Consider the following 113,672-nt stretch of genomic DNA (forward strand, 5'->3'; position numbering starts at 1 on the left):
TCTGTACGCGCTGATGAATGTTTGCATGATACATTCAGTTTTTAACAGTGAGCAAATTTGTGTAAATCAGAATGGAAAAAAGTGTTAAATAGGTCATTTCAAATTGTATCTCAGCACTGATGTTAAAAGGCTGTGTGTGTGTGTGTGTGTGTGTGTGTTAGTGCAAATTGGCATAGCTTTATCGAAATCAGTGGAGCTATATGTGCCAGTTTATACCATCTTAGAATTGGGGAATTTGTATGCACTAGGCAAAATGTACTGTGAGATCAGTTATACCTTGTATAGAAATTAGCTCTTTATTTGACAAAAATACGCAGTTAAATGTCTCCTCTAAAAATAGGCCAGGAAATTGGGTTATTTTTAGCTATGGATTAATAGGGCAGTTGCAAAGGAGACAGTTTAATACTAAATGGCCTTGCAGTTTTGTATCTAGCAATTAAGACCTAGGTTATATGCAAGCTACAGGGCCAGATGGTGCTTGAGTTAATCTGTTTTTGGGATAGGGGAAACAGAGCCAGTTGATCATTAAAACTAGGTTTTTACAGAAGACCTTGGAAATGCATTTATAAACACAAAACTGTTACACAGAGTCCAATATTTATAAATGGGTCATATCATGAGCTGGTGTAAGTCAGCGTAGATCTGTCTCAGTCAGTGGAGCTAAGCCAATTTACACCAACTGAGGTCTGGCCCCTGTTCATATACTTCATTTCATTTTTCAGAGGTCTTGAAAAAATATTTTGTAATCAACTGCTGTAGTTATGTTGAGTGAAGTGACATGGCACCATGGGTTAGTGTCCATTCTATTGTAATAGTGAAAGACGAAGTTCTCAGTGGGTGAATTAGATTAAAGACTGTATAGTGAATATTTACATTCTTGGCACATTAACACTAAAAATTACATTTTACTTCGTTTTTCAATTCTAAAAGGGAACATATTTAAGTGATTTAACTTTATGTTTAACAATACTATCTAATATTCTCTTATACAGAATAATTAATTGGAGGATACCAAAGATTTTCATCGGCATTAAGGGGTCTAATTGTTACATTAAAACAGAACTAGTCATAGGGGGCAATGTGGAGTTGAATTTCCTGTATCTTTAGGAAGGCAGAAGACGATAGGAACCAGGGATTTAAAATCCCGTTTAAAATGTTAACCAGTTAAACTATATGTTTAACAGGTTAACCAGCTCGCCACGTTGTGCCACAGGTGACATGACACAGTGGGCCCAGGCAAGCTGTAGTAGCAATCTATCACAGTGTACTGCAGGTGGGAGGCTGTTTTCGCCGGGCAGGGACTGTCACACTGTGGGCAGGAGGCTTCTTCGACCCAGCCAAACTGGAGGGGACCCCCTTTTCCCTCTGTCCACAGCATGGTGGGTCTTGCCCGGCCTGGCCAGAGCAGTCCCTGTGGCATGCCACAGGCAAGGGGTTAGTCCAGCCAGGCTGGGCACTGGTTAACCAGTTACACCAGCAAACATGCCAGTAAGGCAATGCTTACTGGGTAAACAGTTACTCTTTTACATAGTGAATGGAAAGATGCCTTTTGTGCCACTTTTAAACTGCAGTTTGGTTCTTTGCAGGGCCTACTTTGCACAGCTTTAACAAGGCTAGCAGTAGCAATGGCATGAGCAGTCCTCAAGTAGAAGGGCTGTTGTTGTGCTAGGAAAGAGGCACTACTTCCTTGCAACCTCTCCCTACTGCAGATCAGTGCTGGGAACAATTGAGCCTTAGTTAAACTTTATAACTTGAGAAAACAAAACATTAACTCCCGACAGAACTTGGCTAACGTGTGAATGCAACTTCGATCTTTGTACCAAACACTCCTATGAAAGAAGAAAGTATTCCAGTTTTTCTAAAAAAGAGGAAAATACGCAAAACAAACCCAAATTTTCCCCCAAAAATCATGAGCTGTAGAGTGAAGTATAGAACTAGACTACTGCCTCAGACAAAATTGCCAAGAGAAATGTTTTAAAACTGTGTACTCAAGGGAAAAAAGCATGTCAAACCATTCAGCTTGCCGCATTTTCTCTCTTTGAGCCAAACATAATGGTTCATTGTCCTCGCTTGTAGTGGAACAAATTGTTCTTGTGAAATCTAATAATAATAGCGTCCTCAGGCAAACGGATCAATATATTCAAGGAAGAAACTTGGTGTTTATTTTCAGAATCTGTGAGGGTATGTCTACACTACCCTCCTAGTTCGAACTAGGAGGGTAATGTATGCATACCGCACTTGCTAATGAAGCCCGGGATTTGAATTTCCCGGGCTTCATTAGCATAAGCGGGGAGCCGCCATTTTTAAATCCCCGCTGCTTCGAACCCCGTGTAGCGCGGCTACACGGGGCTCGAACTAGGTAGTTCGGACTAGGGTGCCTATTCCGAACTACCGGTACACCTCGTTTCACGAGGAGTACCGGTAGTTCGGAATAGGACCCTAGTCCGAACTACCTAGTTCGAGCCCCGTGTAGCCGCGCTACACGGGGTTCGAAGCAGCGGGGATTTAAAAATGGCGGCTCCCCGCTTATGCTAATGAAGCCCGGGAAATTCAAATCCCGGGCTTCATTAGCAAGTGCGGTATGCATACATTACCCCGCTAGTTCGAACTAGCGGGGTAGTGTAGACATACCCTTATTTCCTTAAGGAATGATTGTACTTTGTATGTTGGAGATTTTGGGTCCAACATATTCAAGCATGGTTGCTTAAAATGAGGCACGTAAAAAGGTGGCCTGATTTTCAGGGTTGATGATAGACTCGTTGTTTCAATTGACTTCAGTAGAATTTGTTGATTATTTGGTACTCCAAAAATTAGGTGACCTGTTTCTGTATATGCTATTAGCAGGGCTCGCCAAGCAGTGGCGAGCCCTGCTCACCAGCTGCGAGGTTCTGCACCAGCTGCGCATGTGCAGATTGCGCGGCGCCGGCTGTGCCAGCTTGTAATCTACTTGCAATGAGCAAGTAGATTACATGATTTGTCGAGCCCTGGTTATTAGATTCCCAATAGTTATTAATGGTTCACAATCATGCTGGCAGGGCATAACGAGTGGGGTTTTGCAGGAGTCTGTTTTGGGACCGGTTCTGTTCAGTATCTTCATCAACAATTTAGATATTGGCATAGAGAGGACGCTTATTAAGTTTGCAGATGATACGAAACTGGGAGGGGTTGCAAGTGCTTTGGAGGATAGGGTCATAATTCAAAATGATCTGGACAAACTGGAGAAAAGGTCTGAGGTAAATAGGATGAACTTTAATAAGAACAAATGCAAAGTACTCCACTTAGGAAGGAACAATCAGTTTCATACATACAGAATGGGAAGTAATGGTCTAGGAAGAAGTATTGCAGAAAGGGACCTAGGGGTCATAGTGGACCACAAGCTAAATGAGCCAATAGTGTGACACTGTTGCAAAAAAAAAAGCAAATATTATCCTAGGGTGCATTAACAGGAGTGTTGTGAGCAAAACGTGACAAGTAATTCTTTCACTCTACTCTGCACTGATTAGGCCTCAGTTGGAAAACTGTGTCCAAGAAAGATGTGTAGAAATTGGAGAAGGTCTAGAGGAGAGCAACAAAAATGATTAAAGGTCTAGAAAACATGACGTACGAGTGAAAACTGAATGAATTGAGCTTGTTTAATTTAGAAAAGAAAAAACCGAGAAGGGACATAATAGCAGTTTTCAGGTATCTAAAAGGGTGTTACAAGGAGGAGGGAAAAAAATAGTTCTCCTTGGCCTCTGAGGATAGGACAAGAAGTAATGGGTTTAAATTGCAGCAAATAAGGTTTAGCTTGGACATTAGGAAAAACGTCCTAATTGTCAGGGTGGTTAAACACTGGAATAATTTGCCTAGGGAGGTTGTGGAATCTCCATCACTGGAGATATTTAAGAGCAGGTTGGACAGACATCTATCATAGCTGATCCAGATTGTGCTTGGTCCTGCCATGAGAGCAGGGGACTGGAGTTGATCTCTCGAAGTCCCTTCCAGTTCTAGTATTCTATGATTCTATATTTTGAAACTTTAGCCTACAGATACAGTTCTGACTTGATTTATGAAACTTGACTGGAATCAGTGGAGTTGTGTAAGCCAGAATTTTGCCCTTAAAGTTAGCTATCACGTAAGACAGGAGCTTACCTAGCAGATTTCAAAGTTATACTGATTTGATACTAAGGAAGGGGGAAAAGGGATACACAAACATTCACTCTTCCATATCCCTTTTCATATCAATGGCTTAACAAGCTGACTTGAATAATGTTTTAGCACTGTTAAATTATTCCTAGTACTCTGCCCTGGGGTGACATAATTTATCCATATATTTTAGAAATGTTCACCTGTCTGTCTGTCTACCTATCCATCTGTGGGTCTGTTTGTTCATGTACTCCTCCTAAACAGTAAGAGCTAGGACCACCAAATTTGGTATGCAGCTTTCTCTTATCTTAACTTATAGCAAGGTTAGGATTTGGTTGTGCCAAGAAAATGGGAAGTGCTGAGTAGAGGACTGTTCTCTATAACATGGAAATAGAGAGGCACACAGAGGAGGGATTCGATACTGAGAGTGGCCACTTGAGGCAGTGAACGCAGGGGAGAGCTGACCACTAGGGGCAGCCACACCACCAAGAGACAGTGGCCAGCAGGGTGGGGCTCTACCATCTTGCCTGCCACCATGCCAGGTAAGTAACCCCTACCCCAAACCCTTCTCCCCCAGCCCTTGGTGACAGCATTGGGGGGGGGCAGAGAGATGGCACTTGGCAGCCAGAGGGGCTGCAGGGGAGACAGAAGGCCCCTCGTGTCCAGAGAAGCTGGGGCCCTAGCAGCTGGAGGAAGCTGGGGGGGTGGGCAGGGGAGGGAGAGAAGACCCCTGGCAGCTGCAGGCATTGGGAGGAGAGAAAACTACGGGAAGTTTACTTTGCTGAATTCAGAGTATTCCTTCAGTGGATTTTGTAGGCCCATCAAGTCAGTTCTGGACAACCTACATTCCCATGGCCTGGTCTACACAAAAGGGGAAAGCTGACTTCACATACACAATAGGGATGTTATTTTATGTGTAATCAGCTAATCGAGTAGTCAGCGTAATTTCCATCGACTACTCTATTAGTCGATAAGGGGGGAAACTGCAGAGCCACAATGGTAGGGATAGGAAGCAAGCTAGGACAGCTGATTCCCAGCTTGTGCTCAGTCCCCTCAGCTGCACCTCTCATTTTAAATGCCTACCCAGATGCTGCTGAGGGGAATCGGCTTTTGAGCCCGCTCCCCTCCCCACATCCTTTGCTGCCTCTCCCTGATAGAGGCAGCAGGGGTGGGGGAATCAACTTGTTGAATTATTACTCAACTACCCCGATAAGCATATGCTTATCAGGTAGTCGACTAATCGCTTATATCCCTAATACGCAATTCTAGCTATGTTAATTACATAGCTGGAGTCAAAGTATCCTAAATTGTGTTTTGGTGCCATCCACACAGCGGGAAGTTGACAGGAGCACATGCTCCCATGGGACAGGAGCACATGCTCCCGTGGACGTCCCTTACTCCTCATGAGGAGCAGGACTACCAGCACCAACAGGAGTGCCCTCTCAATTCAAATTAGCGTGTCTTCACAAGACCTGCTAATTCAAATCCTGGAAGATTTACTGTGGCATCTTCAGTCTTCTCTCTAGTGCAGACAAGCCCCATGAAGAAACAAGTTAACTTTCTTCAGTTTTAAAAAGTAATTGTTTGAAAGTAATCCTTTTTTTCTCCACCCCATTAGTTGTAAGCTTTAATTTTGGACTTCATTCTTCATCTACTTATGTTTTTGTAACTTTGCCAAATGATGGGATCTGTCCTTGCAGCATTAATTGTGAACAGGGTCATTAGTCAAATGTCATATGATGATAATGAACACAGACAAAACTTAAATAGGATGTCCTGGATTCAACTTGTGCCCTGTAGGCTAGTCTGTTATTCTCAAATCTCTCTCTCCATTTGAAAGCAACTGACAGGGTTATATAAATAGGCATTGCCATACAATAGCAGCCCCAGGGAGCACCTCATTTAGTATCCAGTGAGCAATAATAATCTATATCGTGTTTCATAGAAAGGAGAGATTCTCAACAGCATATTTAGATAGTAGTCCAATATAATGCTACAGGGAGAAATTTCTTTATAGTCATAGGTGGAGATCAGTTGATGATGTGTAAAGCATGAGGCTGGATCACCTTTGCAATGTATAAAAGGAGCTGAAAAGCCAAAGTCAGTCAGTGCTGGCTGGGCACCCAGGGAGTGAGAATTGTGCTCCTCAGAGGCTGAGAGAATTGTAAATGCCTTGGAGTGGAGGAGCAGGAGGGAACTTCTGGTTGGCTGTTAGGATTAAGCAGTTTAGTGTCCTTTGGTAAGGGTGAAAGAGGCTGTGGGGGAAATAGCCCAAGAAATCACAGCAGCATTGAAGGAAGTTGAAGAAGCACAAAGGAGGCTGGCTATTTACAGCTTTTAGAAACTTAGCAGTAGCAGAGGCAGATGTGTCAAATCATGTTTGGAAAGTTATCTTTGAAAACAAAAGGGACAGACCCAGGGGCTTCTTTGGGCTGGGGAGTTACGAAAGATTAGATCCTGCAGAAAGTGATGGCAGAGGATCAATAATATATTCTACTCATACTGAGCAAATGGTTGTATGGATTTAGATAGGAAAGGAATGGTGATTGAAGGAAGGTGAAAAAAATAGAGCATTTAGAAAAGAACTGAAGAAAGAATTAAACTGAAATGTGCAGATACATGAATGAAAATATCATGGGGTGCACTCACTCCTGGCATCTCCTGCTGGCTATCCTGGGAATTAGCTCTGCCAGGTATTGAGCTCCCCCTATAGCACTGTCCTCCCCTATGTGGTTTCTTCTTGCAACCCCTCTCACTCCCGAGACTGCAGTACGTTCCTCCTGGCATGTCACTAAGGTCCTTCCTCTTTGCGGAATTCAGAGTCCTTACAGATCAGCTAGGTGACATCTCCAATACCCTGTGCCACTCCCAAGAAGCTGGTAGGGCAGGCTAATTAACATGTGGCCTGCAGCCCATTTGTTTGCGGCCTGTGGTGTGATTACGCAGGGCTCAACACGTGACCCATGGGTTGGAGTCAAAAGAAAAAAATAGTCAATATAATGGTCTTCTGTTGCTATAAGTTTTAGTAGTTAAATTCATGGACTGCCCTTGCTCATTAAAAGTGCTGTCATATTAATGGGAATCAGGTAAATATTGCATTTTATTAATATCAGTAGAACTGACTTAAATGGGGCCTGTGTGTTGGGTAGTCTTGCCTTAATCTTTGTACAATAATTCCTCATTTAACACTGTAGATATGTTTCAGAAAATGATCGTGTTAAGTGAAAACGTGTTATGCGGGGTCAATTTTCCCATTGAAAATAATGGAAAAGGTGGCGGTTGGTTTCAAGCGGTGGTGTCTGTTGGGACAGGGACATAAGGTTGGGGGAGAAAAGGGACTGGGTTACAGCAGGGAGGGGAGGTATTTGGCTCTGGGGAAGGGAAAGGGAGGAGGGGGATTGAGGTGGGAGTATGCCCCTGTGTTGGGTCTGCTGGGACCCACACTACGTCCGGCGAGGGGGGGGGGTCACTCCGCCACTTTGCAGGGAGGCGGGGGAAGCCCCGTGCAGCCACCGGCAACAGGCCGGCTGGGGAAATCCAGCCACTGGCCTGCAAACGGGGGCGGAGGAGAGGGGGCAAGGCGTCCAGCTAGGGGGAGTCAGCGGGGAATGGCACAGTGAGTGGCGAACCCTCCACCACTTTGCAGGGAGGAGGGGGAAGCCCCGTGCAAATGCCGGCAACGGGCCAGCTGGGGAAATCATGTTATTCCGGGGATGGTCGTGTAATTCAAAAAATGTTTCCTAAAATAAAAATTGTGCTATCGTGAAAACATGTTAAGCGGGTATGTGTTAAATGAGGAATTACTGTATTTATGTGAAAGAAGCTATTTGCATATATATTTGCATGTATATGCAACCACATTTAAGTTGCGGCTCTCGGCATGTGCTGTATCATTGTGGGCCTAGGGCTTCCAAAGTTGAATAGCCCTGTGGCAGGGGAACACGGGCCTGCCCTCTACACTGGGTTCCAACCCAGGAACCCTAATACAAGTAGCCAAGGCCTCTGTACAGTCTCAGTCCTTGCTGCTGTTTCCCTGGACTTCTTTCTATGTAACATGCAAAAAAAACGAGGGGAACTTGTGACACCTTAAAGACTAACACATTTTATTTGGGCATAAGCTTTCATGGACTGGAGCCCACTTTGTCAGATGCATGAAGTGGAAACTTCAGTTTGGCAAGGATATAGCCACACATACACTCCCATCTTTGCAACATTACGATGAGGAGGACTAATGTTAACGAGGCCAATTCAATCAGGGTGGATGTGGCCCACTCCCAACTGTTGATGAGAGTATCAAAAGGGAGACAATTCCTTCTTATAGTGAGCTAGCCACTCTCTCTTTATTCAGACCCCATCTGACAGTCGAGTTTCAGCGTTGCAGTTTCATGCTACAGTTTTGCTCAAGTATGGCTACTTTCAGGTTTTTCAATGTTACTGGTTTTTCAATGTTACTGTTTGCCTGCACATCTACTAATGAGATATGACCTCATGTGCAGGCCCACCGACCAGGTGGGGGGGGGGGGGGCAAAGGGGTAGTTGCCCCAGGGGCCAGGCAATTCAAAGGGGCCCAGGGCTCTGACTGCCACTGCTGCTTCTGTGGCCGTGACTGTAGGTCGTTTAAATCGCTGCTGAAGCATGCTTTGTATGTGGCATGTTCTGTACGGCTCTGAAAATGGGGGGAGAAAAGAGAAGAGCACTGCACTCCAGGTGTCACTGACAACTGGCTGCCCAAAACCTGTCTCTTCTGCCTGAGGCACCATCTTTTCCGGGAACACCTTGTCCAGGGGTCCATGCAGGCTGTTATCTCCACTGATCATGTGCCATCAATGTCCCTCTGCTAAGCACATTGACCAAACCGGACTGTCTCTAGGGCTGTGTCTACTTTGGCATGATCTTGCACAAATACTCTTTAACGCAAGAGTTCTTGTGCCTTTGCACAAGAGCATCCGTGCCAGTGTAGACACACTCTTGCGCAAGAAAGCTCTGATGGCCATTTTAACCATAGGGCCTTCTTGCGCAAGAAATTCATGTTGCCTGTCTACACTGGCCTTTTGCGCAAGAACAGTTGCGCAAGAGGGCTTATTCCTGAGCGGGAGCATCATAGTTCTTGCGCAAGAAGCACTGATTTCACACATTAGAACGTCAGTGCAAGAATTCGTGGCCAGTGTAGACAGGCAGCAAGTTTTTGCACAAGAGCAGTTGCTTTTGTGCAAGATCACGCCAATGTAGATACAGCCTAGGTCTCTAAGGTGCCACAGGATTCCTTGTTGTTTTTGCTAAAGCAGACTAACATGGCTACCCCTCTGAAATGTTTCTACATAACCGGGCTTCTCTTGCAATATGTTTAACTCAGGAACTGACTAAAGCCTGCCTTCTTGCAGCTTCTTTGCTGCTCTCTGATTTTGGTCTTTATACTGCTCCGACCTGTGTCTGTGTAGCTGAGCCTATGTCTAATCAGTGACATGCTCCCATGTACCTCCTCCTTCTCCAGATTTACCCAGTGAAGTTAATTGGCTTGCTTGTCCCCATCCCCCCAAACCTATCATACCTGTGTGAGACAGATGCCCCATCACACTAAATTATAAAGCGGTGGGTTCTTGTCAAGGCAAGAATTTAGGTACTGTGGGCTGCTGAGGTGAAAAATGAAGAGGTAAAAGAAATGAAAGAAAGGTAAAATTAAAAGTTTATGTACACAGCTTGTATTGATATTGTGGAACCACATTATTCACATTGAAAAAATTATGGTTGCACTTAAATATAAGATTTGGGGGTATTTGATAGCATTCTTCCAAAGACACATACCTTTCAGTCCCCTCCAAACTGTGTTCTTTAAAACAAAATATTACAGCAGATTTTATAATTGATTTATAAATGTGAGATGTATTTCTATATTTGTATTCTTATTTAGTTTGAGTATTTGCTTGCCTTACAGATTATGGTAGTCAGTTAATAGAAGTTATATTTTCAGATGACTCTGGATGACATACACTAGAGAAGTGAACATTTTGATTCTCATTATTACACTAATGGCAAAACAGATAAATTATACCTATCTCTAAAAGTACATGTGCTATGGCTCAACCTTAAGGGACTAGGAATTGCCTTAAAGATGTCAACAACTAACTGTGCTATACCACTACCTGCAAAGTTTCTAAAGCTGCACACAGAAAAACTAAAAAGGTCACACCTTGAAACTCTCATACCTGAAGCGATCAAAAGAACTCCTCCCAGGGAGTGAATTATAGATTCTTTGTACTACTAAGCTGGCACATCAATGACCGTATACTTAGTAGTAGTTGCAACTCTTTTATAGGTTATGTTTGATGTGGAGGGAAAACTGAAGTGAAAGAGTATATATAATGAACAGAGGAAAACAAAATGCAAACAGAAATATGTGTCTGATCTGCTCTGACTAGTCTCATTTCACTTAGTTTGTATTGTGGGTAGTAACAACTGCTATTTGCCCATGTTCCCTTCATGAGGATTTTGCACTTTGGGTTCCATGTTAAATGAAATCTCTTTTCTTCTTTCAAACTTTTCTTCTCTTACATGTATTAGTTACAGACTGAATCAAAGGGTATTCATGCATATGTATTCAAGTTATGCAAATAAGATATACTGTAATTCAAATAGCTAAGATCAAAGTCCTGTTTCTTGGAGATATGAAAGATTGGGTGATTAACACTTCAAGTGGCAAAATAATAATTGGTCAGAACATTTAAAACTTCTTTCTTTATATATTTCAACAGGAACCTTTTCAAAATCATGTAAAAATATATCTCCTTATTAGAATCTTTGGTAACACATCTTCTGTGTTCTGAAAGTTGTCAGGCCTCTGCTGTAGGTATTGGACTGCACTATAATATGCTCAGAAAGTACAGCTGTTCTGGAAATGATTTTTTCCCCCATGCGGAATTTCAACAAGCTAATTTGTTGTTATTTTTTATTCAGGTTTTTATGCAAAACTGAAGATTTTTGAAAGTTTTCACATTTTCAGTTCAACAAAATTGGATTATTTTGCAAACAAAAAAAAAGTCTGTTCCATGAAAACAGCATTTTCCATTGAAAAATTCTTTAGTGGAAAATTTTCAATAAGGCCTAAGAACCGTGTTAAAATATTTAGTATGTACCATACCTAGTTACAATCATAGTTCCCAGTAAAAGGCATAGGGGTGTGGCCGCACAGGAAGCAATTAAGATCCGCCCACCTCATTTGTTGAGCTGCACAGTGTGTTTGCACTAATTAGCTACCTCCTCTTAGATCCTGATCTTGTAGATAAGAGAAAGTGGAAACAGTAAGCTGGTGGGCATGGTGGGGGAAATAGAGGTGGTGGGAGTCAACAGGGGGCAGGGCAGGAAGCGGAGGGAGAGGTGACTCTAGAGTCCAACTCACCCAGGCAGGTCCAGCTATTGTCACTGACTATGCCTATAGAAGCGGCACCTTCTCCTCAACGAGCCCTCGCTGCTGGGCTACCATCACTGTGCCCGCAAATAGAAATGGCACCTCTCCTCCACTTCTCTCCCAGGCAGTCCCATGTGCTGGGCTGCTTCTGAATAAAAGTGGCCATCTCCCTGTCCTCACTGTCCCTTTCCCTGCCCAGGCAGCCCTATGTGCAGGACTGTTTTGAGTAAAAGTGGTGGCATCTCTCCTCTCTGCACCTTCCCCCCCTCCCAGGCAGCGGTATCATCTCCCTGTCCCCTTCTCCTTCTCCCCCCCCCCCCAAGCAGCTTTTGAATAAAAGCAGCACCTCCTTGTCTCCTCTCCCCTTTCCAGATAGTTCCCGCTTGCTTGACTGCTGTTCAGAATAAAAGGCAAGAATAGTCAACAGGAGGCTGGACAAGAAAATCCTAGACAGCCCCAGCAAGTTGTCTGAAAAATTTGAGATGTGTAAACAGAACTGAAATACAAAAAAAAAATCCTATTTCCTAGCTAATCAGGAGCAATACGTGTACAAAATGTGTCCAGAAGTCCATTAAATAACACTTAGCCAGTAATTGAAAACAATTTAAAATCTCTATCTCAACAACCCAACCCAATCTCTGCCAGCTCAGGCCCCAGTGCTTTCAACTCAAAAACTACAAGGCTATGTCTTGGCAAAAACTACAAGGCTATGTCTACACTGGCGCGATCTTGCCAGAAATATGCAAATGAGGCTAAGCCTGGAATATCGCGGAGCCTCATTTGTATATCTAATGAGCCACCATTTTGCGGAAGAGGCTCTTGCACAAGAAGGAGCGTCTACACTGCCCCTTCTTGTGCAAGAAAAACCCTCTTGCACAATGCCGTTACGCTGATTATTTTCAGGAATAACAGCATTGCACAAGACGTTTTTTCTTGCGCAAGAAGGGGCAGTGTAGACGCTCCTTCTTGCACAAGAATCTCTTCTGCAAAATGGCGGCTCATTAGATATGCAAATGATGCTTGGCGATATTCCACGCTTAGCCTCATTTGCATATTTTTGGCACAAGATCGCGCCAGTGTAGACAAAGCCCAAGAGTGGACACCTTTTAAATAAGATACTAAATGGCTACTGAAAATTTTGTAGTTCTAATTTTCTTTGTTTGATTTCATATTAAATAAACATTTAAAGTCATGCACCTTGTAAATTATCCATTGTTTCAGTATTCTTTCTTCCATAACACTTTAAATATATCTAGGATTTGTTGTTAGCAACTGGCGGGCACCACAGTGGCACACACCCACAAAAATGCACATGACCTCAATATTGGTGCACATGACAAAACTCACTCTGTTCATGGATAGAAAAAGTTAGAGGAAATACTGGTTACACGGCACAAAGCAAAAACAAACCAACAAACCAACCAAACCCAAAAAAACAACCAAATTTTATTCAGCCAGTCTAGATTTCTTGATGAGGTCTTTGAAACATAGAACAAATATTTTTATTTTTCCACTGAATAACTAGTGCAATCCAAAGCATTATTTTTCTGATGATGGTCACAGCATGCAATAATGTTAACAGTAGGGATGATCAAACAATGGAAAAATATTAATGAATAATTTGTCAAAAATCCTAATATTGGCAGAACTGTTTACAAATAGTAATTTGACCAGCTGTAATGGACAGTCCCAATAGTTGCATCATCATCCTTCATTACAGCTCATGGGTGGTTTGTTTCTCTACTAAATTACATTTACAGTTATGCAAGTACAAGAGCATCTGTTTCTCCTGCCAGAGTCAACAAATCAATAAAGAGATGAAACTAACATTGTAATAGATCAAATAGCTGGGTCTACACTGAGAATTATCAGCAAGTCTAGTATCAGTTCAGTTTCATGAGTGATAACAGTGCAGGTGCTAGTATAAATCCTGTACACATTTCTAATGCTGTTTTCAACACAGAGTCACCCATCCACATGTTGACTCTGATTACTGCTGTTTCTCTTTAGCTGACAAATAAAGAGCAAAAATGGGATATCTGGAGGCTCTTCTTTTGCATATTTCATTTTGTCCTATTCTGTTTCTGACATGATACTCTATAATTATGAAAATATGCCATAACTGACATATACTTTATGCAAGATGGCTCTGGTAACATATGAGTAGAAAGGTTATAATTTACTGAATATAATAATCCAATTTGTATATTCGTCACTTCTGTATCTGAAGTTAAGAATATGGACCATTATCTGTTATTTTGGTTGATGCCACTTGTTAACACATAGGGTACAACAATGAAAAAGTCAGATAGGACTGATGCACCAGCAGTGAAGACAATGCACTATGAAAAGGCTTGGCCTTCTTGTGGACCTTCCATGCTGCTATACTGACTCATGGAAGATATGATGCTACATAGGTGACCTGGTCTCTTAATACCCTGTATCTTGGACTTTACCACCATGAACTGTGTGTGGGGCGGGGGAAGAGAATCAAACAAATGATTCCTGCTTTATGGAAATCCTATATAAGGTGATGGAAGAAAACAATCAGTGCAATCATTTTGCTTCTCCTTTGCCTTCTTACCCAAGGAGATACTTGAAAACAATTAGAAATAAAAGTACTTGAACTGGGAGGAGGAGGAAGTTATATATACCTTCCTCCACATTGAGAGAAGATGCAATTTTTACATACTTTTGGCTTTGTATTCTAAGGGACCACGAATAGGAGCAGCTAATTGAGAATTTTTCTGGAAGAGTTTTCCAGATAAAAGAGGAGTGATTATGTGATCGTTAGGATAAACTGTTGTCTGTACTGTATGTTTCTTTTGTTTGGAGGACCCTATGCAGCCATGGACAGATGCTTTTCACTTAGCTCCAAACTGCTGCAGCAAGGGAGGGCTGGGGTAGTCAGCCTGCATACTGAACCCCTTCATCCCCAGGCCCATTCCAGAGCAATGATTTAAATGAAGAAAAAAAATTGAGTTATTCAATGCTGGTTAAATCCTCTACTCTCCTTATATACTTATATCACAAAACTGTTTAATAGAATGGATTGGAACTTTCACTCACATTTTCTTGACATTTTATTTCTAACAAGCATTTCTTGTGGGGCTACTCATTTTATAGAAGGCTTCATCTTTGGTTTTTTTAATAGTTACTTACGTTCCTTGAAAGAGTTGAAGATCAAACACAGAACAGGATGAGAGAAATTATGTAAATTAGCTTCTTAAGGAGACTTGGTAAAAACATTAATAAAATCGAGGAAGGAAAACATCAAGAAATAAAAATTAAACCCATGCAACTTGCAATATACACGTCAAAGGAGAGCTGGTTGGAAAATGATAATGAGGCATGCTTAGAATAAATGTAGACCAGGCTAGGGCTGTGATTCAAATAGTGCAAAGAGGTAATTTACATTGTATTAGTGTTTCTCTACAACTTTACATCAAAGCTATTTCCATATGTTGATCCTTTTGTGAACATATGTGAGAGTTTGGAGATGAGAATGAGAGGGAAACCGAGAGCTAAATGCTTGCAGGGCACCTCTTGCATGTCACTGTCAGAGTCAGTTCCTGATTAAAACAGCAACATTGCAGTACACCTTGAAGCTCCGTCATTCTGATATAAATGTGAATTTCATCTACAGATACTCCAGGTAGACACTTCTGAATCTGGGCAATATTATCTCTTTCTGTACCTTTGGGGATATTTTTATACATATAGTAGTCCGTTCTGCTTTCAGTCACAGCAAGTAGTGATGTCTGATTTGAAATCATAAAAAGCAGAATCCTTGATTCTCTAGATGTGATGTACCATTGAGTGTACCTCACACAATGTAGGCTGACTGTCTTCCCATCAGAGTTGGTCTTTAATGGAGTTACTCTTGATTTTTCACTAATGTGAGATCAAAATGAGGCTCTGTATGTTTCCGGAAGGGCTATTAAGAAACTGGACACTCTGAACTGTTTTTGATTAATTGGTAGAAAGAGAGATTTTAATTTCTGTTCCGATATTTTACTATTCAGCATCATCAACTACAGAAACTTCAAAACCACAGTGCAGATATGTCAGTATTTTAAGAAAGTGAAGGTTTTTGTTGTTTTTGAATCCAGTGTTGGAGAGCTTGAAGAATCTGCTTTCCTAAGAAGAATAAGAAGCTTTCCTAGGCAAATGCCCTAAACTTCTGCTATCTAAGATATCATCAAGATACAGATTATAAACCTTATGATTATAAAGGTAATATTTAAATGTGAATCAAGTTTATTTTCCAGAACCTCCAGGCAGATAGCTCCAGCTCCTTTGTGGATGTTCATAACTTTGTCAAGTTGTAGCAGTGAAAACTACCCAGAACTTTATTTTTCACAAGTGCCTACAACAGGACTACTCAAATTTGGAAGCTCCAAGGGCCACAATGATACTCACAGCACATGCTGAGGGTCGCAACTTAAGTGTGGTTGCATATACATGCAAATATATATGCAAATATATGCAAATAGCTTCTTTCACACTGACAGACATGAATACAAAGCACTTCCCACAATGCCCTGGTGCTCCCAGTACCTCCTCCCTGGGGGCTAGAAACACCGACACCCTGTACCCATCTGTTTCAGCCAGCCTGTCTGCTTGGCTGCATCTAGATTGGCATGATTTTCTGGAAATGCTTTTAACGGAAAACTTTTCCATTAAAAGCATTTTCGGAACAGAGCGTCTAGATTGGCACGAACGCTTTTCCGCAAAAGCACTTTTTGTGGAAAAGCGTCCATGCCAATCTAGATGCGCTTTTCCGCAAAAAAGCCCCAATCGTCATTTTCGCGATCGGGGCTTTTTTGCGGAAAACAAATCTGAGCTGTCTACACTGGCCCTTCAGGGACTTTTGCCTGAACGGGAGCAGAATAGTATTTCCACAAGAAGCACTGATTTATTACAGTAGGAAGTCAGTGCTTTTGCGGAAATTCAAGCGGCCAGTGTAGACAGCTGGCAAGTTTTTCCGGAAAAGCGGCTGATTTTCCAGAAAAACTGGCCAATCTAGACACAGCCCTTGTGTCTTTTAGGGCTCACCCCACTTGGGAGATGCCTCGCCATTGTGGAGCGTGTTCCCAGTGGAGTTGAAAGGATCCCACCCGTGGGACACATGCTGAGCCCTGCATAAACCCAAACCGCACCGTGGGCCACAAACAAATGGGCCAGGAGCTGCATGCGGCCCCTGGACCACATACTGACCTACAGTGTTCTGAATACCAGCAGTGACATTGTCATGATTCATACCAGACTTGGCTGCTCTTGGGAAATCTATGAATAGCAACAGAGTCAGATCTTGAACTGGCTTACTGGGGCAGAGGAAATGGAGATTGGGACCAGCAAAAAAATAAAGATCACTCACATCACTCACTCTTCTCAGCTGCTACAAGTGTCTGGGGTGAGTGGAAAGAAAGGAAATTCTCCTTTTCCCCTTTGGCAGCCAGAGGGACTGGGATAGCTGAAGGGAATGAGACTTCAAAAGGAAGTTTGTAAGACAAAGCCCTGAGCAGAGTCAAGGAGAACCACTAGTAGCATCTTCTTCTTTAAAAAAACTGGGCCCGGATAGGATGTGTTGACTTCTCTCACAGATTGTGAGTCATCCCTCTTCTATACTGATGTCTGGCTACTGCCTGTAGGTGTATTCCTCTGGCTAGTATCTGACTAGTTAAATTCTAAGCGCTGTGTATGAAAAGATATGAATGAATGCCACACTAGAGAAATACAGTATTTAAAGAGATATTTTATGGCCAGAAGAAAGGAAGGAGAATATAGAAAGTAGGAGGTAATAGCCTCTGTAATCTTCCTAAGCATTTCACAATCACTGTCATCACCCTGAACAGGGGCACCATTGCAGGGGGGAGGAGGAGGGCAGAAGGAACCAGTGGATGCCATGACTGGAGAGAGGGGTGGAGAGTGAGAGCATACGGGAGCAGACTGAGATCAGTGGCTTCAGCAGCGTTACTGAGAATGCTCAGTAGAAGCCAAGCAGCAAACCAGGGAGTGGGGAACTGACCCCATCCACCCTTTTCCCCCCACATCACTTCTTTCAAGGAGCTACTAAGGCATTGGAAAACTCTAGGGATTGTGGGAGGGTTCGGGGGGTTTTTTGGCAGAAAACTTAGAAATTAGCTGACAGCGCTGTACCTAATTCCTATATAAAAGAAAGAAAATAAATATTAGACCCATTCAGCTTTAATACTAACATAAATGACTTGCCACAAAATGTCAAAATAAGGGACACTGTTTAGCTGTAACATTGTACTGTATATTCTTACTTTAATACTAATTCTGTGGAGAGAGTCCAGGACTCCTTACAGTCTCTTTTTCTATCTCAGCTTTGAAAGGGGAGTGGAGTCTAGTAGGTTACAGCGGGGGAAAGATACATCTGGGCTCTATATAAGAACATTGGAAGGACCACACTGGGTCAGACCAATGGTTCATCTATCCTGGTATCTTGTCTTGCAACAGTGGCCAATGCCAGGTGCTTCAGAAGGCATGAACAGAAGAAGTAATCTTCAACTGATTAATCCCCTATTGTCCATTCCCAGCTTTTTGGCAAACAGAATCTAGGGACACCATCCCTCCCCATTTTGACTAGTAGGCATTGATGGACCTATCCTCCTTCAACTTATTTTGTTCTTATTGGAACCCTGTTATATAGTTTGGGCTGTTCCACTAGCCCCTGTAAAGAGTTCCACAGACTGATCAAGAAAAAATAATTTGTTCTCTTTGTTTTAAATAGGCTGCCTATAAATTTCATTGGACGAGTTTCTTGTGGTATGTTAGTCAAGGAATAAATAATATTTCCTTATTCTATTTACCACACCATTCATGATTTTCTAGACCTCTAACATATCATCCCACCCCTTAGTAATTTCTTTTCCTAGCAGAAAAGTACCAGTCTTATTAATCTCTCCTCATATGGAAACTGTTTCTTTTCTCCAAATAATTTCTGACCCCCTTTCTGTACCTTTTTCAAATTCAATATATCTTTTTAGATATGGTGACCAGATCTGTATCTAGTAATCAAGATGTGGATATACCATGACTTTATATAGAGGTAGTATGATATTTTCTGTGTATTCCTTTCCTAATGAATCCCAATATTATTAGCTTTTAAGAGAGCCAATGAAGGAACTATCCACAATGATTCCAAGATCTCTTTCTTGAGTGGTAACAGCTATGTTAGATGCCATCATTTTTGTATTTATAGTTGGGATTATATTTTCCCATGTACATTACTTTGCATTTATCAACACTGAATTCCATCTGTCCTTGTGTTGCCCAATAACCCAGTTTTGTGAGATCCCTTTGTAACTCTTTGCATTCAGCGTTGGACTTAACTATTCAAGTAATTGTGTATCATCTGTAACTTTTGTCACTGTTTATCCACTTTTCAAGAATATTTATGAGAAATTTAACACCACCAGTGGACCAACTGTAGATTTCCCTCCCGTCCCCCCATCTTTTAAGTGGAGTACCTGGCAATGTTTTCATGATGGTCTAAGGGTCTTTCAATAGAGTTACTAGCTTTTGTTATCTTATCTTACTGAGTCCCTCTGTTTGTAAGCAAACTCCCTGTTCCAAAGGCAAAGCTGGAAGCAGCACAAACTCTGTTGCAGTTAAGAACTAGCTGTGGAGCAAAGGCATGCACTTTAAGCAGACTTCCAGTATGAAATCCAGGGCTTCAAACTATAAGGGGGGGTTACTGACCCCTCGAGCTCCCCATAAATGGGGCCCTTGTTGGTAGTATATCCCTACTGCTATTTTCTTATTTTTAGAGCATAGAGTTACTATCCAGAGAGATTCTATGGTGCAGTTTGGTTTCTTAAAGATTTTTACTTCATTTGATTCTATGCCTTCTTTCACATAAATTGCCACTTCCCCTCCAGCATGTCCTGTTCTGACCTTTCGATGTATTTTATACCCTGGTGTTCCTGTGTCCCATTGATGATCCTCATTCCTCCTGTTTGTGAGGCCTGTAATATCCTATAATATCAATTTAATAAGAAACACTCCAAGTTCACCCATCTTATTATTTATATTTCTATGATTGGTTTATAAGTACTTCAAAACTATTACTTTTCAGTTCTCTGCCATTACATCATGAGTGTGCCTACACTGCAAATTGTGTAGCTTATTTTGAGTTAATTTTGAAATAGCTTATTTCGAAATTTGACACTGTCTACACAGCACTTATTTTGAAATAAATCGCTTTGTGGAATGAGGGATGTTGCAATAGCAAGCCTATTATTTTTCGAAATAACAGGAGTGCTCAAAAGACATAAAATAGTGCTGCGGTATAGATGTAGCCTTAGTAATTGAATAAGATTACTTTTCATTTGACAGTTTCTGATGAAATCCCACCTGTGTTTTATCATTTTTCCATTCTATCCTTTTTACTAGGACATAGAGAAGCTCCATTAATAGAACTTTCCCTTAGGGATGTCTGTCTGAACCACATGCTCTTCCACATCTGTGGGCTTTTTCTCACCCTTAATTTAAAAACGCTCTAGGACCGCTTTAATTTTAAGTGCCAGAAATCTGATTCCACTTTGGTTTAGGTGAAGTCCATCCTTCCTGTATAGGCTCCCCCCAGGGTTATCCCTACATAGATGTAGGGCTGGGGGCAACTCCCCCCCTCCCAGTGCTTCAGGTGTAAGGGGCCCATGGCAACCCCCTCCACTACAAGCCTCATCTCCTGCCCTGCCCTCTTATCCAAAGTCCCCTTCCCAAAGCAACATGAGTCCTGGCAGCAGGGTTCAGCCCCTGCCCCCCCCCCCCCACACACACACCACAGCAGTAGTAGCCAGAGCAGTCTGGTAGCCTGCTCCCCTCCACCCTTTCCCAGCCTGCTGCTCCCCACTTCTCCATGGTGGCAGGAAGTGGAGTGACCTGCGGGAGGCACTCTGCTTCCTGCAGCTGTGGTGAAGCAGTATGCAGAAGGCTAAGAGAGGACGGTGCAGCAGGATGAAGCAGTGCAGGCTGCTGAGCCACTGCAGCTTTTGCTGCCCTCAGTGAGTGTGTGTGGGGCACTGACCTCTGCTGCTGCCATCAGACCCCCAGCTAATTTCCCAGACCACCCTGGGACCTGCCCATAGGATGAAGCAGCTGGACGGACCCCCAAAGCACAGTGCCTGGGGCAACCTCCCCAAACTATCCTGTGGATGGACGCAGCGCTGGCTCCCCCTTTCCCAAAACTTTCCCCAGTTCCTAATAAATCTAATGCACCAGAGTCCAACTTTTGTCACTAATGCCAGATGCAGGGGCACTCGTGTTTAAGCGGCAAAACATGGATCCGGGTCTTTACGGTGCTTTTTCGTTTACCCCAGGCTCGGGATTTTGTGGCGCGTGGGTGGGTGTGGTAGCCCTGGCCAAACGTATTCTCTCTTCGTGCCATGGAATTGGGGGGGGGGGGCAGGCCGAGTCAAGCGATCCGGGTTTTGTGTGTGGCGCTTATGCTCCGGGATGGCCGCAGATCCAGCTTTTTACTTAACGTCTCTGGTTTGGGTTCCCATTGCCACCTCGAGGCACAGGCGTTCAAAAAGTCCCGCAATCGCCCCCGCAGTCAATCCCGCCCCTAATCAGCCTGGGACTCCCTGGCCCATTTGGCGCCTGCATGACTCTAGCCGAGGGGAAGGGAAAGCCACGGCTCGAGGGGCGGCCGGCGCTTGTGCTCTCAGTCGGGTAACAGGGGAAGGGGCGGAGACCGAATTCATTCTCCGGGAGCTACTGCAGCGCTTTGCCGGGGTCTCCAAAGGGGAGACAGCGAGAGAGACCGCGCATCCCCCGACTCCCTCCCGCCTTGGCGCTCGTTTCTCCAGCGGGTACAGGGTGAGCTGCTCCCTCGCAAGCCTGAGGCTGTGCCGGGCAAAGCAGGGCACCCCCCGATCGCCGCGGTGCGCCTCTGCTCCCTGCCTCACTGGTGAGTACAGGCGGGGGCTCCTGGCCGGGACAAGCCGAAGTTCCCCATTTTTTTAAGGTCTGGGGCGCGGTGTGTGTGTGTCCGATTTGCATCGAGGGCGCCCGGGACCCCTCTGTAATCACCTGGTGCGCTGTCACGGAGCCCTCCCCGCGCCCGAGCTGTGGGAGTCTGGCATTGCAAAAATACTTGGCGTCTTCCTAACCCGGCAGGCAGAGCGTGGAAAGCCTGCTCCGCCCTGACCTGCTCCGCCAGCGGGGGCTTTCCAGGCAATTTGTAGCTTCTCTGTCTCGCCAGGGGGTGCCCTGGCGGCTCCCGACTCAGGAGCGCTCCCCCCCCCCCCCCCCCCGTGGGGTTGGTTGCCGGGCAGGTTTGCTAAGCCGCTGAAGAAGAGTCCCCCTCCCGGGCGGGGAGAGCGCTAAGATCCAGCGCAGCTGTGGCTCCCCGGGCAGGACTGTCGGGCGGAGCAACTGGAGCAGGGCCCAGGGGCAGAGCCTCTCCCCCAGCCTGGAAGGTAAGTGCTGGGAAGGACCCCAGGGCGGGGCTGTGGCCGGAGCGTGTTTATGCTACAGGCTAACTGACGTCGGGGGAAAGGGCGACCTAGTTCCCCTGCTCTCCCCCAGCGCTGAGCAGATGTTTTCAGCGGCTTGGGAACGGCTGAGCGCACAGAGCAGGGCGCCCTTCTGCTTACAGCCAGCCACGTGTGCGCGCTCCGATTCCTTTCATTCGCAGCTGCAAAGCCCCCACGCTCTGCCAGGATTATCCCGGAGGCTAAATGGCATTTGCGGGGATTAGTCTCTTGACTCTAAACCGCACCCGCGGGCGGCTCCCTTCCCACGTTTAAAAACCTCCGGATTGTCACGAGGCTTGTGAGCTGAGAGTCCAATGCAACTTCCAGTTCCTACCGACCTTAGAGCGGAAAAACTGCACAACTGGTTGTAGTGCGAATCGTCTCCCCCTCTCCCCAACGTCCTTAGTAGATACATTCTGTGACAGTCTAAGTGCTTTAAGGATGTATAGTACCTACCTTTTGGTTACTATTAAAAATATCTGCATGGGTGCGGCTCTTGGGGCCAGAGCATACCCAGGAAATAAATACGTATAAGGAAATTGAGAGTACAGGGAATAATGGTTTCAAAGAATGTGTTAGTTTGCTAGAGGGAGGGGAATTCTACTTGCCTGCTCATGTGGAGTTGCAAAGTATTTTATTCACTTAATGGCTCAGACTCTCTACTATCTTTTCACTAAAAGGGGATTTTTCAGACAACCGATTGTTGCCTAAATCCTTCATTTCTCACAGATCAATGAATCGCAAGATTACAACAGTTATCATCATTTTGGTGTCATGCATGTATACTGGGTTCATGTAATAATTCTTTTGAAAGGAAAGGAGGCATGAAAAAAGTCACGCTTGAGGAGGTGGGGCAGCCTCTGTTGGTCTTAGAGCAGGGTTGATGGTCTTTGTGTTTAGGAGGCTAACAGAGATGCTGCAGATCTGGATTCAAGGCACCCTAAATTTTCTGGGTGAGTTTGAACAAGTTATTACTCTGTTTGTACTTCAGTACCTTATCAGTAAAGTAGGATAGTGGCCTTTCCTGTCTGTGGCAGGCATGCTGTGTAGCTAATTAAAAATGTTGAGGTGCTCTGATATATTAATAAGGCTCATAAGTACCTTAAATTCTTTTTCAATCAGATACAATGCAAAATTTCCCCACGTGAAAATAAAAAAAAATGCTCTAAAGCTTTTATGTTCTAATCCTATACCAAATTTGTTTTTAAAGTTTGTCATTTTCAGTTATTGTTTACTTTCCCATCTATGTAAATATTATTTTTCTTCTTTATTTCAATGTTATTGTATTATATTCAATCAAAATAAATCTCTGTAAATTTGATCCTGGAAGTTCATGCCCATGGTGTTATGAACCGGGATGCATATAGATTCAATCGATATGCATTTTCATGCACATAGTACTGGAAAATAGGTTAAATATATCTGAAAATGTAATCTATCTCTGACTGAAAGTAATTGCTTTATATCTTGGTCTACCGACTAGGTAGAAAATGTTCAAATGTTTACATCATTTTCCTCTCCTTTCTAGTGGTAAAGAAGTAATTGCAGTAAGAGAACTTTCAATGGCTCAGCTGACTTTTTCCCTTCTCCAAATGTTTAAAAAACCTAACACCTGGGCTTCAGAACAGAAAGCAAGAGTATTTAGAAAAAGAAGGAATAATGAAAAGTCCATTGATTCTTTTGGTCACCACCGTGAAACTGATGTTCAAATGATCTATAATACAATGCAGTATCTACAGACATATCCAATTCTTGTAGAGTAATTTTAAAAACTAATTACCAAAATTACCACAGACTGTTATTTTTATTAAGTTTTAACTCTCACAGATAGGAATTTTTCATGAAGTATTTTTTGTCTGAAATGCTGATTTGCAGATTGCAACTTTTTGTGAATACAGTAATTCCTCATTTAACATGTGCCCGCTTAACACGTTTTCGTGATAGCATGATTTTTTTTTTAGGGAATGTTTTTTGAATTACACAACCGTCCCCGGAATAACACAATTTCCTCAGCCGGCCCGTCGCTGGCGGCTGCGCAGGGTTTCCCCCACCTCCCTGCAAAGCGGCGCAGGGTTTGCCACTAGTCGCGCTGGCAACCCCCCCTCGCCGGACGCAGTGCGGGTCCCGGCAGACCCGTCACGGGCATACTCCCAATCCAATCCTCCTCCCCTTTCCTCCCCTCCCCTTCCCTTCCCTTTCCTTCCCCAGAGCCAAACACCTCCCCTCCCTGCTGTAACCTAGTCCCCTTTCTCCCTCAACCTTATGTCTCAGTCCAAACAGACACCACCGCTTGAAACACAACCCCCACCTTTTCCATTATTTTCAATGGGAAAATTGACCCCACATAACACGTTTTCACTTAACACGATCATTTTCTGAAACATATCTACAGTGCTAAATGAGGAATTACTGTACATACTGTTCTGATTAGAAGGTTTCTCGGGGTACATCGACACAGCAGTGTTATTTTGGAATAACTGATGTTATTCCAAAATAACATAGTGTGTGTCTACACTACAAACCTTTATTTCGAAAAAATGTCAAACTGGAGGACTTCTTATTCTGACTCATGACATCCCTCATTTCAGAAGGAGTAAGGGAAGTTGAAGGAAGAGTGTTCTTCCTTCGACTTCCTGCTGTGTAGACAGCGCCAAAAGCCAAATTAAGCTATTTTGATTTAAGCTACGCAATTGACGTAGCTCAAGTTGTGTAGCTTAATTCGATTTTTCCTCTGCTGTGTAGATGTACCCTCAGGTCTAGAATGGATGTTCTGATTAAAAGCAGAGAGAACTCAGGCTCATGCTCACTTGGGAGATGCACATATGAGTCCTGTTCCAGCTGACTCAGAGTAGGGAGTTGAACCTGGTTTTCCAACATAAGTGAAGTAATCTTTGAGCTATGAACTATGTTGCTTTTGTGTGAGTGGTTGTTTTTGTGAAAAATTTTTGAAAGGTCTAGGTTTCATTCCATTGCAGAATGAAAACAGATGTTGAACTTCAAACTTTTCATGAAACAGAATTTTTATTTTCTGGCCATCCCTGCATAATCTATTTTCAGTCTGTAGACTATGGTAATTGTTCCAGCAGTCTCAGTGGAGAATAAAATATGTAGTTCCTACACTGAAACTACAAAACCCAAAAGAAACATGAAGATATATGTATTGACTAGTTTATGTCTTCAAAGTCTTTAGCTGCTAACAAATGAAAAAATCTTGATGAAGTATTTGAGCAGATCAGAAATCCCAAAAGCAGAGATAAAATAAAGATCATTTCTTGTTTACTTCTGTTCATTGCTGATGCCTTGGGGATCAAGCTGATCCAGTTTTTTTATTTGAATTGCTAATATTCTTTTTGAAATGGTGAAATGATTCAGTAGTCTGTCTATATTCTGACGTTTAGGAAATGCTGCATCAAAGCTGATGAAAGTGCCTTAAAAATGAATTAAAATATCCCTAGAAAGATGCAAGTAATTTCCAAAAACTAATCTTTTTGTGCACCATAAGAATGACATTTTAATGTTCTGCTTTATATTCCAGTATATATGGAATAAGCATAGCAATCCAGTTTAACTAAGTTTAATCATATCACAGCAATTACAAGTTCATGTGCAATATGTTGATTTATTATAATGTTCTATAAAAGCAGGAATTATCTTTAAGAAGTCCAGGCAAACTTATAAAATGATATTGATGTAAACTGTAGAATCCAGAGATGGAAAAATCTGTTAGGTCATCTAGTTACATGTCTCAGTGCAAAATTGTTCCGTATTGTCCATGTATTTAGAGAACGAATATAACTATCCTTTTCAAATAATATCTGAATCCTGTGTTTGGTTAATGAATCATTTATGAGCAAGTCTGATTTCCATAAATGTTTGTACTCCGGGATGAGTTAGAAAAAGCAATTGAATATGTATTCTTCTCATCTCTGCCCACAAGAGATGCCTCTCACAGTGGATGGCAGAGATGTTCAAAATATTATGCATGTTTTCTGGGCTCCTTGGGCATGTCTTGCCCTCTGTGGGACCTGAATACACCTGGACACTCTGTGGAGCTCTCTGGGGTTGGCTTCTCCTTGATGGGGCTCTGGGCTTTGTTTGGCTCTTTAGGTATTGATCCCTCACCTCCTGAGGTCTCTTCCAACCCTATGATTCTATGGCAAAGAAGTGACAGTAATCTCCAAACTCTCTCACTCGTGACAAAATGGGCCATCACAGAGTAGATTGTGAAGAAATTCATAACTTGAACTTTCTCTTCCTCTCTCCCATTTTTTTAAACATGACTTGAGGAACAGCAAAATGATTAACAACGTTGAATTTAAAGTATTATTTTTGGGCAACTGAGCTTACCCCCATTGAAATGAACATGGCAGTTCACATCTCTGAAACCTATTGTTTCAATTTTTGCAAATGCGGGCAGACATCCCAGTGTCAGTGAGCCTCAGGCCATGGTTCTTAGGCTCTCTCAGCTGGATGCTTTCTTTTAAAAAAAAATCTTAAATTCATGAGAACAAGAATGCAGCATGAAAGAAATGCGGGCATTCTTGAATACCCGATACAAGCCCACTTTGGGCCCGGTGTGTGTTATACAAGAATACATATTTGTCCTAAATGATTTTCATCCTACAGAGTATTTATGAATTGTTTGCTTCCACTGCTTGGTATTTAACACTGATGTACTGTGACTGGTTATCTAAATCACGTGGTGATATTCTATTCCCTGTATGATTAAAAACCTTGAAACGGGAGACCAACCCCAGACACACCCAAATTCCTTACAGTGCATATAGTTGGATAAATGACCATTTATGCTAAAATTTGGGAAAATACTTGATGTGATTCTTTTTTCATGAGTATGTGTGGTTGTCCAAATACTTAACTGCTGACATCAAATGACCTTCCAAGGATCCTAGCAAACCAAACATTGCAGGTTTTCTGTGAGACTTCCATAAATCAATTTGCTTACTAAATACAGCTGGTCAAACAACATTTTGTACAATCTAGCTTTAAACAAATGAAATCACTTATCTTGAAGACTACTCAATGAACTAATAGCTTTCTTTTAAAAATATGTCCTACTGTTTAAGCTTTCCTTTTGCCAATTTCATCCCATTGCTCCTAGTTATGCCACCTTTTCTGTTATGACTAACAAGATGGTTTATTAGATGATGAGCTTTCGTGGGCCAGACCCACTTCCTCAGATCAAGTAGTGGAAGAAAATAGTCACAACCATATATGCCAAAGGATACAATTAAAAAAATGAACACATATGAAAAGGACAAATCACATTTCAGAACAGGAGGGGGATGCGGGGGGGGAGGGAGGAAGGAAGGTAAGTGTGAATTAATTATATTAGAGTTGGGGAGAGTTAGATGTCTGTGAGCTAATGGTATTAGAGGTGATAATTGGGGAAGCTATCTTGGTAATGGGTAACATAGTTTGAGTCTTTGTTCATTCCTTCTCGGAGAGTGTCGAATTTTAACATGAATGACAGTTCAGAGGATTCCCTTTCAAGTGCAGATGTAAAAGGTCTTTGTAGCAGAATGCAGGTGGTTAAGTCATTGAGAGAGTGTCCTTTCTGGTTGAAATGGCAAGAAACTGTTTTTTCTTTGTGATCTTGTCTGATATCTGTTTTGTGGGCATTAATCCTTTGGCGAAGTGTCTAAGATGTTTGTCCAATGTACATAGCAGACGGACACTTTCGGCACATGATAGCATAAATTATATTTCTGGATGCTCAGGAATATGTGTTCTTGATCTTATAACTCACTTGGTTAGGTCCAATAATGGTATCAGCAGAATGAATATGTGGACAAAGCTGGCAACGGGGTTTGTTGCAAGGGAAGGTACCAGGGTTGGTATTAGTGTGGTATGTCCTGTGGTTGTTGGTAAGAATCATCTTGAGGTTAGGTGGTTGTCTATAGGAGACTATGGGTCTGTCTCCCAGAGCCTCTTGGCCATTACCAAGATAGCTTCCCCAATTATCACCTCTAATACCATTAGCTCACAGACATCTAACTCTCCCCACCTCTAATATAATTAATTCACAGACACTTACCTTCCTTCCTTCCCCCCCCTCTGCATCCCCCTCCTGTTCTGAAATGTGATTTGTCCTTTTCATATGTGTTCATTTTTTTTAATTGTATCCTTTGGTATATATGGTTGTGACTATTTTCTTCCACTACTTGATCTGAGGAAGTGGGTCTGGCCCACGAAAGCTCATCATCTAATAAACCATCTTGTTAGTCTTTAAAGTGCTACATAGTCCTGTATTTTGCTTCAGCTACACCAGACTAACACGGCTACATTTCTGTTACTTTTCTGTTATGCTCATCCCTCCCTTCCTTCAAATTCAGATTTGTTGAGTTTGGCCATGCCTCCCCTCTCTAGTAGTCATCTTTAAGAACATAGTATGCCAGACCAAAGATCCATCTAGACCAGTATCCAGTCTTCTGACAGTGGCCATTGCCAGGTGCCCTAGAGGGAAGGAACAGAACAGGTAATTATCACCTATTCCCAGGCTCTGACAAACAGACTAGGGACGCCATTCCTAGCTAATAAGTATTGATGGGCCTATCCTCCATGAATTTATCTAGATTTTGTTTTTTTTTAACCCTGTTAAAGTCCAAGTCTTCACAGCATCCTCTAGCAAGGAGTCCCACAGATTGACTGTGTGTTGCATGAAAGAAAAACATCCTTTTGTTTGTTTTAAACTTCACACTCCGCTTTACTAGAATATTAGCCAGATGAGATTCCCAGAAATGAACCTCATGCTTTAGGTGAAATTGTGTCACAAACTCCCAGCGGGAGCGCATTACTTGATTTGATACCTCTATGTATGGAGGCCATATTTGGACTAACTCTTTTTTTAAATATGGTGTTAACTGTGATCCCAAAGTCAACTGCTCAGTGTTATTTATGGGACCATAGCATTTCCCTGCATTTTGAATAGGAAATAACTGTGGTATCTTGTATGCCACTATATCATAACTGCAGATAAATGTTGACTTTTAAAAGATAACCCCTTTTATCTGGTCTCTACTGTCATTTCTTTTATCATATTTGCCTTCTATACGTCCTACTCCAAGTCAATACTTGTGTTTGGGATTATTTTTTCATCAGATGTATTAGCTTGGATTTTTGAAAGCTGAATTGTGTTTTGCAACACAGTTCCTGTGTTTGCAACTTTGCACAGTTGAGCACCTGTGAACTTCATTATAAATCAGCTTTCAACCTCTTCTGCATTATTAGAAAACAAAATCTAACACAGATTCCTACAGTAGACCACTATACCCTTAGAACACCACTTTGCTACATTCCCTTTTTCTATAGTTTGTTCTTTAGGGTCCTTCAGCCTGTTTCCAGCCTATTGGTCAGTGTTCTTATCCAAGGTGATTGGACTTAGAATAAAATTTTCATAAGACAGTATCAAGAGTCAAATGTTACATCTACCTCTTTAGCTTCACTTAGTAACGTAATTATATAAGGGAGGAAGACATCAAATTTGTCTGGTAGGATCTGTTCATTATCAAGCCTTGTTCGTCAGCGCTTATGGGTCTTGTCTCTTCTAGATGGCTGATGATTGTTGTCTTACTCAATATTTGTTTCATTATTGTGAGGATGATGAGATGATATTTATCATTTTCTCCCCTTCATTTTTTTCATTGACACTATACTTATTTTTCTCCCTAGCTTTTAGAAGATAAATCAATGGTAAATACAGTGAAACGTGGACTGAGGCACCAGAGCTGCAAGTGGCTCTTTTAATGTGTCTCCAGAGACTCATTTAATTATTAACCAATCAAGATACTTTTACTATGTTATTAAACGTCATATTAAACTATGTCTGCAACGCCCAAGAATATATTCCAATTCTGTCTCTGGCACATAACTCAATTTGCACCACTTGTTTCAGAGAAGGAGTGCTGTGTATCTTACTGACAGCCAGTCATGCAGGGAAGGATCATCCTCTGAAATTCGGATAACACTCAGTTCTGAATAAGCATCATTTAAATAATATTAAGATTTCTGTGACAACAATTTTAGTTGATAAAATAATACTTGGTCGGTCATTTTGCTGTGAAAATAATATGTAAATAAAAACAAAGCATTTCCCCTGTCATACTGTTTTAATATGAGTATATAGTACATGAACTGTACTAAAGTGTAGTACTGTACTAAACTGTTCAGGATAGTCAAGCAGACTGTGAAGAACTTCAAAAAGATCTCACCAAACTGAGTGATTGGACAACAAAATGGCAAATGAAATTTAATGTAGATAGGTGTAAAGTAATGCACGTTGGAAAAAATAACCCCAACTATACATACAATATGATGGGAGATAATTTAGCTACAGCTAATCAGGCAAGAGATCTTGGAATTATCGTGGATAGTTCTCTGAAAACATCCACGCAGTGTGCAGCGGCAGTCAAAAAAGCAAATAGGATGCAAGGAATTATTAAAAAAGGGATAGAAAATAAGACGGAGAATATCTTACTGCTCCTATAATAAAACTATAGTATGCCCACATCTTAAATACTGTGTACAGATGTGGTCTCCTCACCTCAAAAAAGATACTTTGGCATTAGAAAAGGTTTAGAAAAGAGCAACTAAAATGATTAGGGTTTAGGAACGGGTCCCATATGAGGAGAGGCTAAATAGACTGGGACTTTTCAGTTTGGAAAATAGGAGACTAAGGGTATGTCTACACTACTCTCCTAATTCGAACTAGGAGGGTAATGTAGGCATACCGCACTTGCAAATGAAGCCCGGGATTTGAATTTCCCGGGCTTCATTTGCATAAAGCCGGCCGGCGCCATTTTTAAATGCCGGCAGTTCGAACCCCGTGCCGCACGGCTACACGCGGCACGGAGTAGCTAGTTCGGATTAGGCTCCTCGTGGAATGAGGAGTACAGCTAGTTCGGATTAGGAAGCCTAATCCGAACTAGCTACTCCGTGCCGCGTGTAGCCGCGCGGCACGGGGTTCGAACTGCCGGCATTTAAAAATGGCGCCGGCCGGCTTTATGCAAATGAAGCCCGGGAAATTCAAATCCCGGGCTTCATTTGCAAGTGCGGTATGCCTACATTACCCTCCTAGTTCGAATTAGTAGGGTAGTGTAGACATACCCTAAGGGGGGATATGATAGAGGTATATAAAATCATGAGTGGTGTGGAGAAAGTGAATAAGGAAAAGTTATTTACTTGTTCCCATAATATAAGAACTAGGGGCCACCAACTGAAACTAATGGGCAGCAGGTTTAAAACAAATAAAAGGAAGTTCTTCTTCACACAGCGCTTAGTCAATCTGTGGAACTCCTTGCCTGAGGAGATTGTGAAGGCTAGGACTATAACAGGCTTTAAAAGAGAACTATATTCATTCATGAAGGTTAAGTCCATTAATGGCTATTAGCCAGTATGGGTAAGAAATGGTGTCCCTAGCCTCTGTCAGAGGGTGGAGATGGATGGCAGGAGAGAGATCGCGTGATCACTACCTGTTCGATTCACTCGCTCTGGGACACCTGGCATTGGCTACTGTCGGCAGACAGGTTACTGGGATGGATGGACCTTTGGTCTGACCCAGTATGGCCATTCTTATGTTCTTATGAAACAATACATTCACATTATTGTGGCACTTTGGGGTAAGGGTGATAGCTAATTTTGACTTCTGAACCACTGAAGGATGATTATCACTGGTTTAGTAAGTTAATTTGCTAATTTCTTTAATTCAGAAGAATATATATAATCTGAACGCATATTCTCTGTGTGTATAGAGTAAGTTATTATTCATTATATATATAATAGAGCAGAGGCTAATTTTTTTTTAAAAAATATGAAACTGTGCTGACCTTATGCTTTTCTTAACCTGCATAAAATGGTTTAAATATTAGCGTCTGTGTAGTTCAATAAATACTCAAAGTACAATCTGTGCTTCCACAATAATTAACCCTGGCTGTTTCTCCTTTTACATTAGTATTACACTAACAAGAGGAGACTCAGGCCTACTTGTTAAAACTTTTTGGGCCATGAGAAAAATATTCATACACAAACATTTATTCTGTTTCATGGCCAACATTTTTTCCTCCTTTTTTAACGAGTTGGCTCTCCAGACAGTTGTCAGCTCAACTAGTATAGCACAGATACTCTGATGTCCCTACCTACCAAAAGGTATCAAAGAATCAAGTCAGTGTTTTACAGACTAAAGCAGATATGTCTTCCTTTTAAATCAAGCATGGACCAATCTAAAATGGAACTCTGGCAGACTGATGCTAGCAAAGACATTTGAGTTCACCATCAGTCAGGGTTGTTCCAACTAGCTTGTCAAATATGATGAATGTTGAGCATACACAATGGAAATGGCCTTCGATATGGGAGCATAATATATATAGTACAGATCTTTCCTTGATGATCTCATGGACACTTGTAATTCAGTACCAGATGACACTGCAAAGACACAGCCTGCAATAGTGGGTGGCATGTTGCTGCATTGCCTTAGAAGAATTGCAGGAAAGAAATCATGGCTCAGGGATTCACAATTTACCCTCTGTTTCTCCTTTAATCCAGTGGGACAGTATTTGCAGCTCACCTATGCCAATAGCAAATCACTGCCTCTTGTGTATCCCATCTCTGCTGGCCAGCGTATTAGGGATGCAAAGCCAAGGTACCACTTCTCCTCATCTCCCTCCTTGCCCATCAGCTCCAGGAGTGAGGGGAGAGGAATAATGGGTGCATAGCATCTGGTTTTACTTATGCATTTAGATCCAAAACTGTACAAGGGTATGTCTACACTACAAAGTTAGTTCGAACTAACAGACGTTAGTTCGAACTAACTTTAATAGGCGCTACACTAGCGCTCCGCTAGTTCGAATTTAAATCGAACTAGCGGAGCGCTTAGTTCGAACTAGGAAAACCTCATTTTACGAGGATTAAGCCTAGTTTGAACTAGCTAGTTCAAATTAAGGGGTGTGTAGCCCCTTAATTCGAACTAGTGGGAGGCTAGCCCTCCCCAGGTTTCCCTGGTGGCCACTCTGGCCAACACCAGGGAAACTCGTCTACCCCCCTCCCGGCCCTGGACCCCTTAAAGGGGCACGGGCTGGCTATGGTGCCCATGCCAGGTGCAAGCCTGCCAGCACCCAGCCAGCAGACCCTGCACCTGGCACGGATCGAGCCACCCACCGGATTCCCCCCAGCCCTCCCCCTCTTCCCGGGACCAGGCTGGCGGCTCCCGGGAGCTTGCCCGGGACCGCAAGAGGCGGGCACCCGCCTGGGCTAGTGCGGACATCGTGGACCTCGTCCATGACCTCCGCACTAGGCACAGGAAAGTGGCCGGCTAGGGCAGGAGAGCTGCCAGCCTGGCCACCCAGGAGCAGGTGTGCATGAAAATCAAGGTGGTCCACTGAGACCCCCGACCCTGAGCCCTGAGCTTACAATGGCCGTCCTGGGTCAGACCAAAGGTCCATCTAGCCCAGTAGCCTGTCTGCCGACAGCGGCCAACCCTAGGGACTCTGGAGGGGATGGACCGAAGACAGTGACCAAGCCATTTGTCTCGTGCCATCCCTCTCCAGCCTTCCACAAACCTTGGACAGGGACACCACTCCTACCCCCTGGCTAATAGCACTCCATGGACCCAACCTCCATGACTTGATCTCACTTCCCTTTCAACTCTGTTCTAGTTGTAGCCTTCACAGCCTCCTGCAGCAAGGAGTTCCACAGGTTGACTCTTTGCTTTGTGAAGAACAACTTTCTGTTACTAGTTTGAAGCCTGCTACCCATTCCTTTCCTTTGGTGTCCTCTAGTCCTTCTTTATGGAAACTAATGAAGAACTTTTCTGTATGCACCCTCTCCACCCAACTCCTGCTTTTAGAGACCTCTATCCTGTCCCCCCTCCGTCTCCTCTTTTCTAAGATGAAAAGTCCCAGTCTCTTTAGCCTCTCTTCATCTGGGACCTGTTCCCAACCCCTGATCATTTTAGTTGCCCTCCCCTCTCCCAGCCTCTCTCTTCCCCTCTCCCACCTCCTTTTCCCAGTCTCCCCCAGTTTTGTTCAATAAAGACAGATTCCATTTTTGAACACAATTGTCCTTTATTTTGTACATCAAGAAGGGGGGCTAGGGAAAGGTAAGTGGAAGGAGGTGAGGGAGGAATGGGGTACGCGCCCCCGATGGGGAGGACTGGGCTGGCTCTGCGGGCTTCTGGGGGTGGAAGCTCTCCTGCAGCCCCCCAATTGCCTCCTCTCCCCAGATGGCAGCCTGCGGCAAGTGAAGCCGGTCTGATGGCCGAGTGCTGTGATGTGCCCAGTGTGGGTACTCCGGGCAATCCAAGCCAGGACTGCTTTGCAAGCGGGACACCCCTGAGAACTGTCTGTCCGGGGTGGGGGTTGGGACCCTTTAAGCACAGCCCTCGGCTAGCCTGAGACAGCATCTCCACGCTCTAAGTCCTCCTCTGATGTCCTGCCGGCACTGCGTTCGGCCATCCTTAAGCCTGGTTCTGGGTCCACTTAATTCGAACTAGCATGTCCACATTAGCAAAACGCTAATTCGAACTAGTTTTTTAGTCTGGATCCGTTAGTTCGAATTAGCTTAGTTCAAATTAACTAATTCGAACTAAGTTAGTTCGAATTAATGTTGTAGTGTAGACGTACCCCAAGAGACATAAAGGGGGTTAATCTATGCCATGCATAGATTAACTCGAGGTCCCTTCCAGTCCTATTATTCTATGATTCTATGGTGTAGACGGAGCTTGGTCCTGCCTTGAGGGCGGGGGGCTGGACTCGATGACCTCTCGAGGTCCCTTCCAGTCCTATTATTCTATGATTCTATGTGTGTGGGCCAAGACACAATCTAGGCCTTTATGATTAATCCTGGCCACCAGGTTGCAGCTGTCAGCAAAGAGAGCAGTAGTTTGGATGGCTAGTGCAAAAAAGTAGGGATAAAATTTAAAAAAGTGACTTAGGCTCCTAAATACCATTGAAAGTAACTGGAAGCCTAAGTGACTTAGGCATTTATAAACATTATATCCTATGTTGATTGAGATAGTCTTGGAAGATTTGCAGCATTCCATTCCATTTGCCATTATTGAAACAAAAATAGGCCACATCCTGTCACTTCACCTGCATGTCACGCAGCTGTTATCACAAGGGAAGTGGTTACATCCATAGAAACAAATGTGCATATGAACATGAAAAAATACCAAGTCAGAACCAAATGACTATTTTATTATTCTTAAATTAGCAGATTAGATGAAAAATCTGCAATTTTAATGAAAGGGGAATAATGCTCTGCTAGAGTGCTGTATCATTTTACATTATTTGTGAAATCAAATCATTTAGCATTATTGATGTGATGAAACTTTAAGAACTGTGTACAAAAATGAAAATGTATATAACTGAAATTTAAAGAGGAAGTAAATCTTAGTTTGCATGCTGAGAACATAGGTTGTGGTTGTGGTGGAACACATGGATGTGACTGAGTTTGAAACAGGGATGTAAATATTGGCTATGACATAATGAACATTCAGAAAAGGAAACCACTTATGTTTGTTAGAAAGGTTTGATTTGTAATATATGTGTATGTGAGTATATTTGTATATATTTGAGAGAATACCTGATGTGCTACTGAATGAACTTGTGTTGATGACCATATTGCTTGGGATAAAGCCATCACTGAGTTATGAAGCTGATACTAAATGAGTGCTAATGAAACCTTCATACTAAAGCATCATGAAATTCACCTCTCTGCGTATAACCAATTCACCATTTAATTCATACTGAAAGCCCTCTTTGCCATGATTACTATTCATGCCCTATGGTAGGGAAATAGGGCCTATGGATATTTAAGATTTTTTTCACAAAATCTCATGTCTGCTCAGACAGAATTACAGCTTTTAGCAGCTGAGATATTTCATCCTAATAAGTGTGTGTGTGTGTGTGTGTGGGGGGGGGGGTTATATTAGTATATGACCCAAGAAAGGTTGACATGAAAATGAGCCAGTACTTTCAATCTTCATTCTTTGCAACAATCTTGCTTTGGTTCTTTGGCAATATGTGCTATTCCGTGCACTTGCCATAAGTAAGTTCAGGTAACAGGTCTGAATCTTACAGTCCTTACTGAGGCGGAAGGGGCGGGGCTAGGGTAGCCAGCCCTCAGCACTGCCCAAACCACAGTGCATCTCCCTCCCCAGCTTCCAGAGCCACCTGGGTGCATTGCATTGTGCTCCGGCAACAATTTAAAGGGCCCAGGGTTCTGGCAGATGCTGCTGCCACAATAGCATTGAATTGCCAGGCCCTGGGGCCGTTGCAGTCTTTTCACCCTCCCCCTCTTCCACTCCTCATCCCTATTAGCAGGCCTGTTTAGTTCCATAAGTATTTGGAGAACTTAAAATGTATGTTTTAATGGAAATGATTCCTACGTTCAGTGACCACTGATACTACATTAGAGCTGAACAGGAAAGGCAGCAGGTGAAAGGGGGAAGAATATGTCTAGACATTGGGCTTTTGATTGAGCATGCAGCTCTGACAATAGTGTTTGGAACTCAGCTGGGATTTCCGTAATGGTACACAGTAATGGATATTGCCAGGCAATGTTCTCAGGAGGTATTTGTTCCCTAGAGCTTAGCCAGTTGTGAAATAGCTTTGCACTGAGCTGGACTTGCAGCTGCCATGCAGGGAGAAGTGCCTTTGTTATCCCACCGCAGATGCTGTTGTGAGGAGAGAGAGAGAGAGCTGGGGATAGTCCTCTCCCCTCACAGTAGTTCCAGAGCACCCTTCCTTACCCAAATACCTCAACCCAGTTCCACCTGATAGCCTGCACCCACTTCTGAGGTCCTGGTGACCTGCCTTAACCCTAAGTCCTTAAGTCAGTAGTTTTTACCATACATAAATGACTCCTTAAATGTTATCTGTACATACATTTTGCAATGATTATGATAACCAGTGGTCTACTGGCTCTCCATAAAGACCTCAAGTGCCAAATTTTGGTAAAGAATTATGCATATATCTGACCCAGGGATCCCTCTAAAACCCTTGTGCCCTCTGCCAATTGGCACAAAGGGGTCTCTGGGTTACATTCACTTAGAAATTATATGAAATATGGATTGTTTGTATGATACCAATTTTGCATTTACTGTTCCTGCTGTCTCCAGGCCTTCACAATCTTACTCTGTAAACTCTAGCTTTTCTAAGATTAAGAGTGTTCCTGAAGGCAAGATGCAGTGTTAGGAAAATGTGAAGTTTTCCACTGAAGTGTTAGCACAATCAGATATTTTATATATGATGGTCAGAAATGAAAAGCTAATCCTATCACTTCCCAAATCATCAGGCATAGGCTATAATCTATTATCTAAGATTTAAAGAAGGAACTCCTACACAAGATTAGTGTGTTTTTAATATTTGACAAGAATTTTTTTCTACCTTGGGAAGAGCACGTTTTAAAAATTCAGTAGCAGCTGCTTTGGTGTTCTTTATTCTTAACACAGTCTTTAAATGACTTCTCGGGGGGGCTTGAGTATAGTGAAAGCTCCTGCTAAATGAAGTCTCCACAGAAAATGTGCCCTTCACTAACCTGCTATTAGAACTTAAGGCTACCCTCATGAGAGCAATTACTTCTATTGTGGATATGGACACACACTTATGTAAATATCAGGCAAAAGCTCTTCTCTGTACTGTGAAATTGCAGGAGTGCCCAGGGGCTCCTAGGTAAGTAATTGAACATGTGTTCTCCACATGGTTTCACAAAGCATTTGCATTAATAAACGGGTGCTGCTTTCATCCATCCCCTCTTTTTTGCTTCTCCCTCTCATCATTAGCTTGAAACCTTGCAGGGTAAGGCTACACTACAAAATTAAGTAAACATACAACCACCATACTAATTACATTGCTTTTGCATATCTACACTGCAATCTTTCTGTCAGTGGTGAACATCCTCACTATGAGTGCTTGCACTGGTTTAACTATCAGGATGGGGCATTGTGGGACAACTCCTGGAGGGCAACTAATGTAAGTAATGTAGTGTCTCTGCGGATGCTGTGTCAGCCTAATTACATCGACCTAAGTGCCACACCTCTTGAAGAGGTGGAGCTAAGTCAGTGTAGCAGGCAAATTACACTGGTGGAAGCGACATTTTAGTGTTGATGCTTACAGAGTTAAGTTGATATAGGCTGGTGTAAGACAGCTTACAACTCTGTAGTGGAAACTAGCCCTCATTCATGGCTGTTTGCGTTAAATGAGGATAGACTTTTTTTTAAAAATTGAAGGTGCAGCTTTGTTCTTTGTATGTTACAGGAATATTCATTTCTTTACCTTAGACTCGTCACTTGTGTGCTGGAAAAGCCAGAATTCTGAAAGAAAGTGAGTTTAATAAACACAAGAGCAACAACAATAACAATCCTGTTAACTACGGGAATTATATTGTTCTTATATTAATGTGGGCTGCAGGCTATTCATCTGAATGATGAAGAATCCATAACATTGGTGTTATGATGTACCCTGATTTTTTTATGGAAATATGTTTTTGAATATAACTGAAATGTGCATTATGCAAATTGGGGCATGTAACCTATCCTTGGAGAGCCAATAGTCCTCTGAAGGTGTATATTCTAGTTGTGTGCATGTATCATTCTTATATATATAGTTAGAATTATGACATACTAGCAGATGTACCTGACGTTGCTGGGGCCTTTAACTGAAGTAATTTTTTGGGGAGGAGGAAATAAATGAAAACTGTACACACTTTATTTCAGTTGTATTTTAAAAAAAATTAAGGACGATGAAGGCTGGAGGTGTGTTCGGGGGGGTAAGGCGAGGAAGGGGGTGGGTGGCTTAGGGCAGGGGGGAAGAAGGTGAGGGTGTAGAAGTCAAGGCAGGGGGCTCAGAACAGGGGGCTGGGAGGGAGGGGAGAGGTTTACCGGGACTGCGTGTGGCAGTGAGGGTGGCACTAATCTGGCGGCAGCTCCTCCCAGGAGGCTGTGGCAGTGCTCCCTGGCCACAGACTCCTCCCGAGGGGCATGGGGTGACTCCTCCAAGGAGTAGGGGGGTGAGATCTGGGGCTGTATGCTTGTCAGGTGGGTGTTGGGGCTCAGCAGGCCGGCCCTGGCTTCCAGCTGCCCCCCACCATGCAGCTACTCTAGGGGGAGCGGCATTTTGGGGGCTTATCCTGGCCTCCAGTGGCCCCCTCCATACTGCAGTCTGTTTTGGGGGTATTCTGTGGGACTGGCCAGGTTCCAAGAGCTGCCCCAGCCTTCAGGGCCCCTCCCTCTGTGGCCTGCAAGCTTTGGGAGGGCCAGGCTCCAGGGGCTGTCCCCGGTCTCTAACAACTCGCCCCTCCTCCCCCCACCGTGGCCTGGAGGCTGTCAGAGGGGGGCAGCAGGCTCCAGGGATGGCCCTGCCCTCCAATGGCTCCTCTGTGGCCTGAAAGCTGTTTGGGAGGGGCCAGGCTCTGGGGTCTGTCCCCTCTCCAACTGCCTTCCTCTAGTGCGCCCCCGGCCCTCCCTCCCCCTTCCTGCAGGCTGTCTGGGGTAGGAGTTGTGGCTCTGGGTACTGCTCCCTCCTCCAGCGGGTGCCCCCCATGTCCTGCAAACTCTTGGGGGAGGAGTGAGATTCATAGTTGTACAGAATAACCTGTCCTTGACCACTTACAACCTTAAATCCTTGCTTCAGTTGCCAATGTGTACTTCATGTACTCATGCCAAGCACAGAGCGTTCCGACTAGGTCTCAATGGCCTATAGAGTATTTTAACAAATAGTATTATATATCCCAACAAAAGGGGTTTCCTTTTAGCATCTGATCTAAGACAAACTATTCATCCCTTTGAGTGGGAACATAGCTGTGCAAGTTCTTACAGAAATACATGAGATTTATTCAACTGACTTCTTGTATAGAGCACTGAGTATTCCCTCACTCATTTCTTGTTCATTCTGGCTTTAGCAAAAATACTCAGGTATGTGAAAAAACGTTGAGGAGTAGGCATGAGTTCTGCCTGTTAAAGCATATGGGCTTCACCACGCGGACTCCAATAGACCAGATTGATGGGCTTAACATTCTAACCTGGCCTTCTTTTACTACAAGGATTCATTCAGCTGGTCATAAACCATGTTGTGCCTATAAACATTTAAAGGGAAATATTTGTTCCCACAAAACCGTGTGTTCCTCTTTATTGGCAGGTGCAAATCAGGTACTTGTATATGAAGACCTCTGACTTCCATAAGTCAATGCCAATTTGAATGTAAAAAGGGGGCAATTTGGTGGTGCATTTTTGCAAACACACTGATTTGGAGGCCATAGCTTAAAAAAAAGAAAAAAGGGTGTTTGATTACAGTAATTGTTAAGGACATTAAAGATAGAGGAAACACTATCAAATGTTAGTCAGCTGCTTGTATTGGTAAATGGCATCAAATAGATTATTACCAATAATATCAATGTAATCTCATTGACAGTATAAACACAACTACCAAAAAAAGTGAAGCAGCAAAATAGCCTTCCTGAGATTTTATACGTGAAGAGAAGATGCTGCAGTTCTGGAAGAGCTGAACTGCATTAATCAGACTGATTTTTAGATTGCTTAGAAAAGTGAACTGAAATAGATCAAGAAAAATGGCAGGTCAGAACAATAAATCAAGTGAAGTTATAAAACACCAAAGCAAGGAGGGAGTATATTTGCTTTGCACAGAATAATTTATTTATGTACCAAGATATGTTGCTTGGATAATGAACTTTTCCAAGAATTATGATTTTCCATTAGCACAAATTTAGCACAACTGAATTGAGGGCACATCACTTACTCTTTAAAAGAACAAATTCTGCCTCCCTTCAGAAATCTTTGTTTGCTATTCTACATTTTGTATTTTTGTAGCACAGTTAAAAGCCCAGTGTCTTATGTTTGTTTCTTGGCAGACTGAGAACTATGCAGTAGATGGTTTGAAATATACTGATTAACATATGCTCTTATCACTAGTACTGTTTGTGAAGAAGGCCTATTTTGCTATTTGAGACTGAAAACATCTGTTTGGCTTCTTGTGGTGTTCATTTAAAAAAAAAAGAAGCTTGAAAACAAACAGCTAAATTAGAAACCTGTACTAATTTGGCAACAGCTGCTGGGCTGCATTCCCTTTATTGTGGCATCATCGCGGATACATGAGAGACAGAGAAAAGCAGGATCCTGGAAAAACAAGGTGGGTATTCATAAGAAAACCAATTCCTAACTGCATGAATGGCAAAAGAATAACATTCCTTACCATGCATCTGACGAAGTGGGTCTTTGCCCACAAAAACTTATGCTCCAATAAATCTATTAGTCTATAAGTTACCACAGGACTTCTCATTGTTTATGCAGATTCAGACTAACACGGCTACCCCTTTGATTCTTTACCACCACTACCATCCCCACCACACCCAGTCTGTGCTAACTAGAACAAGTGTGCATGCTCCTGACAAAGTGAAAGCCCCTTTTGGGGCTGGAAGTATTTGTTCACACATAAACGACAGGGCTGCATCTACATAGCCTTGTCGCTAAAAGGTGCGTAGTGTAGCCATACCCTTATAAGGCATGCATGGACAGTGCTGAATGGTGACCAAGTCATCCCAAAATGTATGATACAATGCACAGTAAATCCAGTGTTATGTGGAAAATTATGCTAAGGAAGAGGTTTACTGTGCAATTTTGGGTGTGTGCTATGCCCCACTTTCACTCTCTATACTTAAATCTGATCAGCTCAGCATAACTTTGCTGTATGCCAAGAAAAGGAACCTGAATGGCAAGACTGGAGTCAAAATGAGTTCTTGGGGAACCAAGTGTAAGAGGGAATGCCAAAGAAAAGCTGTAAGAATCTCTGACTAACTATCGGCCAGTTTGGACTTGGACTATGCACCCACACTGAGGAGTAAGGAGAAGAGAGAGAACTTCCTCACCCACTGTATCAGCTACTTGAACCTTGGACCCAGTGCGCAGGAATAAGTATATACTGTATATCAGATATCCCCTCCCAGAACAGTGTACAGGGGATGCATGGAGCCTCAAATCCAGCCCCATCCCAGCCCTCAATATATCATCCAGTCAGTACAACTGAGCCAATACAAGTCAACTATAATTTGCTTCTGGAACAGGTTACTAGTAAAATTATAATACCCTATCTCTGCCTCTCCCTACTTCCTGGGATAAGAAAAGGAATTGTGAGTCAATGTACAATGTCTTCTGGGGCTACCTTTGGCTGGCTAAGCTCACATAGCTCCCTTTTTCATTAGCTCTAAATGCCTGGGTTTGCCCTCCTTACTCCCTGTGATTACGACCTCCCTCTCCAAGTAATTCAGTTCAAATCAAGGTAATACACCGTTTGAGTAAAGTTAGCATGAGCTGCTATATTAGACATTTCTTTTAATTTTATCAGACTTTGTTAAATGATATGCTGATTTGTATACATCTCAATAGCTATTGTTGGCTGAAGGTCTGAGACAAGAGACAAATCCACGAGTCCCAGGGTCCATTATCATGAAGAATTGGTGGATGAGAATGGGAGGGGGAGAGAGATGATGACAATAACTAAATCTCATTTCTTGTAAGTTTCTGTGTTCAATTTTCAGTTTCCTTCTCCATTATTTGCGTTTGAACTCAATACTCATAGTTTTTGTTAAATATCCTGGACTCTTCTGTGATCATTTGAGACCTATGTACCAAGTGAAAATGGTATAAATGCTGACACTGAAAGATCTGAGAAACCAAATATGTTTAAATAATACATGACACCTTCCCTTGCCCTACCATATGCTTCACTTAATGAATTGCTCATCACTAGAATGTCCTCTAAAATCTTTTTCAAAGATATATGTTAGAGGCTCTTCACAGTAAATCCAAGCTACTGCCTCTCTGCTCTAGCATTAAAATCCTGGTATTGTAACTGAGTGTATGCATGAGCAGAAAATAATTTTGTGATGCTGTGCCCCTGTATTTTTATGGAAATATCTTTTTTATTATGAATATGTATAACATGAATATGCTTTATGCAAAACAGGACAAGTAAATGATCATTCAAGACATGGGCAGTGGATGAACGCCCAGCTAGGGAAGGCAAGCTCCAGTCCCGCTCCTTCTGCCCAAAGCCCCACCCCTTCCGCAACTCCTTCCCTCCCTCCATAGAGCTACGCCAAGCTCCCACAGCAGTGGCTGGCCCCCACCCTAGGTTACTGCCCCTAACTCCTGAACATTCCCAGGCTCCACCCTTCCTGGCCAGCCAGAGCACTATAACCCTCTTGGGCAGCCATGCTGTGGCCCGGGCACTACTGGCTGGCCAGAGCATGAACAGTTTTGGGAAGGCAATACAGTCCTTTGCCTAGGTTACCCGCCACCCTAGATTTAAGAGCCTGTAATTTCCCAAATGTGTAGATTCTATTTGTGTGCATGTATCATTCTTGTACGTGAAGTTAGAAATATTAAGTGTAAACTTATGCTATTAATTGGGGATATAAGTGAGTAGTTGACTATCCAATAAGCTTCTGTGTGTCGACACTAGTTGACTAGTCGCTTCCCCTCTCTCCCCCCCTTTGCTTTCTCTCTCAGAAACAGGCAGCGAGGAGAGGATGCGGGAGGGAGCTGGCTTAAAAGCTGGTTCCCTCCAGTTCCGTGGGAGGGATCAGGGGTGCAGCGGCAGCATTCCACCTTTGAAATGTACCAGAGTCCCCCGCTGGCCCCAGGCTCCATGCAGTGTTTCATTCATCCTGCTGGGGCTCTTGGACATTTCAAAGGTGGAAGGCTGCATGGCACCTCTGCCTTTGAAATGTAGCAACAGCTGGGCAAGATCCTGCTACATTTCAAAGCGGAAGTGCCCTTATTGACTAATCGAATAGTAGATGGAAATTCCATCTACTATTCAATTAGTTGATTAATCTAATTTTAACATCCCTATTATTAATTCTAGGTCTTCTAGCAAAATGTAATGGTCTGGTGCTCAAGACAGTGATCTGTAAATGTTTTCCCTCTAAGCCAACACTGTGGTTGGCCATACAGAGACACGTCACCATGCCACCTAGTGCTGAGATCCATCTTGGTTTTGGTATTTTTCCATGAGGATGGGTAGAATTGAACAAAGGATTCTGCCCTGGGGAAATTCTATTTAAGGGAAGGGAGGAAAACAAGGATTGCCTTCAGTTGGCTTTTGCATCTGTCTCCCAACCCTAAAAAGATACACAAGAACATCTGTTTTATTTAAAAAAAAAAAAAAAAAAAAAAAAAAAAAAGGAGAGAACTGTAACAAGAGGGGTGGAGGAGCACTGCTGAGTCCAGTTCACAGAAAAGTCATCAACTCTGGCTTGTGGAAAATTGCATCTGAGATAAGAACTAGGGTGAGAAATAAGATTTGTAACAACTTTTCTTAGTGTATTAGGGATAGCTGACATGTTTTGTTTTATTTCTGCTTTATAACTTTTTTGATCTATCTGTTTTCACTTGCAATCACTTAAATGCTACTTTTCATATTTAATAAAAAACTTTTGTTTATTATCAAACCCAGTGTAAATAATTGTTACCTGGGGCAGAGCAACAGCTGTGCACATATGTCTTTCATTGATAAAAGGAGTGCACCTCTTCATGATCTTGCTCTGTGTAAAATTTGTATACAGATTCAGACAGATTTTTGAGGGGTTTGCATCTGTGATACTCTGCTGAAGGGCTGTTACCCCAACTCTGTTCCTTTAATGGTGCAGACTAGAGCATCTGGCCAAGCAGAACAGAGTGGTGGGGTGCCCGAGTGCGCAAGTAAACAGTCTCAGTGATATCATTAGCACATTGGGTGACAGTATCCAGGGGGCCTCTGTGATCCAATCCATCACAAATTTTTAATATTACTAATAACACTTTGAATAAGTTCCTAATCTTTGATTATTTTTTGAGAGTTTCTTTTGCCTTGCAGAAGGCAAACGGGGCATTCTGATAGTTGCCAATAGGCTGCATTGGAGTTGTTCCCACAGCTCTGGAAACGTGTGATTACAATTATGAACAATTATTGTCCTCAAAGTACATTCATTTTGATGTCCAAAGTTCTTGTGATTAGACTGGAAAAATATCTGCAAGGGATTATTAGGATCTATTCTACACATTTTGGTTATGAAAAAGACCTTGCACATGGTTAAGTACAGACATTTCCCATTAGGCCTCTTCAAAGTGACATTAGCTCTTCCATTTCCTAATAGCAGCAGCGTTTGACGTCAGGTATCATGCACAAGCACATTGCAATGAATAGTCTTGGAAAGAAAGACAATACTGAAATCTTTTTCAAAGGCTATGTCATGAGCACAAATCACCCCTTCTCTCTCTTTATGACTGACACTAAGGAAGTACGAAATATTTTGTACTTATGCAGAACCTTGCTTCTTAGCGCACTTTCCTAGCAATGACCCTTGCTTTTATGAATGATTACAACCATTCCACAAATTGATAAAACTGAGGCAGAGAGGTCAAAGTCACATAGTTAGAGGTATAACCACAAACAAATTGTGAGCATTGATCCCACAAGATGCTGAGCACTCTGGTTAGTCCAAGCCATCAAAAGACATTGGCACCTGCTTAAATATATGCTTATTTGTTCACATGCTTTACTTTAGGCATGTACTTTAGTTTTTAGATGAATCCAGTTAGAATATGTAGCACATTGCAGGATGACTTTCCAAACCCCAGTTTCTTTGTCTTACCAGTAGAGACCATACCCTATACTTTATATATTGTAAAAATGTTGCATCAGCAGTTCTCAGAGGGGAGTGGGGTCAAAAGAATCCTTGCTGGTGGTCTGTGAAGAGTTAACCAGTCATATGGCACAGGCCTCTGTCTCTTGTTCCTTCTATTACAGGGCTGGGCAAAAGAATTTCTATGGGCTGGATCCGGCCTGTGGATGCTCTACTGTTCTCCTGCCCCCAGGCCAATCAGGGCCTGGGGATGGGGGAGCATGCAAAGTCTCGTCCCTTGCCAGGTGCGCGCAGCGCTTAGTCATCTGCCAAGGTGGTTGTCTCCAGGGGTACATCTAAACTACATGGCTCCGTCGACGGAGCCATGTAGATTTGTTTGTTCGGCAAAGGGAAATGAAGCCACGATTTAAATAATTGCAGCTTCATTTAAATTTAAATGGCTGCCCCGCTGAGCCGACAAACAGCTGATCAGTGTTTGTCGGCTCAGTGCGCTAGTCTGGACGCTCCCCTGCCGACATGAAAGCCCTTTATCGACCTCCCCGGTAAACCTTATTCTACGAGGCATAACGGGGAGGTCGATAAAGGGCTTTCAGGTTGGCGCGGGAGCGTCCACACTAGCGTGCTGAGCCGACCAACAGCTAATCAGCTGTTTGTCGGCTCAGCGAGACAGCCATTTAAATTTAAATGAAGCCGCGATTATTTATATCGCGGCTTCATTTCCCTTTGCCGATCAGCCTAATCTACATGGCTCCATCGATGGAGCCATGTAGTTTAGACATACCCCAAGTGCCATGCGCCCTTTGCGGGGGGGGGGGGCAGGAGCAGACTTCACCCATTCCCCCAGCAGGCAGTTCTCTCTGGGGAGGGTAGGGGCAAAGACTTCACATGCTCCCCCTACCCCCAGGCCAATCAGAGTCTGTGAACGGGGAAGCACAGAAGTGTCCTGGCCCTATCCCTTCTGGGGCAGCCTGGGGCCACTTCAGAAATTTCTGAAGTGACCCCCAGTCAAAAATTATTGTTCAGCCTTAAGGAGTGATAGATATATAGGAGGAAATGAATAAACAGGAATCAGCCTGAAGGACTAGAGCCACCAACTTGATTGAAATTGCTAGCCACTAGCAGGAGAGGAACATACAGAGCAACAGAGGCTAAGGGAACTCAGTAGCAGAAAGGAAGAGAAGAAGCAGTAGGAGAAGAAGAAACCAGTCAGGCAAAGGGAAGTGGAGGAGCCTAGCTGATAGAACAGACACAGGTTGGAAAATTAAATTAAGGAAAAAAAAGAGATGGTGTGATTAACTTTTTTCAAAAGACACTGAAGATTTATTGAATTATTCAGGATCATTAAAATACATACATTCTTTCACATGTAAGCACCTATTGTAGTTGCTACCTAAAAATTGCATGACCATGATTGGGAGAGGAACTTTGCAACACCATCACAATGGGGATTGTCCGTGGGGCAAACTGTTTAAGAAGATTAGGTCCACACTATGAAATGGCTGAGAACTTCCAAGGCTACACTGTTATAGTCACTGTTTGCAATGATGATTTTAAAATTACTATAAATACAGCTTTCTGTAATGCTCTGGGCCAGATTTTACTCTGGTGAATGAACATGCTGACAGTCCCCTGATATGACTAACTTGTTTTTACTTCAGCGAGGTCCTGTTCTATCTGCTCTTCAATGTGTCCATAATTATTTGCATTCAAAGATAAGTCCATTTTGCTTCAGTTCTCCACCCTGTATAACAAACCCTGCTGTCAGGCATCATCCACAACCACAAGGATTGATGGCACAAAACAAGTGCTCAACCTGTCAAGTCAACGATGTGCTCCATTAAGATGTACTCCGCCCACTTACTGATTGCTTTCCTAGTATAATGTAATCTATAGAGGGGAAAAACTATTCATATGAAAATGCCACAGCCCAAATTCCCTGGAGGAGATAGTCGTTTTAAAAAAAGTTTAATTTAGTTACCAATTGCAGCATGATCTGAAAAGCAATTTTAGTCATTTTTATCTCCTCCCTCTGTTTCGTGTTTCTCTAATTTGTAGAAAAGGAATCCATTTCCTCCAGAAAGCTGTGGCAACAGATATGGTGGTATTTTGTTCAGCTGCTTTGTTCACAGTTTAAACATTTAAATTAGATTCTCTGTGACTATATACTAAATGCTCACTGAAGTTAAATATTTTTTTCTAAATGCTATCATTTTAACTGTCATATTTTGTGGCAAACATGAAAAACTAACAACACAGTGTAGCCCTTCTATGTGGAACTATAAATCTAAAGCAGTTATAGGAAATTGTCCTGCTCAAATATAATCTTCTGCTGACATGTAATTTTAAAAAAATCATCACGTAACTGTATAGCTTTTCATTCTACAGCTTCCATTTGCAAGCAGTTACGGTGCTTGAGTTCATCTTGGCTGGGTCCTGAGGCTCCTGTGTTTTTTCCATAAGAACTGATTTCCAGGAGAGAATATTCAAAAATGTGTTCTTCGCGTACATAGAGCAGGGAGTGCAATCAAGTCATTTCAAGTAAAAAATTTGATTTTTTTTAAATGTCACAACAAAATGTTTTGACTTTTTAGGATTTTGGTTGTGTGTGTGTGTTTTAGAAAAAAAAATTGGGAAAACCAAGAGGAATCTGAGAAAAAACTGAGTTTCTCTGATACTTTACTTAAAAAAAAAAATTTCAGCAGAAAAATGTCACCCACCTCTATTCTAAGTAAAATCATGCACCCTTTTTGGAAGGTCATAGTCTACATATGTCTTATGAGTGTTAGCAACCACTGCATAGATATCCGACCTCACCACTCTTCAGATCGTATCAATCTTTTGCCTTTTACTAAAGATTTCCTAGCTTAATTCTAACCAGGGATACAGACCCTAGCAATATCCATGCCTCTCAGCTGTAGCTAGTTATAAGATACCGATAATCACCCTTTTTAGCCCCTGACCCACACAGACTGATATTTCCTCAACAGAAATGTAAAAAAGGTATTTCAATTCAATGTTATCAGTCTTCCTCTGTTACCCGTAATGACTGTTAACACCTTTCTCCTCACCATTTTGGGAAGGACCAAGTGATCCCACTGAGGATCAGGGACTGGAATTTCTCAAATTAAAAATTAGCCATTTTTGTCTTCACTAAGGCAACAGTTACCTCTGCCAATAGACTGAACTGCAGCAAAGTGTATTTGACATGGATAATAATTCACAAAAGTGAATCAGAATAAAACCTAATAATATGGAGATGGAGTCACAGCCTAACTAGCCAGGCTATATATTCTGGTTACATTCCATTGGTCAAGTAGGATTTAAAGCCTTAAGAACTTTGCATCATCTGCCTTTTCCTTTCCAATGACATGTTGGTAGAATAGGTTGCAGCATCTCTTTCCCGTGTTCAGTCTCTCTCTTCTAACAGGACAGACCTCCAATAAATACCCTTATATATTAAATACTGACACAAATTCTCCTAGTTACACTTTGGGATGTAACAAGCATATAAATATTTACTCATATCAAAGAGCTCTTTAGCCCCTATGAATTGCCACTGTTACCTTGTGCCTGACCAACATCTCCTTTTGGGGAAGAGTTTAGTTGCAAAGGCCATTTATGTCTCACCTCAGGTGGTCTCCTTGTTTTCTCAGCCTAAATTTCAAAACTCTGACTTTTTGGCTACGTCTACACTGGCCCCTTTTCCGGAAGGGGCATGTAAATTTCACGAGTCGTCGTAGGGAAATCCGCGGGGGATTTAAATATCCCCCGCGGCATTTAAATAAAAATGTCCGCCGCTTTTTTCCGGCTTTTAAAAAAGCCGGAAAAGAGCGTCTAGACTGGCCCCGATCCTCCGGAAAAAGTGCCCTTTTCCGGAGGGTCTTATTCCTACTTCAAAGGAATAGGAATAAGACCCTCCGGAAAAGGGCACTTTTTCCGGAGGATCGGGGCCAGTCTAGACGCTCTTTTCCGGCTTTTTTAAAAGCCGGAAAAAAGCGGCGGACATTTTTATTTAAATGCCGCGGGGGATATTTAAATCCCCCGCGGATTTCCCTACGACGACTCGTGAAATTTACATGCCCCTTCCGGAAAAGGGGCCAGTGTAGACGTAGCCAACATGTGCACGGTTAAGCAACTGTCTATCATTTATATATCAAATCATCAGGTCCACCAGTATTCTACTATATATTTGAGAGAGTTTGTCCCTCTGAGTCAGTCTGTTTGTTCAAGAGCTCCTCCTAAATATTAAGGGCTAGGACTACCAAGTTTGGCATGCAGCTTTCTCTTATCATAACATAAAGCACGGTCAGGGTTTGATGGGATATACCTGGAATGGGATTATTTCTCATAAAACCATACAGAAAAGAGATAGAATGGGGCATGCCTCAACCCCCATCTGGAACTGCTATAGCGCTGAGCCTCTACCCTCCCCCAGTGCCCATTAGGAAGGTTGAAGGGAGCTGAAGCTCCCCCACCCCAATTTGTGTAGCAACATTCCCCTTCAGAAGAGAGGGAGGGAAAGGTGCACAGTGTGCTGCATTCCTCACTCTGGCTGAGGAATACAGGAGGCATATGAACCAAGTCCTGCCCCAGATGGGGGACATGCTCCCTTCCCCTGGCTGTGCCTGCTGGAGCTGCAGCATCTCTGGAAAGGCGTTTCTCACCTGGTCCCAACCTGCTGCAGTGAGAGAGGGCTGGAGTATCCTCTTTTCCTGGGGTAGCCTGCATACTGAACCCCTGATTCCCCAACCCCACCCCAGAGCAATGATTTAAACCAAGAAAAGCAAAAATCGATTGAGTTGGACCTGAGAAACGCCAGGTAAGTCTTGTAATATTATATAAATTATTGACAACAGAAATAATTGACTGATATAACAGATCATACATGCTAGAGAAAAGTATCAATATAAGTTACACCCTCTATGGTAATCCTTTTTTTCACTATGTCATTCTTAGGGCACGTCTAGACTATGTTTTACATTCGAAAGAAGATATGCAAATTCGGCAGGAATTTACATATCTTTTTCTGTTCGCTTTTTCAAACGATTTTTTTTTCAAAAAAGCAAGCAGTCTAGACGTTCTTTTGAAAAAAAACCCTTTTTTCGAAAGAACCTTCTTCCTCAAAAAATTAGATTTACGAGGTTCTTTTGAAAAAAGGATTTTTTTTAAAGAACTGCATCTAGACTGCTTGCATTATCGAAAAAACGTTCAAAAAAGTGAAATGTAGTCTAGACATGCCCTTAGAGTCTTGGGGTACGTCTACACTACAGCCCTAGTTAGAACTTAACTTAGTTCGAATTAGTTAATTCGAACTAAGCTAGTTCGAACTAACGCATCTAGAACTAAAAACTAGTTCGAATTAGCGTTTTGCTAATTCGAACTAGCAAGTCCACATTGAGTGGACTCTGAACAGGGCTTAAGGATGGCCGGAAGCAGTGCCGGCAGGGCATAAAAGGAGGACTTAGAGCATGGAGATGCTGTCTCAGGCTAGCCGAGGGCTGCGCTTAAAGGGTCCCGACCCCCACCCCGGACACACAGTTCTAAGGGATGCCCCGCTTGCAAAGAAGTTCTGGCTTGGAGTGCCCGGAGTACCCACACTGGGCACATCACACCACTCGGCCATCAGCCCGGCTTCACTTGCCGCAGGCTGCCATCTGGGGAGAGGGGGTAATTGGGGGGCTGCAGGAGAGCTTCCACCCCCAGAAGCCCGCAGAGCCAGCCCAGTCCTCCCCATCGGGGGCTCGTACCCCATTCCTCCCTCACCTCCTTCCACTTACCCTTCCCTAGCCCCCCTTCTTATTGATGTACAAAATAAAGATAACGTTTCTTCCAACATTGACTCTGTCTTTATTGAACAAAACTGGGGGAGACTGGGAAAAGGAGGTGGGAGAGGGGAAGAGAAAGGCTGGGAGAAGGGAGGGCAACTAACATGATCAGGGGTTGGGAACAGGTCCCAGATGAAGAAAGGCTACAGAGACTGGGACTGTTCATCTTAGAAAAGAGGAGACGGAGGGGGGACAGGATAGAGGTCTCTAAAAGCAGGGGTTGGGTGGAGACGGTGCATTCAGAAAAGTTCTTCCTGAGTTCCCATAAAGAAGGACTAGAGGACACCAAAGGAAAGGAATGGGTAGCAGGCTTCAAACTAGTAAGAGAAAGTTGTTGTTGTTCCCAAAGCAAATAGTTAACCTGCGGAAATCCTTGCTGCAGGAGGCTGTGAAGGCTACAACTAGAACAGAGTTGAAAGGGAAGTGAGATCAAGTCATGGAGGTTGGGTCCATGGAGTGCTATTAGCCAGGGGTAGGAGTGGTGTCCCTGCCCAAAGTTTGTGGAAGGCTGGAGAGGGATGGCACGAGACAAATGGCTTGGTCACTGTCTTCGGTCCATCCCCTCCAGGGTCCCTAGGGTTGGCCGCTGTCGGCAGACAGGCTACTGGGCTAGATGGACCTTTGGTCTGACCCAGGACGGCCATTGTAAGCTCAGGGCTCAGGGTCGGTGGACCCCCTTGATTTTCATGCACACCTGCTCCTGGGTGGCCAGGCTGGCAGCTCTCCTGCCCTAGACGGCCACTTTCCTGTGCCTAGTGCGGAGATCGTGGACGAGGTCCATGATGTCCGCACTAGCCCAGGAAGGTGCCCGCCTCTTGAGGTCCAGGGCAAGCTCCCGGGAGCCGCCAGCCTGGTCCCGGCAAGAGGGGGTGGGCTGGGGGGCATCGGGTGGGTGGCTCTGTGCCGTGCCAGGTGCAGGGTCTGCTGGCTGGGTGCTGGCAGGCTTGCACCTGGCATGGGCACCGTAGCCAGCCCGTGCCCCTTTAAGGGGTCCGGGGCCGGGAGGGGGGCATAGAGTTTCCCTGGTGTTGGCCAGAGTGGCCACCAGGGAAACCTGGGGAGGGCTAGCCTCCCACTAGTTCGAACTAAAGGGCTACACAGCCCTTAGTTCGAACTAGCTAGTTCGAACTAGGCGTTAGTCCTCGTAAAATGAGGTTTACCTAGTTCGAACTAAGCGCTCCGCTAGTTCGATTCAAATTCGAACTAGCGGAGCGCTAGTGTAGCACCTATTAAAGTTAGTTCGAACTAACGTCCGTTAGTTCGAACTAACTTTGTAGTGTAGACATACCCTCGGAGAGTTAGGAGTTACAAAAACTAGATTTCTTCTTTTCCACCCACACCAGTAGACAGGGCTCGACAAACCGCTGAGTCTACTCACCCGTGGTGAGTAGATTTCAGCTGGTCGCTCTGAGCGTCCCATTCACCGGCGCTTCGCGCACGCACAATGCTGGTCTGGCGCATACTCAGTGCGGAGCTGGCGAGTGGCTCTCGACGGGGTTTGTCAAGCCCTGCCAGTAGAAATCCATATAGTTGGGTTAGACATGAGCTAGAAATTGAACTTTTAAAACAATCTTTCCTAAATATTGATGTTTAAGATAAAAAGAAACCTAAATTTAAAAAGCAGGGTTTTCAAAACCAAAATCTAAATGGATACATTTTTGTAAATGCTCATTTTCTCTTCTGGAACAATAAATAAAAGATCACCGCATTAAGCATTTTAAATAGTCTCCTTAAGATTTTTTTGTATAAGCTTCATTTTTTTCTTATTCAAATCCCTCTAGTGAAGAATCCTCAAATTCTGAGGTATTGACTAACTTTTAGATTTTATCACAACTTAAGGTATGGGCTATTTTAAATTCACTGAGGTATCAACCAAATTATGTAACAGATAACAACTTAAAAAAGGATGTGTCAGTCCATTTGAACTTTCAAAATACATGGCGGAACAAATCAGTGCAGTTTTCTTTAATCATCTTTAAAAGTTTTGGTTCACCAGTTGCCATTTTTTTTAAATTATGTGGACCAACTCATGTCCTTTTGTGCCATTTTAGTTCTGGCCTAAAATCACAAGGATAATTACGCCCATTATTCATTCTTCCACTGTATACCTGAATATGTTTTCAGGATAGCAGCTAGATGGTTAGTATGTTGTTGTCCACTAAAAACTGTGATTTAGGGTGTTCGTGGTGACTTGTTCAGTATTTACAAGATAAACTTGAAGAAATGAATATAGTTTTATTTATTACAATACATATTACATATTTATATATTATTCTATCTTAAAACTAGAATAAATTCCACTGGCATGTTAATGGAACATTCTTTCAAAAAGAGACTAATAGAATGTTACATGAACCTGCTGTTCAAATATATGGCTTAGTTGGAAAAGGAGTAACCCTTTTTAGGAAACGTAATTCAGAATGCAAGCAAGACACTAACCAGGGCAGAAATAAGATAAAAAAACAGTATGAGAAAAAAGGCCTATGTTATAGCATTACGGTGTAGGACTTCGGTAGATACTAGAAGCCTCACTTATAAAAGGTATGTAGATTGGACAGTGCTTTTTAGAGATTAAAGGAAAGGAGGAGGATGAGAAGATAGAGTTTTCCTTGCTGAGATAGATCTCAGTAAGGGGACTGGTATGAGAGATGATGAGTTGAGAAGCCAGGAGAAGGCTCAATAGTCTTGAGGTGAGGAACTTTACTTTCCAAAGCTCTAAAGCAGGGGTTCCCAAACTTTTCAGCATCATGCCCCCTTTTTGATTTTTGAGAAATCCTCATTCTTCCCCGCCTCCCCCCCCCCCTTCCAGCAGTAAAACTTGTTGAGCAAAAAAAAAAAAAAGGAACTGACTGGGGCTGAGAAACAAAAATAGCAGCAAAACTTAGAGGGCGGATTAAAAAGGGGGTCTGGGTCACCTTGCGCCCCCCCTGGAATTTCTTCATGCCCCCCCCCAGGTGGGTATGCCCCCCAGTTTGGGAACCCATGCTCTAAAAAGTCACTCTCTACTTTGTAAGAAAGACTCTGTCCTATTTTTAGCATATCTGATGAGATGAGGATAGCTTTTCCCTTTGAAGTCTACACTAAGACAAATACATTTTGCTTTTCTTTAAGGGTAATTGGAACAGGCTGCATACTCTCTTCCCCTGAGGACAACCACTAGTAGGCATCCTACAGAAGCACCCTGCTTGACTTCTGACCTTAACAGAGCAGGAGCAAAGTTACAGTTTGGCCAATTGATCAAAGGTCAGGACATTGTGAGGAAGCTGACATAGCATGAGCCTGAGCAGAACTGAAAGATCAGAGGCAAGGGGCATGGTCACAGGTGCTCTTTGGGAGATATATTCCCTATGCTGTCCTACCTGCTCTCACAAACCTGTTTCAACACCCATTGAAGTCAATAGGAGTCTTTTATTGATATCACTGGGCTTTGAAACAGGCCTCCGAAGCACAAGTCAGGTCAAAATATGATTTTGAGAGCTGCAATAGCTAATCTCAATGGGGTAAGACATGAATAGAATTCTCAGCCTTTCAGGTCTTTAAACAAAACCATGAAAATCTCTCTCTCTCTCTCTCTTTCTCGCGTGCGCGTGTGCGCGCGCTGTAAGAGAAAGCCAATCACACACAGAGCATGTGTGTGTAACAAATACATCTGTGTCTAAAAAACAGGAAAGCAAGACCATTGCTTCAGATGTTAAAAGGATCATGTAACACCTTTCTGCTCTGTACTGATGATTCAGATGATTCACAGATGATTCAGCTGAGCGAGGAAGTATACAGAGGCCATTATTCAGCTAAGAACATAATTCATACATTATACTCATCGTGCTCTAATCTAGCTAATGCTGACTGACCTCATTGCTTTACTTATCTTTTCTCGTTTAAAGTAATTTGTTAAATAAATAAATAAAGATGGTGAGACTGTAGCTGTAGAAAAGGAGACTTCCCTGACCAGCTGCAATTAAAAGTTTACCATTTGGTTCCTGCACTAGCTTAGATCAGTACTTTTTACATAGAGCCCTGCACAGATACAAAATTTGTATCTGTATCCACATCCATATCTACAAAAACAAGCTGCAGATATCCATAAATTTGCAGGATTCTAGGTACAAAAATTTGTATCTGCATCTGTATCAGCAAAAATGAGCTATAGGTATCTGCATTAACACCTGCAGAAGTGGATACCTGTGGATAAAAAAAAAGATATCCGTGGATTTGCAGGGCTCTATTTATATGATAAATAGGGACAGACTTTATATATACAGAGATGCTGATCGCTCACATCCTCCACTTAAGGTATAGAGCTCAGCAGTTCTGGGGGAGGACAAATTAAGTCATTAATAGGTATGAATTGTATAGAACAAAGTGTAAACTGTCCTTTATACAAGACAGAGCAAAAAAGTTAGCTACTTCTAATTAAGCCCTTTTAGTCCTGGTCTACACTAGGGGATAAATTGGAATAAAGATACGCATCTCATGCTACATTAATTGTGTAGCTTAAATCGAAGTATCTTAACTTGAATATTGGCACTGTCCACACTGCAGGACATCGAAGGGAGCACACTCTCCCTTCGACTTCCTTTACTCCTCGTGGAAGCAGGACTACCGCCATTGGTGGGAATGTCCTCTCAGGTCAAATTAACATGTCTTCACTAGGCCCGCTAAGTTGAACCCAGGAAGATCGACTGCAGCTGCTTCAATCTTATCTGTAGTATAGACACGGCCTTAGAGAGAGTGTCACAAGGTGCGCCAATCACTGCCAGACTGGTGCCTTTTCCTGGTGTTCTGAGGATTAGCTCAAGGCTAACACTTCTGGTTCATGGTTGGCATACTGTCACTCCATCCACCTGCAGCTACTCCCACAGCCTCAGGAACCATAGTATCTTCTTCATGGCTTAGCCCCCCCAGCCGCATCGCTGTCATGTCTCCCCATACATGGGAAGGTTTAGCGCCTCAATAATTGTAGGAAGTCTTCCTGCTCACTGCCTCTGTACCATTCACCCAGTGGTTTGTAAGGAAGCCTGGGGCCACCCTCATCTCCAGATTCCAGCCCAAGGACCCTCAGCTCAGAAATATGGGCCTTCTTTCTCTAGCCTCATTGTTCTATCTCTGGGCTTCTTCCTACTTCTCTTCCTAAGCCTATCAGTTCCCAAAAGCCTCCTCTCTCTTAGGGAGTAACTAACATCTGCAGTCTTCACTCATTCCTCTTTCTCCTGAAAAATGTTTGCCTTTTTCTAACTGACCCCCTTCTCTTTTCAGCTTCTGGGCTTTACAGGTCCCTCCTTTTCCTGCCCAGCTGAGCTTCCTTAATCAGTCACCTTGAGTTAATTGGCACATCTGTCCTGCATTCAACTCTACAGGGTCAGTGTGAGGTTGTCATAGAGCATATTCAATTAAATGTTTTATTTTGTATTGATCCAATTGTGCCAGATTGGGTCACAGACATCCCCTTGAGTCTGCCTACCTGCGCTCTGGGGCACCCCATCACCCTGTCCTGCTAAGGCAGAGCTTCTGGTCTTCCCCAGCAGAGGCACAGAGTTGGGGTTACAACCCACAGCAGAGCAACATGGACACTGAAAACAGCTCAGCTCTGGGAATACTTGTTTTACTGGAACTTCAGTCAGAATCCTAATGCACAGCACCAGTGCAATCAAAACCCCGAATAAATCCATCTTACTCTGTATGAAAGTTTTACACAGGGCAAGTTGATAAAGTTCACTCCCTTTATCCATGAAAAAGCTGTACATCTCTCTGTTGTTCCCCCACCAGGTAACAATTATTTGCACTGGCTTTGATAAATAAACAAAAGTGATCTTATTAAGTGTAAAAGTAAAATTTAAGTTATTTCAAGTGATGACAGACAGATCAGAGCAAGTTACTAAGCAAAATACAACAAAACATGCCAACCTTAATACACTTAGGCTATGTCTACACTGCACACTTATATTGAAATAACTCATGCTATTTCGAAATAACAGAGTGTGCGTCACACAGCAAGCCCGTTACATCAAAATAATTTTGATATAACGGGCTTCCTACTGTGATTTCTGTAACCCTCATTTCACAAGGAGTAAGGGAAGTTGGAGGAAGAATGTTCTTCCTTCGACTTCCTTCTGTGTAGACTGTGCCAAAAGCCGAGTTAAGCTATTTTGACTTCAGCTACACAATTAACTTAGCCGAAGTTAAGCATATCTTAACTTGACTTTAGCCTGCAGTGTAGACGTACTCTAAGAGAAGTTATGACAAATCACAATTTCTCATATTTCTTATTTCAGGCAAAGTCTGTCTCAGGCCTTAGCAGATCTTTTTTCTGATCTGATCAAGGTTAAAAAAATTAAGTATTTCTTCTATTTTTAATTGCGTATATATATATATATATATATATATCAACACAGAGAGAGAGAGAGAGAGAGAGTGTATAGTAAGCTTCCATCACTGTTTCCAATGCTATTCCCATACCATATGTGGAAGGACTTTGTTCCAGCAATGTACATCTATCAAGTTTCATGATAATCATATTAATTTATCTTAGACCTGAAGAAGTGGGCTGTGCCCACGAAAGCTCATGATACCATCTACATGTTTTGTTCATTTTTAAGGTGCTTCTAGACTATTTGTTGTTTTTTAAGTTTTTCCTTAGACCTTAGTCCAGGGGTGGGCAAAAGCCACTCAGTGGACTGGATTCGGCCTGCCTTGGGCTTGGTTCTGGTCTGCAAGGCAATTACAGGCCCTGCCCCCTAATTACAGGACTCGCTGGAGGGAAGGGGGAGAGAAAGAGCTCAGTGCTGTCGCTGGAGAGGTGGCAGCGTTAGGCTTAGGCTCCTCAACAGGGCTGGCCCGGAGACACCACTACAGCAGCCAGGTGGCCTGGGATTGGCCCAGGAGGCGCCGCTTCCGCTGCCATGCAGTCTGGGGCTGGCCCCAGAGGCTGGAGGCGCCACTGCCACAGTGCCTCCGGGGCAGGCCCTGGACCGCCTGGCCACAGTAGCAGCACTTCTGGGGCTGGTCCCTGGCTTCCTGGTTGCGGGAGCAGTATCTCTGGGGCTGGCCTCAGGCTGCGGTGCCTTCGGATTGGCCCAGGGCTTTGTGACTACAGTGCCTCCTGGGCAGCCTCTGGCCACGGTGTCTCCAGGGCCGTGGTGCCCGCTCCAAGCTGCGTAGCCACAGCAGTGACACCTCCGGGACCAGCCCCAGGCCGTGGCGCTTCCAAAGTGTCCTGTGGCCATGGTGCCTTGGGTCTGGCTGCGTGGCTGTGGCAGCGGCACCTCTGGCCTCGGGGTGGCTTGTGGCCGCAGTGCCTCGGGGCCAGGCCTAGATTGCGTGGTGGCAGCAGCGGTATCTCTGGTCTCCGGGACTGCAGAAGCAGTGCCTCTCTCCTTGGTGGCCGGGACAACATGGCTGCAGCCATTGCTGCAAGGGAGCACAAAACCAGGTAGGGTCTCCCTTGTGCCCAGACCTCCCCACCCGCATCTGAATCCCGTCACTTCCCTCCCCCGCAAGACCCAGCACCCCCACCTTGCTCTGACACCCTCCCTTGTTCTTGTATCCTCTCTCCTGGCCGCACCCCAGCTATCTCCCAGATCCTGCACCCTATCCGTATCCTACTTGCTGGCAGCCCTGTCTTGTGCACTGTACCCCTCATTTTTGTCCCTATCCCAGAGCCTAAGGAGGAGGAGGTCCGTAAAATCCATAACTCCAGAACCCCAGAAAAGTAAATCTGGGGTTTATGGGAAGCCCTGAACCTCAGTTTCCCCCTTCCCTGCCCTTCACCTTGTGAGGCTGTGGAACTGGAGGAGTGAGTTGTCTCAGTTGGGGGGTTTTGGAGGAGTTTTTTTGCTTCTCACTTGTGTAGTACCAACTGATTTTTTTTTGAGGGTCAGTGACCCCGTTCCCCACCCCTCCCATAAATAGGGAAAACATTGAAACCTTTTGTGCTGGACATAATATTTTACTTTATTTAAAATGAAGTTTGATAAACTAACACGAGAAAGTTAAAACGTTTCATCTATTTCATAATTTAAATTAAACTCTTCTTACTAGCTGCAGGTGGTTCAGAAAATAAGGTCACTGTACCCAGCAGGGTAGTTCTCAACCCTGCACCTTCTGGGTTGGCCCGCGGCCACTTCCGAAATTTGTGAAGTGGCCCCCCTTCCAAAATTATTGCCCACCCCTGCCTTAGTCCAGCTGGTGCTTCTCAGCACATTGGGCTACCCACATCCTCCAAGCTTGCTTATCAGCTTCCATGTGACTTAAGTCTTCCCATTTCAGATGAAATTTTTCTGTGTCATTGATAATCGTATGCACCCAAGTCATCCTAGGTCTGTCCTTATCTAAAAGCTTTGTAAACCAATAATCTCCTATCATGTGGATTCAGTACATATCTCGCTGAAAAGAAAAGAAGAAAATATTCATTAGGCTTTCTTAGGTTTGTCTTCACAAATGATGGAGTGCATAGACAGCCACCTGTTTTAGTTAGCATAAACATGGCTTATCTTCTGCTCTGAGATGTGCGGATTCTTTTGTTCTCTCTAGAGAATTATGAAGGATGACATGTCATCAATCAAAATCTGCTAGATTAAAAGGAATGTAGCAAAATGTATTTTGACTGGGGTTTAGAGAACCTGAATGACTGGAGTGAATTACTTGCACTAAATAATACAGAAGGTTTTTGTGCAGAGGTGCTTGAGGAGCAATGCTGAAATAATAGGAAAGGTCTGAAAATGAACAGGGGAATCTCAAAAGTCTCTCGAGCATGGAAACTGGTGGCACATTTGGTAACATAGCAGGAAGTGCATGGGCTATGAACTGCGATTGTAAAACACCTGAGTGACTTCTCATAAGGCTTATCATATCCTGTCCATCCTTTCATGTACTGATACAATTACACATGTGGATGGAGCTGATTTTTTTGTTCGTATGGAAGTACAAATTGGGGGCTCTCCTGAAGAGATGGTGCAGAATTGCTTTTCTCCCATGGACATCCTAGGAGAGATTGCTCCTGAGGGAAGCAGAATGCCTTCCAGAGGTTCTCTGAGTGAATGGGTAGCCTGCCCACTGTTCACACTGTTTTCGTGATTCAGCTGATTGGTGCAGAACATTTAGAGTCAAGGCCCTGACTTCTCTGTTGTCTATTCTGTTCCCTTTGGGGTTGCTGGCACCTCAGGGGATCCTAACAAGGAGCAGCCCGGATGCTTGGGAGAGCCCTGGGACTGCATTAGTGTCCGGCCTTTGTGTTGGAAAAACAAGGGAGTCAAGGACTTGGTGCACTGCATCTTGGTACTGGCTGTTGAGTGGCTCCACCACTGAAGGAACAGGCAGCAGCCCATGCCAGCAGCCTATTTCAGCTGAACTCTTATAGCACCAAACAGCTGCATGCACAGGTGCGTATAGATGTAATGTGCTTTTCATGTCATGTTTTTTCCATTCATTCTCTTAAAAGGGAGGGTGGATACTGGAACTGTCAACTTCAGCTCTGGCACATACACTGATTGCTTTATTTATGGCCAGTTTAAGACATAAGTTATCATCCTCTCCTGACTGTCCAGTGTCAGTAACGACTACAAAGGCAGGGAAGCGAGGGGTGTTTCTTTAGGTGGTTGCCTTCTAAGCTCCCTCAGTATAACCTTGCTCTACATACAGCCAGCTTACAGACTGACTGCTGGCATTGCTGTGCATTGGAAAAACCACCTGCAACATTATAAGACTGTTGCTGTTAGCAGTGAGTCACAAGGCATTTACTGACTGCTGCTTCTCTGGTGGGGTACCATATAGCGAAATCTTCATTTCACCTTAGTAGCTGGGTTCAACATAATGAGTACTGGGCCCACGTTATTTCAACAGGAACGTGTCCTTTTTCATTCCTCTTCCTGGTGAAGCTTTTTTTCAACCATTCTAACCCCATTTCATGCTCTAATGCTGCTTTTTGGTCAGGAACTGAACAATTTACAAGGTCCTGTCTAACTATCATTTGAAAACGGTGTCATTTTATTTGTGGGATGGTGATTAACTAGAAGTCCCCTATCTTTCCATTAAAATATCCCCTTTTCCCTACCTCAAACACCTTGGGTACATATGATTTCTGTTGGCCATATAAGGATGTTTTTCTGCTACATGGGGGATTCCAGCAGGAGAGGGCATGCTGTGAAAGAAGCACATACAGCCTTTGGGGAAGGGAGCAGGTGTGGTACTCCATCTTTTAGAAGGCCAGTTCTTTCTTCACAGACTGCTCAGCCGGGGGAGAAGAGAATCCAAACCTGAACATTCCTCCCCCCGCACAGATACCCCCCCAAGACAAGGTGTGTTACTCCTCATGCAGTGAAACATCTATACAAAGCAATGGCACAGGGCTATAGTCAGCAGTTGTTGACACATATTAGACTTTTTTCCTGGTATATGGTGGTAGCTCAGTGTGCTTTGAATTAACACAGCAGGGACATTAATTCAATTTTCACTTAGTATTTAAGTCCCAGGATAGGTTTGTCATTGGCATCCATAAACTGTTAAGGATTAGCATCTGACAGCCATCTTTGTTAGCACAACCTAGCACCTTCTGCATTGGGAGCAGCAGTGATTTATTATGTATTGATTTGGGGGGTTGGAAATGCTTAGTGTGGTAGATCATGAATGCAATGGAGTGCAAAGAATATGTCTGTGCAGGTGTGGGGATTTGCAGAGTGTTCATTTTTGACAGAGGTCCCAGGCAAAGGAAAATGGAAGGACACCTGAAGTAAAGGCAACAGAATCGCTAATATTCTCACTGCTGAAGTATCATTTGGTGTGAGCTTGGGTGCACTGGATTGTGAGTAGTGGCTCAGTCACTCTTCATAAGGTATAAATGTGGATATGATAGGAATCTAAGAGGTGTTGAATGTAATACCCATAATAAACAATGAAAAGTCAACTAATCAGTTCCACTGGAATTTTTAATCAGAGATTATTCAAAGATTTATACAGCACTTTACAGGATACAGAAAGTATATGTTACTGCCACCTTGTAACAGTGAAGAGATGACAACTTGTTCACTTCCTCTGTTCCTGGGAAAACAGAGGCAGGGAAGTGAGCAAACTGCAAACTTCCCACAACTTTCCTTTTACAGGAAGTGAGACAAAGAAATTTCTTTGTGCAGAAGAAAAATTTACTTTCTTACTTTCTTACAGTTGATCCCACATCTTCTGTTTTCTCAATATACTTCTTTATTTATGGACTTTATTTTGCTATCTCAGTTTGCATGACTGACAAAATCAAGAGTTTTCTAATCCAATTATTATCAGTTATTATTATTAACAAGTTAAAAACATCTTTCTGTGGATTATTACTTTATAAATCATAGAAAACATCTGCAATAACAAGGAGCTCTTATCACAGAACATCTTTAGACATGAACTCCTTATCGATGACCCACTCTTGTTTATTATAACACACTTCTGTAGTAATAGACATCCAGAATTATTTTCCAGAAGTTCCTTCCTGGGCACTTGGACTAGATTAAGGGAATTAAATAGGTCAGGGTATGTCTGCACTACCCCGCTAGTTCGAACTAGCGGGGGTAATGTAGTCATCCGCAATTGCAAATGAAGCCCGGGATTTGAATTTCCCGGGCTTCATTTGCATGAAGCCGGCCGGCACCATTTTTAAATGCCGGCTAGTTCGAACCCCGTGCTGCGTGGCTACACGCGGCACGGAGTAGCTAGTTCGGATTAGGCTTCCTAATCCGAACTAGCTGTACTCCTCATTCCACGAGGAGTACAGCTAGTTCGGATTAGAAACCTAATCCGAACTAGCTACTCCGTGCCGCGTGTAGCCACGCGGCACGGGGTTCGAACTAGCCGCCATTTAAAAATGGTGCCTGCCGGCTTCATGCAAATGAAGCCCGGGAAATTCAAATCGCGGGCTTCATTTGCAATTGCGGATGACTACATTACCCCCGCTAGTTCGAACTAGCGGGGTAGTGTAGACATACCCTCATATACTAGCTCAGTTTAAAACAAAGCATGTTAGTCAGATAGAGTCAGAACATTAGATTTTATATATACACGGTCACTTTGGTTTATACACACAGGGGCTGTGTCTACACTGGGCCACTCATTCCGGAAAATCAGCCGCTTTTCCGGAATAAGCGGCGAGCTGTCTACACTGGCCCTTGAATTTCCGGAAAAGCAACGATGCTCTACTGTACAAAATCAGCCGCTATTCCGGAAAAACTATTCTGCTCCCGCTCGGGAATAAGTCCTTATTCCGGAACACTGTTCCGGAAAAGGGCCAGTGTAGACAGCCCAGTAGTCTTTTCCGGAAAAAAGCCCCAATTGCGAAAATGGTGATCGGGGCTCTTTTCTGGAAAAGCACGTCTATATTGGCCACAGACGTTTTTCCGGAAAAAGGGCTTTTCTGGAAAAGCAGTCTGCCAATGTAGATGCTCCTTTTCCGGAAAAATTGAAAACGGAATAGTATTCCGTTTTAAGCTGTTCCGGAAATTCATGCCAGTGTAGACGTAGCCAGGCTGTGTCTACATTGGCATGATTTTGCGCAAAAGCAACTGCTTTTGTGCAAAAACATGCTGCCTGTCTACACTGGTGGGGAGTTCTTGCGCAAGAACACTGACGTTTTAATGTAGGAAATCAGTGCTTCTTGCGCAAGAAGTATGATGCTCCCGCTCAGGGATAAGCCCTCTTGCGCAACTGTTCTTTCACAAGAGGCCAGTGTGAACAGGCAACATTAATTTCTTGCGCAAGAAAGCGCGATGGCTAAAATGGCCATCGGAGCTTTCTTGCGCAAGAGAGCGTCTACTCTGGCACGGATGCTTTTGCGCAAAAGCACATCTCTTGCGCAAAGGCACATGCCAGTTTAGATGCTCTCTTGCGCAAATACTTTAACACAAAAACTCTTGCATTAAAAGTATTTGCGCAAAATCATGCTAGTGTAGACGAAGCCACAGGGTATTGGTTAACAGTAGGGTTGCCAGGTGTCCAGACAGTCTGGTATTTATGGCCTCTGCCCGGTACAAAAAACCCCCAGAAAATACATGTATGGTATTTCCTATTTTTCTCGGATGGAAAGCTGGTGAGGACCTTTTCTTCCCCTGCTGTTTTTGCTCAACAAGTTTGGTCCCCTATTTTTACTTATTTATTTTTTGCTCAACCAATTTTTTTTCCCCCCATGTTCGGTATTTTTTGTGAAAGTATCTGGCAACCCTAGTTAACAGATAAAAGAATTGTAGGGGTTTTAATATCTGCTAACATGAGTGAGGATCAAGAGTTTGATCCAAAGCCCACAGAAGTCAGTGAAAAGACATCTGTTGATTTGCAGTGAGTTTTGGTCAGGTCCTAAAGAAAAACTCAGAGCAGGACAGTTAAAGCATGATCTCTCTATCCTAGCAAAGAATTGCACATGTGATAATCAGAAGAAATAAAAAGTATTGGCCAAAATGCTCAAGTCTGGATACTGTAAAATTAGGCATGTAGCTAAGTGTTCTGATTTTCAGAGGTGCTGAGCATTCAAAGCTCTCGGTCCTCTCTATGGTTAACTAAACATGGACTTAGGGCCAAGACTTTTAAGGAGCTCTTAACTAAGACTCCTTAACAGAGCCTGATTGTTTCAGAAGTTGGGTGATCAATACTTCCCAGAAACCAACTGTCTCCAGCTGAGCACCTAAAAACGAAAATGCCCCAAATTACTAGTCATTTCTGAAAATCTTTGCTGAGATGGCTAATACTAGGCTTCCAAGATTTTTAAATGTTGTCTATAATTTATCTGAAAATGAAGTGCTAGTGATAGAGATTGAAAAGAGAAAAACGCATTGCTTCTCTCTGGCAAGATCTTCTTTTATGTGGGACAATTTCTAGAAATAAAAGCACAAAGCAATTTCTTGCATGTCTCACTGAGCTTTATCTTTCCTGTAAAATTATTGGGAAAGGAAAGAACTGCACAGGGGGCCTGCAAGTTTTATTTAACTAGTCTATGCATAAGCTTGACCTGCCAATCAGATCTACAGCCCCTAACTTTAACTCGCTAAAAGCATTACTCTACATAGGAAATATCGTTTTTCTGTTTATTGTGCTGAAGATAACGTGCATGATAGAATTTGTGGTGTTTTTTTATTTTTTGCATGACATGGGTTGAGAAAATTTGGTCTTTATCCGGTTTGATGTACAGCACATATCTTTGTACAGTTCTGGAAATGGTAAAAGTGTGCAAATTGGTAAGTTCCATCCACAGGGTAGATAAGAACCTCAAAGTGGGTTTGCAATACAGAAAAGCTGCAGGCTGTCCAATATCCTTCGGATTTAAAATTGACTGTCTGAGGGAGGATTAAAGGGTGATGCTTCATCTGAAAGGTCATACTTGCCTTACTACAGGCAGAATTCTTCACTCCATAAATTTCCTCTGAGGGCCCTATCCAGCACCTACTGAAGCCAGTGGAAGCCAAATCAGGTCCTTAATGCATGTTGAAGCAACTTTCTTTTTATACAGAATCTTTGCCGGGGTGAAAGTAACTTAAATTTCTTATTGGTACTGTCGTATCGCAGTCCCCTTAGACGAAGTGAAAACTGAAGGGGAACATTTTGTTTGCAGTGACTGTAAAATATATGTAATTAGAGCAATAATTCTGATTTATTTTTTTTGGTTAGTAGTACAGTTTCATTCCATTAGCCTTTTTCTAAAAGTGATCTTGTGGTGTAGCAAATGAAGTCCGTGATGCACAAGTTCAGGACAGGGAGTTGGAGTATTGAGGATGTGGGAGGGCTCAGGGCATGATGTTGGGGTGAGGGGGAAGCATGAGGATTCAGGGTAGGAGGTTGTATATAAGTGGGAGTGCGGGGGGGGGAAGGGAAGGGTTCAGGACTCAGGTAATCCTGGTTGCAGTCAGTGACCCTGCCCCTTCCCCCCCACACACATACTGCTCTTGTTTCTAGTCAAATAGGAGCTGCGGGGGAGGTGCCTACAGGATGGGAAATGGTTAGGAATGGGCAGGGAGTGAGCAGAAATTACGTCACTCCACCCCAATGAAAGTGGGAACTAGGAACCAGATTGTGACTTTGAGGCACAGCTTGAATCCTGGTCTGTGCCTAGGGCTGCGTGCTTACATGATACAAGGTTGCACACTCGCCAACCATAGGAACACCCCCCACCCCATGAGTGGTGAGTGAAAATAGGGCTGGGGAAGGCAAGCTCCCAGCCCTGCCCCTTCTACCCAGGCTCTGCTCCCGCCCCCCCCCCCCTCCTAGCATCGCGGGAAGGTGGGACTGCACGTGGCCCTACCCTCCCTGGCGCACAGGGAGGGTGGGTGCTCAGTGACAGCAACACTCGGCTCCAGTACACCTACAGCAAGCGTTCTGGAAGCAGAGTCTGGGTGGAGTCAGGCTGGAGTTTTGGGAAGACTATACCTTCCCCGCCTCGCATACCCACCAACCATGGGACCCCTTTGTGGCAGGGTGCTATGCAGCAAGGAGTCCACAAATTTGGTGCTTCCAGCAAGAAGTCTGCCTCTTGCTGGGACTCCTGTGGCTTGGCCTTCTGGCCAAGTCACAAAGTTCAGTCCCCTTCTGTGGTAATAATGCCCAGCTGAAAGGAACATAAAACTCTTTTTTTATCTTTCCCAAAATCAATCCTCTGCACTGTCTCAACCCATGCCCAGGCTCTGCAGAATTCCTCCTCACTCTATGACAGAACTCCTCCCTGTATCCCTGTTTCTTCCCAAGCTGCTGACACTCAGGGGCTTCTTCTCTGGAACCTCTCTTTCCCTAGGCCTGCTTTAGGAATCTCCTCCTCTCCAACTGTCTCTTCAGGAACAGTTCCGGGGTACGAGTTCCTTCTTGCAAACCTCTCTATTCCTTTCCCATTTATCTGAGCCTTCTTCTATAGTCCAGCAGTCCTAGCTTCCCCTCTTTCAGGGCTTAGCTCTGTTTTCAAAGCCCTTACCCAGTCCTGTCTTATTTTCTGGGCCCACTGCCCAGAATGTTCCTTTTCCCTGAAGTCTAGCTTTTCTGCTCAGCCTTCTCCTAGTCTGGCTAGGATTCCAGTGCTTTTTCTCTTCTCCTGGGTTTCCTCCTCATTCCCCCGTATTCCCAAAAGGTAATACAGACTTTCTCCCTGCAACCCTGTTTTGTTCTTTTTGTTTATTTTTTGGGGGTGTGGGGGAAGAAGTGGGAGGTGTGACATAACAGACTCATCATATGAGGCTCTGACTACTATTCTCTTCATTCATTTTAGCCCAGTGTTGTTGTTTGGTTTTTATATGTATCCATTCACTCTAGTATTCTTAAGGAAGTGCAGTCAGGCTTTTTTTTTTTTTTTCTCATGATTGCTTTTTTTTCCCCCCTGATGTTCTCACTAGCCTCTTTAGGGAAAAATCAGATTCCAAAGTGCCTCTGTTTTTCCTACAGAAACCGCCTTACCATAGAATATTGCCCATAGTGCCATAGGATATGATCAGTAGTTTCATTTGTTTTGTGTAGCACACACCTTCTGGGTGTGGTGTACTGTCCCAACTAGTGGCATTGAGACCACTTACAGAGAAAATAATATCTGTTCTTTAGCTGTAGCTAATAGTTGGCTTTATAGCTCATGTACTAGAGGCTCATGCACTAAGCTCTTGTGGTCCCAGGTTCAATTCTTCCTGTCAGCTATTACATCTGCGCACATTGCACAGCCCATCCTTGTGTCTTTTTGATGCACAATGACCTTTTGATACTCTAAAAATGACTACTTCACTTTTTCTGTCATGTCTGTGGAGTACATTATTATCTTTGATTTTTGCACATACAGCCTAAAATCTTTGTCCTTGTGTTTCCTTAGTCCGTAGCTCTTGCCTTTCCTTTGCAAGCTCCTCCATGACTGCACTTTTAAATTCTTGTTGTAAACATATCTTTAATACGCACCTCTTCATTTTTTTAAAGCTTGTTTTACTGGTTTGTCAGCAGCTCAGTTTCCAGAGAATAACTCTGATATGCACTGGAATCAATGCTATTGTTACACAGATGCATGTTGGCATTATTTCTGTAGAAGAAAAAATTATTAACCCCTTTTTCTGCTACAAATTTCTTCCTTATATAGTTATCAGGCTGGTCCTGCCTAGCTGGGTTTCATACTTAATTAAACATGGTTACAGCCTGGTATGTTAATTGACCTCTCAAGCTAACATTAGCTCATTCAAGGCCTGCATGAAGTACACATCCCATGCCAGTATTATGTCAGTAACTTTTTTTTTAATTTAATTGTAGAGCTTGTCTATACTGCATGCTAAATAGGTACCACTGCAATCGATTCAGTAGCATCAATTTAGCAGGTCTGGTGAGGACCTGAGGAGTTGATAGCAGAGTGCTCTCCCATCAACTTCAGCACTCTACCTTCCTGAGAAGCATGAGGAAAATCAGCCCGACTTCACTAGACCTGCTAATTTGAACCCTGGAAGATCAACTGCAGCAGCTTTGATAGCTTTGTGGATAGTTCTCTGAAAACATCCACTCAAAGTGCATCAGTAGTCAAAAAAGTAAACAGTATGTTAGGAATCATAAAAAAGGTATAAAAAAAATGAGAGAGAGAATATCTTATTGCCTCTATATAAAACCATAGCATGCCTACATCTTGAATATTGTGTACAGATGTGGTAGTCTCTTCTCAAAAATGATATATTGGCATTGGAAAAGATTCAGAAAAGGGCAACAAAAATTATTAAACGTTGTTAAGGGGTCCCATATGAAGAGAGATTAAAAAGCCTGGGACTTCTCATCTTAGAAAAGAGAAGAGTAAGGTGGGGGAGAAGGTGAGGGGGGATAAGATAGAAGTCTATAAAATCACGACTGGTGTGGAAAAGTGAATAAGGAAAAGTTATTTGCTTATTCCCATAATGTAAGAACTAGTGGTCACCAGATGAAATTAATAGGTAACAGGTTTAAAAAAAAGGAAGTTTTTCTTCACACAGCACACAGTCAACCTGTGGAACTCCTTGCCTGAGGAGATTGTGAAGGCTAGGACTATAACAAGTTTAAAAGAGAACTATATAAATTCATGGAGGTTAAGTCCATTAATGGCTATTAGCCAGTATGGGTAAGAAATGGTGTCCCTAGCCTCTGTCAGAGGGTGGAGATGGATGATAGAAGAAGGATCATGTGATGATATCCTATTTTTTTCATTCCCTCTGGGGTATCTGGCATTGGCCACTGTTGGAAGATAGGATACTGGGCCAGATGGGTCGTTCTTATGGCCGTTCTTATGTTTAGTATTTTCTGAAGTGTAGACATGGCCCAGGAGAGCACCTCCCACAAACATAGGAGATGTTAGGTTGATGCAAGCTACATTGCTAAAGGGAGTGATTTTTTTTCTCCCCTTGAGTGATGCAGCTTATATTGATTGAAGTGTCAAGGCTTAGGAATGGCTAGCAAAGACAAGCCTACCCTAGTTAAAGAGAGAGAGAGAAAAGTCTGAAAAATGTATTGATATTTGTTTTGGCAATTCTCCATAATACATAAATTAGACTCCTTGGTTCTGAAGGCTGTGCAAAAGATTATTTCTGTATTTTGACAGAGTTCACCAACAGGCACATTAAAAATCACTGTAAGTTTTATTTTACTTGGATTAAACCAAAACTATTTCAATATATACCAGAAAAATCCAGGTTTGAAAAAATAAACCATATGCAAGTGAGTTCTCTGCAGTGTTAAGCCCTTAGAAATGCACTTGTCACCTTAATGGCCCCAGTAAGATTTGGCTCATTTTGTTTATTTTATCTGTTGTTACACCTGTGCAACACCATTAACATCTTCACAACCCCTTAGAATAAGAAATACAGGGTAGGTGAGGTTAAGCTGTCCACATCCTCTCCTCATTGGAGTTGTGAGGTCTTGGTTGAATGAGAATTTATAATTAATTATATGGATTGGTCTTGAAATTGGAAAGTGAATAGCATGTTTACTTCATCACTTCTTCTTCTTTAATTTACTGTACTATTAGAAGTGTCTGCTAACTAATACATTATGTAAGAATCCTTTACTGATTCACAAATTGGAGATGTGTGTTGAATTTCTGAGGTGTTACCGATCTATCATGTCTTCTGCCAGATGGATCCCCTTTAAGAATGCGTTACCCAGTTTGCCTTAATTCACTTTTGAGTCTATGCACTCATATGAGTTTAAGTTATCTCACTTTGCAGCAGCAGTAGGTTGAGTATGTCCCACTCTTCCTTCATGCTTTAGAGAATTCTTGATGTTTCTGTGTGCTTGTTTTAAACTAGGAAAAAAAAACAAAGCAGCTGCAACATCACGTGTGACAGTTCCAAGAAAAATCTGCCAGAGAATCCAAGCTTTATCTCTAGTTTCGTCAATCTATACAGTATGAGACAGAAAAATCTCATATCTGGGCATTAGCACTAAGATAGAACCCAGGAAGTGAAATCCTTAGCTGCTATTTGAATCCAGAAGAGAAGCCCACAGGGCCGCTTTTCATTCTGTCGGTTAATTCTCTTGGTTCATCTACACTGCACGCTTATTTCGAAATAAGCTATTTCAAAAGAAAAACTCCTAAATAGCTTATTTCGAAATAGCACCTCTGTACTGCAAATGCCCATTGAAATAGTGCTGAGCTATTTCAAAATAGAGTGTCCACACTCATTGGTGCCTCAATTGTATTTAAAGACCCCCCGGAAGCACTTCAGGCAGGGCTTCAGGACAGCGGGCTCTTTCCCGCAGGGTGTAATGAGCCTGGGACAGCAACATGGCCACCCGCTGACCCAGAAGAGGAAGTGCCCTCTATGACCCCTCCACAGGGAGAAGCAGGCATGGGAAAGTTCTGGCCCAGCCAGGAGGCTGCTGGCAGGAGAGGAGTGATGGGGCGGCTCAACTTCCCTCCATGCTACACACACACACCAGGTCCAGAGTGGCAGTGTCCCACAGGGAGAGGACTTGTACCCCTGCCTGCTGGAGGAGAGGGGGGGAAGGGCATTGAGGGTACGTGCTGCTGGGGTCCCCTCCAATTTTTTTCCCTTTCCCTCTCCTGTAGGCTCCCCTGGCTGGAGACCGGTGTCCTCCACCTCACTACACTTGCCTGAGAGTGCATGCTGCCCCTGGAGTGTAGGCATGCCCATGTGCTGTGTGCGGCACTGCTGTGTGTGCGTCTGTGACCCCATCCTCCATAGTGGTGGCTTGTGGTGAGAAGGTGTCCCACCGCTGGGTTGGGAGTAAGGCAGACCTCTCCAGAACTCCTGCGAGCAGGAGCGCAAGGTTCCTGAGCAGCTGTCTCAATGGGGGTCTTTTTTCTGGACTGGTACACCGTGTGCAGCCATATGCACAAGCTGCTGTGCGATCCACAGACCAAGAAGGCCGGGCAAGGAATACACAGCCCCTCCCTCTACCCCTGTGTGTGTCCAGGGAAAGTAATGCAACTCTGAGCTCTGGGGGACATCCTGGGAGGGGGGTACTGGCTCCAGGGACAGAGTGAGTTCCTGGCTAGTGGGCATGGTGTGTGTGCTAGCCACCTCCTCCTAATCATCATCCTCTTCCACAGCCTGCAGAAGGCTGATGACAGGTGTCTCCGGGCCAGAGTCAATGACAAAGGGAGGGGAGGCGACCTGCCCCCCTCCCAGGATGCCATCCAGCTGGGTGAAGAAGTGGCAGGTCTGGGGTGCCAATCCCGACAGGAAATTCCTTTCCCTGGCCTTGGAATATGCCTGGCAGAGGTCCTTCCTCTTCAGTCTCACCTGGTCCAGAGTGCAGCTGTGCCCACTCTGGACCAGGTTGTTGACCATACGGCCATACACAGCGGCATTTCACCATCTGACACGGAGATCCTGGATGTTGGACTGTTCCCTCCAGATCTCAATGAGATCCAGGATCTCCACATCAGCCCATGAAGGTGCCCTTCTCTTTCAGCCACAGGCAAGGAATTGGGAGCTGGGTGCAGCTGGGCTGGCAGCCGGGGAGGCCTCAGATGGTGTGCTGTGGTCTGCCATGGCAGAAGTAGGGGAGAGCAGGGCGCTGCGGTGTGGCACAGGAATGGCAAGGCCGGCTCTGTGCCACAAGCTCTTTCTCCTGTGGCTGCAGCTTTAAGGGGAACAATAGAGTTCTGATGGGTGTGGACAAAGTGGCCAGCAGGACACCTGTGAGAAGCCCCAGAGACCACTTGTTTTGATATAACCCCAGCTGCACTGTCTACACAGACCCTGTTTTGAAATTACTATTTCAAAATAGGCATTTCTCCTTGTAAAATTAGGGTTCCAGAAGTCGGAATAAGAAGCCTGTTATTTCAATATGTAGATGCTCACTTTGTTATAATGCAAGTTATTTCAAATTAATGCTGCTGTGTAGCCGTGCCCTTAGATATAATCAGGCTTAATTCTGCCCTCATGCTGTTTTACATCAATAGACTTCAATGGAATTACTATAATTTTACAGCTGTGTGAGAAAGGAATTGACCTTAGAATCTCTTTTCCTGTTTTGTTGTGTAAGTAAATCACTAGTCATCTATTTATTACAGTGATTTTCACTTCACTGGTTGCTGCTGAATAACATACGGACACAGTTTAGTGATTCCATAAATCGTGTTCATAGAAATTCAAATTGTCATGTATAATTGCCCACATTTTTGTGGACAGTGACCTAAAAATAAAGTGTTGGGCAGCTTACACTGCATTACAAGACTGCTGTGTTAACAAAGGTTCTGTGAAGGTGGAATTATAAATGCAGCTGTATGAAATGAAGGGTTCATAGTCCTATTGTCAGCGAAATTTATAATGACCTATGACAGAAGATAAACAGATACATTGATCAGATTTCTGACCTCCACTGTTTTCACATTGACCCTAAATATAAGAACTAGCATGAAAAACAAATGGATCTTCAATCTGACATTATAATATGAACTTCTGTTCATTGATTTTGTTTGCATTCCCTTTTCAGTGTTTGCTTAGAAGATCTTTCAGACTACACTGGACCATGTGATTAATTAGACATTCACCACTAAACTCTTTCAAGGCAGTAACTCTCTTTATTTGTGTGCATTTCACAACACTGAGTACATGTTGTCCCATAACAATTCAGGAGGGTCTTGTTTATTTGTATTACTCTTTTAAGTGGCACGAAAGAGCTGGAGACCAGATTATCCTTCATCCCTTATAGTCATCCTACCTGATTTATACCTCCCCATGCAGCCTTTTCTCCAACTTCTAAAACTGACAAGAAATATACAAGGTTCATAATTACAAATTTAAGGGCTGGGTACTGATATCCATAAAAGGGAATGAGGCCTCTCATGAAGGAAAGTGCTATTTACTATGAGTAAAATATCAGAATCAAGCCCTCAGATTTTAAAATTCCATTTCCTAAGCCACATCTTCACTCCATGGGAAGATGGACACTGCTGTGATTGATCTTCTGGAGTTTGATTTAGTGAGTCTGGTTAAGACTTGCTAAATAGAACTCAGAGGGCATCCCCGCCAGCATCCGGTTCTCCTGCTCTTGCTGGGAATAAGAGAAATTGATGGGTGCATTTGCTCCCATCAGCCTCCTGCTGTGGGAAAACCACCAAGCTCAGCTTAAGGTAAGACAGCTCCTGCTATGTAGCTGGAGTTGTGTAACTTAAGCCAAACGGCTGGATCTAGTGTAGATCTGGCCCTATTCAGGGAATTAATTTCCAATAATCTAATAATTTGTTATTTTGACTAATGAATGTATTAAGAATATTGTGTTTATTATTTTATCTCACTTCCTATGTGCCACCAGACCAATATACTATTTACTACAGAACTATATCTAGATATAGAACATTCGTAAACAGTATGATGGAATGAAGGTAATTTTCATAGTCTAAAAAATAACATATTTAAATGCCAACTTTTAACTCTTCCTAATGCATATACTGAAGTTGATCCCACCCTATTAAAGTTAATGGGACTTTTGTGCCTAAAAGCGGGCCCCTAAAGTGCATATCATAATTTATTGTAAAGCTAGAGGGAAACTGATGATAATATTCTGACATATTTGCATGTTGTTTTTACTCCCATTCAGTGAAACCTTGGATATCTGTATTGCATGGTAATGCCTTGAATGCTTTAGTGCTCTCTAATTATAGTTGTTTACAGTAGACTTTCTGTCCTTAGAATACAAGTGTTCACATACAATTATCTCATCTTTCTGTAGTTTCAAAGCACCATATAGTTTATATTAACTATTTACATTCAGCTAATTTCAGTAGTCTGAGGGATGTTTCTCAGCAGTCTACAGCTTTATAGGATACAGCTTTACAGTTGTGATCACAGTTTTTCTAAACAAACCATTACTCAACTTTGAAAGCTCTTGGGGCATACTTATAGGGTGTAAAAAAGTGCACATATGCCAGAATATTACCCCATTCCCTTCCTACTTCCCACTGTTTCCCGATAATGTCTATGTCCTGTTTCCAGTAGCCATTTATCATGCTGGAAGACTTGCCAAACAGATCTCTTATTAGCACAGGAATGTGGCTCTCTGCATCCAGCTGATCCTAAATAACTGACTGTAGGGAATGACTTTGTGCATGTTTGGTCATTTTCCTGTTGTGTAACTGTAACACTTTCTCAGCACTCCGCCAAAGTTTTCTGAGCACTCCCCAAAGTTACCAGGTTTGCTCTCCTCAAGAGAACAGGATAAGAAACAGTTTAATTGATATAGCTCGGTATCAGGACTTCTGTAACATCATCGGCTGGAGATGTGTTATAATGAACTTTTAAAAGTTTATAAGAACTTTTAAAACAGTTATAAGTTTATTATCAAAGACTAAGTTTTAAGTGATAGCTAATAAACGTAATAGGAATAGAAATGTTTACATAGATAAAAGGTATAACACACTTCTTAGAATCTAAACTTGAACAAATTAAAATCCTTGTGTAAAACAATTTCTCCCTAATGCAAACTCTCAGTGCAACTAACCAATGAGGCTAGGATTCAATTTTAATTAATGTAAAAAGCACTGTCTTTTTTGCTTCCTCGGGAAAGGATAATATTGTGGCCTTTTTGCCTTCTATATATCTCTCTGAAGTCCTGCAGACCAGAGACAGTTCAGCCCCCTGAGGTTTAATCTGTGGTGTCATTCCATTCCTCCATTTATTCCTTATGTAGGTCTGACTTACAATGCATAATTCACATTTAAGCAAGAAACAAAAGACAGGACTATATAGCACTTTAAAGATTAGCAAGATGGTTTATTAGGTGATGATCTTTCGTGGACCAGACCCACTTCCTCAGATCAAACTGTGGAAGAAAATTGGCATGACCATATAATATATATATAGTAGCCCAATGTCTGTGACTCTGTAATGCTGAAATGTTGGCTGTTCCCTCTGGGCAGCACCGTTGCCCCCCTGGCTGTTCCCTCTGGGCGGCGCTGTTGCCTGAGTCATGTCCTTCGCCTCCCGCTGTGGCCCTCAGCTGACTTCTGCGCCGCTCATCCGGGCCACCACGGGGGAGCCCAAATGGCCGCTTGCGCCACTTGCTCCCCCGTGGTGGCCTGGCTGAGTGGCGCAGAAGTCAGCCGAGCGCCACGGCGGGAGGCAAAGTGGGGTGGGGCAGTGACATGTGGTGTGACAGCGGCTCCAGGTCCCGCCCCATACCTCGTGAAATGAGATTTACTGGAGCGGTCAACAAAGGCTTCCGTTGTCGACCGCGGCGCATCCAGGCTGCCCCGCTGTGCCGCCAATCAGCTGATTGGCACAGCGCAGCGGCCATTTTGATGTAAATGAAGTGGTGATTATTTAAATTGCCACTTTATTTTCCTTCAACGGAGCCATGTAGTCTAGACATACCCCTGTAGACAACCACCTAACCTCAAGATGATTCTTACCAATAACCACAGGACGTACCACACTAATACCAACCCTGGAACTTTCCATTGCAACAAAACCCGTTGCCAGATTTGTCCACATATTTACTCTGCTGACACCGCCATTGGACCGAACCACGTCAGTTACAAGATCAAGAACACATATTCCTGTTCATCCAGAAGTATAATTTATGCAATCATGTGCCAACAGTGTCTGTCTCCTATGTATATTGGACAAACTTCTCAGACACTTTGCCAAAGAATCAATGCACACAAAACAGACATCAGACAGTTTCACAAAGAAAAAACAGGTTCTTGCCATTTCAATCAGACTGGGCATTGTCTCAATGACCTCACTACATGCATCCTGCTTCAAAGAGACTTTAACACCAGACTACAGAGGGAAGCCTCACAACTGTCATTCATGCTTAAATTTGACACTTTACGAATGGGCCTTAAGAAAGATGCTAATTATCTTACCCACTACAAAGATAGTTTCCCCAATTATCACCCCTAATATCATAATCTCATAGACACTACCTCACCCCCTCTCTGTTCTAAAATCTGCTTTGTCAATTTTATATGTGTTCACTTTTTTTGATTGTATCCCTTTGGTATATATGGTCATGCCAATTTTCTTCCACAATTTGATCTGAGGAAGTGGGTCTGGCCCATGAAAGCTCATCACCTAATAAACCATCTTGTTCGTCTTTAAAGTGCTGCATCGTCCTGTCTTGTTTCAGCAAGACCAGACTAACACGGCTACATCTCTATTACTATTTGAGCAAGAGATACATCTTACCTTCTGAGTGAGTGAGTCCTCTCCGGAGCCCTTATTTATACAGCCCTCAGTAGGGCCCTAATTGGCTGCTCTGTGCTGCTGTTCCTCAGCCCCAACCCTCTCCCAGGGCTGGATTTAATTGTCTGCCTGTGTGAGGCAGACACCCTATCACAGGCCTATATTTCATTTGAGTAACCAACAAGAGAGAGATGGAGTGGATAATAATGAAGATGGAACCAGGCTTGAAGGGAAATAATTATTTTTAAAGGAAACCTAAGTCTTTTAAACAGCATTATTTGGAACAATAAACGGGACAATAATTTGGGAAAGAATAAAATAGAAAATACCCAGCCCAGCCCATGAAGAAAATTTTGGTGGGTAGCTTTAGTCTGTATGTAGGTCAGAGTAGATTATTTTCACTCACCTTTGTTGCCAGTCCTAGCTAAGAACAAAAGGGAGACGAGGCTTTTGGCAACCACATATAGGAAAGAAACAGGAACAACTGGAAAAGAACTGAAGGCTGCTATGGAAATGAACTGGGTCATGAAGAGTAGAGCGAGATGTCAGCAAATTTCTAGGATGTCCCGAGCACGGTATCAGATTGGATGCTTCTAGTGCAACAGTCGACTGCTTCTGAGGACAAAGAGCATTTGGAGGAAAGACTCCTTTTCAGAGCTAAATGCAAACTTCATGTTATTTCAGGAGCTCAAGGATCCTGTGTTGGAAGCCATATTTAGATTTTATCCTTAAAAAGTGTGAGTGGACATTTCAGCAGACAAAATGCCGAACAATTATAGCACAGAAAATAAGATGCATCATTTACAAACTAGCTATTCACTGCAACCATCACTCTTTTACTCTTCACACAGCCACTTTTCACTTTTTCAGTTGATAAAGAGTGAATAGGGGTAGTGGGGAAAGGACCTAAAATCAGAAATTATTTGTGGAGAACATGAATTTTTAAAAATTTTCCATTTTCACAATAAGGAAACATTTTCTTTGTAATATAAAATCATGTATTTTGTAGTGAAGACATGATAGTAGATATATACATTTGAAGAATCCTGTGAATGTGTTTCTTTAAAAAGATGTTTTTAAGCTAGATAGGTGTCAGGTGTGCAGTGCCAGGTAATTTAGGGGTTGCCATGGTGACTACTCTTTTTAGATAGAATGACAGAGTATACTTAAGAAAAATCCTTTATACAGTATACTGTAATAAGCTTGCTCAAGCAGGCTCTCTTTTCCCTCTTCTCTTTCAGGCTACATATGTGTATCCTGAAATGTTTCCACATTTCAGATTGTGGCTTGTATTTGGAGTATTTTTCCCTCATTTTCCTTCATTGATGGATCCACCCCTAATTCTAATCCCCAAAGGCCAGATTTTGGTTTTAGTTACTTCCAATTTACACCAATGTAACTCAGTTCACATCAGTGTATACCTGAGTTCAGAGTCTGGCTAAAGATTTATACCATGAAGGTATCTGTTTATAAACATGTGTGTGACTATTTCTTTAAAATATTTTTGTGAAGAATCAGCTATAAAATATAAAAGGAACATTGTCAAGTTAAAAATTATAGCTGGAAGACGTCTGTCCCTGTTAATGATGGCATCTCTGTTTATTAAAATTAAATTACTTATAATCTAATTTATTTTCACATAGCTACATGCCTCCTTTTCTCATTTCAGAGGTTTTTTTAGGCCCTGATGCTTCAATTGCTTATGTACTTGCTTAACTTTACTAACATGACTGTTCCTACTCACAGCAGTAAAATTAAGCATGTATGTATGCATATGCAGGATCAGAGCATAGATTTTTAAGGAGAGCAGGACCGTTGTGATGTTGTTAGGCCAACTGCCTGTCAAGGCCATAATTCACCTGGTCATTCCTGCATCCTGGTCAATAACTTCTGGTTGTACTAAGAAATTGCTTTTTAAAAGTCACCTAGTCTATATTTAAGATGTCAAGAGAGGAAGAATATACCACATCACTTAGTTATCTGTTCCAGCAATTAATTACACTCCCTGAGACAGAGGATGGGAAAAAGAAAAGTCATCATGAAGAGCTGGGCCGGAGAGTGGTGAACACAATGTTTACAATGAATGACTTTTTGAATAAAGGTGGGTCTGAAAGGTGTTGAGGAGCTTCTTGTTTATTCTGGTGAATTTTAGCTAATGTTTCCTTATCTTTAAATATTTAAAAAAAAAACACCGTGAAGATTCCCAGAGTGTGCACAGAACTCTGGGGGCTCATTAGTTCACTTGAAATTTTATCCATGGTATTTAAAAAGCTGCTTCTACCAACTGTGATTTGGGCAATTTAAATAGTGTGACTAATTTCACTTTTGTGTTCTAGTCATTTTCACTTTTCTTGTTCAAGACTATGATCAGGACTGGCAAGAATGAACTTACTTGTTCATGAACTTACAACAAGAGACTGTAAAGTTCCACTGGAATTTAATAAATTGGTGGAAACATTACTTTTGATTTTAGATTTGACAGACACTTGCACTTACAAAATCCTTTCCCACAAAGTGCTAAGAACCCTTAATTCCCATTCAATAGGAGTGAAAAGTGCATATTTAGGGCTGCAAAAATTCAGGCCAGTTATGTCCCAGTATGTCTTAAGCCTTAATTAGATATTAATTTGGTAAGCTGGATAAATATAACAATTATTAAAAGATATTGGCTCCAATTGATCAGAGCACTTAAGTATGTGTTAAACTTTAAGCAAATGAGTATTCCAAATAAAGTCAAATTAAAGGTAAGCACATGGTCAAATGCTCTGCTCCATTGGAATCATGCAATGTTGTGCTCTGATAGTGAAGTAATTCTTCTCAGAAACTGGAAATGAAATATGTATTGCACTGCAGTGTAGTTAATCAGTTTAGTCTTTTAAGTCTGCATCATTGTAAACTGAGTTGCCTTCAATCTAACAAGGAAGTTCCATTTCATTAAGTTATTGGCAGATAGTCAATCTCCAAAGGAAATGGTGGATGTAACTACTATCTGCCTCCTGAAATGCTTACAAAATAGATGAGCTTCACATGAAAATAATGGAGCTGCATGAATAAACACCGTGTATCTCATTTACTGAAGAGTTTTTCTACAGTCCCTTAGTAACTCACTTGTCCTTCTGACTCTCTTAATTAAATCTAAGAATCTGAGAGCTCAGTGAGCTGTGAGTAACATTTCCAAATGCAAAATGGAAACTCTTTAAACAGTAGTGAGTATGTAAATAGAAGTGAGTAGATTGTAAATAAAATAACAAAAATAAATAAGGAGCCAAAGAAAGAAGACAACTTTGTATGGTAAAACTCAGAATTCCACAACCAATACTGGAGAGGGATTGACAAATGAGAACATAGTAAACAAAAACATGTATCCTCTTAGAGATGATCTTGATAAGCAAAGAAACAGCGAGCACACTGACTATTTTCCACCTGGGTTTTATAGGAACATAGAATTGTAAATCTAACCCATCAACAGGAAAGAGAATTCAAATACTGGGCATTTCCACAAGCCCCACTTCCCCTGTATAAACAGTGATAAATCTTTGTTTGTAATTGACTATATTATTTCATTTATTCTCTGTGTTTCTGCTCCTCATTGTTCCTAACTCTCAGGATATCTGTGTATGAGGAAAGGCTCTCTCTCCTTCCAGTTCAGTTTCTCAGAGCAGTACAAACATGTAATAACAGTCATCAACTGGACACTGAATGCAGAGTCAGTTTCACTCAGGACAAACGAACTTGTATTTAGTGCAGTCATCTGCTTTTTGGGTAGCCATGTGTTCTAGGGTCCATAAACCAAACCTTGATGGGTTCCTTGGCCGTGTCCAGGTTGCTAAAATCTTGAAGTTCCTTACTGGGCCCACTGACTCTAACAGTTGATGGGTTCTCAGCCACTTGCACACATGTTTTATAGATTTTTTTTTTTAGATATCTTTTGGATCAGCCGGTGTTAGCTAACTTGGGTTGAAATAGCACTGAAGACACAGCAGTTCTGCTTTTAACTTCCCTACAGGCTTGCACTCCCGGGCTTCTAACCTAAGTTAGCTAACCAGAATTAGCTTCAGAGGAGTAGCCAAGTGAACTGCCAATGAACTGCATATCTGTATGGAGAGACGAAGTGGAGAGTAGGGGCAGGGTGAAGAGGACTGTAGGGACTAGGGATGTTAAAATTAGATTAATTAACTAATCGAATAGGTGATGGAATTTCCATTGACTATTTGATTAGTTGATAAGAGTGCTTTAGCTTTGAAATATAGCTAGAGCCCACCCAGCTGTAGCTACATTTCAAAGGTGGAAGTGTTGCGGGGCATTCTGCCTTTGAAATGTACCCCAGTGTGGACTCTTGTGCATTTCAAAGATGCAATGCCACCGTTGTGCTCCTGCCCCATCCCACGGAGCTGGATCTGGGGGAACTGGCTTTTAAGCTGGCTTCCCCTAGCAGCTGCTCCACATCTTCCCCCCCTCCTTGCTGCCTCTTTCTGATAGAGGCAACAAGGGGGAGGGAGCGACTAGTCAACTAGTGTGTCGACTATCCGATAAGCTTTGGCTTATTGGATAATTGACTAGTTAATTAGTTGCTTACGTTCCGAGTAGGGACACTGGAATCGAAGCAAAGAATTGGTGTGGGAGTAAGCAATGGGCTGAATTGAATGACAAATGTTTGTTTGTTTGTTTGTTTTTGTTTTTAAAAGCATGAAAACCATAGCACATGTCCCAAGGTGTAGTGTGTGCTGCTGCTTTCTAGTGCATCCACCGCATGTTTAGTGCTTTCCCCGTGTCATCCTACCCATTGCTGCCCGAATTCATCTCAGGCACATTTCCATAGACTTCATGTGATTTACACCAAGACTGAATCTGGCTCACTATATAAAGAGCAAGAGATGGGGGGAAATATGCAGAATAAAGTTCAGCGGGTCTCAGATATGATGGACTGGCCAGAAGAGTATTTATTATGTGCCACTTTGTGGGTGAGCTTTTGATCAGAACTAGGCACTTGTTGGGAAAGTGTCGTGAAGGCTTTCCCACACAGCCTGATGATGCACACAGTGTGTTGCTGTACCGCTTCTATTCTTCTCTAAGCCAAGATTGCTGTGATGAGCTATTTGGTGGTTTTGTGATGCCCCACAATTTCCATGAAACTGAAAACCAAATTTTCACTAGAGTCTCACTTAGCCAGGAATTGGAGCCAGCTCTTCAGAGCTTTTGTTTCCATTCATTGTGCTTTAATCTCCCTCAGTTATGCCGTTCTGTTGCCCACCACATGTCTGTTAACCTAGGAACTCTCAAAATAGTAGCCACTAATGAAAATATAGAGACAATTAGGAACATAGAACAGTAGGGGCATTTGGCTGAACTTAACTGATCCAGTGGGCTGACTTTGACTGAGATCAAGTATATTCAAACCGAAGGAAGGTACATTTAAAGTGCAAATATCTTAGAAATATCATGAAATAAAGCCAGGGAATCAACCAAAACCAGATGTGTGGTGTTTATATTGAAAGTCAGGTGGAAAGAAAACACTGGGTTCCTCCACGGAACAAAACAATTGCTTAGTCACTGGCAAGGCAAATCTACATGACTTAATGTAGCATCTGTTGAAATCAGTGTAATGGAGACCAATGTGCTTCCCTCCAGATCTTAAGACCAGAATTCAGAGACTACTGAAGCCAATGAGAGTCCTTCCATTGACTTCGCTAGGCTTAGAATAGGGCCCAGAGGAGGCACCTCTTAGGCCTTGTCTACACTTACCAGAGACTGACATTACTAGACCCGCTAAATCGACCACTGGTAGATCAAGCTCTGCAAAGATCCACTAAATAGACTGCTGATTGCTCGCCTGACTCCAGTACTCCACTGGGAAGAAAATACCCAATAAATAAGAAAAAGTATCATTTCAGATCAGCTACAATTAAATCTCTAGAACCCTAAACAGGTCTTCGGAGGAAACTAGGATAATACTATAATATGCATCAGGTTACTGTTATGACATTCAAACAAGGTTACTCTAATGACATCCATTTATCTGTATATTAATAAACAACATAATGAAACAAACAACTACTTGGCTGATTTACAGGAGTAGATTCAATTCTAATTTGTGTTATTTGGCCACTCTCATATTGCTGCAACGAGTGACAGCTCTTACCAAAGGAATTTATTTAGAAGCACCTTGTTGCTGGTGAAGTGACCTCTGAGATGTAAGAAAAACCAGGTTCCAGGTGAAACTGTGTGTTGTGACAGGATCTGTGGGGTGCAGCATGGAATTGTGGGATGGCTATGTTCCCTTATCTCTCCAGCCTGAGCTGTCTGGCGTGATACTTTGCTGGTGACCCGCAGCAAGCCCCTTCAGGTGATGTGATCACTCAGCACAACTGGTGAAGTGACCTCTGAGATGTAAGAAAAACCAGATTCCAGGTGAAACTGTGTGTTGTGAACAACTTCATGAACTGGGCTTGTTTAGTTTGGAAAAAAGAAGATTAAGGGGGGACATGATAGCGGTTTTCAAATATCTAAAAGGGTGTCACAAGGAGGAAGGAAAAAATTTGTTCCTCTTGGTTTCTGAGGACAGGACAAGGAGTAATGGGCTTAAAGTGCAGCAGGGGAGGTTTAGATTGGACATTAGGAAAAAATTCCTAACTGTCAGGGTGGTCAAATATTGGAATAAATTGCCAAGGGAGGTGGTGGAATCTCCCTCTCTGGAGATATTTAAGAACAGGTTAGATAGACATCTGTCAGGGATGGTGTAGACGGAGCTTGGTCCTGCCTTGAGGGCAGGGGGCTGGACTCGATGACCTCTTGAGGTCCCTTCCAGTCCTATGATTCTATGATTCTATGTGGTCACTTGTCTTTTGATCAAACATACTTCTGTGTGGTAGACACTTGATGAGTATCCCAGTCTAAAACTATGGGTCAAATTCTGCTGCCATTTACACAGTAGTGGAGTCATTCCAGAATCATAAGCTGAGGAAAAGTGAAGAAGGAAACCTCTGCTAACATCTTTTCACAAGTTCTCTCGGTTAGCGTATTAAGGTAAAGGGGAGAGATTTGCTTCTGCCTGAGAAGCTGTCAGGCCTCCCCCAAACTTGCTGGATTCTGAGGGATCTAGGTGGCTCCTCAGGCCATGTATCTCAACCCTTGATGACTGATCCAGTGATGTGTGGTTTTGATGGAGCTGCACTACCACTGATTTTACCTTGTTGGGACTGTCTTTGGGAACCCTGTGGTATTGGAGGGGAGGCCTCCACAGGCACAGTTAATACAGCCTTGGTCTCTATTAACTGGTCTGCTGAAAATCTACAGAGCCATCGAATCAACAATGTGCAGCCTACCTGGCCCTGCCTCAGCTAATGCAGTTTCTGGATCTGTAGAGTAACTTCCAGCAAGGGAAGATTTGGTGCCACTTAAGGTGACTGAACCTTATGTAGAAGCGGGGATATTTGTGCAGAGTCCCCTCAAGTGTCCAAATCTAGAGCCGAAAATAGAATCAGATCATCTGCACTGTAAGACTTTTTTTAAACTTCAGCCTTTATTGTGTCCCAGTCAAGTTTTCCTGACGGTTGAGTATCCCATGCACAGATATAATGTATTCCTGTATTCCAGCTGAGAGGTGATGAAGATGTGAATAATAGGCTAGGTCATAGTCCACCAGGATAAGATGGGGTCTGTTAACTATCTGGTGATGGTAGAAAGTGTTATTTATGGATGCTTCTGTGTGAGAGGGTATGGTCAGAGAGGAATCCAAGACTGTTCCTAAACTCTGAATTCATTTGACCAATTGTAGGGGTACCATAAATCAAAGGAGACGGGAGAATGTGCAGCCACAGCACAACGTAGCTCAAAGCACCAACAGAATCTCTGTCTTGCTCAGGTGCAGCTTCAACCTGCTGTTTCTCACACATGATCTGTTCCTATTATCTGAGCAATGAACCCTCTTGATAGGGGAGGGCTTGTAGGGTGAAAGATAAGCAGAACCATGTGTTGTCTGCATATTGCTGGTACTTAAGCTCATGTGGTATGACAAGTCCAACTAGCTCCTGCATATAGAATCTGAATAGGAATGGAGAGAGAATTGACCCTGGAGAGAGGGTTACCTAGGGAGGTGGTGGAATCTCCATTCATAGAGGTTTTCAAGTCTCGACAAAGCCCTGGCTGGGATGATTTAGTTGGGATTGGTCCTGCTTTGGGCAGGGGGCAGGACTTGATGACCTCCTGAGGTCTCTTCCAGCCCTATGATTCTATGATTCTGTGACCATTCTGGGAACCTAGGCCACGAGTCTTGCAGTGGAGATGCAATTTCCCATTGCTACTCTCTTTGGTTAGATCTTCAGGGACCGGAATCTTGTATGGCAACAAACTTTAGGTCCAACTTCAGCAAAGCACTTGAGCATGTAACCATAAATACGTGCTTAAATCCCATTAAATCAGTATGGTTTAGAGATGGAGATAACCACATGATTAAATGCTCTGCTGAAATATATCCTCTGGGAAAATCTTGTAAGACCCCCGAACTATGTTCCACAAACCTCTGGCAATTCATAGCCTGAAACTTTTTGAACCTCAAGATTTAGTTGATTGGGATATTGGAGGGTAAATCATTTAGGAAAAGTATGTCTGTCTGGTTACTGACGATTGAAAGAATGAAAACAAACACTGAAGAACCACTCAGTAGGCAATCTAAGTAAAAACACTTGCTGAGACCTTCTTTGCTTGCTCCTTGGACCACATAAAGGAAAACACCTTGGCTATGCCTACACTTGCAGCTTCTTGCGCGATAAATATGCAAATGAGGCTAAGCGTGGAATATTGCCGAGCCCCATTTGCATACCTAATGGGCCGCCATTTTTGCAGAAGAGGCTCTTGAACCAGAAGGAGCTGTCTACACTGCCCCTTCTTGCGCAAGAAATACCCTCTTGTGCAATGGCACTACACTGATTATTTTCAGGAATAACGGCATTGCACAAGAGGGTTTTTCTTGCACAAGAAGGGGCAGTGTAGACAGCTCCTTCTGGTGCAAGAGCCTCTTCTGCAAAATGGCGGCTCATTAGGTATGCAAATGAGGCTCGGCAATATTCCACGCTTAGCCTCATTTGCATATTTCTCACACAAGAAGCCACGAGTGTAGGCATAGCCCTTGAGTCTTGTAAGCCAAAGCAAACACTTGTGTAACCCAGACTATAACAAGCAGCCCATGACTAAACAATAGAAAATCAAGTAAAAAATGTAAAGCAAAAGAAACCAGAGAGATCAATACATTTGGCTGCCAAATATACTCTGTATGACAGATACAAAATTAATTTCATTTTCAGTGTTACGGGAGAAAACTCAATTGCTTTTTTGCTGTTTTTTCCCCTCCCCTTTAAGCCTCAATGGTCCATGTAAATGGGGGAAAAAAGCAAAATAAAAGTTCTGTGCCTGATTGTGTTCTAGCTAAAAATAGGGTAAAGAGCCTGGCTTTTTATAAATGACTTGAATCATGTTCAGTGAGTGCTTTTTCTTTCTCCTCTTTCATCTTTCAAATGGCGCTATTTGTACTACTTGGCTTGGCAGTCTGCTTAGCACACTGGATATTTTTTTTTCTCAATCTCCATTTAGAATACTTAGGTATTTTGATACTAGGATACATTTACCAAAGGATCATTTATCAAAAGGGAAAAGGCTTTTAGAAAGTCATCTGCATTAATTAAAACTCAATTGAATTAAGTTAATTTCATATTACATTAATTTAAAGATATGCAGATTGTATGACTGGTAGTCCTACAAGCCAATAGAATGACTGCTTCTATGAATTGATGTTTGGACTAGAGATGGCCATACTGTTTAGATTTAGGGTTTATTAGTGCTGGGCCTTGTTTGGACAATAATTTTCGCTCCTTTAAGAAGCCTAAGAATCCTTTAAAATAATTTCCTAAATATTTGTTACTCAAGATTTTTATTGAAGACTCTTTCATGAATGTATTCTATAAGGGTGCATATACACAGCTCCCTAAACTCAAAATAAGATATGCAATTTGCACTACGCAAATCCGTATCTTATTTAGAATCTATTTCTAAATAGCTTATTTTGAAATTTGGCGTGTCCACACAGTGCCAGATTTTGAAATAACGTGCTATTTCGAGCCATTCCTTATCCCTTGTGTAACAAGGTTTACTGGGATGGTGAAATAGCTTGCCCATAATTTCAAAAGCCTTTTGTAGATGTGGGGTAGCTATTTCAGGATACCTCTGGTATCCCAAAATAGCTGTGCAGTATAGATATACCCTAAGGGAAGCTCTTTCTGATAGGAAGGTTAGGATTTGATCTGTAATGGCCTGGCAAAGGGCCGGCAGAGAGTAATCAAGACAATTCAGAACTTCTTAAAATGAAAATATGGTAAAAAGATAATGAAATTAAACCAAATTAGTTCTCAGGGTAATACCACTGCTTCAGATTTATAACTGGGATGAATTTTGGCCCATTAGGTCTATTGCTCTTGGAAAAGAGACTGTGATATTATAAAAATGAAGGAGGTTTAGGAAGAAGAGATTTTGGAGGTAAAGCATGTCATATACAAATGGGATGGCAGGAACAATTAGGGCATTAAAGATACCCTTTATTACATAAAAGGTAAAAACGATATCGCATCAGTTACATGGAGGAGGCCTTTAGTATGTGTCATGGTTAGGAGCACTACACATGTATCAACTCCGGAATGAGACAGAAGTGGAGGACAAGAAAGTATGAAAATTGAGATGGAGAAAGGGGTTTAAAAAAAGTTACAAAGGGAAGTGATTTAACTAAAAGGAAAACAGAAACCTTGGGAGACACGGAAATTAAATTAATTGTTACCAAATGCTGGTATTTGGTATACATGCCAAGAGATATGACTGTGTTAAAATTTTGGTTTAAATGGGGGATAAGCAGAGGAAGCCAGTAGTGTGACATGTAGTGGAAGGGACAGCCCACATGGGTTTTATGTCATGAATTCTACTATTATTGGTGGTTTTGTTGCATTTTTTAAATATTTGAATGGAACCAGAATTGCTTTTGACAAATTACAGTTGAATACTAAACTAATTTATTTTTGATTCTCCTTCTTCTCCCCCCCCCCCCCCCAATCCCTTTTCACTAAAAAAAAGTTCTTCTGAAAAGCAGGAAATTGCATCAGGTGTTTGCAGAGGGACCCATGTGCTTGTTTTTATTTTGTTACATTGGTAGAGTTTCCACACTACTTGTTTCTAAGTGCCATAATTTCTAAGACAGGGGCCAGGAAGTATCAGATTCTTCCCTTATCTCAATGCATGGTATATATACATACAGTTTTACTTGTTTGTGGACTTGCTTAGGGACTGGAAATACTATCTTTTGTCCACACTGTCTGTCACTACATACTGATGCAACCTCTACATCCTCGTGTAATTTGGGACACATTAAGGATCTAGGGGTCATAGTGGACCACAAGCTAAATATGAGTCATCTGTGTGACGCTGTTGCAAAAAAAGCAAACATGATTCTGGGACGCATTAACAGGAGTGTTTTGAGCAAGACACTACGAGTCATTCTTATGCTCTCCTCTGAGCTGATTAGGCCTCAGTTGGAGTATTGTGTCCAGTTCTGGACACCACATTTCAAGAAAGATGTGGAAAAATTGGAGAAGGTCCAGAAAAGAGCAATAAGAATGATTAAAGGTCTAGAGAACATGACCTATGAAGGAAGACTGAAAGAACTGGGCTTGTTTAGTTTGGAAAAGAGAAGACTGAGAGGGGATGTGACAGCAGTTTTCAGGTATCTAAAAGAGTGTCTCAGGGAGTAGAGAGGCAAATGGTTCTCCTTGGCCTCTGAGGATAGGACAAGAAGCAATGGGCTTAAACGGCAGCAAGGGAGGTTTAGGTTGGACATTAGGAAAAACTTCCTAACTGTCAGGGTGGTTAAACACTGGAATAAGTTGCCTAGGGAGGTTGCGGAATCTCCATCTCTCAAGATATTTAAGAGCAGGTTAGACAGACATCTATCAGGGATGGTCACTCTATGGTACTCGGTCCTGCCATCGATTGGACTTGATGACCTCTCAAGGTCCCTTCCAGTTCTAGTGTTCTGTGATTCTATAAGATAACCACTTATAACACTGAACTTAGCTTGATATTTAAGCTTTCTTTAGCCATTGATACTCCCAGTATTGTTTACATTCTTATAAGTCTCTCTTCACTATAATATCTGACACCAGTATTATAAATGATTCCATATTGTAAACGAATCACTCCTGACAGTACTCATAGTCTACAGTTTTACTCATGGGGACATCTTTCAAAAATTTCAAAGGGTTTGAAATTGCACATATTCTCCTACCTGTAAGTAAAACTGTCCAAAAATATGATATAAAGACCTGTGAGTCAATGATAACTGATGCTGTTTAATTCAAATTATGAGGCTTTGTAGAGACTTTCTGATTAGGCTATTCTGAATAACAATAAAATCTCAAATCAAATTTCATGAGTTAGTCAACTTTGTCTGAGACAGATTTTTCTAGGACTCATTTCATTAAAATAATTGAAGCGGGAGATTCTGAAGATTAAATGAATATGATTTAGAAGATGTGTAATGAGTGCAATTGTATTAGGCAGACTACACATGCTGTATTCAGGAAAACAAATGAATTTATAAATTAGTATTCATTTGATAGTTAGCAATAGCTGGGTTTGAGATACATAAAATTTGTTAAAATATAACTAAAATATAAATGCGATCTATAGAGCGGGGCTGAGGAAAAAAAGTTTGAAAGCTGATTTCAGAACCAAAACCAAACCAAAAGGCTAAGAACAGGAGCTGCTGAAGCATAGTCTGCAGCAATTGCAATAAGAATGCAGCCTGAACCAGCCTTATGTTCCTGCTTACTCATCATCTACATGAATGTCAAAGTCTCTGAGCTATCATCCTCAGTGTCTCTAATATCATGGCCTTAAGAAACATCACCACCTTGACCAGGGACTTTCTAGTGTACTGAAGTGATTGGCACTCATAATAGTCCCATTTTGCCTTTATTACAGGGCTCATATTCCAAATGGACCTGTTCTATTGAGGCTGGTTTGCACACAGACTTCCTATGCTTCAGGTAAGATGTACCAGCACAATAACTCCCTGTTGGTTCATGTTTCCGTGAGTTCCTGCAAGGAACCAACTACACCAAAATGATCCAGCAGAATTTTCTTCCTGGAGCTCAATTCTACATGCAAAGGCAAGGGTCTTCATCAGCTTTAAGGGATGGTCAGCCTTTTATTAACCACTGAATTAGCACTGTACAATATGAATCAAGTATTAGGATCACCATCTAATGACCTGTCTTCCTAACAGCAGCAAAATGAAAGGTCTTTTGGGGGGTTCTGAAGACATGAATGGAACAAGCAGAGAAACTGGGACGTGAAGTCTATGTCACTGGTGGAGCAGAAGGGCTGGCGTTCATAAGAGTCAAGAACAGCTAGAGATGGAGAGAATTTTGTAGGGGCCTCACAGCGAGGACAAGAGTCTGAAACTTGATGCCATGGAGAAAAGGGAGGCAGAGGGGCGATTTAGATATGGGTGAAGAGATTGGAGTAATGCACAAGAAAAGGCCATGACTTGGTGATGAAGTGGTTTAGATTTAAAAACTAACTTATGCAACGGGATGGATGTAAGCAGATTGCTGCCGTAAAAAAATAAAGTCATCCATATGCTTATGTTTTTGGACTGTAAAGACCAGAAATAGTTTGGCTTGCCAGTCCTTCACAAGTTCTCCTTAGAACTGGGTGAGTAATTGATAATGAACAGTATATTTGATAATTGCTCTTCAAACTATCTGAGAACAGCTTGTGACTCTCTCAGTCAAATTCTCTTCTCTTCTTGTCTCAGATGTGTTTATTATTCAGAATTATTTTCTAACTGCTGTAAATAATTCTTGATTTGCAGATAGGGATTAAGAACTTTGAACCAAAACTACTGCTCACCCTCTAGCAGAATTGGTACTTGATTCATATCATCTAGTTACACCCATAGCCATCTAATGGGCTTGATGTACTTAGTCTGGAGATTAAAACAGCAACGGGTTCATGGGTTTATTGCTTTAAAACAAAAATCAATCTGGAGGATTGATGGCACAGTAATGAGATAAGGAGGCTTTCACACCTAGGTTACTAGTTCAGACCTAGTTAGGCTCTGATCACCTCAGATGAACCTCAGTTTACCCACTGCTTTGTATTGCTATATACTGAGTATAAATGGCTTAACTTCTCCCATGGGAGAGAGCAGTCAGGCATGGCTATAAGTCATGTGTTTTATTTGGGGTAAAACCAGATACTTTTACATGAACTGGCTTGAATCAACACATGAATGAAGGGCAGGGAGGAAACAATGGGAGAACCAAGGACTGGGGACATAAATGCTTACTAACTGGGTCACCAAAGCAAACTGAACTTGTGATCACAGTATAGCTGAATAAAGGAACAAGGTGTCACGAGGCTGTTAAGAAATGGGCTCACAGAGACAAAGATAGGGAGCTAGGATGGTTCTGAGGTAGCACTGTCTGGCCATTTCTTCTCCTAATATTGCACTTGCAGTTGAACTAGACTTTTCAAGATTAATCTAAGAATTTTCAAATGCTATACTCCTTTTGGCTAATAATGCTGTATTGTTTTGAAAAGACTGGTGTCACTGCATATGCTTAGGAGGGTTATATTGCTCCCAAAGAAGCTAAAACCTCTTTCAGCAATCTAATCTCAGTTGGAGTCACTAGTGAGAGCCACAGAGTGAGAAGAAACAATTCCAAGGTTCAAAGGCACAGTCTGAGATGTCACCCTTGTATTTGGAGTGTACTGGCATGCTAACAGGGATACTGGGAGGCGGTTGAAAGCCTGTGGGCATAACACAGCCCCTGTAAATCCATGATACATATGTAGGGGCACATTATATATTTATGCTACCTATTCAGTAGGGAGCAGAAATAATGTAAAGCTGGATGGCCACATTGGAGACAGCATTTGGCTCAGTTTGCTGCTGAGTTTAATTTCTTGTTCTATACTGAGAATGTTAAGTAGCGTATAATTCACTAATCGAATAGTCGATGCATTTTTGCATTCACTATTCGATTAGTTGATAGGGCAGCACCGCGTGGAGCCCAAGGTCAGCTGGGGACTCCAGGGTCAGCTGGGGACAGCCTGGGCTCCCTGCAGTGCTGCTGCTTTGAGGTACCCCCATCTTCGCCCCCCCTTGCTGCCTCTATTTGATAGAGGCAGTGGAGGGAGGAGGGCGGGGGGGAGGACGACTAGTCGACTATCCTGTCAACTGTCCAATAAGCATTTGCTTATTTGACAGTCTAACATCCTTATTCTATACCAGGTATGGGTGTAATTGATTTCTTTTAGTCGTGTGCCCATACAATAGGCGTTATCTGTTTTTTTGGTTTTCTCTATAGTTGCATTACCTCACTTGTGGATTTGACTAAGGCTCTTATCTGTCACAGCTCCTACTCTTTGAAACTCATTTACAATGCGATAGCTTTCTTGGCTAGTATTGACTTTATTCAGCAAATGTCACTGTATTTTGCCTACATTTTACATACTAACAATTTTTTGTGGAAAGCATTATACCCCTCCTCCTCCCCTTTTTTCTTTTTTTGGTGGAAAAGCTGGACAGTTACTAATATTATTTGATTTTATAAAGTAAATTTAATTTGTATCAGTGCTGTACAAACCAAATATCAAATCCACAGCCCATACTGAACCTGTTCTATGTGGTTTTTTTATACCATGCTTATCACTGTAGTATCTATGCACCTCCCAGTAGTGTATTTAGCAACTTGACCACACCTCTTTCATGCATCTGTTTGGGGGGAAGGGAGGTGTAACCCACACACCTAGTGTGTTTCACTGTCCCATGTAGTGGCACTTAGACCACTTACAGTGAGAGATAAGAATAAAGGGAGCTCTACAACCTAAACTGAGTGCCAGCTGGCTTTATAGTTCAAACTGTAGAGCCTCCTACACTAAGCTATAAAGATCCCAGGTTCAAATCTGCCTGATGGTAGTTACATGTGCAGAGGAGTGGGGTGTTTTGGATTTTTTTCTCTCTCTCTCTCTCCCTCTCTGTGCTGTGTGTATTTGTTAGAGAAGACCATGTCAGAGGAATATGCTTTGTACACTTAGAGCAGAGGGTGGGATGAGGCTTGTGATGGTCCTTACTTCCCAAAGGAATTTGTTCCACAGTCTTAGACCAGCCTGCAAGAAGCAGTCTCTCATACCCCCAAGCTTTACCCTTATGTTAAAGAGTTCCACTGTGCCAGAGGTGTGAAAGTTGTTGACCACAGTCTTCATCCCAGAACTTAGTTTAGATAGCCTCTGGCCAGACCAAACAGCTCCTGGAAGATAAGGACTGAGAGCTGAACTTGATTGGCAGGTCTATGGGAAACCAGTGTAGAGAGCAGAAAGCAGACCTGATGTGTTCACAGTAGCCAGTGCTGCTGAGATGTATTTCAGAGTGCTGTACTTGCTGCAGTTTTCTAAGTGCTGAAGTCCTCAGGTAAATTGCATTGCTGTAATCCATCTGAGAGGACTAGACAACTATCAACAATCACACGTTTTAAATGTGATCTTAAAAATACTAGGAGAATCATATGGAAATGAATTCCATCAGCTTGGAGCAGATCCAAAAGAAGCCCACAGTGCATAAATGTCATAACAAGTAAGTGTCAAAATGTAAGACCCAAGTAGGAACACAAACATGTCAAGCTTCAGAAAACAGAGAGAGCCAAAGGAATACAAAATGTTTTGATGATAAATAACAAAGGTTAAGTATTATCCCCAGGCTCATCTGTATCCAATATAACCACAAGAGACCAAGAATATGGCAAAAGTTGTGGAAAAACTCCTACATGCTGCTTCATTCTAAATGAATGGCAAAGGATGATGTGTGGATGTAAGTTAGTCTCACTGTGTTGAATGGCACTTGTGCATTCTCTTTTCTGAGTCATGGATTGCAAAGGCCCATGTGGTCAGTGCTCAGGATGTGGGGAAAAGCAATTTACCATGTCAGAGGAACCAGCTCTTCCTTTGATTAACATCATTCAGTAAGAATCTAAAGGGATGGGGAGGGGAAAAACCAAGCTGAGGATTTGATTTCCTTTTCTGCTTTAATCTTTCTGTGGTTTGAGTCACTTTTGCATGTTAGTTATTGGGAAGGGTTTTGCTTAGTGGTTTGCACAGGGAAGTTGGTTAATGACTCTGTGCGTGGTATGTTCCAGTCATTTCCATTTGTTTCTGCTTCCCTTTTACCTTTCTGCAAAATAGTCACAATACTCTCCTTTCCAGTATGTTATGAGTTGTATTTATGTTTGAAAAATCATATGACAGGGGTTACCAAGTATCTATCTGTCTCAGTTCCTGTTAGGTGCCCATCACCATAGTTGGTTGACTGTCTCTCCCAAATGAACTAATGAGTGCCCATATGTTGGCTCTTGGTTCACTCTCTCCCTCCTCGATAGGAAGATGCTGGAAAGTAATTTCCTCTCTTCTTTCAATGTTTTCCTTTTTTGTGGGAAGATTAGGATAAAGAAATAAGTTTTCCATTGATTTCTTAGGCATGTGAGGTCTGTGCTCATTCTCCCTTCCTCCTGAAAGGAATTTGAGTCTTTGGCCCATTTCTCTGCTCTTGTGAGTTTCATCCATGAACTTGAAAGTGTCATTGATACTGTGGAATATCACTACTGAAGGAGGCCACTGACCCTTTGTTGAGAGCACACATTGAGTCCACTGCCATATAGGGTCTGAAAGAAGAGAGCCAAGATGTTGATTTTCTGGGGTGGACTTTCTGTGGAGAGAAGAGGACTGGGTTGGTAAGTTCTTCAAAGCTGGTGTTGCCTAGGAGCCAGCCTGCTGCCTTTTGGATCAGAGTATTTGTAAGGTCAGAACATTCACTGCCAAGAACAGAGAGGGGCATGGAACCAGCCTGAAAATTGCAATGGCTAAGACTGGGCAGGCCACCATCTGCAGCTGCCTTGCTGTGGTAAGGAGACAACAGGAGATTTGGCAGCCATAACTTATTTGGTGTCTAGAAACAGTGAAGAATTGAAAGAAACCGTCAGGATTCCGTCTAACTAGAATATTTGTTGACAGGTCCCTTGTATCATAGGAGACGTAATGATGGTGCCAAGCTCTTCAAAAAGTTTCCTTCTTCCCTTGAGCAGTAATATTATCACTTATTATGAGGGAACCCTAAGTATAGAAGACATTCTTAAGAATAAGTAGTAATGCCATCAGAGCCTATCTGTAACATAAGAGGTTATGAAAACACAGGAATTGCATAGCTAAGAAGATACGGTTTTCCTCTCATTTGCACTTAGGCAGTATATCATTTAACAGAGGTCTAGGCTGCTGTCACATGAAAACCCTTTTATAGCTAAAGATCTCTGAAAAAAACACTAAGCACAAAGTATTACTAAAAACAATGGAATGCTTTTCATGAATAAAATATGACTTAAGCAATGTTGGCCATGCATTGAGAGTCCATCAAGATACAGAATAAATCTTAATGTGCCTCTGGTCCATTAACTGTTAGGTCTTATGTATCATCTTTTCCAGATGCTCCTGAACGTAGTTCTCTGATATAGGAAAGCTTAAATATAGACCCTCAAAAGTTTATAAAGTTAACAGATGTAATTCTCTTTAATAGTGGGCAGAAAGTATATTTTCCTAAGAAACAGGTATGAAGATTTAAGACAGATATGTCTAAGGATGCCAAGTGGGGATTCCCCCCAACTCCCATCTTTGTGTTTTTTATGGGAACTAGTGGCCCAATACCAATGTCAGGAACTATGACATTTCCTGAGGATAAGTCTGTCCTTTCAAGCAGAATAACCAGAGTAATGTATTTGAGAGTAAGCTGTGCATTGAGGACAAAGACTGGGTGAAAAGGGGCTTCAAAAATACTTGTATCAGTGATTTGTCTGCTTATGATAGAGGGAAAGAGAGCAAGACATGGCTGGCAATGAATATGCGTCAGGGCACCTATTACTCCCATTCACCATGAAACACTTTATTCTTGATCCTGAGTATGACTGTGATGTTGACTTTCAAGAAACTAATTTGTTCTCTTCCTTTGGTATTTGCTTTTAATAAACCCATGTCAGCTTCTATGAAATTTTCTCTCTGCAGACTGGCATACGGATATGCCACTGACAAAGACCTACATCTAAGTAACAATAAACCAGCCATCTCACATTTAAAAAATTACATTAGTTGTTTGCCTATCAATATTTTGTCCAAGTATCCAGCCTAATCTAATTTGTACAGGAATGACATTTTACATGCATTATGGGCAAATCACATTGTAGTTGACTATTTCCTCTCCCCTCACATACACTGAAACTGAGACAGTATAGTACCACAAACCTTTTCAGACACTGGGTTACAATAGATGTTGACTGAGGCTACGTCTAGATTGCAGGATCTGGTGGATGTCTGCATAGTAGGGGCAGGTGTGGGGTCCTGCCCCGGAGTGCAAGTTATGCTATCTGGACCTCATGTATCCCTGGCGGAGCTCTTTCATTTTACTCGGGATCTGTTCCAAGGTCCAGGGTAGGTGTCGACGCTCCACCAGGGACTCAGCCATCCAGTCATAAATGTCTGCGTTCCAGTGCTTGGAGTGCAGATCCTGTTGTGTCGTCTCCTTGCCCCACAGCTAGAGGTGGGACAGGATCTTCGCTCCAGACCATGAGGGTGCCCACCTCTTGGTACCCCTTGGTGGGTCTTGGGAGCTCTCCTCGTACTCCCTGTGAGGGACAGGCGGCACTGGGGGTCTAGAGGACTTGTGGCTGTGCCATCGGTGTGCAGGCCTGTGGCAGGGAGAGTCGCCTGTTCAGGGTGCTGCTCCAAGGCTGGCTTCCTGCCACAAGGCTTGTCCACAGTGCCTGCAGCTTTAAGAAGTGCCAGGAGACAGGAACTATAAAATTGTAATTACTTTGGATAGAGTGGCCACCAGGGCACCTGGAGGCCTCGTCTTTCTAAAGAAAACCCTCTTCCCCATCCACACACAGCTTTTTCTGAAAGACCTCTTTTGGAAAAGGCATCTTCCTCATAGAAAGAAGCCTGTCGGAAAAAACCCTCAGTTCTTTTGATTTTCTTTAGAAAGAAAGCAATTGCAGTGTTGACATAATTCAATTAAAAAAAACCCTGCTGTTTTTCTGAAAAAAACTCTGTAGTGTAGACATAGCCATAGTAGCTCTCAGCTCTGCCTAGACAGGCCAGAACAATATGGGAGGTTCAAGGGAACCACAGAAGGGGAGGATATTGGGCACAGAAAGCATTATAGTAAAAGAGAAGAAAATAAATCTGACCATATGAAAAATGAGCATTTTTACCCATTACAAGGCCTTGTTGCTCTGAATAGGGTCGTCCTTGCATGCCTATTGATCTCCAGATGGAGTCATGGAGTTGATTTTGCCTACAAAGTTTAGGGTCTGCCTACTTGGAACCTCTCTTCTCATGCCATATAGTTACAGTTAGAGAAGGAGTCTGAACTGGAGCACTCTTGGTTTAAAAGAGAAGAGGCTGTAGACAGGATGTTTTGGGTGGCCCTACACTTTTGGTCTTATTCCTCCTTTTGATCTGAAATATCCTAAATCTACTGACCTTTCAGCAGTGTTGGAAGAAGGGGAGGGAATGAAGCGAGTGGTGGTATTTGTGGGTAGCATGGGATATTTTTGATTAATTTTTGGCAGGTTCAACTTCAGTAGCAGCCACAAAACCAGGCCTCTGGACTGGTTGACACCGAGGGGCTGAATTTTCAGTTTTTGTCAGGAGTGCCTAGAGCAACAGCCAGGTACATTTGAACTTCTAAATCTAAATCTAAATACAGTAAAATTAGATGCAAACTGTATTGCAAAATGCTTTCCAGAGTTACAGAATATAACTACAGTTAGATAAATTGTATCGGGGAGAAAAAAGCTGGAGTGATGAGGAAAAGAGGTTTTCTGATGAAGTATGAAATGAGATGAAGGGCAGATAAAAGGAGACTATATCATACAGGAAGCTTGTTTCAGATGGTAGGAGCTGTAGATGGGAGGTTTCTATGCACAAATTATATAGAGGAATGGAGGTGCCAGTGCTACAGAGAAAAGAGTAGAGAGACCAGGCACATGAGGCCATTTGGAAGACCTCCATGTTGGCTTTGAAAAATAGAGGTAATATTTTTATTAGACCAACTTCTGTTGGTGAAAGAGACAAGCTTTTGAGGAACACAGCTTGAAAATTGTTTAGAAACCAGAAACTAGTCCAATAAAAGATATTCCTTCACCCACCTTGCCCCCGTAATATCCAGGGCTAACATAGTTACAACAACATGGCTTATCTTTAAAAAGCAGTAGACAAAAAGGAACAATACTGCACTGGCTAGATCCACCATAATACCTTACTGCAGGGGTGTGGAACGTGAGGCCGGGGGGCTGGATGCGTTCCCAACTTGCCTGGATCCAGCCCCCAAAGCTTGGGACTCCCCCATAGTATTGGGGAGCCTGTGATGGTGCTTCAGCCCCCTGAGGGTCTGGAACACAAAAAATCTACTTGCCTGGGCTCCCTAGGCTCTAGGGTGCAAGGGAAAATGTAGGGAGTACATTTCTGCTTCTTAGTCGGGGGCCACATCAGTGAGGTTTTTTTTTTTTTTTTTTTTTTTTTGCTTCTCACTAGTGTGCGGCCCCCGACTGATTTTTCTGTGGGTCGGTGGCCCCGGAGCTAAGAAAGTTTCTCCGCCCTGCCTTACTGGCTGGATCAAAAGAGGAAGGAGCTGCCATGACAGAGGGTGGGGCACCAGGAACAAATAACAAAAGTTTTAATGTAAGAGCTAAGGAAGACACCGGTCACAGTCTTGCTCTTTTCTATTTTGAAATCTAATTTACAGCCTATTTCCTTGCTGTCATGAGGAGCCTGAGCACATGAGCAATAACTGCAGGACTCCTCTACTAAGGAAGTAAAAACAGACAAATATTTATGATGAATAACATTAAATACAATGCATAATCTCTTTTAGCATTTCTTGTCAGGGCAGCATAGTAGATGGATAATTATATTAGTTTATATTTTATTTAGATGAGATTGGTCAGGATTTGAAACTCTATTTGCTGTCAAGGCAGGAAAGTTCAACTAGCCCACTAAGCCTGCACTTACCGTTGCCACACTTATTTAAATACAGTGGTTTATGTACACATTCATGGCCTGAGAAACCGTTTGCTGAAGCCTGTCAGTATTGGCAGGAGGATTTCCCATTAATTTTAAAAGTATATTTAGCTCCTGACAAATGCAAAGATGAATTTAGAATATTTATGCTTGAAACTGGATCTAAACAACTGTAAGTACTTTGTAAGAAAGGAGGAAGAAGCATCCTGGTGTGGGTGAAGCACAGGAGTAGGACTCGGGTGAGATGGGTTCTGTTTTTGATTCTGCCACAGCCACCTTATGCAAATCATGTTTACTCTCCACCTGTCTCAGTTTCCCCATACAGAAAATGTAAATACTAATTCTGACTTATCACACGGGTATTATGCAATATATAGTATAGACTCTATAACTTGTATGTTTCTCAAGTGAAAAATACTATATAAATGAAACATATTATGAGCAGAAGCCTAGACTGGAGAAACAGAGTGGAAACATGATTTATGTTGTCTTTTAAAAAAAAAAATCTCTTCTAAATAGGGACAGCTGCTATGTAGAATTTCAGACTCACAGTAAGAACCTCAGAATCCCTCATCTTCTATTCAGATCATTCCTCCTCTCCCCTTCCCATTGAAAGTACTGAACGTATTGATAAAAAAGACACTCCAGTTCCCTGAAAGGAAGTAAATATGATTTTAAATGGAACAATTAGTATTTGATTGACAGAAATTACTTTCACTGCTACCAGAAATGATTTGTGTCATAAAATCATTTTGTTGCTGTTAATTTCAGTTCCTAATTGTATTTGTAATTGTTATACTTTATACTTTGCAACACTACTCCCTGCTTCACTCTGTCCCACCCCTTTTGGGGCAGACACTCTAACCTCAACTGGTTTCCTAGTGCAAACACTTTTGCATGCAGATAACTTTTCTCAGTTCCCTAAGGCCAGATCCAAAGCTCACTGCAGTCAATGGGAGTCTGTCCACTGATTTCAGTGAGCACTGAAGCAGATTTCTAGTGCATAGGGCAATACTGTTTCTACCTAATTACACAAGGACATTATTTGCAAGAGACAATATGTGTTATTTAAACCCAACAAAAAGTATTTTTGTGGGGACAGAGCAAAAGTAAAAAGCACCTGTACTTGCAGGAGGAAGGACTTTTGTGGAATTGTGAGCATGTTTAGACTTTTGTGGAATATGTGAGTATGTCAGATATGAAGCACAGAGTCCTTTCTGTATGCCGCACTCCAATTGTAGAAGGATTTTGTTTCAGCCTAAATAAGGACAATAACAATAATAATAAAACGTGCTGACTGTTCCTCCGAGACAACATAGCAAGGCAGAATTTCAATTCCCTTTCAATTGAATGTCTGGTAAAACCACATAAAGAGAGAAAAAAGAAAAGGGATTGGGGGATTAGGTCACAAAAACAAACAAACCCCAAACAAAAAACAATACAAAAGCACAAAACCCCTGTACAAGAGGCTCTTCTATTTATACATCCCTTGTTTACACTGTGCGCTATCCATTATGCTTGTCTGTGTTTGTGCTGCTAAAGAACAAATGGAAACAGAAGGAAATGAACAATGAAATATTTTCTCAGAGCATAGATAAACTTATGGCAGCAGGGTATTGAAGTATGTGACATTTATTAAGAAAGCATTAGTTGATCTCTTCTCACAAACCATTGGCATTTGATTGTTCAGAAATTGACTACCTTCCATTGTTAAGAAACAGAATTGGTGCATGTTTCATGACAGACGGCTTTTCTTCTGGTGTGTGTTCTACCTGCAGATGTTGCTATGAAGAAAGAAGTCAGAAATGACTGATGTAGAGCCCGTGGTCACAGATTTTGCAGCATCGGGAAGAGCAGGTCGACGAAATGCCTTACCAGATATTCTGGGTTCTCCTGCGGGTGCTGGTGCAGGGACTTCAGACTTACCACATAAACTAGCTGAACTTTCCGTGTCAAAAGGTAATGCCTATAAATTGGTGAGAACGAAAGGTTTCATGCAGTTACCTTCCATTTTCTCCCAAAGCTTTCACTGCTTCTCTCAATTCTGATGTCAAGAACAATGATAACATTTCTTCTGCAGTTAGAACTAAGTCTGCACCTGTTTTCCAAAGCAGTCATTAGTTGTGCCCATTAATTGGGAAAGGTTAATTTTACATCAGACTTCAGATAAACTTGCCATATCCCTTATTCTGGGATTATGAGATGAATTCCAAACCCATGCTGCAACAACTAAAACCAGTACCGCAACATCGTTGTTCCACTGATCATATTAAACTTAAAAAACAATAAATGGTCTTTTAGCACTTTATAGACTAACAAAACATGTAGATGGTATCATGAGCTTTCATGGGCACAGCCCACTGAAGAAGTGGGCAGTGCCCACGAAAGCTCATGATACCATCTACATGTTTTGTTAGTCTATAAAGTGCTACCAGACCATTTGTTGTTTTTTAAGTTTATCCTGTACAGACTAACTCGGCTACCCCCTGAAGCTACTGATCATATTGTTAGTCGGTGACTCACCTTATCCATCAGATTCTCTTCTGCATTGGGGTCTCCTCAGCACAGAAGGGCAAGAGGTGTTGCAAAGCCACTTATAGCACCTCCGTTCCCAAATCACTGCAACATTCTCCCCAACTCAAGTATAAGTCAGAACCATCTAAAGATGCCTCCAACTCGCTATCACCCCAAGGGACCAACTGCCAGCTGTGAATTTGTGCAGAAGTATTTATGTTGTTCAGTGAATAAGATTTCATTTTATCAGTAATAAATGTACTCTGAGCTCAAGGCTGGGGAAAGAAGTGCTGCAGTAGTGTAATCAGGATAAATGCAGGTATGAGATGGCTAACTTCTCATATGGGGAAAATAGAAGGTAGTTTAGGTTCATTTACCCACTTTTTTTTTACCAGTATACCACTAGTAGCTGCCATTTTCATTACTGAATGGGATGTAGCTGAGAGTAATGAGGATTGGGGTTGTTATTCACAGCTGGGGCTGTGGAGGTGGAAACACTGCATTAGCCAAGCCCAATGAAATATTCATTGGTTTAAAAAAATCTTATTAAGCATTTCATAGTTCAGCACAGTCGCCCTTAAGAGACACACACACACAACTAACATGAATAGAAAAGAGTAAACAAAACAACTGGAGATCAAATAAGATTCCACCCATTTGTTTCATTGTAGCCTCTGGAAAGCTTAGTTGTTGGGAAAAAATGTGCTTCTTGCAGCATAGAACCTCTCCCCTTATTCTTATATCACATAAAAGTGAACATGAAAGAGTGAAAGCATTGTTAAAAGAAATACAAAACCATTACACAAAATTACAAAAGGATTTAGCCTTCCAGATAGCATAATCATCTACTCCTGATGCCCATCCAATCTATTATTAAGAACAAATAAAAAAGAGATACAGTAGCTCCAGGAAAATGTGCTGCTGCTTTCACATGAATACAGGGATGTAATCTGCTGCAAAGATGTGATGAACAACGAATTATCAATTGCTCTTGATGCTGTTGTATAGATGAACCAATGCTATTACTGAAAAGGGTGGTTTTTAAATCCTCCATGACTAATATCAGTAAGTTGCAATGGTGAAAATGAGGCAACAAGTTTGCATGGGGTCAATTTGAGTTAAACTTTATGGATAGCTCAGTAGTGCTGTATGAACAGAGCGTTCTTAAAGGGTTTCCTTGATGGTAGCTGTAAAATGGTTTTGTATCATTCTAATAAACTAGCCAATTAGCCCGTCATAAGATGGGATTTTCAGGTCTCTCCTCCACATCGGTCTTCTCTCCTGAGCCTCCCGTCTCTCGCTCCGTCTCTCTCTCTTTCCTCCTACTGCCTCCCCTCCCCCCCCCAGCTCTCCTCCGCCTCCTGCCTCTCTATCTCTCTCTTTCTCTTCTCCTCCCCCCACCTCTCACTTGGGGGACCGCGGAGCCCAAGCGGCCGTTTGGGCGCCACTCCCCCCATGCTGCATGGGGAGCACAGAGCCCAAATGGTCGCTTGCGCCACTTGCTCCCACCCGGCAGCCTGGCTGAGCGGCGCAGAAGTCAGCTGAGCGCCACGGCAGGAGGCAAAGCGGGGCGGGGCAGTGACGTTCACGGCCAGGGGGCGGGGCCTGGAGCCACTGTCACGCCGCATATCACTGCCCCGCCCCCTTTCACCTCCCGCCGTGGTGCTCGGCTGATTTCTGTGCCGCTTAGCCGGGCTGCTGCGGGGAAGCAAGCAGCCATTTGGGCTCCCCCGGGGAGGCCAGGCTGAACGGCGCAGAAGTCAGCCGAATGCCACGGCAGGAGGTGGAGGGGGGCAGGGCGGTGACCTACACGGCCAGGCCCCGCTCCCTGGCCATGTACATCACCGCCCCGCCCCCCTTCCCCTCCCGCCGTGGCACTCGGCTGACTTCTGCGCCGTTCAGCCAAGCTGCCGGGTGGGAGCAAGCGGCCGTTTGGGCTCCGCACACCTCATGCAGCACGGGCCACCCAGAGGGAACAGCCAACATTTTAGCGTTGCAGACTCACAGACATTGGGCTACTTTCTAATAAATGACACATAAACCCATTGAGAATTCTTGTGGTATCAAAATGTATGCAATAGATTGTTTTACATTGTCTCTAGGATGCTGTCAACTGCTGTAATACTGGTAAAAAGCCAAGAATGGGATCTGCAGATGCCCTTCTACATGGAACAAAGGATGAGGGTTGAATACATTGGTCTGTGCTGTAGCCCTGTGTGCTGTAATTATCACATCAAGTAAACTCCCAGATTCCTCTTGCAGAAGAACCAGTGAGTGGTCAGCTCAGTCGAGTTCTGATGGCCTCAGTATGGTTTCTTTTCAGCCAGTTAGCATAGGCTATGTAAGGAATAAGAGCAGAGAATAAATTTGTTGCCACTGGTCACCCTAGAGAGAACTCATTGCAGCTGGATGTGAGCATCAGTCAGGATGTTAATGTAACCCACACACATACTGAGTGTGGTTCACTGTCCCATGTAGTGGCACTTAGACCACTTACAGATAAAGGACAAATGAGTGTGCTCTCTCCAGTCTGAGGTGAGAGCCAGCTGGCTTTTAGTTTTAGTAGAGGCTTGTGCACTGCACTCCAGAGGTCCTAGGTTCAGTTCCATCTGTTGGTGTTATACTGTTACTCGTAAAGGTGCTGCTCTCAACTTCCACTGATTTCTCTGGAGTTAAAGGGGCTCAGCACCTCCAGCAGATGATCAGAACTCTGTAGAATGGAGCTTGTGACGCTAGTGAGTGCTGGCTCTAGAATGTTGCTTAGGTGCCTATGTTCACTCAGGTGATATAAGATACAGGGTTTTTTGCTAATGGTAGTCTTATGGCAGGTTTCCAAAGCTGCTTGCTGAACATTTATCCCTTTGGTTCTGACAAACTATATAAGACTCAGAGAGCTCCATGACCAAGTACTGTATGTTTAAATCCAAGCTATCTGGTCTGAACAGATCCCTAAAAGCCATAATCTAGCCTAGATTTGGGTATGCAAATCCTATTGACATCAGTGGTTGTTGCCACAGGGGGCCTAAGGGCAGTATAGAAAGGATAAAAATGGTTTTAGAAAGGGCAGCTAAGCAATAAAACAAAACAACAAAACAGAGGGCAGTTAACATTTACGTGTATATTTAATCAATAGTAAAAAAAATTATCAGTATGTACTGTGGAATTCTATTTTAATTGATCTTTTCAGGCTGCTCTCGTTTTGTTCTATTCAAACGTTCACTCTAACCCAGTCCATAAAGAGTGAACTTTCTAAATAAGAAAAGAAAATTTTCATCCTGCAATGGCAGAGTGAATTCTATTAGGGGTTTTCAATGCTGAGAACAGTCAGTCTCTATCTGCAGCCAAGCAACACTCAGAGATGCTAAATTCGTTCCGATCTTTGGAAACGACAAGAAAAAAAATCAAAGAAATTATCTCCAATTTGAGTCTTACAACCAAATACCCATTGATCATAAGCACAGGGCAAGCACCTCAGCATCAATAGGGAATTGCTGTTAGAAAACAAGATGCAAGTCATATATGTCTAAGCTATCTATTCTTTCTGTCTAGTGGTTTTGCTAAAACATCTGTCACTCTGGTAGATAAGAGGTAATCGATACTAACAGTGATTAAAAAATACTTGTCTTTGATTACATAGCTAATCCCTGGCATGTGCTGGTGTTTTATCATATACATATATCTCTTCAGATGACGAAGCAGAGGGTGGAGAAATATCATCTGAAGCCATGATGGAAAATCCAGAGACAGAAGGAAAAAACAGTGATGCCTAATCTCAACAGATTGCTGGATTTACAATGTCCATCAACAGACTTTACAAATGTTCTGCTTCTGGCAGGTTCCAAACCCTAGTAGAAACTGTAGTGGTCTGGGCAGTACTATGCAACACAGTTGTATCTGGATGATATTAACTTGCAGCTACTAATTGGGGTTTTTGTGCTGATTTTCTACTGTAGTCCATCAAAAAGCAAGTAATTTTCAAATCACAAACAGGAAAAAGCTAAAGAATGTGATTTTTTTTTATTGTTGTCGGTTACACTGTATTGATACTAATCCAACCAAACCCTTTTTGACAGTTTCAATGATTATGGTAAACAGTTGCACAAAACATAATAATCATGCTAAATATAACTCATTAATTTTCCAAATTATTATTCTCAGTGGCACCAAGTCTTGTTTCCTATAGAAAATAAGATTATGTCAAGCATTTTGGGATACAGAGGGAAAGGGGAAGTTTCTTGTCTTTAAAGACAGAAGAACCCCATAGATCCATGATGTACAAACTTTGGGAATCTTCTAAGTCTTTTGTTCCCTCTGGGAAAAGAAATGGGGTGAAAAAGTCTGAAACACGTTTTCTCCTTCTCTTTCCCAAAAAGTTCCATATGCTTCTTAAAACACCAATAGCTTTTTTTAAGAGCTCTTCAGTTTATTCAGGCATATCCATGGGCAGATAATCTCTGGGTTATTCCATTCCCCACAATGATACTACTACTTTCTGTACACAGCCTCAATACTCTATTTGTTCATATGTATCTAAAATAAAATAGCACCAAGTGGTTTAAATTGTTTAATCTCAACATGTCTATTAAATAGATTACCATCTCTTTTGTCTTCTTGAATCCTTGATGTTTCTCCTGTATGGCAAGGAATGAATCGTAAGTACAATAATACACAATGCTTGTGTTTCATTTGTGGGTTTTGGTTTGTCTGTTTACAACAGAGCTATTCCAGGCATTGTGGCTGGACATAGATATGAAACCTATTTAAACAGAGACTCTCTGCTTGCACTAAAAGATCATCCATGTTTTATTATAAAGATTGTATCCCTGAAAATACTGTGTGTATATATCCTTTTATTATTCAGGATAAAATTCACATAAATTCATGCACCTGTTTTGGAATATGAGTCAATAGTCATCTGAAATTCTTACAAAGACATAGAGTGCAGCTAATTTAAAAAAATCAGGCACGTGTATTTGCATCCTGCGTCTCTACTGGAGTGTAACTTACAGTTACACCAATCAGTAGATTGGGATATACCAGTAGATCTTGGAGCCTCTGATAGGTGATCCTGACTGTTTTGGCCAGGAAGCTATCAAGTGCTGGCACTTCGGTTGCCCCTTCACTCACTGTCATGCTGCTCCTGCCCTCTGCCTTGGTGTCTCCTGCTTGCTGTGTTGGAGGGAGAATCAGTGGGGCACTGATGTCAAGTTGTCCCTCCTCACCCCACTTCTGTACTCTGTTGCCACACAGAGAAAAGGGGGTGGAGAGAGCTTGTCAATGTCACTCTCACACATTGCATGTATGTCATTCTCACAAACATGCACTATCTTTCACTCTCATCTCCCAACCCAACACACACATGTGTGTGTGTGGGGAGATGGGGTTGTTACTTCTGTTACTGCTTGCAAAGTGGGTTATTTTTGGGTTTTGACTGTTCTGTGCATTTCATAATTTTCATTTCTCTCTTACATTTACATTTAATTATTTGATTAATGAGTTCTAAAATGCCTAACCTGTTGTGGCTGGAGTAATTATCCCTGTGGTTATTGCTGCTCTTGGAAGTGATTGGCATGTCCCTGCAGCCCCTGAGAAAGGCAGAGCAAGAGGTCTCCACATGCTGTCCTTGCCTGCAGACACCACTCCTGCAACTCCCATTGATCAGTAACTGGGAACTGTGGCTAGTAGAAGCTGTGGGCTCAGTGCCTGTAGATGAAGGACACCACATGGTGCCATGGAACCATTGCTGTACATTCCAGCTGCTTTCAGAGTGGTGCGGGACCATGGCAGGAGTCAGCCTGCCTTAACTCCACTGCTCCACCACCAGAAAACTGTTTCAATTAAAAGGTGCCCAGCCAGAGTCTGCTTCCTGAATCCCTGTCCCCAGCCCTGAACCTCCTCCTGCACCCAACCTCCTGCCCCAGACGTGAGTCTCCCGGCACCCAAACTCCTTCCCAGAGCTTGCATCCTGAAACCCCTCCAGGACCTCAATCCCCTCCCCCAGGATAAGCCTGGAGCCCCTCCCACATGCCAAACCCCTTGGCCCAAGACCAGAGCCTGCACCCCAACCCCGTATCCCAGCTGGTGAAAGTGAGTGAGCAAAGGGGATGGAGTGAGCAGGGGCAGGGCCTCAAAGAAGGGGCAGGAAGGAAGTGGAGCAAGGGTATTTGGGTTAGAGGTAGATCTTACATTGCACTTAAATAAAAAAATTGATCTTGTGCTTAAAAAGGTTGGAGACCACTGACTTACAGGGAGAGATATTAATGATACATGGATATTTGCAATATTCATAGGCTGATGATCATAAATCCCACATACAGCTAGAATAATGAGGCTTGATGCTAGTCCCTTTTCCTTATAACAGGTGCCTATCTAACCTCTTAAATACCTCCAGTGATAGATACCACAACCTCCCTGTAAGATGGCTAAGTGATCTTTTCTCTGCCTAATTCAGAGGAGGGTTTTGAATCCACATCTACTATCTCATAGATGAATGCCTTGATCACCTAGTTACAGAATTATTCTCATACTCTCCCTCTTTTTTGGGGTGGCAGGGTTGAAGGTATACTTAAGTATTTCCACAAAGTGGAACTACTACAATAGGAGAAACTGAGAACAGCTCACCTGCTAATAGCCTATAGCAGAGTCTTCAAACTGGTGTGCTCCCCAGGGAGCATGGAGGAACATCTGTGGAGGCATGGTGGGGATAGTGCCACCCAACCCCTCTCCCAGCTCTGCTCCATACCCTCAGCCATGGCCTCGGCCCTTGGTACTGCATCTGGCCCTATCCCCAGGCTTGGTCTGGCTATGTTCCTGGCCCTGGCCCGCCCCCCACCTCAGTCTTGACCCCTTGGTGCTCCCAGCCCCAGACTCACCTCCAGCGTTGGCCCCGTATTCCTGTCCATGTTCTCGGCCTTCCAAGATGTGGACCTGCTCCTAGATCCTGATCTGGGGGAGATGTGAGGGGATGCAGAATGGAACAAAGGGGGCAGAGCCCTCAAAAGTTTGGGGCCCACTGGCCTATAGCCTACTGGTTAGGGAGAATTCTGAGTTCAAATCTCAAGTTCCCACACAACTTTCCTAGCTACAGATCTACAAGTTATAAAGTGGGAACACACTCTATTTGCTAGCCTTGAAAATCTCTTCCCTTGCCAAAATGGGCACATGGAATTGGCTTCCAGCCAAACAAAAACTGATTTTTTTTTCAGCAGATGAATTATTTCCTCCAAAACTGTGCCTGGTTCTTATAGTATATGCTGTGTACCTATGCAAACCCTATGCAAGCATCACTGTCCATTGGACTATGTAAGTGCAGATTCAGTTGCTATTTCCATATCCCAGGTACTATAGTCCCTCCACATCAGCACACTCCTGGCTGGCACAGAGTACATTTCCCTGATGCCCCCTGTGTCTTCACATCCCTTTCTCCCAAGCCCAGGCGTATCTTGTGTAGGCCTTTCATCAAAGGAGGAGTTCCCCTGAAGTGAGTGGGTGTTGAGCTCCGCCACCTCTTCCTGACCTACTTCCAATAGGAACACAGTCCTAGAGCTTTGCACAAGTGATAAGAACACTGTTCCATTAACACATGGTAAACACACTGCCAAATGCTGAAAGAACAAAGGAAATGGCATCAGAAAAGCAAAGCAGAAGAGCTGGACAAGAGGAATTCAAAGTTATATTTCACTTGCAATGTCTGGTTGTATGTGTGTTCCAGTCCCCATTTCAGGCCTATTCTGCAGCATAATGGTCCTGCTCAAGCAAGGGACTTAATCATGTGCCTCACTTTGAACACCTGAGTATTACCAAGACAATGAAGCAGCGAGGTACCATTGCAGAGGTGTCTCACATGCTTACAGTGAACAGAGGCTTTGCTAGGTGGTAGCCTACATGAGTTCCCCTCCTTTTTCTTCACATTCAGAGCACTGGCTGTTTTGAAAACTGCATCTTACAGTACATTGAAAATGAAGCTCGGGTTACGTACATTGATGAGACGGAAATGCTTATATTAACCAAAGGTGTTTTGCAGGCATTTTCTAATACAATGCTTATGAATGTTCTTAACTCTACATGGCAATGGTCCCGTACTTGCTCACACATGTAAAGTTAAGCATGTGCGTAACTGTTTGTAGGATCAAGGCTTTTGTGTTCAGCAACTCACACAAGGCACTAAGCACCTTGCAGGGTTGGGCCCTAATTTCTGTGGGATGTGTAAGAAGTTGCTGTGATAAAATCAACCTCGGGGCAGACTGTTAAAAAAAAAAATCTAGGGCCCCAACCCCAAATTGGTCATGAGTTCTAAACTAAGATTTCACCAACCAACTCCACTAAGTGCAAGCAAGCACCTCAGACACGTAATCTTACATGGAGTCAAGAAACAGGCCTGCTGACGAGGGAAAGGGGGGCGGGAAAGAGTGGTACTGAAGGGTTGGGGCAGAGAGGCTAGATCTCATCCCATCTGTTCTACCTGAGGTTCCATCCCTTCTGGGAGCATGGATCCAACTGCCCCCCCCCAGCTTGCCCAGGGGGCCCAACAATTCTGCTGGGCTCCCCTGCACAGACAGTCCCCTTAGATACTCCATTCTGTCTTGTTGCCAATGTGATCATATCTCTGTTATAAATGGCCCTTAAAAATTATATATATCTATATATCAACATTCAGGTTATTCCTAGTCATTTACTCCAGGCCAACTGCAGTGTACCTCATACACCAAGGAGTAGGTCTGTAGCCAGCCCTATAATAAACGTCACAAAAATTTATTAAATAGGAAAAGGAAATTAGAGTGTTATTTACAAGATCAAAGCAAGTGACTATAGACACATGAATAAGTTAGAGTCTTAGTTTTTAAAGGTAACAAAGATTCCGTAATCTGCCACCTCTGTTCTTCCAGATATGCAGCTGGGGCTCTCTGGAATGTGCCTCGGTCTGGAAATGCCCTGATCCCTCCCACACACAGGCTATGTCTATACTGCAGCCTTCTTCCGCAAAAGCTTATGCAAATAAAGCATGGAGTAGAATATCTCCACGCTTCATTTGCATAATGAATTAGCAGGCATTTTTGCACAAGAGGAGGTTTTTGCGCAAAAAGGAGCTGTGTAGATGGCTCCTTTTTATGCAAAAATCCCCTCTTGCGCAAGAACCGTTCTTCCTGAAAAAATGTGTCTGCACAACTTCTTTTTGTGTGAAAGCCTCTTGCGCAAAAACGGCTGCTAATTAATTATGCACTGAAGAGCAGCGATATTCTACTCCACACTTCATTTGCATAAGCTTTTGCGGAAGAAGGCTGCAGTAAAGACGTAGCCACAGAGTTCCAACTCCAGAGAGGTCCTTAGGTCCTTTGTAATTTTTACTCCCATTCCAGCCAAGTGCTCCCAGCTGCTAATTCCACTGGTGGAAGGAGTTCACTCGTGTGGGAGGAGATCAGCAAAACAATAAAAGTCTTTTGGCCATTTGTTGACTGTTCCTCAAACCAGAAGTAGTGAATTTCTAGTTGTAAGAGCCAGCCAGCCACTTGGGGCTCTTCTTTTAGGAGTAGGTGTAACAATTTTATAGAAGAGACGCTTAATGCAATTAATGTCCCTCTCCTGTACAGAGATTCATAGAGTCACAGAAGCTCACACTACACCCACTCAAATATTCCATTATAATATGGAATACAGATATTACAACTAAGATGAATACAGGCCACAACAACTCACAAGTATTCAGCAGAGTCCAAAGACTAAACACTTACCTATCACGCTAATACTTATTTTGTCACTATTAAACCATAAGTGAGCCAGACAAATTTCAGCTATGTAGCTGTCAGTCTTCAGTTGAGACGTGGACCTTGGCGTAAGTTGGCCTTTGGTCTACCACAGTACAACTGGCACTGATAAAATGTAATATAGAAATAAACAAGGGAAAAGAGCAATTCTAAAATAGAAAACTGATTACGTTCATCTAAGGAGAAGATAAAAAAAATGGCAACAAAACAGGAATTTGTTTTAACATGACTAAATTCTACAGGGTCAACATATTTAGTCTATCCGGAAAGCATCTGGTGCCAGCTTGATATACAGTGAGCAACACTGTTAAAAATAAGCAATGGCAGTAACCACTTTAAGGCACTGAATCAGCCAGGGTCCTGAGCATGTGCCGAACTTTAAGCATGAGATTAATCTCACTGAAATCAATAAGACTACTCACATGCTTAATTTTAAGTACCTGCTTAAGTACCTTGCTAAATCAAAGCCTAAAACCTTTATTATGGGGAGTCTGACACACGTTGTGAAGCCCTGAATCCTATTTCCACTCCAGCCAATTTGGTACAAGTACTGTATATTAGTGTAAGCTTCCATATTGCCAGTATAAATTATGCATGACATTCTATGGATATATGGAGCAAAGAGATAAATTCTGTTACAAAGCAGTAAAAATATCTATTCTGATGTGGATTTTTTAGTTTAATGAAGCAATTATTCATTTTCAACTATTCACTAAGAAGAAAGCATTTGTTCATTATGCTGTAGATATATTTAAATATATTTTGGGTGCTTACAGAGTCAACCTTGAATGCTTACCTATTTCATTGGAAAACTAATGTTACTTGGCTATGATCTGTGACTTTGCTGTCAGAAGATACATATGCTATACAGGCACACATACCAGACTGGATCTTGGTCTATATTGAATCTGGATCCTGGCATAAATAGATGTATTTCCATTTATCTCCTATATGGCAGTAAATGGGAAATTATACTTTGGGAGAGATTTATCAGAATTTTCTCAAATTAGAAAGAGCAACTCGATGAGTAGAATTCATGCATTTCTAAAAAGCAATTAAACACATTTGATATATCTATTATATTCCTTAGATGGACTTGTGCCATATGTTTTGTATTGGTATAATATTGTATCCACCATGCTTAGGAAAATGTGATTGATGGAATGGACAAAGAATACAAGGTTTGTATGGCAGTATATTTCAAGAGAGACTCCAGAACAGCTCACATTATAGCTAACTAAAGACCACATTCAGCTCCTGGGGAGTGAAGTCAAAGGAAGTCTTGCCCATCAACTACAATAAGAGTTGACTCAGCTGTAATAGAAGCTACTATTTATGGATCATAACTCAGATATAGTGATAGAGATAGCTTAAACGGTATAGGCCTTCTAAACAAATAAAAATGACTCCTAGCATACACAGTATAAAGAAGGCTGATGTGGCTAAGAAGTTCTAAACATCACTTATGTCTACGGTTATATTAGACTACGGTTATATTGCGCAGGCAGACATGCCAGTGTGCTGTGTGCAGCAATCCTCAGTCTGCGTGGGGTTGTGCATGTGCGCTTGTGCCCAGCCTGCTTCCAGCGGTGGCTGACAGTGGGAGGGCATTGCCCTCAGGGGTCAGACGTGTGTGTGGCCTCCCCTGAGCCTGTGATCAGGAGCCCAGGGATGTTCTGAGGCTGCCTCCCGAGGCCACGTGGCACAGACTGGCACTGAATGTGCTTCCATGTGCACCAACTGCAGCATGATGTCCAAGCCGAGAAGGCCAAGTGATGATCACACCCCATCCCCTCTGTACCCACCTCCCCCGCTCTGTGTGTGTGACAAACTGAGAGCACTCATCTGCCATCAGAGGATGCCTGCAACATGTCTAGGCCCTGGGGAACCAGCTTGAGGGCCAGAGTGACGGTTCTGGCCGTCTCTTCTCCTCCTCGGCAGGGAGCTCCGGGCAGGCGACAAAGGGTTCGTGATAAGACTGCCACCTGGAGATCTTTTAAAGTGTGATTAGGTAAACTGAAGTGCTCGCCAACAGGTTTTTGTATGTTCCCTTATTAGTCTGTTCGGAGCGGCCACCAGGGCACCTGTGATTTTTCCTGGAGGCCTCTTCTTTCAAAAGAACTCCTTCTTCTGCATCCACACATGCCTTT

The 113,672-nt window shown here is 42.7% G+C and overlaps 1 protein-coding gene across 7 annotated transcripts; it reads left to right on the forward strand.

Moving 5' to 3' along the window:
* Positions 1–21,088: 21,088 nt before the first annotated feature.
* PKIB (cAMP-dependent protein kinase inhibitor beta) lies at positions 21,089–106,362 on the forward strand. Of its 7 annotated transcripts, none has more exons than XM_089777228.1 (5): positions 21,120–21,470; positions 21,765–21,981; positions 90,104–90,168; positions 101,026–101,206; positions 105,399–106,362. In XM_089777228.1, exons 4-5 carry the CDS (start codon positions 101,053–101,055, stop codon positions 105,488–105,490), a joined length of 246 nt encoding a protein of 81 aa, XP_089633354.1. In that variant the 5' UTR covers positions 21,120–21,470; positions 21,765–21,981; positions 90,104–90,168; positions 101,026–101,052; the 3' UTR covers positions 105,491–106,362. The 7 variants fall into 7 exon arrangements, with proteins under 7 accessions (XP_089633358.1, XP_089633357.1, XP_089633355.1 ...); XM_075924070.2 differs by having other exon boundaries at positions 21,157–21,470; positions 105,449–106,362; XM_089777231.1 differs by lacking the exon at positions 90,104–90,168 and having other exon boundaries at positions 21,092–21,470.
* Positions 106,363–113,672: the final 7,310 nt, after the last annotated feature.

This window comes from Pelodiscus sinensis, chromosome 3 (assembly GCF_052426305.1).
Source record: "Pelodiscus sinensis isolate ZL-2025 chromosome 3, ASM5242630v1, whole genome shotgun sequence".
NCBI lineage: Eukaryota > Metazoa > Chordata > Testudines > Trionychidae > Pelodiscus > Pelodiscus sinensis.

What these genes read in the sequence shown, in the direction of transcription:
- PKIB (XM_089777232.1), top strand. Translation starts at nt 101,053, where the DNA reads ATGACTGATGTAGAGCCCGTGGTCACAGATTTTGCAGCATCGGGAAGA. An exon ending in TGAACTTTCCGTGTCAAAAG is followed by an intron (nt 101,207 to 105,398) that starts GTAATGCCTATA and finishes TTGATTACATAG; the next exon opens with CTAATCCCTGGCATGTGCTG.